At 40.4% G+C, this 144179-nt stretch overlaps 5 protein-coding genes and 2 pseudogenes across 8 annotated transcripts in view; 3 read left to right on the top strand and 4 right to left on the bottom strand.

Moving 5' to 3' along the window:
• Ftcdnl1 (formiminotransferase cyclodeaminase N-terminal like) overlaps positions 1–2267 on the bottom strand; it is a 4857-nt gene extending 2590 nt beyond the window's left edge. The window contains exon 1 of one of the 2 annotated variants that reach the window (XM_045146799.1): positions 2150–2261. In XM_045146799.1, coding sequence (XP_045002734.1) covers positions 2150–2261 — 112 coding nt within the window. Of the gene's footprint in view, positions 1–2127 lie in introns of both variants that reach the window. The other variant, XR_006636743.1, reaches the window with a different exon arrangement.
• Positions 2268–59799: 57532 nt separating this feature from the next.
• LOC101593767 lies at positions 59800–64006 on the bottom strand (annotated as a pseudogene).
• Positions 64007–72014: 8008 nt separating this feature from the next.
• On the top strand, positions 72015–77537 carry C4H2orf69 (chromosome 4 C2orf69 homolog). The gene is made up of 2 exons (XM_004653596.2): positions 72015–72344; positions 76439–77537. The coding sequence occupies exons 1-2, from the start codon at positions 72015–72017 to the stop codon at positions 77234–77236; spliced, it is 1128 nt and encodes a 375-aa protein (XP_004653653.2). The 3' UTR covers positions 77237–77537.
• A 4926-nt stretch (positions 77538–82463) lies between these two features.
• On the top strand, positions 82464–83742 carry LOC101593475 (annotated as a pseudogene).
• A 1998-nt stretch (positions 83743–85740) lies between these two features.
• Positions 85741–105251, bottom strand: Tyw5 (tRNA-yW synthesizing protein 5). Of its 2 annotated transcripts, none has more exons than XM_004653595.2 (8): positions 104779–105251; positions 100241–100395; positions 95435–95504; positions 92555–92599; positions 91789–91926; positions 89481–89568; positions 89019–89135; positions 85741–86315 (listed from the first exon to the last, which is right to left on the bottom strand). In XM_004653595.2, exons 1-8 carry the CDS (start codon positions 104854–104856, stop codon positions 86059–86061), a joined length of 948 nt encoding a protein of 315 aa, XP_004653652.1. In that variant the 5' UTR covers positions 104857–105251; the 3' UTR covers positions 85741–86058. The 2 variants fall into 2 exon arrangements, with proteins under 2 accessions (XP_004653652.1, XP_045002596.1); XM_045146661.1 differs by lacking the exon at positions 104779–105251 and adding an exon at positions 104555–104770.
• Positions 105033–116295, top strand: Maip1 (matrix AAA peptidase interacting protein 1). 2 transcript variants are annotated; one of them, XR_006636732.1, is made up of 5 exons: positions 105033–105629; positions 111347–111418; positions 111955–112081; positions 113570–113671; positions 116041–116295. XR_006636732.1 is itself a non-coding variant. In XM_004653594.2 (5 exons), exons 1-5 carry the CDS (start codon positions 105189–105191, stop codon positions 116117–116119), a joined length of 867 nt encoding a protein of 288 aa, XP_004653651.1. In that variant the 5' UTR covers positions 105043–105188; the 3' UTR covers positions 116120–116295. The 2 variants fall into 2 exon arrangements, 1 of the variants encoding a protein (XP_004653651.1); XM_004653594.2 differs by having other exon boundaries at positions 105043–105629; positions 113524–113671.
• Positions 116296–129653: 13358 nt separating this feature from the next.
• On the bottom strand, positions 129654–130402 carry LOC101597273 (ran-specific GTPase-activating protein-like). The gene has a single exon (XM_045147921.1). It carries the CDS (start codon positions 130373–130375, stop codon positions 129773–129775), a length of 603 nt encoding a protein of 200 aa, XP_045003856.1. The 5' UTR covers positions 130376–130402; the 3' UTR covers positions 129654–129772.
• Positions 130403–144179: the final 13777 nt, after the last annotated feature.

Genomic DNA, 144179 nt, shown 5'->3' with positions numbered 1-144179 from the left:
AGCATGGTCCAGCCTCCTTAAAAGTCCCCCTGAAGCCTACAAAAGCAAATTCAAAGTGAAGGACAAAAGTTTTCAGGCGGTAATTAAAAACCTTTAGCTATGCTATTATACATCACCCCTCTCTCCCCTGGCAGCTTAACAGCTAATCTTTTCAGAGCAAAAGCAAAAGTAGTTTCACCCAGTTCTACAGAATTCAGAGGAGCCCTACACTATTAATGTGAGAAGATAAACATGTCATTGATTCACAGTCAAATGAGCATCTATAGACATCTATAGAGTCCTACCCTCATATAGGTCTGAAATTTATGACTCAGTTCTTATAATGAAGACCCATTAGGCCATTCACATGTGCTCACTCTGCTTAATTAGAAAAAAATGAGGTTTATGTAGTTTTATTCCACCCACTCAAACATAAACGCCTTTAAAGTATTTATAAAACAGGTTCACTTTGTTAACTATTGCTACCTTCCCTGCATCTTTAAAATTATAAAAGATGAAACACGAATAAGAGCATGTGACCTCCTATTTTATCTAGTTCCTCAATGTATTCTAGCTCTTGAAAGAAAAAAGATATGATCTATCTTTTTATCCTAAATCTTCTTCTGTAAAGCTTTTATTCTCAGTTTCTTATGATTCAATAGAACCAAATACTGAAAGATTGAAACACTCTCCTGCAATTTCTTAAGCGTGCATATAGAAAAAAAAAAAATGAGTGCTGGCAGGAGGAGCTGTCAGTATGCATCTCAGCAGAAGTAAATTGTTTGGTATTTGTAATGGAGTATAATAGCTATAATTCCATTTGAGCAGCTGCCACTAATAAGCTGATAAAAACTGTGAGTTGAGACCCAGGAGTCCATCAGTGTGTGTCTTCTACAAATGTCTCTGCTCATTCATTCAATCACAGACACAGGTAACCCAATCCCATTAGATGTTCTGTTTCTGACAATGAAGAGCCCAAGCTGGGTCTTCCTACAAAGAGTGTTCAAAAGAATAAGCTGCAGACTGACTCCAAAAGGGTGTTTTTAAATCAGTAATTATCAGGAATTTTCATAGACATTTCCAGCTCCTCAAAGGTGCAAGACAGTAACTTAAATATGCTTTTAGTTAGAAATGGATTGTGGGTAAACACTTATTTTGCATGAAAAGCACATCAAAAAATGACAACCAGAAACTAAAATATACTATTGTTTCACATGTTTTAGGGCTATAACCCTAATGCTCACCTATTGGCAAAAATTAATGACTTAATAACAAAACATTTGTATTTAAATGATTATCAGTTTGTAATTACCCTATGTTTTATGTGTATGTTTGATCATAAACATGAATACTATTTGAATCAGGGTCATTAGATGAAGATTTTGTAAAGGGTAAGAAAAGCATAGTAACATCTCTCATTAATGTAGTCTAAGAAAAGAAGTAGGCCGGAGTTCCAGTCTTCTTCAGTGACTTGCTGGGTGATCTCATGCACATTACTTAATATAATTGCTTCACAGTCTTTACACAGAGAAAATGTAATAGCACTAATATAGTCATGATAGCATAGGCTTGACTGGCAAGAGTGCTTTGAAAAATGATTGGTATTTGGCAAGTTAATTTTTCATTTAACTTGCTGAATAAAAAGCATAATGTACTATTATACTTATTCTATTAATGATCAGATAATAGCCCATGAGGGAAACAGTAAACTTTTATGTAATTGCATCATTCTTAGGAGCCTGTCAACACCCTAAACAATCTACAACTTAGAGACTCCTATAAATATGAAGAGCCTCTGGGCTAAGTCTACCCAAGACATTAGAAAGGCCCTTGCATGGCTCAGAGGTTAAAGATGCTTGCCTGCAAAGCCTGATGGCCTGGGTTCAATTCCCCAGTACCCACATAAAGCCAGATGCACAAAGTGGTACATGCATCTGGAGTTTGTTTGCAGTGGCAAGAGACCCTGGCACGACCATTCTCACTCTCTCTCGCTCTCCATGCAAGTAATAAATGAATTTTAAGAAAAGGCTGTGTGCACATCTCAGTCTGCTGCACAGGAAGCTAAGGAAACCTAGGAAGAACATGCTCTATAGATTCAGAGTGCTAAGTACAAAATTCACTGTATTATCAAAACACCGCAATACTCACTTCAATTTTCGGTTGTTCCTACCATTTCTCCAAACTGCTGCTCTTGCTATGCTCTCAACAATGTACTTCCTTCTGGCTTCTGAAATGTTTAGTAAGCAGGCAGCCAAAGGGAGTCCCAGTCTGGAGGAGGACATGATTTGTTCTAGAATAAATGATTCCTTATTGCAGTCTTTATAGTTCATTGGTATTTTCATGTTCATTAACCATAAACATCATTTTTTGGAAATCAGGCATTAACAATGTAAGTACTTCACTATTTCATTCCTACAGACATCTAGAAAAAAACCTCGGATTGATTCAAACACAGTACCATGTAGACATGGTCATGTGAACACAGTAACAACATTGGGAAACGCCTGGCAAATTTTCAGCCTGGACAGTCATGTAAGGGAAACCTCATTAAACTAGCGATTCCACTTTGAGCATGGCTTTCCTTAGCTTATCCTTGTTTTCCAGGCCTGCATTACTTAAGGCATGATTTTTTTCTTTTTTTACTATACTAGATGCCCTGAGGAAATGCATTAAAGGGCAATGAAGAAGACTATTTATTATATTAATTTTTAAAATAAAAATGACATATATAGATACTGGATATTACACAGAGGTGACAAGAACATGACTAAATTCCTCCTTGTACTCTGTGCTACCGAGTTTCTAATGTTTTCAAGTTTTTCCTGAGACCCTGCCTTGAACTGAAAGACATAGTCTCCCACATGTTATTTAATAATGTCCAAAATGCAACGGATTCTTTTGTCCACAATGGATTAATGCCACATTATAGAGGTTGCACTGATTCTTTTTAGAACTCAACAGTGGCAGCTCATCTTCCCATACCTCAGATGATTTTATAATCTAAAGGAATTAAAATATCTCAATATAAAGAAAATAATTCAAGGAGAGATGGCTTAGCGGTTAAGGCACTTGTCTGCAAAGCCAAAGGACCCACGTTCAATTCCCCAGGACCCACAGAAGCCACAGGCACAAGGGGGGCACAGTTGTGCGGAGTTCATTTGCAGTGGCTGGAGGCCCTGGCATGTCCATTCTCTCTCTCTCCTTTCTGTCTCTCTCTCTCTCTACCTGCCTATTTCTCTCTCTTTCAAATACATAAAAATAATTTTTTTAAAAATTTAACAAAGAAAACAATTCAAGATCTGGCCATCATAACGTAGGCCTCCTTTAAGTATGGTAACTAACAAGGAGTACGGCCCACATGAATCCGTTCTACAAATATCAGGTGAGCTCCTTGTGTATCCAGAAATGGTCTCCATGCAGGAAAACACTATGTTGAACCAGCTCAACTCTGAAACAAACTTTCAACTTAAGTATTTATGCTAAAAGGGGTTCCGTGCTAAAGGTGCTCTCCTGGAGCAAAACTGCTAGCTTCTGTTCACTGGGGTCATTTGTTGAATGATTATCTTAAGCTATAGTTAGTGCAGGGCTCTGCTGCTAATTCCGTTTTGCAGGCAGATTTTCCTGTTGCAGCCATCGTCTCATCAATGAAGATTCATAAAAATATGATTAGGTATTCCTAGTCATTAATAGTAGTGTAATAAAGCAGCTTAGACCTCTCTCTTCCAGTAAACAAAAATTTCGCTTTACACAAGGGGGTGTGGGCGACTTCTGGTTTTCATTTGTTTTCAGTGTGTTTATGTAGCTTAATTGTCTCATCAGGCACTTTCCCAACATAATTATGCTTTTTAACAAATGGTGTTTATGGCAACCCCTAACAGTGCAAAAGAAAGGATTAGTTTCATCCTCTCATTCCACATTTTGATTCCCCGTGGACAGCTAAATCACACAAAGATGGTGTCAGGAAAAAAAAAAAAAAAATCTACCTTCACAGCAAAAGCTGACGTGAGCCCCAGTACCAGGGCGGCACTGCGCTCTCAAAAGCGGACCTGAAGCCCGCTCTCGGCCCGGCTCGGGCTCGGGCTCGGGGCAGGGGCATCCCCGTCGGCCCGCGGCTTCGGCGCCCTCCGGGTGACTTCCGGGGACGGGCCCAGACCCCGCCGGCCGAGGAACCACGAGCACGTGAGGCGGCCTCCCCGGCCCCGCCCGTCACGTGCGTGGGCCGCGCCCGCGCGCCGAGGCGCCTCGCTGGCCGCCGGGGTCTCTCTCCCGCGCGGAGCCTCGCGCCGGTCCTCGGGGCCCGCCGGTCCCGCACCAGCAGGGGGCTCTGCCGGCCCCGGGAGGCGCCCGCGCACGCCGCCGTCAGCGACGCACGCCTGGCGGGAGGCGCCGCGCGAGCGTGCCCAGAGCGGACGGCCGTGCGGGGCGGGCGACGGGAGCCCAGAGGGTCCCAGCGGCGCCAGCTCGCCCCCCGCGTTCGCCTCTCCTCCTTCCTTCCCCACTCCCCGTAGGCCAGTCAGCCTTGAAACACAACTCTCCTAAAAAATGAAATAAAATCAGGACTTGTTTTTGGTTGTTGTTGGCTTTTTTTTTTTTTTTTTTTTTTTTTTTTTTAGTGTAGCAAGGATTAAATGTCACTATTTTTTCTAATCTAATTTCGCTCCTGAAGTGAAATAACCACTAAATAACTACTTTGATGAAATAAATTAATTCTTAAATCTATTTTTTTTTATTTTCTAATTATACTTTTTAAACACAGTTAAGAGGAAATTAACATTTATGTGGACATTTGGTTTCTAGCCTAATGTGGCATAAAAATAAGTAACATAATGAGTGTTAAAAAAATCAGGTTCATGATGCTTCTCACATCATCATCATTGTACTTAGATGTCACAACAGTATTATGTGCGATTATGTCAGATCCAGCCTTCTCCATCTCGGAGTGTTGGCAGGTAGGAGGGTTGTTGGCAAGAAGAGGGGTGTTAACCTCAGGATCCTGGACCCATTCCAAGGCTGGTAATTACATTCTGCCAGCCAAAATTCATCCCATAATTTTAATTGGATAAATCCTTCCTGGCCTAAGCTACTGCTATGCCTGTCAAACTGTTGCCACATTTCACCCCAGAGGTGTCTGTGTTTTAGTCGCAAGAAGCAGTCCCTTTGAGGTTGGTTTATCAGTTTAAATCCCCAGAGCTGTAAGGAAGTTATGCAATGAAATATGTGCTTAGGTATTTAATACTGAGTAGGCATAGAAATGCATGAATAGACATACTCATGTTAATGCCTAATCAATACTCACATAAAGTCAGCATTCACCAGTTAATTTTGATTGCCTTTCATCCACACTTTCATCTGTTCTCTAGAGAGCTTTTATTGTCTATAACTTTAGTTTCTATTTTCCAACAAGTCTTTCAAGGACCAACAGTTTCTTCCATGGTAGGACAAAGAACAGAAGCTCCCTTTAAACAATCCTATAATAAAAATCCTAAGATGGGGAATGGAGACTGCATTAACTTACCCAGGAACTTCTCATCTACCTCAATAAAGGTGTCACAAAGACACCTAAGGTCTTTGTAACTCTGGCTATAGCAGTTGCCCAGAGAAAAGCTGGTCCTTTCTGTGAGGATTTCCCTTGCAGGGAGGGATACTGGGGAACTAAGCAGAATCACATGCTGGAAGCAGCTCTTCTCCACCTCACAAACACAAATGGAGAGAAGCAGGGCCCAGTGTTCTTGGAGTTGTGTCGACTCTGCCTGAGCACCTTAAATGTGCTTTTGGAAAGACATGCAGACAGGACATCCCGTGAGAAGGCTAGCAGTACAACTGAAAGTGTTCTCGTGGAGAGTAGAAATGTACCATTGGTATCAGTTTGGCTTTATCACAGGTAACTGCCAATTTCCTTATGTACAAGAGCTTTGTATCACCTATATAATGTGCTCACACCAAGTCCTTTATTCACTTCAGCATTCTTTGGAGGGATATTTCCTATGTTCTGAGTTAATACACGGTTATGACTCCTTGTCAGAATTGCTAAACCCACCTTCTGGGCATTGGTGCTTTTGCTTATGACTCCTGTCCAGAAACAAATCAGTACTGGAATCAAGGGCACTTGAAGCTTCCAAGTTCCAAGTTCCATCACTAACTACTACTCTTTCTCCCAATGGTTTCCTGTTAGACAAGAGAACATTCTACCCCGGCTTCCTCACTTACAAGTGGGGGAGCCAAGGTCCTTCAGGAGCCTTTCCTGGTCTGTATGAGCTGAAAAGGATATGAGGGAGAAATTGCTCTAGTAGCTCCGCAGAGCCAGGGAGCTAGTTGATCAGGGCCAGTACTAGGGTAAAGTGAGGGAGCATTCACTTGGCACTGTGCTCAAAATTCAAGTGGGCACTAAAACACCTAGCCTGGTCGTGAACTCAAGACCTCCCTATCTCAACCCCCAGCCCAAGCACTGGGATCACAAGGTCTATACCATGATAACTGCTTTGTGAAAAATATTTGTGTGTGCAATGTGGAGGAGGGGGAAGGGTGCAGGTGTGTGTGGAGGCCAGCCAACTTTGTCATTTCCTAGGAATGCCACCTACCTTTCTGGGACATGGTCTCTTATTGGCTTGGAACTTGACCAATAGGCTAGACTGGTTGGCCATCGAGCCCCAGGGGCCCATCTGTCTCTGTCTCCTCAGCACTGTCATTATAATTACTCAACCATGACCAGCTTTTTTTTTTTTTAAGTGGGTTATGGGGATTGATTGACTCAGGTCCTCATGATTGCAAAACAAGCATTTTACCCATTGAGCTATCTCCTCAGCTCCAGGAAACATTTGAGAAGAAAATTCCTAGTACTCACGGTAGAAGGGATTGTTGAAGTCACCTGCAATTTCTTTCCTGGGTGTCTCACTTTGAAGGAGATGGAAGGAGAGCTTCTGATGTACTAAGCGGTGAGGCGGTACTGTTGGGGTGTCCTTGCAGTTAACACTTAACTCCTACTTCTGCTTCACCAAGTCCCTTCCCTGGGCTCTAAGGTAACTTTTAAATCCAAGGATCATTTCAACTACCTTTTTAAGGCTTGAAACCCTTTTCATGACCTCAGCATCTTTACCTTTAAAGATTAACCTCATATTTTGAAGTGATTTCAAAACGTAAGTATTGTGGGAAATTTACATTTCTTTGTAACTTATTGGAAAGGTTTTAATAATTGATATGGGTGAAAATGGATATTTAAATCTAAAAATTCCATGAGAGATTTTTATTAATACTCAAGGACATGCTGTACAGAAATGAGAAGGATAAAGATCTGGCGGAAAAAGGAAGAAGGATTCAGAAAGATGCAATAAAATAGAGTGGACAATTCCAGTTTGGACCTCAAGCAGGATGAGAGTGGTGTAGTTACTGTATCATTAACTAGTGGGAAGACAGTGATACTGCCCTGCCCTTCCCAGGGTCTTGGTCACTTTTATCGTTGGTATTTTCACCCATCTATTTTGGGCAAAAGGATGGCAGTGTTCCTTGTGGGAGATTTTTGGGGTTTCTGTATTTTATTTAGATATGAGACCCATTTCTGTTTTTTGTGCCCAATCCATTTTTATCTTAATCTCATGTTATACCATTTGATCTGTAATCACAGATTCTAAATAAGTACAGAACTGTTCACAGTAGTGATTTCAGTCATTCAAAATTTTAAGTCATTTAAATTATGAATACAAAAATATGATAATACATTGTAATCCAAAAATAAAATAAAGCAAATATTCATGATTGCTACTCATTCAAAACTAAAATCTTAATGATTATTTGTTGATGTAAGTCATTTATTTATTAATGGAATTAGTTATCAATGGGTTCTCCAACAAAACTCTTGAAGTAGTTACTCAAATTATACAACATACGTTAAATCAGTCTAAGTAGATTGTCTGAAACATTGATAAAAGTGCAAGAAATAGAGAAGATTGAGAAAAAATAATTTAAAAATTTAACCTATGGACAATTACAGTTAGTTATTGATATAGTAAAAAATCAATTGAAAGAATATGTGTAGTCCACAGAATAATTTGATCTTCTCACGGATACTCAGACTGAAGAAAAACACCAAATATGTAAATAAAGATATCTGATATTTGTATTATAGTGAAAGTAAGCATGTATAACAATATACTTTGCATATAATAAAAATATATTCTTGCCAGATGTGGTGATGTACCCTTGTAATACCAGCACTTAGAGGCAAAACAGGAGGGCTGCCACAAGTTGAAGACCAGTCTGATCTAAACAATGAGTTTCAGGCCAGCAGGGGGAAATAGTAACACACTGATTCAACAAAAAACTTATTGTAGACACAATTTTTAGTAATAGTTGCAATATAAATCTAATACACAGTGTTTAGCTAATAGAATGGCTTTATAATTACAAAACAAGGCTTTAAAATTAAAGAAACATCTAGCATAGAACTCGTAAGCATTTTGTGAGGCCAGGCCTAAAGAAGGAAGCAATTGCCATGTCTCATATTACTTTTCTATTTCAAATTTTAAATGCTGCTGGAGAGAATGAAGTCCAGAGCCCAGAATATCCCTGTTCTATTTTTTATAAAAGATTTTCTCTGTTTCCCAACTCTCTTTGTTCTAATTTCATGTCTTAATAGAACATACTCACCAAACATACCTTTGACTGTTAAATGTCTCTTAGCTTTGCATTTTCCACAAAATTTCATTCTGTCACTTTATTCTCCCCCTTACCCCACTCCTACCATAAGCAACCCCAACTTTTGAAGTCTTCCTGAATTCTAGTCTCTTTCCCATGATTCCACATAAAATTTCATTGTTCCCAGAATGCCTTACACTTCAGAACATAGCACTGATCCCATCATATTCTTATTACATCATTCAATAAACAATTTATCTCTCTCTCTCTAATCTTTAGGTAATCTTTTTATCTTTAGAGTCACAGTGGACACTTTGGCAAAATTTGTTGAAGGAACAAATAAACTATTGGTCTAATGGACAGATAACTACATGTATAAATGAAAGAATGTATGGATGATTTAATAAATGAGTCAAGAAGACAGTAAACAAAGAAATCAAGTTTCTTCACCTTATCACTGTGAATATTCTAGGTGAAATAAGTCCTTCCATGGGGGCTGTCCTGTACAGAATGTTTTATGGTGTCTTCACCTTACAATTGTGAATACTCTAGGTGAGAGAAGTCCTGTAGGGGCTGTTTTGTACACTGTAGGATGTTTTGCAGTGTCTCTTTTCTCTATCCACTAAATGCAGAAGAGTGGCAATTCCCTCACCTATCTGCTCAATTGTGACAATTCAAAATCTTTCCAGGAATTACTAAATATCCCCAGAGGTAAAATTCTCCTTGGCCGAGAACCCCTGAAATCGATGGAAGGGGGAATGGATACAGAAATTCAAGAAGACAGTGTGACATCAAAAGAGAAATATAATGTATAATAAAATATTTTAAAGCATCAGGAGTAAAATATGCTTTCCTTATAAAAACTTACCTGTTTCACCATTATCTTTTTAAAATACTATTTATCTGTAAGCAATGCTATTAAACTATACTTGACACTGCTGAAAAAATATGTTCCTAGCATTAAAAAAATTTTTTTTTTCTAAATGCCACTTCATAGCACCATCTTGTGGAACTTAGAAGAATTTGTTGATTTCAGTTTAAAATATCTGATTATTCCTCCGGAAAAGAAGTAAAAGATAATAAAGAAGTTATATTTTGTAAAATAAATTCTGATTCTTGAAATGCTCTTAAGTATGATAAGGGACACAGTAAAATTTAACCTCAGTTTTAGTATTGAGCCAAGATTTAGTGTTTGGCTTTACTACAGCTTCTCTTTTTGGCCTATGAAAAGTTAAATAATCACAACCCTTTGTCACTATCATGCACTTTGTAAATTACCACTGTGTGCAATGAGCAAAGCAAGGGCATTCCCCCAGGAAGGTCATCTACATGAATATTGAATATTCAATATTGAAGGTTAAATTACTTGAATATTGAAGGTCAAACTATTTGAATACTCCTTTTGAATACTCAGATATAGCTGAGAATTAAAACTGTCTTGTGCTGGAAATATTAGAAGAACAAAGTGTTGCAAAAATAGGGTAGAATATAAAAGCTCATAATGTTAACAGAAAATTCAAAAATCTTTCAACTGTTAAATTCAGAAGTAAGTGTATTGAAAGACAAGAATATGTTGTCCTGTTACCTAATGTTAAACTTTGTTTACTAATAATTTATTATAGAAGCATGATTGCCATTATAGTGCACATTTCTTATTTACCAGAAGTTCCTTCAACAATGATTCCTAGCATCTGCCTCTGAAAACTACTTAGCCATTTGGCATTTGGACCAAGGCTGACTTTGCTATGTCCTCTATTCTAAATCTAGAAGGAGAGTCAATGACAAGGAAATTATGTCAAAACAATGGAAATACCTTCTTTTTGAAATATGAATTGTTCCTTTGTGCCTGGAAAGAAAATATTCATCATAAAATGCCAGAAACATCAGATGCTAAGGACAGTATGGGAAGCCTATATGGGATTTCTGATAAGGAAAAAGCATCCCGGCCAACAGATGTAAATGAAGTCCAATTTCATAGGCAAAATGTTTAATTGACTAAAATTCTAATTTGCTTTTTCACGCTGATACACAATCCCCTTGTCTTCTCTATTCAATAAACTTAACAAAGCCAAGCACAAAGATATGCAAAGATTAGTTTCATGAGCATCTCCTTTGTTTATGTTTTCAAACAAAATACTAAGAACTGCTGACAGGGTCCAGCCTGAGAGAGCTGGGTGTCTAAATTTCATTCTTCTCTAAGATAAGATGCCATAACTTCAGGAATTGGAGAGAATGTAAGGGTGTTAAAAAAGAGAACTTTTTCTTCAGAAATTTTCACATAACTGTCTGGCCTCACAGTTTCCTATGTTATGTTTTATGATAGATTTGTCTGCCTTTGTGGTTAAAAACAGCTCTAGGAAGATAGATCAAGTCAACAAGATCTAACTACTTTAGCAACAGCTGTGAAACTGAGCTCCATTAACCTCATTGCTTCTCTGAAAGACAATCACAGCTATGAATAATATGGTTTTTGGCTCTGAGTAACGTAGAACTGTCCCTGATTGGTCAAATGCTGTATAGTGAAAAGAACTTCATCCAGAGATCAAGAAGTCATATTGTTATTCTAGCCCTTACCAAGTATATAACATGGGACACATGGTTCTACCCTTGATACCTTAGTTTCTTATTTATAGATTAAGAAAGCTGGTCTAGGTGTTCTTAATAGTCATTCCAGTTAAATAGATTAAGATTCTGTGAATTCTCCTCTAGGCAGGAGCACAGCTTAACTTCATATTCTCATTTCATTACAGGCATAAGGATGATTTGAGTAGTGTTGCTGGAAGCAGTTAGTTGAGAAAGCTAATAAGGCCCTCTCCAACTTCCCTTCCTAGTGATCAAAGATAAGAGTACTATGTAAAAAGGTTTTCCTAATACTTTTCCTAATACCATTTGTTTTCACCATACTACATCAGAAGGATTTTATCTGACTTGACAATATTTTCTTCAAAGTTTAGAGAATATCTTCTACTTCTGTTGTTCCAAAATCAAGGTTTTCATTATCTAAACTTTTCATAATGTACAGACTTGTAATTATTCAAACTCAAACAAGTTCTTCCTGAAGAGGGTCTGTAGAACATTCTCCCCTTTCAATACTACAAAATTTAAATAATACTAGGTCTTCCTACATGATCGATTGTCTTGTTGAGCATGCACAATGACTATTAGCATTTTAATGATTCTGGAGACCATCTTTACCTTTTTATATATATATAGTTTTGGTCTTGGTTTCATTAGAAAGTTTCTCTTTGACAGGATTTATTTATTCTTTATTTGCTATTATCTTAGGAAATAGCATTTGCTTTAAGCCTATGTTTCAGCCTATCCTGACATACTGAAACAGAAGACAACCTTGAAAAGATTTGATGTGTCTTTGGGTATCTTTTCAAGTACTTTATTGTATTTAAGTATGCAATAATGCAATAAGAATACCTGATCTTCCTTTTTAATATTAGGATGGCCAATAAAAAACCTCAGTTCAATAATTATGTGCCTGCTATTTTTATTACTTGCAGTAATTATTTCAGACTCAGATTTTTTTCATACTCAGATATGCTTAATTCAAAGGTAAACTGAAAAACATTCTGAGACTAAATTAATAGGTTCTTTTGGCCTACCTTAGTTAAACATTGTTGTGCAGTGAAAGTGATGTTCAGTTACCAGTAAAATAAAAAATGGATCATGAGAATTAAAATATATAAAAGTTATCAATTTAGAAGTAATAAAATCAGTGTAAAAATTAGAACCTGCCACAACAGGAGTAAGATACCATTACCACATACTGCTAACCTCATAAGTAACCCTAACCTTCCACCTAATGAAATATGATACAAACTTTGTAAAACTGGAATTCCATGTATCCTAAGTTGGACATCAGCCAGTAATTGTGGCAAAAGTAAAGAATAAGTTAATATGTAAGTTAGGTGTGGTTTTAAATTTAACCAGTGAGTATTGTACAATGGAAAATGCTTAGGGTGACCAATATAATTTATTAGAATAAACATGAAATTATTCTTACCAATTTTTATAAGAATAACCAAAATATCTTTGCTAACTGGGTTTTATAACTTTGCTACATCTTTATTAACTATAATATAAAGGCATATATTTTAGCAGTTTGTCATTAACTCATGAAAACTTTGTATTGTATTAATTTTTTATCATGTTATCTTAAATTTACACACATTCAAATTATTTTTCTTACAAAGTAATCTGATTTAAATTAATTTAAATTTTGAGAAATTCTTTTTAAAAGTAAAAACTTGGCTTACTCTGTGTAAAATATTGAAAAAAATATTAATTCCTTTTAAAATTATCTAGCAACTCTGTCCTCCCTTTCAATTCAACCTACTTTCTTTTGAAGACTTTTTTTTTTTTTTTTTTTTTTTTTTGCCAATGTTTCTGCAAACTATTTTTGCTTGAAAATTTTAGGGTGGAATAGTTGTTTTAGATGAAGAAAACTGCATTTGCAATTATAGCTTATAAAGTAAAGAAAACCATGAATTCACTTTGGCATCAATCTGACACAAGGTCAAAATTAGATTTCCTTTTCCTATAACATTTGAATTAAAAACCCCTCTTTCTGTACATAGGTGGATTTCGGGTCAGTGGCGTCAGTTGAAACTACAAAATACTCTGAATGAACTGCAGGGTTCAAGTATAATTTTAGGTGAATAGCTCACTTAATTTTGACATTATTTGTTAGAATACAACATTTTTGGCCTTAATACTAATGAAATTTTATATCTTAATTCATTAAAATACTTTTAAAATAGATCAGCACTATTAAAGGTGGAAATCATTTATTTTCACATCAAGCTGAGGTATAGTAATGATGGTAATAATTTCAAAAACTAAGGTACTGGGGTCTGTGATGCAACAGAAGTCATTGGGTATGATGAAATGAAAAATATATCTGTATGCTGGGCGTGGTGGCACGCACCTTTAATTCCAGCACACAGAAGGCAGAGGTAGGAGGAGTGACATGAGCTCTAGGCCACCCTAAGACTACCTAGTGAATTGCAGGTCAACTTGGAGCTACAGTGAAATCGTACCTTGAAAAAAAGGGGCAACTTTATGAATATATAAGACTTTGTTCGTAAAGTTGCGTTTTTATTAACAACAAAAAGTAGTATTCATGGAAAACATTCACAAATCAATATAGAGGTTGCCTGTGAATGAGGAGGCATGAGGATTGGGCTAGAAAACCCGTTCCTACTTGAATGCATCTCTCCAGTTATTATGTTGCCTCAAGATCAACTGAGAATTCAAAATCATTTCAAATTAATTGCTAATTTATGTTAGAATAATATGTGTGATATCACAAATCACAGAGCTGAAGAAAACCTGAAGAATGGAGATTGCTCACTGGCTAGTGGTGCTTACTTGCAAAGAGTCTCCAGGCCCAGGTTCAATTCTCCAGTACCCATGTAAAACCCAGATTCACAAAGTGGAGCAAGTGTCTGGAGTAAGGTTGCAGAGCCATGAGGCCTGGTATATCCCTTATCTCTCTCTCTCTCTCTCTTAAATATTTTTTTAAAAGAAAACTTTAAAAATCCCTGTGAAGAGGCAAAGAAAGAGTTGTAAACCCTAGCAATGAATTAGACTTCAAGAGAAATAGAAAACCCTGAGTTGTTCAGCCAGAATCTAAGATTAACTTACTTGGCAAATAAATCTGACTCATAATCAAGCAATGAGAATCCTATAAAAACATTATAAACCAGTAACTCCACTACCTAAGGAGAAGGCCCTCAAACCTTCTCAGCAGCAGCAGGAGGGTTACTGGGATATACACTTCTGTTAGCTGGTCACTTTACCTGCTTCTTTCCTTGGTTTCTTCAGCCCTTGTCCAACTGAATAAAAAAATGTGCTGAGGACCACTAAGTCCTTGCATAAAGCCTTATCTTTTTTTCCCAAAATCATTTAAAAAAAATCCAATATCAGAGATGTTGTGCTAAATTACATCAATTTTGTTGCAGAGTTAAAAGTAATGTTTTGTCATATAGAAAAAATATGTACCTATTACAATTACCTCTCTAAGAAACCAATCTTTAATTTAAAAACTGATGTTTAGAGCTATAAAAAGATAATCATTGTTTTTTGCAACATTGAGTGGTAATTCCAATTCCTTTGAAAGCCATCTGTAGCACTTTGAATTTTTGATGCTTCAAAATTAACTTTTTTTCTTGACACTTGATAGAAATAAACTAAATATTTAAGCCATACAGTATATACTTGTAATGAGAAAAATGTCAAAAAATAAAAGTTTTTTTGTAAAGCATGAAAGGTTTTTTGTACTTTAAATTAAACTCTTTTAGCTATACATTTTTATTTTCCTGATCAAAAAAATTAAATTATAATGTACCATGACATATTTTCTGTCATTGCTTCATTGGCAATTGAGAATATAAATGGTTTCTAATTTTAAAGATTCAAAAGCTAGATGAATTATATTTTAAAATTCCCATTAATTTATTTTCAAATGAGGAAAACCCACAACTCTAAGGAACTGATTATTATGGGGAAAAGGCCTTGATTTGTAATTGTACCCAAATATGAAAGCCTACATTTTGTAAGCATAAAGATTACATTCTCTTCAAAAGACTTGCAAATTCTCATAGGCACATAACTTAAGAGAATGAGAAGAGTATAATTTGAAAAATTACAGATTTCATTGTTTTTTGATGTGTGAAACCTATAAACAAATATCAGGAGATTGTATTGCAAAACTGAAAATCCTTGTTTAGTTTTGTAAGGGACAGTGCCCTATGTGGCTTACAACCCTGACTTAAAAGAAAAATGCAGAGTAATGCAAAAGACACTCTAATCACTGCATCTAATTACAAAGAAGAGCTCAGTAAAAGCTGTAAGCATCCTTGGGCAGGCGTGTGGTCTAGTGGTCAGAGCGTGGGATTTCCAGTCAGTAGTCTGCATTTCTATTTTAAACATCACTTTTAAATTCCTTCATGACTTTAAGCCTGACATTAACTTGATTTTTAAATAAGCATCTGAGATCTGTTCTTGATAATTACAAAGAGTTTTGAATTCTTCTCATATAGGTCTAATACTGTAAGATTTAAGAGAGAGACAGGTGATATTTTCCTGAGGATTAAAAAAAAACTTACTTGACAAAAGAATTTCAGAGCAATGCATATTTGCTGGTGTTTTTGTTGTTGTTTTATTTTTACTTATTTTTTTATAACTTGCCAGTAGCGAGTAGCATCACTATATTAATGTGATATTTCAAAGTCAGGTCAGAACATTATTTAACAGTCAGCTTACTGATACAGAGACGAATTTCCTTAACTTTCCTCTAAATTGTTCCTTTGCTTTTGAGGAAATGGCGGTCCTTAGTGGAGCCAACTCTGCTCTTTTTAAACTAATTCTCATTGTCACTCTAAGGAACTTGTACTCCATTACTATATGCCTGCTTTGTGTTTTGTTGATGTGTAGTGTTTTTTAAGTGTTCCTCCAAGTGTAATAAGTACAGACAAATTACCATGTAAGTTTTCTTTAAACTACTGCAAGATTTCTAGGGATGAATGTAGGTGAGTGATTCAAATTCTAACATACGTATATAAATTAATTACCACAGTAATTTTCACTGGGAATAATTAACATTTGAATTAGAAGAATGTGACCTGATTTAGTTTCTCTCTACCTTTCTCTCCCTTTCCATTTTTCATTCTTCCTTTATCTCTTCTCATTTCTTCTTTTTCCCTTTATTTCTATTCTTCCTTTTTCCCTCCCCCCTTCATTTCTTCCCATTTACTTGCAGGAACTCCATGGATTTTTTGTAGTGTGATAACATTTGTTTCCTTTCCCGTCCTCTGTAAGCTGGATATGCTGTCTTGTTGGGAGAAGCCACCCAGCCTAACTTGCTACAGCCCAGAGCATGTGCATTAGAGGCAGAGAGCAAAGCCAGGAACAGGCTGGAAAGACCCTCAGTACCTGTTCTGTTGCACTTTGCAGGAAAAGGGATCTTTAAAGACAGCAGTTGTCCAGGTAACACTCCACAATGGACACAAGAGACATTCTCAGGTAAAGCAATGCAGCTTAGGGACAGACCTTGGCTAGGTCTTCCTCCCTCGGTAGAATGCTTGACTAACTGGACTTGAAATACTAGCAAATGGTCTCAGTCTTGGGTAAGAAGTGACTGAGTTGAAGAGGCAAAGCTGTCAGGGTCACTTTGGTCTTCTGCCTCCACAGGAGGAAAATTAGAGAGCGCTTTCACTAAATGTGTCCTCTGGGAAAGATGGTAAGCTGGAGTCTTTGTGTGGTTTCCAGTAGCTCTATTAACTTTAGAGAATGCCTCTGGATTCCCTCATGAGTTTGTGTTGAGAGACAGGAAATCCAAATTACTAAATTCTAAAAAGTAAAGATATTTTTATTTTCCTTAAAAACTTGAACATTTGGGCAAATGTAAGTAGTATTTATTCTAAATACAGAGATATAATCTATATTTAGTGAATTGAAGTTCACTTCTTAATTTCCTGCTGGGGCCTGATCATTCAAAATGAATGACAAGAAAGAAGAATTCCTTAAAACTTGTTGTTCCTATAGTTATAAAGCTACATTTTCGCATTTGGTTATGTTCCTCTTACTTCCCTGCCCCCTAAAATTCGATGGAAATAGATTCAAAACAATAGCAAGAGGCCCTGGCATGCACATACTTATCCAATCTCTATTTTTTAATTAATTAATTGTTATTACTATTATTATTAATTGTTTTGGAGAGGGGGTTCAAAGTAGGGTCTTGCTCTAGCCCAGGGTGGCCTGAAATTTACTATGTAGTCTCATCCCTCAAACTCCTACCTCTGCCTTCCAGTGCTGGGATTAAAGGCTAGCACACCTGGTGTTTTTTGTTGTTGTTGTTGTTGTTGTTTTTGTGATAGGGTCTTACTCTAGCTCAGGCTAACCTGAAACACACTCTGTAGTTGCAGGACGGCCTCAAACTCACAGCAATCCTTGTACCTCAGCTTCCTGCATCATGGGATTGAAGGCATGTGCCACCACACCTTGGTGATACACAACTAAAAAACAAATTACAGGGTTTAATTAGGATAAGAACAACTTATTTTGTCTTATAAAGGCCAGAGTGCACTAGCCAGTCAGACATAGTGGCACGTGCCAGCAATCCCAGTAGAGGCAGGAGCATGGCAAGCATGGACTAAATTGTCAGACCCTGTCTAAAACAAGGCAAATCCAGAAAGTAGTTCCTGGGCAGAAAAGACAATGGCATTCATAGTTAGGCTCTTATCATCAGTATTCAATTTCCAACCCATGATTTTAAGTGGTTGCTCTAGATTACATTTCCTACCACAAAAAAGATAATTTTCAGGTAAAAAAATAAAATTGTAACTCATAGTAATTTAAAAGTGAGGCTGGGCATGGTGGCACACACCTTTAATCCCAGCACTCGGGAAGCAGTGGTAGGAGGATCACCATGAGTTCGAGGCCACCCTGAAACTACATAGTGAATTCTAGGTTAGCCTGGGCCAGAGTGAGACCCTACTTCAAAAAACAAAATAAGGGCTGGAGACATGGCTTAGTGGTTAAGGCATTTGTCTTCAAAGCCAAAGAACCCAGGTTCAATTCCTCAGGACTCACCTAAGCCAGATGCACAAGGTGGTACATGTGTCTGGAGTTGCTTTGCAGTGGCTAGGGGCCCTGGCATGTCTATTCTCTGTCTTTCTTCTATCTCTTTCTCTCTCTGCTTGCAAATACATAAATTAAATTAAATAAATTTTAAACAACAACAAAAATGAAGCCAGGCATGGTAGCACATGCCTTTAATCCCAGCACTCAGGAGGCAGAGGTAGGAGGCCACCCTGAGACTACATAGTTAATACCAGGTCAGCCTGGACCAGAGTGAGACCCTACCTCGAAAAACCAAAAGAAAAAAAAAAAAAAAAAAAACTTTAAAACCTTAATTTTCTGATCATGCCCAGAAGCATTTCCTCCCCCCAAAAATAACTGACTGCTGCTTCCACAATGCATAAACCACAACCCCATGGGGAATACCTGCAACCCACTGAGGAGCATCCACAACAGAATGGGGGCAGAGTGAGAGAAACGAGGGTACCAACACATGATGTACCCAAACAAAATAGGTTGTTAACTGATTAACATAAAAAGATAGAGAAAAGTGGTAAGATTAATTACAAAGCAGACAAGATTGTTTTTAAGCAACGTGTGTGTGTGTGCGTGTGTGTGTGTGTGTATTTAGCCACTTTGTGATCTGGCTTTATGTGGGTACTGGGGAATTGAACCCAGGTCCTTAGGCTTTTCAGACAAGTGCTTTCACTGCTAAGCTATCTCTCCAGCCCAAGATTGTTTTGATTGAAGAAAAAAAGTAAATTAAATTAATGCAAGACAAGGTGCAATTTACATAACTACAAGTTAGTTACCAACAATTAAAAGAGTTTTAAAATAGCTCAAAAACAATGAACAGAGCCAGAATCTAATAACTTAGAAGGATGTGCATAGTTTTCCGCTGAAACACATTTTCTCAACTATTTCCCTCTTTGATGAAAAATAATCTTAATATTATCCTTGATCATAATAGAAGAACAGCCTTCTTATATTCAGCATGATTATGCCAATGCAATAAGATCATTGATTTTCCATATGGGATGTGTGTATGTGTACATATGTATGAGATATAATGTATACATACATACATACATACATACATACATATGTATATACAGCATGATTATTTATGTAAGTGCAACAAAATCACTGATTTTCTATATGGGTCTTCATATGTATGTGTGTGTGTGTGTGTGTGTGTGTGTGTGTGTGTTGTGTGTATACATACATATCTGTTATATTTTCTCAATAGGGTTTTGTAAATGCTGGTATCATAAAATCAGCTTTAGTTTCAAGAAAGTATCTGGTCACATATGATTAAATCAGCATCATTCTCATCATCCTAGAAATGCTTTGGTTACATAACTATTGCTTCCAACCATTCTTTGTTTTAACAAAAAAGAAAATCAGTCATATTGAGTCTTTTATGAAATGAGAAACACCTATTTAACTAAACTAACCTAGCTGAGAGACTTGTTCAAGGAGATATCTAAGCAGAGTTCTTTTCTACTTGCTTGTCTTCTTTTCCATCTTATGTTTCTCTCATCCTTTGGAAATGGCTTAACCTATAACCTTTAACCCAAACCTCTCTTCATAGCTACCAGTTCAGCTTCTAATATGTGAACTTCTGGGCTTGAAAGATGGCTCAGCAATTAGAGGCACTTACTTGCAAAGTGAAGGTCCACGTTCAATTCCCCAGGACTCACATGGAGCTATATGCACAAAGTAGCACATGTATCTGGAGTTCCTTTGCAGTAGCAGGAGCCACTCGTGTGCTCATACGCACTCACTCTCTCTGCCTCTTTCTGTCTCAAATAACAAAAAATAAATAAATAAAGTCTTTTGTGAACTTCTTAAAGCTTCCAATAGGAAAATCATGGGGCTTGGGTGCTTACTCCAAAGTAAGCTACTCTGGTAGAATGATTACTTTGAGCTGAAGGCAACTGAGGAAAAGCAGATACAAGATGAGCTCTGTCTTTTTGTCTACCTAGAGCAAAACTGAAGCTTGCTTTGTGAAGGTGTCTTCCACAGGATATCAGGTCTTTCAGAAGGAGGAACAGGAGCAATATAGCTTTTACATAGCTAGTCAGCCACGGACAGAGCCAAGAAGATGCCACCTTGCTGGCCCTGGCAGGACTAGAACCCACATGTGACCCAGGCTTATTGGACCTCTTTTTTGATATCCTCGTATATTATTTATATACGTTTGGTATACTCACAATATACTGTGCCTCAGAATTATTCTTGGAAATAATTTAAAAGATACTCAATTCAAATAACCAAAAGATGCTCAATTCAAAGTAAAGGAACCAAGTTAAAAATTTAAGATTAATTGATATTATGTCTGATAAGTCTATACAACTACTGCAAAGCACACCAGTACCAGGTTTCCATTAGGTAGAAATATGTCACAGACTTAAGGGCACTGACCAACCTCAAGAAACTTTTTATGAAGTGATTTTTGAAATACCTGTATTGTTTTATCCTTACAAATTTCACCTGGGGAAAACTAAACAATTCTTCTGTTTTGACAATCGCACACACAAAGTGCATTGATAGACACATGTCAAATAAAACCAGTTATTTCTAGATCTTCTCTTTGCAAAGTGAAAGAACAAACAGGTAGTTTTTTGTTTTTTTCCCCACAAACCTTCTGGAAAATTTCAAAGTTTCAGGTGCAAAAGAAACTATCTGAAGGGTTTTATTTCCAATAAATTTACATTTTGGGTTCAATTTTGGAAATGTAAAACTTAAAAAATTGTCAGAAGATTTTACCAGTTTAAACAGAAATCACATCATCAGTGCTTAAGAAATAATACTTGACTACTCATTTTAAAGTGACAGTAAAACATTTAACACAGTAACACAAACTTTTGCCCAGGTGAGAAATTTCTATTTAATTCAGAACTAATGAATATAAATTAGTTTGAAAAGATCCAAGGAGACCAAAAGTCTTAATCCTTTAAGTAGAAACTAGATTTTTTTTTTTCTCCTTGACCATTATAAGGAGAAAGTAGAATTTTTCTGAAACCATGACTCCTAGAGTCTCATTTTCATATGCTAATTATTATTTTGACCAAGTGTGGTAGTTTGATGCAGGTGTCCCCCATAAACTTAAGTGTTCTGAATGCTAGGTTCCCAGCTGATGGAGATTTGAGAATTAATGCCTCCTGGAGGCAGTGTATTGTTAGGGGCAGACTTATAGGTGTTATAGCCAGTTTCCTCATGCCAGTGTTTGGCACAGCCTCCTGTTCCTGTTGTCCACCTTATGTGGGCCAGGGGGTAATGTCCACCCTCTGCTCATGCCATCATATTTCCCTACCATCATGGAGCTTCCCCTCAAGCCTGTAAAGCAAAATAAACTTTTTCCCACAAGCTGTTCTTAGTTGGGTGATTCACAGAGAATGAAGGGGAGGTAGACAACTCTGAATGCTACATACCAGCAACCTGACAATCTGAACAAAATTTTGAACTGTCGTGCTTCATAAAACATTCTTGTTTTCTTTTCTTCCTTTTTTCTTTCTTTACTTCTCTCTCTCTCCCACTTTTGTTGTTGTTTTTGGTGATATGGTCTTATATATCCTAGGCTGGCTTCAAGTTCCCTATGTAGCCAAGGATGATTATAAACAAGTCTTGATCCTCCTGCCTTTACCTCTCAAGTGCTTGGATTACAGGCTATATACCATCATGCCTGCCTACAACATTTCAAGACAGCAAAAACGAACACATTAACAAATCTCAAGATAGTGAGTGACTCTATAGAAATTATGAAGATAGGCAGCACAATCTTAAAAGTCTACTTAGTAATCAAATCATTTTAGTATTCAATTTCATTTGGATCTAGGTATCCAAAGAATAGCCATTTAATATAATTTAATTTTAGTCCAGGTTTTAACTACAAGTTGATATAGTGGAAAAAATACACACACACACACACACACACACGTGTGTGTGTGTGTGTGTGTGTGTGTGTGTGTGTTTGTGTGTATAAATAACCTGGGCATTGTGGTGTGTGCCTATAATTCCATACTTGTAACCCTTTATGTGGGAGTATAATGTTTTTTAGCTTGGAGGCATAGGCAAGAGGAACACTGAAAATTTGAAGCCAACCTGATCTAGAATGTGCATTCCAGACCACACAGAGCTAAGTAATCTCTGTCTCAAAAAACAAACCAAACCAAAACAAAACAAAAAACCCACCAAGCAGGGCTGGAGAAATGGCTTAGCAGTTAAGCACTTGCCTGTGAAGCCTAGGGACCATGGATTGAGATTTGATTCCTCAGACTCACATAAGCCAGAAATACAAGGTAGCACATGCATCTGGAGTTCATTTGCAGTGGCTAAAGGTCTTGGCATGCCCATTCTCTCTTTCTCTTTCTCTTTCTCTCTCTGTCTGTCACTCTCAAATAAATAAGAATAAACAAAAAAATTTTAAAAAACACCAAGCAAACAAAAATATCAAAATTACTACTAAAAAATTTTTGGACAGAATAATGAATAGAAATGGTTAAATCTACATATGTATAACTTTAAACATGAATAATGTTAGCTTGTTTTATCAATAATATACTACAAATATAGAGAGAACATATATAAGTAGAATGCTTGTATTATACCTAATAGTTAGATTTTATTAAACCAAAAATATTAAGTTAGTCTTGCTTAGCAAGGGTTTATCAAAGTTTTGCAAACTTTATTTCTTAAAACATTTATCCTATAAAATGATTTTTAAATCCAGAATATTGAAATATTAGAAGTTTTATTTTATTTTCTGGGATTATAGGAATGTTCACTCTATATAAAAACTTATCAAGAGCTAGGGCGATAGCTAAAGAGGGGAGCTAGATAAAGTGTTAGTGTCACAACAATGAGGACCTGAGTTTGAGCCTGATTACCCACGTAAAATGCACAGTGTGGTAGTGCACACACCCACAATCCCAGCACCAGGGAGGTGGGCACAAAAGTTTCCTTGGGACTCACTGGCCAGCAAGTCTAGTCTAACAGGTGAGCTCTAGGCCAATGAGAAACCCTGTCTCAATTGAAGTAGATGGTATTTCTGAAGAAGACATTCAGGTTGCTCTCTGACCTTCATACTCACTAATGTGCACATGCATCTACATATACATCTGCACCCAAAACTTACTGAGAGGGCAATCAGAATAAAGCTTCTTACAAAGACATAATTTATTTGGTGAATGTAATTTAGAGCTAAAAAATGACACTGTCACATAAAGAGAGCTGGAGATAGACATAAATACAGCTTACAGCATGAATTTTAAAACGTTAGTTAAGGTAGGTATAATAGAATTAAAACACATGAGTCTCTTTGATGGTATATTCTCTTCTCCATAAGCACAACTTATCAATTTGAGTTTACAAAACACTAGTAGAAAACAACCCCAATGTTTTGTCATCTCTTACCCCACAGAGACATTTACAGAGATCACCATATCTGACTATAAAAACCAGACTCCCAGTGGCCACAAACCAATCAAAAACAAAGTCGACCTAGAAAAAAATTCAAATGACAAAATAGTCAACAGTATTCTCTTGCCAGTTAGGATTTACCCCTGTGTGGTGGTTTGATTCAGATGTCCACCATAAACTTAGGTGTTCTGAATGCTAGATTCCCAGCTGATAGAGGTTTGGGAATTGACACCTCTAGGAGACAGTGTATTGTTGGGGGCTGGCTTATGGGTGTTATAGCCAGTGTCCCCAGGCTAGTGTTTGTCACACTCTTCTGTTGTTATTGTCCACCTGATGTTGGCCAAGGGGTGAGAACCACTCTCTGCTTATGCCATTGTTTTCCCCTGCCATTGCGAAGCTTCCTCACAAGCCTATAAGCCAAAATAAACCTCTTTTTCCCACAAGTTGCTCCTGGTTGGGTGATTTCTACCAGCAATGTGAACCTGACTGCAACACCCTGAAAGCCAGGAAAAGATGTGCCTGGACTTTAACCTTGTATGAGTTTACTTCTTTGGCAATTATTCTTATTTGGCTTTACTAGGTGAAACCATCAGGTATTACAAAATAACTTCTAAAACTGTAACAAAAAGAACATTCTCATCAAAAGATGAAAATTATTACTATCATGCAGAAATAAACAAGTTTCCATAGTATAGTAGTTATCACATTCACCTCACACTATTATGCAGAAATAAAAATTAACACATATGAAATACAGTCATATGAGGTAACAGGTAGATGTTAATATTTTTTCAAAGAAAAGTTCAACAACACAAATTTATTAGGAGCAAGGGAGGTGGATAAAAATGCATGGGTTCTTGTGGGGGTTGTCAGTAGGGAAAAAAGTAAACTAAATCACGATTAGAAAAAAAAATTTGCCATAAAATCAGCCATCAACTTGCAAAAGGTACAAATTATCTCAAAGTTAATAAACAGGCTAGAATCTGCTAACAACCCTAAAGGGTATTCTAGAGACAATTGTACTTTTCTACTGACAGCTTTTTCTTTAATACTCATATTTTTATTGATATAAACATTTGTCAACATGTACCAAAATATCTACATGAAACTTTTCCCTGTTAAAGCATATTTTGAAATTATCAATAATTTACTACTTGCCTTCAAATGTTTTGAATTTTATTAGAATTTTATTAGAATTTTATTAGAATTTTATAGAAGATACTACATAAAAGTGTTTCAATCATGAAAAGCTTAAATATGAAGTTATTATTTTTATTGCATTTTACTATAATAGTCCCCCTTCATTCTCCACTTGGACAACTTAAGCAAACCAAAAAACATAAGCCAGAGTTGCAAGAAGAATGGAGAATCTAAGTGCTGTACACAATGATCAATATACATATCAAGCCAGGCATGGTGGTGCATGCTTTAATCCCAGCACGCGGGAGGTAGAGGTAGGAGGATCCCCGTGAGTCCAAGGCCACCCTGAGACTCCATAGTGAATTCCAGGTCAGCCTGAGCTAGAGTGAGACCCTACCTCGAAAAACCAAAAAAAAAATCAAGTTTGATGAGATCAACTTTTAGAATATATTCTAATATAACAACAGGATTTAGTCAATAAGTTTTACATAGTATATTCCAAGTACAAAATATTTGGTAAACTTTACAACCAAACTGTAAGACAAGCAGATGTGCTTGTCAAGCCAGGGAGAGTTAAAAGGGAAAATGCCAAAAAAGTCACAAAGAGAATATGAGTTCACAGAAGAGGAAAACTGGATGTTAAATGCAGGAAGAGGAAGGTAAACGGGGGTCTGGAATTTGTAGCTTGCCTAATCTCTTAAAATCAAAAAAAAAAAAAAAAAGGGGGGGGGAAGGAAGGGAAAATCCTGCTGAAGGACAAGAACTAAGAATTTCTGAATGGAGGAGCACAGAACCCAGAACCTGAAGGACAATTTGTAGCTGAAGGCAGCAAATACCCACACAAGGATTCTGTTAAATTTGATTGCACAGGCACTAGCGATGATTTAAGGTTTAAGGTTTTTTCTTTGACTCAGATACTAGGCTGAAAGACTGACTTTTAGGAACGGTCCAATTTCAAACTTTACACAAGTGTTTATGAAGTAAGAAAATCTTCTGGCCATTAATGCTATTGAGATAGAATCTGAAGTTTTAAAGTAAACTTATATAACTGACTAGAAATTATACAAGTGGTAAATATACTGGAAAAACTGAATATGGAAAGAGAAGTTACAATGGCTAATAAAACACCAATAACAGACCACCTTGAACTACCATGTGTGCTTGTCCTTGGCCTGAGATCTGATGTGGAGCAGCTAGAGATTAGCCTTGGGCGGGACCCTCTTCTTCTCTACTGCAGGAGTCAAACTTCTCCTCAGGACTACAGAAGGAAGTGTTTTTTAGAGTCCCAGACAGAAGGCTTTAACAACAATCTCATATTTCCACTATATTCCACTAGTCAAATAAGTCATTAAGTGCAGTTTAGACTCCAGGATTGAGTAATCAGAATCCATCTCTCAATGAGAGAACTTCAAATAATTTGTAGCCAACTTTTATCTGCCACTCCCCGAGGGGTTCTGCTTGCTATGCCATCTGAAACTATGCTCATGCTGACTTTCTTTCACTTAGTCTCCCAGAAAATCATATGTAGGAAACATCTTTCAAATTTCATTATTTTCCACTCTTACTAACTGATTATCTGATTCAAAAAACTAGGATTCTATATTTTCCATCAGGTTGAAACTAATTACCTAACAAGTTGAGTTAGTTATATACTCCACCAGTAATATAATTCTAGACAAACTGGCTTGCCACAGTTTTTAAATTTTCTTTTTTATGTTGCTCTCCAGTCACAAGTTCCTAAATGTAATATTAATTATATCATTTATTGAGAAGCTCTGGGGTTTCCAGCTCCCCAAATGTCAGCACTAAGGATGTGGTATGACATCAGAGGACATGCAGGAGATTAGAGGCAGAAGGTCTGTTAACAAGCAAAGGATTTTTATTATCCTGGGCAGACAGCAGAGTTACTTGTCAAGAGTTGGGCAAAGGGTATTTCAGCAGTAAGCTGTATGAGTCAGAAATTGGAATCTGGGCATCTGCAGGGAGGCACACAGTACTTGGTACTCTTGTACAACTCTACGAGGAAAAGGTTAGCAAGTCTCAATCACAAATGAGAATAACCTATCCTCAGAATGGGATTTAAATTGACTCTTCTAAACAAAAAACAACAAAAATGTGTTTTCCCATAGGCCAGAGCTTGTGGTCAGAGATCCCCACTGGTCTTATCTGTAGCCTTAATAATATTTGAGAAAGTTCTTGCTATCATATCCTTTAGTGAAAATTCTCCCACCCCATTTTCCATCCCAAGTGCTTATTACAAACCTACCATTCTTCAAGCGCCACTCTCATATTCTTAGTTGTTGGCCCTGTCCTGCACCCAAAAAAAAAAAAAAAAAAAAAAGCCCTTAATTTCCTGTCTACTTGGCTACCAAATTTACCTGTGAACATATACAAGCTTGCCTAGTTACTCAATACCTTCTCTTTCTAGTTCTAAGTGGATAGATAGAATTCAAGCTGAACTCTACAAGCAACTGAGCTAAGAATAATTGGAAAAGGACAATTTAATTTAAATAGAAAAGTTAGTACCCTGTTATCTCTTCAATAAAATGAATCTTTTGCCTTTTAAGAAAAGTCAGGGAAGACTAGAGCAATGCAAATTAGTACTTGAAAAAAAACCAAGGGTTAGCCAAAGAAAGACCAGAAGAAAGAGTGAACTGGACAAAGAAAGGCAAAGTTCCAAAAGTTGTAAATGTTGGTGTGCACTAAGAAATCAAAGAGCAGTCTGGTTAAAATGCCTTGAGCCAAAGGAAATGAGAAAAGGTTATGTTGAAATATAGACCTGCCTATAGGTTACATAAGGGAAAACAAAGACAATCATTTTTTGTTCGACTAATTGGGAGGCAGAGGCAGGAAGATCAGAAGTTCAAGGTCAGCCTTGGATGCCTAATAAGTTCGAGACAAGCTCTGTCTCAAAATTAACCACAAAAAACCCAACCAAACAAGCAAAGACATATTGTCTGCAGAATGTCTACATGGGTATGTCAGATAAAATAAAGTTAAATTTTACATTAGAGAGACGATTCAAAGTCAACAATAAATTTTTTCTTATATAATTCTACCTAAATAGAGTATATAAAGTTCTCAGCTTGAGATATAAACATGAGAATCATTACTCTATAAATAGTTATTAAGGCACTATAATAAACAAGATTACTTTGGAAAAATTGTATAAGGAGTGAGCCTAGAAGTGATTTTTTTTTTTCTTTTTTGGTTTTTTGAGGCAGGGTCTCGCTGTGGCTCAGGCTGACCTGGAATTCACTATGTAGTCTCAGGCTGGCCTCAAACTCTCAGAAATCCTCCTACTTCTGCCTCCCATGTGCTGGGATTAAAGGTGTGCACCACCATGCCCAGCTGTGAATCATAATTAACATCAATATTTGAGATAAGATAGAGGGAAGTACACCAGCAAAACAGCTAGTCAGGTAGTTGAGAAGCCAAGAGAGCATAGTGTCATGGCAGATAGCTTGGGAGAGTTTATAAAGAGAATGAGACCTGGGTTGTAGCCTTACAATAGACCTCTTGCTCAGCATTTGTAAGGCTCTGGATTCAATCCTGGGCCTCCCACCCCTCAAAAGAAAAACAAAATACAAAGGATAGTGTTTTACCTATTTCCCAAGGCACCCTCAAGCTGAAGACAAAGAAGTATCTGTTGAATCAAGCAACACGGGCATCACTGTGACTCTGACAAGATCACAGTGCCCCGGCAATAATGTGTATAAGAATTACTGGGCTGTGTCAAAGAGTCAGTGTGAAATAAAGTTAACCTTTTAGAAGTTTTACTCTGAAGAGGTTCAGAGAAATGATGGTAGCTAGATGGTAATAATGTCAGGGATGAGAGAGAATAGTAATATAAGGCAGTAAAGGGTAACTGCAAAGACAACATCCTTAAGGAAAGTAAAGATGGATGGGCTGCAAAACACAAGTAATGGGAGTAAGATTATCTCCTCTACTGCTAAGAGAAAGAATTTTTTAAAAGTCATAAATAAGTAGAAATTGGTGGTAGGAAGATCATGTCATATCTGTCTGAAGAATTTTATTTTCTCAAATGAAATAGGAGATATTGCCATCATTTGAGAATGAAGGTAAAAACTACCTTTACTTGTAGTTTAAAATAATATTAAAGAAAATGCTGTTTCTAAGTACTGCTGACTGTCTCAGCTGAGGTTTATAATTATGAATTAATATGAAATTTTCCCCCATACATATGTACCTAAGAAGCAGTAATTCTGTGCAATCATTTCAGTTGTGGTACTGTTTTATCAAATGGCATTAAACCAAAATGTTCAGCAATGAAGAAAAGGCTGTCAATCCCAGAAAGATTTCAGTCAATGTAGAAATTTAAAAAACTGATTGAGGCAGACAGGGAAATTTGCTAATCCCAGAGTGAGAAATCCCAGGGGACACTGTGGAAATGACTCTGAAAAGATTTAGAAGTCAGGAAAGACTAAGCAGGAAACATTATCTTGTACCCTACACACAAGTCACACAGTAATGTAATGAATTTTAGGTGCAGTTCACATAGAACACACAGCACTCCCTCAACTTCCTTACTATGACTTTGCCAGAGATAGTCGTGACTGAAGCAACATGAGGCTAGGCATTTGGGAAAGCTTGTTCCAAGTAGAGTTGAACAGAAGTAAAAAGTCCAAGACACAATATTTCTTACAGTCTCTTAAAGTAGGGTGGAGCTGTTGGTTTGTAAACAGGGTAGCTTTGGGCAAGCATTCACATTGGCTTTTTCAGGAGGTACTAAATCCTGAGGTCTTGGGCTCAGCAGTAGAGAGCACTTGCCTGGCATACTCAAGGCCCTGGGTTAGATCTCCAACACTGTAAAATAAACAAAATAAATAAAAAGGTAAATAAACTTTGAGGTTTTAAATTTTGAAATATTTCTGTAGTTCATCTTTTTATCCCTCTCCCCACTAGTACTACTTTAGTTCAGGCCCATTCTCTTTTCTCCAGGAGTGTGCAGAAACCAGTGTCATTATTAGCTGTGCTCTCATCCAATAGTCAGGAGGTTTTCCCACCATGTCAGTGCACATGGTATTTTCTATCCAAGTCACGCTTTTCCTACTCCCACCTCCACATGCCTTTGTACTTCTTCCCTTAGGCTATGTTGTCTTTTCTCTCCTTGTTTACCCAAGGACACCACCCTCATTCATTTCCAGACCCATTTTGACGATAATTTTTAGATGGTTTTCCTAATAACCTCGACCAATTTGTCCTCACACATTCCTACCTGTGCAACTTTGTACATTTGTCTCTGGGACAATGCCATGAAGTCTTTGGGCCAAGAGTGATTTCTTTCTCTCTTAATTTTTGTTTATTAGAGAGAAAGAAAGTAAGCATGGGCACACCAGGGCCTCCTGCCACTGCAATCAACTCCAGATGCATGTGCCACTTTGTGCATCTGGCTTTACATGCAAACGAGGGAATTAAGCCCAGGCTGTCAGGCTTTCAAGCAAGTACCTTTAAGCACTAAGCCATCTCTATGGCCCGAGAGTAATTTCTTAAACATGTGTCTATTTATGTTATTTTGTACTTAGCGTTTGTTGAATAAATGATGGAATCTATCAAATGATATCCATCTATTCATTTTCACCAAAAAAGTACCCCTCACTTTTCCTCTTTTCTTACTAAAATCAAAGGTCCTCTAATTTCCAGTCTTATTTAATCACAAAGCCTTTACTCCCATGTCTTTTACTTCCTTATTTATCTCCTCACCCTCTCCTTTCAAACTATTTTCCCCTCTATTGTTAAGTGAATTCAGGACTTATTTATTGTTCCACAACATCACCACTTTGACAAAGCAGTTCTCTGTAGAGTCCTCCCTAGTGCTAGATCATGTCCGCAGTGTGAGTTGCAACACATCTCTATTCTACTCCAGCATGTGACAGCCATACTGCACACGCATACATGCACAAACCCAAGCCAAATGCAAACCCTTACATGAAAAAGAAGATATTTTCTAATGTGCTATAATTTTGCAACATCATTATACAAATGTCAACCCAAAGGATAGGGTTCTTAAATTCATAATGACAGACTCTTACAAACATGACAAAGAGTAAATGGACCCTTATTTTGGAAAAACTGCATTGCCATTTTTTACTTAGTTTCTACGGTTCACAGAAACTACTCAGTAAGCCAGTTTTAAAATCACTTGATGTAAGAGTTAGGAGTTATTAGAGATAGTTTAAAGCTTTCCTTTATGGTATAATATATTCTTCAATAAAGATGGACTGTATTGAGAAAATAGGCATAATGGTGCCCACCTTTAAGGTAGGAGGATCACTGTGAGTTCAAGGACAGCCTAGGGTTACAGGGTGAGTTGCATGTCAGCCTAGGTTAGAGTGAGACACTACTGAGAAAAAAAGAAGAGAGTGGAGAGATGGCTCAGCAGCTAAAGGCACTTGTTGCAAAGGCTGATGGCCCAGGTTCACGTCCCCAGGACTCACATGAAGCCAGACACGCAAACTGGCACATGCATCTGGAGTTCAGTTGTAGCAGCGGGTGGTCCCGGTGCGCCCATACTCACTATTTCTCTCTCGCTCTCTCAGATAAAGAAAATACTTTTAAAAAATGGACTCTGTTAAAATATATAATTGTTCAAAACCAAACCCATTTTATATTGCATTATTAAAGGATAATTGTAAAATAAATTGATTGTACAGTGAAAAAATGGGCAGACACTGGGTTACAATTATGATACAAGACACTCAGTTTTCTCATCTGCAAAATGGAGTAATTAACTGCTCATTGTGCAGCATAGATGAGTACTTGCAAAATTCTAATAGTGAATTTTCTTATGGTCCCTTTGGGTAGGATGTTATTCAAGTCTCTCTTTTCAACCTGAGTCTTGAAGTAGATATAATGCCACAGCTGTTTCTTCAGCTAGTCTGTTTTCTGGAAAAGAGCACCTGCTTAGAATGTACCTAAGGAGTTCTTTCTTTGTTTTGGGATAATTAAAGTACTGTGATGCTGATAGCCAGCATCTGGGTTCACTTTAAAGCCTTCACTGTGTTTTTCTGGCTCTAAGGGGACTCATGAAGTAGAATGCAATAGATGGAAATGTGCTTCATTTGGTAGCAGCAATTTTATTCTTGCTTTGTTATTTCCCCACTGCAGTGAGGAAGAGCTGCCACTTTGTTGCTTGTGCTAAGAGATTAGGGAGCTGAGCTGAGCTCCAGAAATTTAATATGAATTTAATGCCTGATTTATTTTGACTCTGGCTTTGACTGAATTAATAAACTCGCTTGAGACTTCTGTGTGAAACCAATATCCAGGGATTACAACATTAAAAAAAAAAAAAAAAAGCTGGCTTCATGCAGTTCATGAAAGTCTAAGATCCCTAACTGTTCCTATAACAAAACTTTGCATAATTATCCTAATATTACATATATTTTCCTTAAACACCACAATCCTCAGTATCCATTCAACAATATTTCACTAAACTTTCCCAGGGTTTGCTTTCTAGCATGATTATTCTGACTAAGCAGAAGTTTATCTTAAAAGAAAGTGGGAAAACTCACAGAAACACTGAAAAGCTAAAGAAATAGGCATGGAACTAGGCTTCTATGAAACAATGTTTAAAACTACCCACTAAGAGGCTGTGGAGGTGGTTTGGGGTTAAATGTGATTGCGGAAGGGGCTCTGGCTTAGCCATTAAGGCACTTGCTTAGGAAGCCTTGACAAAGCTGTTCTCTGTAGAGTCCTCCCTAGTGCTAGATCATGTCCGCAGTGTGAGTTGCAATAGCATCTCTATTCTACTCCAGCATGTGATGGCCATACTGCACATGCATACATGCACAAACCCATTGATCCTCCAGATTCCACCTACAGCAAGAGGCAATGCCATGCATTCCCACAGAGGGGGTGCATGTGTCTAGAGTTTGTTCACAGTGGCTGGAAGGCCCTGGCGCACTCATTCTCATTCTCATTCTCTCTCTCTCTCTCTCTCTCTCTCTCTCTCTCTCTCTCTCTCTCTCTCTCTCAAAAAAAAAGTGGTTACCTAAAGAAGTTGGATCCCCAACATGAAGCCAAATGGAAGCATCACATGCATCTGTAATCCCCTAGGTCAGCTAGTCTGGCTCCAAAGTGGCAACAACAAGAAAGACCCTGTCTTAAACAAGGTGGAAGGTGAGAATCAGCACTCCAAGATTGTCCTCCGAGCCAGGCGTGGTGGCGCTTGCCTTTAATCCCAGCACTGCACCCTGAGACTATATAGTGAATTCCAGATCAGCCTGAGCTAGAGTGAGACCTACCTCAAAAAACCAAAAAAAAAAAAAAAAAAAAAAAGTTGTCCTCCAACCTCCACAGACATGCTATGGAACCCTTCTTTTCTACCCTTTCTTTTCTGCTAATTTCTAAATCAATGTCTTCTGCAGATGTGCCAAATGTGAAGCCTAGGTCAGAGGTGTGTACCTTTGAAAGTCTGAGCACATTTTCAGAGCTTACTTTGGGGAAGCAACACTTACTGTGTAAGATGGAGCATTTCTTAAATAAAGAAAATGTATTTTTTTTTTAGATGTTAGGCTTTCCGGGCATGGCGGCGCACGCCTTTAATCCCAGCACTCGGGAGGCAGAGGTAGGAGGATCACTGAGTTCGAGGCCACCCTGAGAATGTAGAGTGAATTCTAGGTTAGCCTGAGCTAGAGTAAGACCCTACCCTGAAAAAAAAAAAAAATGTTAGGCTTTCTAGAATATCTGAAAATGCCTACAACAGAATAGAATTGCTTCTTTGGGGTAAGTACTAGTACTTTAAATTACATTTTTGATCCTCACAAAAAAATAGTCCAATTGCTTTAGTGATGGAAAAACTGAGGTGCAGAAAAGTTGTTACTAAACCAAGATCATTTTGTTGATAAAACAGTGAACATAACTTCACGCTCAGGTCTTTTTGTTGTTTGTTTGTTTGTTTCCTGTTATATTCTTGTTTGTTTCATGGGAAACTGTAATTCCTATGGAAGCAGTGGAACACCAAATAGTAGTCTGAAAAGCAGCATTATTATCATGAAACATTAATTCTAAATAATGCTAACAATAAGATATTCTTCTTCCTCAAGTGAGCTGTTCCCCACGCCTTGGAACACCAGTGCATGAAGTTTGTGGGAGGCTGAGCGTGGCAGTGCATGCCTTTATTCCCAGCACTTGAGGAATGCTGTGAGTTCAAGGCCAGCCTGGAACTACAGAATGAGTTCCAGGTCAGCATGGGCTAGAGTGAGAACCTACTTCGAGAAAAACAAACAAAGAAGTTTGTGGGAAAACCTGCATAATAAGAGGAAAACAATAATGGGATCACAGTAGAAGAAAGACTAGTTGGAACAAGAAGGGATTCAGTGAAAGGGGTTTTGGGAAGGTAGAAAGGGAAGGTTCTGGGAGAGGATAATGATCATGTTTATGTTGATGGAACCTGCCAATATAAAAGTTCTAAAAGGGCTTGAGAGATGGCTCAGTAGTTAAGACACTTGCTTGCAAAGCCTAAAGACCTGGATTCAATTCCTTAGTACCTATGTAAAGCCAGATGCAGAAGGTGGTGCTTGTGTTGAGTTTGTTTGCTGTGGCTAGAGGCCCTGGCAAACCCACTTTTTTCTCTCTATCTGCCTCTTTTCTTCTGTCTCTCATAAATATAGAGATAGAAAACATTTCTTTTTTAAGTTCTAAAAGAAGTTTGTGGGCTGGGGATGTAGCTGAGCAGTAGTTTGCCTGGCATGCCAAAGGCCTTGTGTTTCCCAATACCACCGAAAATAAACCAACAGTCATTTAAACCTTGTAATTGATAGGTCATAAACAGTCTCCTAGGAAAGAAATCATTCAAAATGTGTACCTACATGTCTAATTTCTAACATTGTTTTCACAGAAAAAAGAATCCTAAGTTCCATTTGGTTGCCTGTCTCTCCCAATGTTAATTGTGAGCAAGGTTTCTTTTATGTTCTGGTAGCATCAGAATATCTGATATGCTCCTTGGAAAATGACTAGTAAAAGCACTATTGGAAAGATGTTTGTTAGGAGGAGGAGGATGTAGTTTATACAGTGAAATAGGATATAGTACCTCTTTAAATTGGAATAAGAAGGTAATAGTTTAGGAGAATCACAGAGTGGAAAGAATTTGAAATCTTGAAGAATTACTTTTTACTATCACCATTTTATACACTGAATTCATTCATAAATTAGGTATTGAAAAACAGGAAACTGTTAGGACACTGGTGTTGAGTTTTGTTTTTTGAGCCAGGATCTTGCTGTATTTGCAAGGCAGGCCCGTAACTCACTATGTACTCCAGACTGGCCTAAAGTTCATAATCATCCTGCCTCCCTTGCCTAAGTGCTAAGGTTACAGGCATCTAGCATCATCATCAGTAGGATATTTAGTGAATTAGAAAAGTATAGAAATATAGAAATGTAGCCTTCAGAATTTACTACATTTCCCCAGAGTAGGTAAAGAACATTTATATCATTTTTATTATTTTTTCACAAGTGTAAATTTATTTGGCAGCATATACACACAAAGAAGGCAGAAATGTTTGGGTGGTTTATTATAGTGCTCCCCAATGGCAGCCTACTGTTTAATAAAACAATGAGAAGGAAAAACCTTTTCTGTAAGGTTTTTCAGAGGAACCCAACTAATCGGATGTGCGTGTGACAAAGGCATGAAGGAAGAGAGGGCAGAAGAAAGAGAATAAGAAATTGACTCACAAACTTAATGGAAACCAAGAAGTCTTGAGATCTGTAGATGCAAATCTGTGGGACACAGGTGAGCCAATGGTGTCATCAGTTCTTCTCTGAGTCTGGAAGCCTGAGAGTCAAGATGGTTAGTGGTGTAAGTTCCAGTGCAACTCCAAATCTAAAGGCAAGAGACCAATGTACCAGGTCAAAGACAGGGAGCCTTTTCATTCTAGTTTGCAATTCAAAAGATAGGAGGACCCTGGAACTTTCTTGTAACAACCCCCACAGGGTACTTCTACCCAAGCACTTAAAATATATATATATATGTATGTATATGTATATGTATATATATATGTGTGTGTGTATATATATATATGTATATATATATGTGTGTGTGTGTGTATGTATGTGTATATGTGTGTATATATATATATAAATTTCCATATTAGAGACATTGATTCTTGGATGATTCCAGAATGGTTAGCATAAACCCAGCATTATTTAACATAGTCCACCTTGTTGGGTGGTAGCAATTTTGGAGTTCAGCATAGGTATCCCAATCTCCTTCAAACAATGTGTACAAGTCAAATGTTATATCAGGGAACCAAGTTCCAATAGGGGTTGAGTGGGATGTGGAATTAACAATCATCCCTGTATCCATGTTAGTAACCATCCATAGGAAGTTATATGACTCATGAGAGGTAGGTCCAGTGAGGGACAAACCCACAGCAGAGATCAAGATCAGGATTTGTAAAGCCTTAGCTTTAGTGAGTCCAGTGGGTGGGGCTGAATCTTCTATCCTTCTGGAGTCAAGTCATCAGGAGGCCTCTCCTGTCAGTGTTGCAACTGTTCAGTCGTCTCCCATCCCACAGGTTTGACATGGGAGTGATGTATCCAGGTTCTAACTCCGTCAAATTTCACGGCTGTGGGCGTGGTCAAGATTACAATGTGAGGGCCTTTCCAGCATGGCTGGAGAGTCTTGTGATTGTGTCTCTTAATCCAGACTTCATCGTCTGGTTCAAAGAAGTGGGGGTTATGAGGGGGAGCTGACTCATAGATTTGGAATATACCCAGCCAAATCTGGTTTTGGACCTTATGGAGAGCTTGTAGGGATTCCAGAAACTTCTGATGGTCAAATTCTCCAAGGATCTCATGTTGAAGGTTAGTCAGAAGGGGAGGGGGCCTCCCATATAGTATCTCAAAGGGAGTTAGGTCTAGGGTATAGGGGGCGTTTCTACCCTTATGCAGGGCATAAGGAAGTAGGGCTACCCAGTCACTGCCACTTTCTAGAGTTAATTTAGTTAAGGTCTCCATTAAGGTCCCATTCATTCTCTCTACGTGGCCTGAACTCTGGGGATGGTAGGCACAATGAAGTTTCCAATCTGTCCCCATAATCTTAACAAGTGACTGTGTTACCTGAGATGTGAAGGCAGATCTGTTATCAGATCACAACAATGAAGGCAGTCCAAACCTGGGGATAGTTTCTTCTAGCAGCTTCTTAGCCACTATGGTGGCGGTCTCTTTCTTGGTGGGGAATGCCTCCACCCATCCTGAAAAGGTGTCTACAAGAACTAAAAGGTACTTGTATCCATATAAACCCCGTTTGACTTTGGTGTAACCTATTTCCCAGTTTGTGTCTGGTCTCTGTCCGCGTAGCTGGTTTCCCGGGGGTCTTTTGTCCTACTGACAAGGGATTTATGGCCTTACAGGTAGTGCAGTGGGAAATGATTCACTAAGGGCCCTAGGTGAAAAATTTTGTAGTTAGCATTTCTCAGTAGCTCCTTAAGTTTTCTAAGACCTAGATGGGTATTGTGATGAATCTGATGAATGAGCTGTTTAGCAAATTCTGAAGGGAGAATTATTCAGCCCTCAGCTGTATGGAGCAATCCTTTTCTTTTGAAAGAGTCCTGGGTATTGGGTTAGATCCTCCTTATCTTTTGAGCTGTTATGGGTAGTCAGAAGGAGCCCTGGTGGAACCACAGCCACCAAGGCCATGGCTGTGGAGTTTAGTGCAGCTTCTTTTGCAGCCTTATCGGCCAGTCTGTTTTCTTTTGCTCTTTTATCTTTCCCTTTTTTGATGGCCTGGGCAATGGATGATGGCTATCTTGAGGGGCAGCCATATCACCTCTAATTGGGGTAGGATCTCATCTTTATTTCTGATGGCTCTTCCTTCTGCTATGAGCAGCCCCCTTTCCATATAGATGAGCCCATGGCCGTTAGCCATGGCAAAGGTGTTATCGGCTATCCATGAAGATGTTTGCAATTTCACCCTCGCCATTTGAAGGGCCTGAATCAAGGCAATTATTTCTGCCCTCTGGGTCGAAGTCGCAGGTAGTAGGGCAAAGGCCCATACTATGGAGTCAAGAGTTACTACCACACAACCCGCATACCTGACTCCATCTTGCATGTAACTGCTCCCATCTGTGAAGTAGTCCACCTCTGCATTCAGCCAGGGGATGTCTGTCAGATCCGGCCTCACGTTTTGGACTTGGTTCAACACTATTGAACAGTCTTGTGTAATATCCTGGTCTGGGTCCAGCAGTAAATTGGCTGGATTGACAGCTGACATAGATGGTATCAGATGCAGGGTGTGTTCAGAAGCAGAGACTGGAAATGCAACAGTCAGTTATTAGAGATCCATTGATCTGGAGGATTCTTGAGAATCCCTTCGATGGCATATGGGGTAATTATGATCAATTCCTATCCCATAGTAATCTTATCTGCATATTTAATCAGCAATGCGGTGGCTGCAACAATGAGCAGACAGGCTGGTCATCGTTGTGCTACTGGGTCCAGCTTTCTGGACAGATAGGCCACTGGTCTTTTGTAAGGGCCTAGAGCTTGAGTCAGCACCTCATTAGCTATGCCTTTGTTTTCATCCACATACAGGTGGAAAGTCTTATAGATATCTGGTAGAAGCAGTGCTGGAGCCTTAAGGAGTGCCTCCTTGAGCTGGTGAAAGGCTCTTTCCATCTCTGGGGTCCAGTCCAAGGCATTCCCTTTCCCCCATGTGGCCTCATAGAAAGGCTTAGCAATTTCCATGAATCCTGGCACCCACACCCAAAGTCTACAGAATCCCATTGAGACCAAGAACTCACAAACTTGTCATCAAGTTTTGGAGCAGAGATACTGAGGAGCGTCTCTTTCTGGGCCTGAGACAGCAGGCATTGTTCTCCCTGCTTGAGTATGTATCCTAGGTATGGTACATCCCTTTTGCAGAGCTGTGCCTTTTTCACAGACACTGAATATCGCATCCAGTCCAATTCTCTGAGCAAGGCACCAGTCGCCTAACAACAGGTTTCTTCATCTGGGGCAGCTATAAGTTCATCAACATACTATAGGAGGGTTATTTGGGGTGTGTGCCTGCCGGTACCTACCCAAGTCTTCATGGAGTGCCTTGTCAAAGATGGTGGGCAAGTTCTTAAACCCTTGTGGTAGCCTAGTCCAGGTCAGCTGTCTGTTGAAACCACACTCCAGGTCGCTCCATTCAAGAGCAAACAAGTGTTGGCTAGCTGGAGCTAGTGACAGACTGGAGAATGCGTCTTTAAGATTCAACACTGTATAGACATCCCACTCAGGTGGCAAGCTGCTCAGCAGGGTGCATGGATTGGGCACTGTGGGGTGAATGTCTTCTATTCTTTTAGTAATTTTCCCTTAAGTCCTGAACATGTCGGTAGTTGTTGGAGAGGGGTTTTCTTACCAGCAGAAGGGGGGTGGGTGTTCCAGTCAGACTGGCAAGGAACTAATATTCCTTATTACAAGAGTTGGTTTATGTGAGGTGTTATTCCCACTTTAGCTTCTCGAGACATGGAGTATTGGCGGACTTGGGCCAGACTAGCATCTGCTTTTAGTTGTACCAAAATTGGGACCCAACGTTTAGATAGCCCCATCTAATTTCATTCTGCTCATAGTCCTGGAATTTCCTTCCATAATTTTTCCAAGTATGGTTCCTTGTTGGCAGTCAGTGGTGGGGGGAGGGCAATGAGCTTGTATTCTTCCTCTAGAGACACAGACAGAATGTGTATGGGGCCATTTTCATTAAAGACCTGTACTCCCTCAGGGCTAAAATGGACTTGTGCCCCCATCTTGGTCAGGAGGTCTCAGCCCAGGAGCAGGTATGGGCACCCAGGGATGACCATAAATGAATGGGCTACCCATCCCATTCCCAAGTCCACTTTTCTTCAGGTAGTCCATGGATATGGGTTAGTTCCAGTGGCCCCCTGGGCCCATGTTTTCTTGCTAGGCCAGGGCCCCATAGGTTGTTTTAGGATGGAGTGTTGCGACCCTCTGTCAACTAGGAATTCTGTCAGTTTCCCTCTACCGTTAGGGTTGCTCAGGGCTGATGGAGGGGATGTAAGCCCTGACGCCCTCAGTCACTCAGTTCTTCTATCTCCAAAATTTTTGGTCCTATCTCCCTCTGCTGTTTGGGGCAGTCATTCTTCCAGTGTCCTATAAATTTGCAGTAAGCCCTCTGGTCTTTTTGGAGATGGGGTCGTCCCTTTTTTTAGGGTTTTTTTTTTCTTTCCCCCTTTAATAGGCTATATCTCTTAGTTCTTGGGAATCCGATCTTTACCTGTAGCCACAGTAGTAGTCTGGTGAGTCCTTTGGTTTGTCTATCTTCTGGAGGCTCCCTGTTGTTGTAGACCTTTTCTGCTATGGCTACAAACTCTACCATTTGCTTACCCATGAATCCATCCATTCACTGGAGCTTTCTGCAGATGACTGGCGCTGCCTGGTTGACAAAAGCTATGTTTGCAGTGGACTGATTTTCCTTTGCTTCAGGGTCAAGGAGTGTGTAAGTCCAGTAGTTTTCCAACAGTCACTCTAGGAAGGCCCCTGGGCATTCCTCTTAACTTTGTATGACCTGGCCCACTTTAGACAAATTTGTAGGCCTTCTGGCAGCCTCCCAGAGACCACCCATTAGAATCTGGTGGTAGACCTTCAGCCTCTCCTTACCTGAAGGGTTGTTAGGGTCCTAGTTCGGGCAAATCAAGGGAAAAGCCACATAAATGTCAGCCTGGACCACTGTGGGCTGGCCATTTGGTCCTGGAACAGATTTTCGGGCTGCAACTAGAACCCATTCTCATTCCTCAGTTGTGAAGAGCACCTGAACAACCTGTTGGCAATCATCCCACATGGGTTGGTGGGTAATCACGATAGAGTCTAATAGGTCTACCAGGACAGAGGGTTTCTCTGAGAACTTGGGATTTTGCATTTTCCAGCTATGTAGGTCGCTAGTGGCAAAAAGGATGTGGGCCATATACTGTCGGCTCTCCTGATCAGGGAAGCAGGTTGCTCATAAAGGCAGCACAGTCATGGTGGACTCTGCCTATCTTGCAGTCCAGGCCCGTGTATGGGGAGGATTATCATATTCCTTCTGTCCTCCCCTGGGCCCAGATTGGCAGTGACCACTTGCAGTATGGATTCTGTTGCAGGGGTAGGTATGTAGGGGGCTGGGTAGAGGTCCTCCTCGGGAATGGAGGGGGGTAGGACTGCTGACTTGCAGTCCTTTGGCAGCCCCGACTCCTTAACTGACAGGATCATTGGAGTCAGTAGCAAAATGGGTCTCAGCCAAGGGAGGTGGGCTCTCCACCAGATATTGTCAAATAGTGCTGCTGAGGATTCCCATACACAATAACTTTAACTTGGTAAATGGTAGGAAGATGGAAGTTGCCTCCCTCTGGTCATCACACATTGAAAGTTGGCCATTCATTGCTGCAAACAATGGTTAGTTTTCCCAACCATACTGTTAAACCCAGATTGTCCACCAGGCATCAGAAATCCTTGAAGTGTGACTGGACTAGGTCCAGTGAGGTGGAACTGTCCCACTGTGTCTCACAAGAAAGTAGAAAAGGGCAGACAAGACACAAACACACAGACATAGAAACAAACCTCCCAGGGAGTGAAAAAGAAACCAAAAAGATGCTGACAGTGGCCTATCCTGTAAACAGGCTCTGCCAGACAAGCACTACCCATCAAAACCAGAGTCAGACTGAACCTCCCCAGCTCCAACAGATAGGGGTCCGGAGTGTCCTTGGAACCCCGTGGCCCGGAAGTAATAATTGGTACATCCCCTGACCTTCATGGGCCTCCAGGTTGTGTCCATACACCAGATCAACTAGAAAAACAAGGAACAGGGCAGAACAAAGACACATAGTACAGAAGGGCACCGTGTAAGTTTCCAAAAATTGCTGAAGAAAGGCCATAGATTCACATAGTATGTAAAAGCAAAGAGCATTTATTCTGCAGAATCAGCCAGCATGTGGGGGTCAACTATTCATACAAAATGGTGACCCCAAGAGGAGCACGCAGGCTCCTTTTAAGCACGACTAGGAGAATTCCAGGCAGGTTAGGTAATCTTTTTAAATGACTGGCTAGGCAAGCAGCAGTTACAGTTGTACATCTCTGATTGGTTGGGGCAGAAGGTATGAAAGGGACATGTCTGGGCAGGTTTGGGCATGTCTCCAGAAACTAACTCAGCCCCTGGGTGGCTATCTTCTCCATACATATGTTAGGGTCACTGTTTATTAACAGCCCGGCCTTTCCCAGAAGTCTTGCCTGCCTCTCAGGGAAAATGAAACTTAGACCTAGTTAGGGTGTCAGTTTGGTCTCTTCAGCCCCAACTTACCGATTGGCAGAGAACCAATGGCTCCCCTAGAAATGCTCAACTATTGAGTCTGGGGCATTTCCAGTGATTCCGGGATGATCCCCCAAATGTAAGGGTCCAATAATCAATGAAGAAAGACCCCAGACTCAAATAGTATGTAAAAGCAAAGAGCGTTTGTTCAGCAGAATCAGCAGCATGTGGGGGTCAACCATTCATACAAAATGGCGACCTTGAGAGGAGCATGCAGGCCCCTTTTAAGCACAGCTCGGGGAATTTTAGGAAGGTTAGGTCATCTTCTAATGCGATTGGCTAAGCAAGCAACAATTACATTTGTACACCTTTGACTGGCTATGGCCCAGATTTTACCATCACTGGAACCTGTTTAGACATATTTTAGAGACTGCAGGAACTGACTCAGCCATGGAGTCTGCTATATTGGGCCAGTCTTTTTTTTTGGGGGGGGGGTCATAATCCAGAGGTATTTCAGGAATTGACTCAGGCACCTGGACAGCTATCTTCCTCCGCCACATGAGGGTTGCTGTTAACAGCCTGTTATTCCCTCTTCTCATTATATCAGAGCCCACTCCTAATATAAAACTAGGTAAAAGGGCATGAGATAGCCCTCAAGGATGGGAAATGAGTAATGAAGTGAACCACTTATTTGGTTTCTGTAAATAGCCTGCACTATAAGCCTTACACTATAAGCCTTAATAGCCCACACTGTTAGCCTTAGTAGCTCGCACCATAAGCTGTAGCAGCCTGCCTCAGACCACCAAGGTCATAGGAGGCTGATACCATACTCTGCTACCCCCACCTAAGGAATTACACAAGTGCTGACCTCCAAGGTCATAGGAGACTGGAACCACACTCTGCTACTCCCACCCAAGGACCTGCGCAAATGCTGACCACCAAGGTCATAAACTAATTGGCTTAGAAACTATGGGGTGGCACCAACTGACTGACTAACACCCTGCGGGGCTCCTAATATTAGAAAATGATTGGTCTAAAGCACAGGCTTTGTTAGAAACCCTATAAAAACTGTCCTGTTCCTGCATTGTTTTTTTCCCAAAAGTCTTGCCTGCCTCTCCAGGAAACTTAAAACTTAGGCCTAGCTGTAAACTGAAGCAAATTTGATCCTCTCAGTATATGCCAAAGAGGGTATAGCTGGGTGTTGCACAGCAGATTTCTCTGAATTAAAGACAGAAAGGAGAATCTAAGGATTCAGGAAGTCATATCTGGGAGACCTGAATCTTAAAGATAACACAACCACCCCCTAAGGTTATGTTAGCTATAAACTGAAACAACCCTGGGGCAGGGAGCTTGGGGGGAAGAGAGGGGAGGCAAGAATGGAAGCTGCAGAGACTCAGAAGTCAACAAGCCTGAGAAAGGGTTGTAAGACCCCACCCTAAGGCTAAAAGGAAACAATGGCTGAGGAAAGAGAGATTCTCTGACAGAGCTGCATGTAAGTGGTGCCATGGGAGAATTTCCCATTGAGCATGCTAAAGACACTTTGGAATGGAGCTACCTGTGAGCGGTGCAGTGTGCTCCACACATTCAGCTTCTGTGAGTCATCACCTGTGCTGAGGTGGGCTTCCTGTGAGTCGAAGCAGCTATGGGGATGTCATCATTCAGGATGGAATGAAACTTCGTGGGGTGTGGCTGCATTTGAGTCAAGCATTGCTCCTGTAAGCAACCCCTCAACCTGCTCTGTAAGTAACTCCCAAAAACTCATTGGTTCACCAAACTGGTTTTGGTGTAATTGTCCTTTGGAATGTCATTTGTGTCCCATCTGGGGGAAAAAAAAACATGTATCCATCACCACAAGGAAAAAGTTTCCTGAAATACTAGGTCATATAGTAGATCTATTTTTAGCTTTGTATTCTCTGAGGCAGGGTCTCACACTAGCCCAGGCTAACCTGGAACTCACTCTGTAGCTCCAGGCTGGCCTCAACTTCATGGTGATCCCCTACATCCTGAATGTTGGGATTAAAGCTGTGCATCTCCATGTCTGGATATTTTTAGCTTTTTGAGAATTAACCACATGGATTTCCATAGTGGCTACATTAGTTTACATTAACACCAACAGCGAATAAGAGTTCGTCTTTCCCTACACCCTTGCAAGCATTTGTTATTTGATTTTTAAATATATTTTATTTAATTACTTATTTGAAAGACAGAGAGAGAATAGGCATGCCAGGACCTCCAGCCACTGAAAATGAACTCCAAAAGCAAGTTTCCCCTTGACCATCTGGCTTACGTGGGTCCTGGGGAATTGAACCTGGGTCATTTGACTTTGCAGGCAAACGCCTTAACCATTAAAACATCTCTCCAGCCCTCATTTGATTTTTTTTTTTTTTAATTTTGAGGTAGGGTCTCACTCTAGGACAGGCTGACCTGGAATTCACTCTGTGGTCTCAGGGTGGCCTTGAACTCATGGCAACCCACCTACCTCTGCCTCCCAAGTGCTCAGATTAAAGGTGTGTGCCACCACACCTGGCTTCATTAGATTTTTTGATGATAGCCATTCTTGATAGAGTGATAAAAAATCTCAAAGTAGTTTGAACTTTCATTTTACTGGTGGCTTAAAATGTTGAACATTTAAAAATATTTATTGCCCATATGTATGTTTTACATGTGTTTAGGCAGAAGTATCATGTGAAGGTGGATAGTGTTGTACCCAAAACCCATAGATTACTACTAGAAAAATTTTAGTACCAGGGTAGGACACCTTCCAGCAAATTGTTGGTCAGGGAGGCCCCCAAATAGCACCAGTACAGGCTATTATTGGCAAGGCTCTTGGTTACCTATCAGATCTAGACAAGTAAGACCCTACTGCTGAAGACTCCACATGCTTGGGATGTAGGTCACTGAGAACTCAAGTTCGAACTAAGATGGAAGCCTTCTCCCTTTTGACTAGCTGTCAGAAAGCTGAAAAGAGCTCTCCATGCAGCCTGTTGATGGAAAAGTCATCCACAATGTTAACCAGCAGTGGACCCTGCAAGCTTTATGGCTTCCAGCCAGGCCAAATGTACCCACTGGCACAATGGTGGCAAGTCTGTTTTAGGGGAAATCAACTGCTCTCAGATTGGAAGGAATACCTGCCTGGTGCTGAAAACCTAATCAGAAGCTTATGGAGGTCATAAGCCTTAGGGGAAAACTATGACTGTTCTCTAGTTAAATGAATTTATTAGGCCCACCAAACTGCCCTCTAATACTTATTTTTATATTCATGTATTAATGCTTTTTTCACTGTTGGTTAGAGAACCTTCACTTTCCTTATGGAAGTGACCACTTACTGGGTTGACTCAAAATGTAACAAAGTGCTAAGGAAGGAAGTGGAGTGTTCAGCACTACGACAAACATCCCTATCACATGTTCCAAGGTTTAGGGACTATTGAGAAAGACATGGCTAAAAGAATATAAGAGCCAAAGGAAGGGGAGGAGTGCTTACAATACTATGTTCCTAAATACAAAGTGGTGTAAAATTCATGTCTTCACAATGGCTGATCCTAGTTACATAGACCTGCATAGTAGGAGAGGAAAAACTGATATCAAAATAGAAGAGAGTGCTGGAGAGACACAGCTACTGTGAATGAGCTCCAGGTGCCCCCTTATGGGCTTGTACAAAACTGCATGTTGCTTCAGTTGTGTCTGGCTACATGGGATCTGGAGGATTCGAACAGGAGTCCTTAGGTTTTGCAGGCAAGCACCCTAACTTTTAGGGTCTAGGGGACTATAAGTTCTATATGCTTCTAAAATCCTTTCCAGAAAAGCCCATGGAGATTCTTCTCTGCCCTGAATTACTTGACCAACTTTGGATAAGTTTGTGGGCCTTCTAGCAGTGGCCCAGAGACCACCCATTAGAATCTGGTGATAGACCTTCAGTCGCTCCCTACCTTCAGGGACACTGGGGTTCCATTCTCTGAGGTCCAGTGAGGAGGTAGGGAAGGAGTTCGCTATTAGGTGTTAGTCCTCCATGGGGTGACCGTCAAAACCAGGAATTAGTTACTAGCATTCTCTTCTCTTTCTTTCCTCTGTAGTAAAAATAATCTGGAGGAGTTGTTGACAGTCCTCCCAAGTGGGTTGTGGGAAAAAAGGACAGTGTCTAAGAGATCTATTAGGGCTTGAGGTTTCTCAGTGAAAGGATTTTGAAGTTTCCAGTTATAGAGGACACTGGTGGAGAAAGGAGTATAGACAAGAAATTGGTGTCCCTCATCATCAGGAGGTCCTAAGGCTCTGAGAAGGAATGCAGTAGGAGCTTGGGGTCTGGGTTTGCCAGACCATGTATGGAGGGGGCTGGGGGCTGAGTCTTAAAGGTTAGAGGATTGGAGGAGAGTAGAGGTTGAGGAGAAATAGTGAGAGGGGGAGAGGAGGGCTGGCTCAGAGAGGAGGACTGAGGGCTATTGGATGAAGTAGGGTTCTAGAGGGGTGGGAAGATGTCATCCTTGGGTGGGGGATAGAAGGGGTAAGGACCTTAGGGGCTTCTGGCATTAAAATAGTGGACTTGTTGGCAGGGAGAACCAAGGGTCTCAACTAGGTCGGGGGGTCATAAAGTAAATATTGCCAGGCCATGATATAGGGGACCTGATCAGGGTGTCCAGGGTGCTTAAAGATGACAGCCTGAATTTTGAGAACTAGATATAGATCAAGGGTATCTTCTCTGGCCAGCCAGCCAGCCAGGAAGGAAGGACATTCGAGGGAACAAAGGGTACAGAGTTTGCCTGGTTTGACTCCTGGAAATCTTTGAAATGAGAAAGAATTAGTTGAAGGGAGGGGGTTTAAGTTTAGATATCATGGATCCCATTTCGTATATAAAGAACAAAGTTAGGCCAGGCGTGGTGGCGCACGCCTTTAATCCCAGCACTTGGGAGGCAGAGGTAGGAGGATTGCCATGAGTTCAAGGCCACCCTGAGTTGACAGAGTTAATTCCAGGTCAGCCTGGACCAGAGTGAGACCCTACCTCGAAAAACCAAAAAAAAAAAAAAAAAAAAAAAAGAACAAAGTTACACACAAGACAACGGCAAAACTCACAGCAACAAAACGAAACCAATGAGACGTTAAAACAGACCACACAACAGGTAAGTTGCTGCACAGAACCTGAAAATTTCCAAAGGGCTGTAGTTGTACTGCTCAATGGCCAGAGTCCCCAATATATAATAAACAGCCCAATAGCCAGAGGAGGGGTCAGAGCGTTCCCCTATCCCCCTATGGCTCTGACATCAATAGCACATCTGCCTGTCATCCTGTGAGCCCCAGTTTTTCTAGAAACCAGAACCAGATATCAGAGAAAAATCAGAAAAACTTACTGTTGTGACCACCAGTGTTCTCCAGAACCTCTTGAATCCCGGACGAGCCCCCAAATATTGGGTCTGAGAACTGCATGGTAAAGGGCACAAAAAGACAAGACAAATGTACAGAGCAAAATTATTTTATTGATAGGTGCCTCAGGAGAATAAGTTGATAGACCAGGGAAGCAGCCAGGCTGGGGAGCTAGGACTGAGACCCTGAGGGGCTAGGGAACAGGAATTAGAAGAGGAAAACCTATAAAAACTACAAGGTACAGATAAACAGAACTTCTCATGGAATTTTACAAGTTCTAATGACTTTCAGTTCCCGCCAAGGCAGAAGCTGACTTTAGGGTTTACAAACACAGATGGTTAGGTCAGATGATTACATGAGGAAACTGTAAACATTTTTTTTTTTAAAATTTTACTTATTTGAGAGCAACAGACACAGAGAGAAAGACAGAGAGAGGGAGAGAGAGAGAATGGGCGCGCCAGGGCTTCCAGCCTCTGCAAACAAACTCCAGATGCGTGAGTCCCCTTGTGCATCTGGCTAACGTGGGACCTGGGGAACCGAGCCTCGAACCGGGGTCCTTAGGCTTCACAGGCAAGCACTTAACCGCTAAGCCATCTCTCCAGCCCTGTAAACATTTTTATAAGCAACCACACAGCAAGAACATTCTCGCCAATGCATTTCCCACCTTAGAATTTGGCACCAGAAGGGCCTGTGCCAAGTTCTATAAGATAGAGTCATTGTTCTTTCTTTTTTAAGTTTTTTATTCAATTTTTATTTATTCATTTGAGAGAGACAAAGAAAGAGAGAGAGAATGGGCGTGCCAGGGCCTCCAGCCACTGCAAACAAACTCTAGACGCGTGCACTCCCTTGTGCATCTGGCAAACATGGGTCCTGCGAAATTGAGCTTCTAACCATGGTCCTTAGACTTCACAGGCAAGCACTTAACTGATAAGCCATCTCTCCAGCCAAAGGCGGAGTCATTTTTCTATAGTTTCTCTGGTCCTTTCACTATTTGTGGTTCATTCAGCCACTGAATTTGTAGTTTTTTCACTAAATTCTAGAAGTTGTCAGCCATGACTTCTTCCTGTACTTTTTCAGCTGTGCGTTTTTCTCTCTTTCCAAAATAAAGATGCAGATGGTGAATATTAGATCATTTGTTATAAACTCTCAAGTCCTTAAGATTCTGGTATTAAAGTTATTTTCGTTGTTTTTCTATTGTCCAGATTGGTCTAGTCTATTTTTTAAGCTGCAGCAAATATTTCTTAATCCTTCCAGTTTGCTTTTGAGCTTGTCCACTGTACAGTTTTAGTATTTAGATTATTTACATGTCTATTTCCTGGTTGAGTCTATGTTCAATCTTCGTTTCTATTGTGTTTATAATGGTTTAACAAATAGTTTGTATCACTGATGCTTTTAAATTCTTGTCAGATTACTTAAACACCTACTATCTCGTATTCTCAGTTTGAGATTTACCTAGCTTTTAGTATCAGTAGTTTTCAAATAAAATCTGGAGTCCTTCATAGCATAGGAAAATCTAGGCCTTCAAAATGTTGGTTTTTAGTTTGCTTTCTGTCATTCCAACAGAGAGGGTTTTCTACCTTTCTATTGACAGATGGTGGTAGAAGATTAGGTTCTTCATTTGGACTTTGTTGACGCTGCACAGGAGGGAATGCTGCTTGGTGTTGGATAGAGTCTCTAATGACACGGTGGGATAGGTAGTTTATTACTGCTGGTGGATGGTAAAAATCTTGATTCTCCAGTGGGCTTGAGTATACTATAGGAGTGGCTTCTCATTTAATATCCACTCACTAGTATGGGGGATGGAGACTTGTTACTGGCTATGGCCATGAGGAATATATCATTAGTTTCATGATAGTGGAAGTTATGTTCCTCTCTCAGCATTTGCTGGTGTGGTGGACCAAAGCTGGAATAGAGTAGCTATTTGAAGTTTTGTCTTATTAATGTTCTCTATTTACTAGTTCATTGTCTATATAGAGTTTTTCTTTAGACTTTGCTAGTCTGTGACTATTGATATATTTGAGTTGCTAGCTTCTACTCCATCTGTAATATAGGAGCAAAAAACAAGGGCAGAGCTGGGCATGGTGGCGCACCCCTTTAATCCCAGCACTTGGGAGGCAGAGGTAGCAGGATCACCATGAGTTCAAGGCCACCCTGAGAGTCCATAGTGAATTCCAGGTCAGCCTGGACTAGAGTGAGACCCTACCTCATGTGGTGGGGGGAGGGAGGGAACAAACCCAAGATATCCATTACTATGATGTGCCCTAAGTACTGATGTCTGTAACCTAGTCTGCTTTCTTTCCATGTTGTAAAGGCTTCTTGATATTTGTTTCACAAATAAAACCAGGGTTGTTAGTTTTGCTTTACAGGAAGAATAAGGAAACACCCATTCACTCTATTTCCCCAACATTATTTAAGAAACTAGATATAACACTGAGGAGTTCTACTTAAAGATACTGATGTGTTAGCTAAGACTCAGTTGTGTATAAGAAAGAGGAGCTAAAGTAAAAGTCACCAGTTTTCAAGCAGAATTTAGAGGGAATAACTTGTCTTAGAACTTAATGAGACCTATTTGTTCAGACTTTTCTTTGTAACTTTATCTTTAGAGCCAAGGACATTCTTTTGTGTTCATGGAGGAAGGGAACCTGTCACATACAGTCAGAAAGTTCTAGGTTTTATGGTCTGCTCTAAGGGAAACAATAGGGAAACAAAAGTGAGGCTGATTTTATCAAATCCTAAGGTGCCATATTTTTTAGGGGGAGGGTAGGTACCCTAAGCCTTATTGTATGGCTGTGAATAACTATTGTAGCTATAAAAATGGCGACAATTCTTTGTGTCTATTTATGTCCTTTGTAATGTGACTTTGTAATTTCTTCCATTAAAGGATTTATTTCCTTGTCCCTTGAGTCCAGGCAAACTTTCTCACTCTGGCTAACAGAATGTGGCAGAAGTAATAATGCTGAAGTTCCAAGTGCAGCCCTTCCTTTTGCTCACTCTCTTAGGTACTGTCACTATGATACCAATCTCCTGAATGATGATACAACACCTAGTAAACTCTGTTGCCTTAGGCAATAATCAGTCTACAGATTGTCCCAAGTGAACTCAGCACAGGTGAGCAAGCCCCAAAGTGTTCTTCCCTGGGAGCACAGACAAGAACCCAGATGAGCAGACATCGGCTCAGTCCAACAGAACTACCCAGCTGACCAGAACTCATGGGCATGATAATATACTTTTGTTTTAAGCCACTGAATGTTAAGTTGGATTGTTACACATCATTTTTATGATAGCAAATACATTATTGCCGAGTGTGTTAGTACACATCTTTAATCCCAGCACTTGGGAGGTAGAGGTAGGAGGATCACTGATTTTGAGGCTACCCTGAGACTACAAAGTGAATTCCAGGAAAGCCTGAGCTAGAGATCCTACCTTGAAAATCTAAATGGAAAAAGAAAGAAAACAGGTAGTTATGGAGTGTTATAATACTTGTAACTGTCTTCTTTTGACTCCATATGGGCCTCTAAAATTTCTTCTCTATATGGAGAAGTAGTGTTCTTTCTAAAATATAGATCTGACAGTTTCCCTAAATGAAATCAGGTGCCCATGCCCAATTCTTTCATGAAATGGGTTATGTTTAGTCTCATATAATAATCTAGCCTTGGGCTGGAGAGATGATTCAGCAGTTAAGATGCATGCCTACAAAGCCTAATGATCCAGGTTTGTTTCCCCAGTAAGAACATAAAGCCAGGGGCAAAGTGGCATATGTATCTGGAATTCATTTACAGCAGCTAGAGTCCCTGGCTCACCCATTCTCCTTCATTCTTTCTCTCCTTGCAAATAAATAATCTAACCTTAGCCAAACCTACTTCATTTCTTTTTTTTTTTATTCATCTTGTGTTTAAGTTCAAAGATCTCTAATTCTATTGTTTTTTTTTTTTTTTTTTTTTTTTTTTTTTTTTTTTTTGGTGAAGTAGGGTTTCACTCTAGTCCAGGCTGACCTGGAATTCACTATGTAGATTCAGGGTGACCTCAAACTCATGGCAATCCTCCTACCTCTGCCTCCCAAGTACTGTGATTAAAGGCATGCACACCATGCTTGGCTCTAATTTCTAATGGATCTAGAATGGAACATAAGTGTGATTGTTTTAAAATATGTCAAAGAGGGCTGGAGAGATAGCTTAGTGGTTAAGGCGCTTGCCTACAAAGCCAAAGGACCTCGGTTCAATTCCCAAGAATCCACCTAAGCCAGATGCACAAGGTGGCCCATACATCTGGTATTCTTTGCAGTGGCTGGAAGCCCTGGCACACTCATCCTCTTCACCTCTTTCCCTCTCTCAAATAAATAAAAATAAAAATAAAATAAATAAATTAAAAAAATACGTCTGTGAGCTGGAGATGGCTCAGCAATTAAAGGCACTTGCTTGGAAAATACATCTATGGCTGATGGTGAGGAGGAATTTGCATTGATGTGAAGACTGCGGCGAGGCCACAGGAATGGAGTGTTTCTACAGCATATGTTTTTGTCCATCCGGGTATGTGATGAAGACATCAACTAGGCTTTGCAGCACTGGAAGCTCCTATGACTACTCCCCATATCACCCTTATGCCCTCTCTGTTCTGGACACTCTCCTGGTTCCATCCATGCATGCTCAGCTCCCTGGGCCATGGTATTCTCCACAATGAAGTTACCTTTCCTTTCTGTCCCTTCCCTACTCCTCAGTAAGGAGAGACAAAGAGATCATACTCTGTACAGAGGAGCTGAAAGGAGGCCTGGCTATGACTCTGAGCCCTCATAATAGATAACTGTCCCGTCCCATGGGACCTAGTTATTCATGGGGGCAAGGAGGACCCTAACCTGAAATAAGATGGGCGAGAGAGAGAAAGAGACTCAAGCAAATGTACACTTGTCAAGAGTCCCATTTTATTGAGCCGGAGCAGCCTTTTAAAGGGTTAGGGTTAGGGTTTTGGGTGAGGGAGGGGCTGGAGGAGGCAGGTGGTGAAAAGTTACAGAATCTTCTTGACCTTTGGCCTAGGACAGTTTGCGGTTATTCCGAGAAGTCACGGTACATTTCTCACGTCTCTGCAGTTTCCAGGCAGGATGTTAATCAGTTAGGTGTGGCGGGGTGGGGGGATGAGGAGAGGTCAGAAGTTGCTCAGGGCTTGTCTCTAACATTTCCCCCTCTTCTGTATAGAAGGACTAGGATAGGAAGGTTACCGTGACCCCCTGATGATGTCCCAAAGAAGGGCTTGTTTTGGTGGCTGATTATTTTTGTTTAAGAGTAAAAATGGATCCAGAGGAGTAACCTGACAGCAACCTGACATCAGAGAGGCGAGCATTCCCCAGAGTAGGTTGAGCGCTGTTACTCATAGGTCATTGATTTCGATAGTCATTTGGATTGACCTTAGAACAAGGGGCACAAACGGGATCTGAGCCTGTTAGAAGGGCAGTGCTGGACCCTTACCCGTCATTGGATCGGCCTCCTCTCAGCGAGGTCGTCCTGTCTTAGGCGGGTCGAGACTTAGCCACCTGTTCCGTTGCTGACTTACCAGACCATTCACTTTGTGGAAATGTAACGCATTTTGCTCTCAACAAGACCGTCAAAGCCCCATAAGGATCCTGGAGGAAATATGTTTGGTAGCCAAATAATATATGAGGGGTCGCGGAGACCTGAGTTATTCTTCAGAGGGGCGGGGCCAAAATTTCCACCCCAGGGTGGATTTTTGTAGGGAGGTACAGTCTAAGGGTCAAGATGGGAGTTTGTCTTGTTCTTTTGGCGGGTCAGCGGCAGATGTTTCTTCTGTGGCAAGTCGGTGGTAGTGGACTTCCACTGGCTTGATTGCAGATTCTACCTGACTCTTAACAAAATTTGTTAACCGTTTAAAGGCCCAGGGGCCAAAAGAGAGAAGTAAAAGGATACCTACAAAAGGTCCTAGCAGACTGGGAAGCAGAGTGGTTAGCCATGGAGATGTGGAAAACCAATTTTTATACCAAGATTCTTGTTGTTCCTGAGCCCTTTTTCTATCTTCTAGATTCCTTTTAACTTTGTCAAGGCTATTTTGTACTAGCCCAGTCTTATCTGAGTAGAAACAGCATTCTTCCTTGAGGGCTACACAGAGTCCCCCTTCTTTAAGGAAGACTAAATCTAATCCTCTCCGATTTTGAAGAACTACCTCAGAAAGGGAAGATAATGAATCTTTAAGATCTTGTATTCCCTCATGTATGAGGCTGAGATCTCTATCCACTAAGGCACTGAGATGTGAAAAATGTTGTTGGGAGGTAACCATTGAGGCAATACATGTCCCGGCTCCTGTAGCACTAAGCCCCAGGAGTACAGAGTAATGGTGGTCAGGGGTTCTCTTTTCTGCCTAACAGCCATACCTCTGTCTAATGTAGTTAGAAAACTCTCTGGATCATGGACAAAGAACCGTGGTAGCACAGTGACTACAACACAATCCTTGTTATTAACAAAGTCCTCATTGGTTATAAAAGGAGTTAGACCGAAGAGCAGGCAAAGTAGGTGTTATTGGTAGCCTTAGTATAAGTGGATGTTCAATTGATAACAATAGTCTGATTACAGACCAATATGAGTGAATGGGGGGGGCAACATTTTAGGGCCAACAAGACAGAGTCCAATACCTGAAATGGAACTAAGAGTAAGGCCTCCATCTGGGGCAGCATGCCAAGGCAGGCCATCTGTGTCATTAGTAAATATAGGGGTCATAAGCATCGCAACACCCTCATAAAAGGGAGGGGTAGGAGAGAAGCAGATCCAGCATTCTTGATAATTGGGATTGCTAGTATTATGAATAGCTTACAGAGTCGTCTCACATCCTGGGGGGAATGGTTGGGCGTTGCCCGAGGATGTTTCCACTTTCGTTTGACAGAAATGTAGTCCCAGGAGGAAGAAGGCTTCCAATAGGTGTCCCCAGAGGTCTCACAGCCCCAGGAGGCACAAAAATAGTCATTAGCCCACCCGCACTTATAATTGAGGGATTTATCCCGGTGGGCTCCCGGGCAGACATAAATACCCTCCAGGCCGTGAAGAAGACTTTTTTCGACATCATTTCTACAGCCAGGGAAACTGGGATTGCGTGCAGGAAGTTCAGGTGCTAGACCCTTGGGCTGAGGCCAGAATACCTCCGCTAGACCCCAATCAGGGTGTGCTCCAAGGGCAAGGGCGCAGAGATCTACTTCTAAATCAGGCCATTGGGGCTGAGACCTGACCGAAGAACTAGAGTTAACAATGTCTCCGGCCTGATTCTCAATGATCCAAGTGTAGTTATAAATTTGATAAGGGGAGGGGGCACTTACCACCAGTCGGGCTACAAGTAGAAATGAGAGAATGGCAAGGCCGAGCATCTTTCTGTAATTAAGTACAATTAAAATCTTTCTCAGGGGAGAATTAATCAATTTTATTAGCCTCTCTGGGAGCCATCTAGCATTTGTTCTTTAGAATCATATATGCAAGCATGTCCTTTCCCCCAGATTAACACAGGATCTGGGCCGGACCACTTATAAGTTAATGGATCCTTCCATAATGCTTGAGCATAATTATTTGATGTAGAAGGGTGCCAAAATCTATCAGCCGCGGATTTAGCATCCTTATCAAGGGTCAGGAAATTTAAAACAAACAAAGCATGGTTTAATAATGTTTTGAGATTTGTTGCCTGGGGGTATAATATTCTCCCTGAGTGTTGGAGCTTGGAAAGCATATTTTTAAGGGTTTGATGTGCTCTTTCTACTCTACCTTGTCCCTGTGGATTATAGGGAATACCAGTAAGATATTTTATTTTATTTTTTATTTTTATTTTTATTTTTTTTATTTTTTTAAAATTTTTATTTATTTATTTGAGAGCGACAGACACAGAGAGAAAGACAGATAGAGGGAGAGAGAGAATGGGCGCGCCAGGGCTTACAGCCTCTGCAAACGAACTCCAGACGCATGCGCCCCCTTGTGCATCTAGCTAACGTGGGACCTGGGGAACCAAGCCTCGAACCGGGGTCCTTAGGCTTCACAGGCAAGCGCTTAACCGCTAAGCCATCTCTCCAGCCCAAGATATTTTATTTTTAATTGAGCACAGAATTGTTTAAAGCTAGTGCTGGTATACCCAGGGCCATTTTCTGTTTTGATGACTTTTGGCAATGGCATAAAGGCAGAGCAGGCAAATATATGATTAATAACATTTTTAATAGCTTCTCCCATCTGAAGGGAAGCACAAATAAACCCACTAAAGGTATCTATAGACACATGAATATATTTTAATTTGCCAAAAGGCGAATAATGGGTAACATCCATTTGCCATAATTCCCCTGGTGTAAGACCACGAGGATTAACTCCCAAGTGTGGCACAGGCAAAAATGTTATACAGCCCTGGCACTGGCGGACTATCTGTCGGGCCTGTTCTCGGGTGATAGAGAACATCTGTCGGAGAGTTTGGGCATTAAGATGGTGTAACCAATGTGTCTCTTGTGCCTGAGATATGGGGTCAGGTGGGGCGACCATTCCAGTTAGGACGACAGAACTATTTTGAGTTGCCTGATCCACAAGGTTATTTCCTTTACTTAAGGGTCCAAGAAGACCAGAATGTGCTCGAATATGTCCTACAAAGAAGGAGTGAGTTCTGGCCAGGATTAGTTGTTGAAGTTTAGCAAAAAGAGGGGAAACATTGGTAGAGAGACGGATGTAAGGGACCGTCTCAAGCAAAGGGACTGAGCTGGCTACATAGGCGCTGTCAGTATAAAGGTTAAATGGGTGATTTGAGAAAGTCTCAAAACCTGTAAAACAGCAACCAATTCCACAAGCTGTGCCGAAGAAAGTTCAGTTTGGACTTTGGAGATTTTTCCATTGATGTTAAAGGCTGCAATTCCAGATGAAGAACCATCAGTAGAAACTAACATGGCTCCAGGAATGGGAGAGCTTTTAGTCTGTTTTGGGAAAACAATGGACTGTCTATAAAGGAATTGAATTAGACTGTCTGAAGGATAATGATTATCTATTTTGCCTTGGAAGGAAATACAATCAACAGCCCATTCATCAGAGGACTGTACTAGCCATTGAACCTGGGAGGCACTATAAGGCACACTAATGGTGTCTGGGTCTTTTCCAAAAAGTTTAAGGGAACTTTCTCTCCCAAGTTTTTTTTTTTTTTTTTTTTTTTTTTTTGGTTTTTTGAGGTAGGGTCTCACTCTAGCCCAGGCTGACCTGGAATTCACTATGGAGTCTCAGGGTGGCCTCAAACTCATAGCAATCCTCCTACCTCTGCCTCCCGAGTGCTGGGATTAAAGGCGTGCGCCACCACGCCCAGCTCTCCCAAGTTTTAAAACCTGGGCAACTAGGGAGGGGTAGGTGGGCAGAATTTTGGGGGGGGGTAGCAGGTAAATGGATCCAATATAAAGGCTTAGTCTGCCATAAAAGACCGGTGGGTGTAAAGGTTGTAGGGAGAATAAGTAACCATAACGGGGAGGTGGGAGAGAAGTATCCAATCTTTTGTGCCTGAATGGCCTTTTCAACAATTTGTAAGGAATTTTTAGCCTCTGTAGTAAGCTCTCGAGCCAAGGAAGGGTCAGAATCCCCTCGCAAAATATCAAACAAGGATTTAAGTTCTCTAGTAGTTAATTTTAAATAGGGTCATAACCAACTAATGTCCCCCAAGAGCTGTTGGAAATCGTTAAGTGTTTTTAAAGAATCTTTTCTTAACTGGATTTTTTGAGATAGGATTTTATTAGAGTGTAATTCAAATCCAAGGAAAAGGTGGGGAGGATGGATTTGAACCTTCTCTGGGGCTATTTGTAGTCCCAATTTTTGGAGTATAAGGATTAATTCTTGTCCCACCTCATATAATTTTGTTGTCTCTGGTCCTGCTAATAAAATATCATCCATATAATGAATGATATATAAATTAGGATATTTAAGCCGAAAGGGATCTATTGTCTGGGCGACAAATTTTTGACAGAGGGTAGGGCTATTGGCCATCCCTTGTGGCAAAACTTTCCATTGGAAGCAGGGCGATGGACCGATACAATTAACAATAGGGAGGCTGAAGGCAAAACGTTTGCAATCCTCTGGGTGGAGGGGAATGCAAAAGAAGCAATCTTTAAGGTCAACGACTAATTAAGCGTAACCCTGCGGGATGGCTAATGGTGACGGGAGACCAGGCTGAAGGGCCCCCAACGGATCCATGGTCTTGTTAATTTTTCTTAGATCTTGGAGTAATCTCCATTTCCCCCCTTTTTTTTTGTATAACAAAGATGGGTGTATTCCAGGGGGAGGTGGAGGGTTCAATATGACCAGCCACTAATTGTTCCTGCACCAACTGTATGGCTGCTGTTAACTTATGTTGAGGAAGGGGCCATTGATCTACCCAGACAGGGGAGTCATTTTTCCAGGTTATTTTATCTGCCTGGTGTGCAGGAGGAGCAATGGCCCTTAGGAAAAATGTGAGTCATAGCCAAGACCTGTCCGTGTTGTTTTTGGAGTAACCGAGACAGGGTTTGGTATTCCTCGGTTGTTTTTTCCAAGGCCTCTGCCTGGGATAAAATCCTGGTTAAGCATTTGTTGAGTAACTCCCTCAGAAGGGCTGAACATGAGGACTCCCATCTGGGATAAGATGTCTCTTCCCCAAAGGTTGACCGGAAGGCCAGGGACTATAAATGGCCGAACGTTTCCAGTGTTTCCTTCAGGGTCCTCCCAAGTCAGGAGTTGGGAGCTCTGAAGGGTGTTAGTAGATTGGCCAATACCTTGAAGATGAGTCAATGAGGGCTGGAGGGCCCAGGAAGGAGGCCAAACATTTTGTGAAATTATGGTGGAATCCGCCCGAGTCTAAGATGCCCTCAAAAACTTTACCATTGATTTTAAGTTTTAGGCTAGGACGTTCTTGGGTCATTTTTTGAATCCAATAAATGTCTGAAGACCCAGGCCTGGAGGCTCCTCTATGGGGACCTATCGAAGGAGCCGTTGAATCCAAGGGCAGGGGGAGGGCCTGTGCTAAACGTTGTCCTTGTATAATAGGAAGAGGCCCTAGTGTACTGGTGGCGAAAATTTTTATTTCTACTGTATAGTCATTATCAACTATTGATGGATAAACGGTGATGCCCTTTAAAGTACTAGATGCCCTTCCCAGAATTAGATAATAGGTTTGTGGCAGGGGTGGGCCAAAAACTCCTGTAGGAATTATTTGGACTCCCTCTTCAGGTTTTAATATTGAGTCGGTGGAGGCACACAGGTCCACCCCTGCACTTCCGGGAGTAGCCCTGTGGAGGCAGGCAGTTGATTGGGGGTCTGGCTGTTGTCTGGCTGGCTGTTCCCCGAGGCCGGCAGGAAGGCTATCGGTTGAGGGGCCTGGGGCTGGCCCCTCATTCCGTTTCCCGGTAGGGGAGGGAGAGGATTGCCAGAGATGTCTGTTTTAGACCAGCAAGTATTAGCCCAATGTTTACCACGATGGCAGTGAGGGCAGACTGTGGTAGGTGGGGGGCGAGGCCCTCCAAGTTGACCAGGAAGCTGTGGCTGACCAATGGACTGTCCCACAGTTCCTTGGGGGCATTGCCATGCAAAATGGTCTGTTTGTCCGCATTTGAAGCAAGTATGTTTAGAACCGTTGGGTTGAACAACCGCTCCAATGGCCAGATTGATTGCCTGAGAAATCTTATGGGTAAATAGATCTACGTATTGGCATATGCGGATCATGTCATGAAGATCCTTGTCTCTATATTTGCCGCGTAGGGCGGCTCTGCAGGCCGAATTGGCATTTTCATAAGCAAGTTGTTTAAGAAGTTTATTTTCATTTTGACCAGGTCCCAGAGACCTTTCGGCAGCCTCTAAGAGGCAACTGACAAAGTCACTATATTCTTCATGATTGCCCTGGATGATTTTTGTCAAGGGCGAGAGAACAGATCCCTTAGAGGGAATTGCACGCCAAGCTGCCATAGCGGCTTTACCAGTTTGTGCCAACAGGCCTAGAGGAAAGTTTTGTTCTCGTTGGTCAGAGGAATATTTCCCTTGACCTGTAAGTTTCTCAGGTGTCCAGCCAGCAGAGGGAGCTCTAGGTCTTTTAGCGTTATTGTTAGCCAGAGTCCTACAGCGTTCAACCCAATCAGCCTGCCATAAAAGGAATTGTCCTCTAGTTAAGACCGACTGTACAACGGTGAGCCACTCATTAGGAGTCAGATAACCTCCCCCCCCCCAAGGCTTTCCAATAAGGAAAGGGTAAAAGGGGCATTAGGTCCATAGTCCTTGACTGCTGAGTTAAGTTTTTCTAGGTTTTTAAAGTGGAGTCGGCGATAAACAGTCTCCTCATCTTCACTATCTTGGCCTGTGGTGGGCATATTGTGGCATGGTATTCTCTGACTTTCTTCCTCCTCATTTTCATTTTCACTTTGAAAATCATCCTCATCAGAGGAAGGCAAGGGAACAGAGACTGCGGGGAGATGGCGTGAAGAGGATGGGGCATCGCGATTAGGGGCAGAGGAGGAAGGCCCGAGGGGGTCGGACCCATATCTCCGATCGGGAGCGTGTGTAGTTTGTGAGCGGGTAACGGGAAAACCAAACAAGGAGAAGACGAGGGACGATGGGGCTGGGGTTGGGGTAAGGGAGGGGGGTGTCCGGCGGAACAGCGAGCAGAGAGACGAGAAAGTTGTTTTCGAAGTTGGAGAATTTCAGTGAGATCTTGAACTTGAGGAGAGGCGAAGCTTGGTCTCAGAAAGGGAATTAGGTGGAACAATCAGAAAAGAGGGCAGAGTCAAAAGAGGAGCAGAGGGGAGAGTTTGGGGGGAAAGAGTTGGGGCAGCAGGGGCGAGGGATGGCCAATCAGGATTGTGATAACGGGCAGCCTCATCTTCTAAGGTGGTTGCATCACCAGGATCGAGAGGGTCATCTAGAGGGGAGGAAGAGGATGAGGGACAAGCAGGAGGAGGCTGAGGTTTAGTGGTAGGTTGCTTCTTTAGAACAGGATTGATTAGGTGAGGCGATTGGTTATGGGGGCGGGGGGTTTAGAAATGTCAATTGGGGGTAGTGGAGGGTAAAGTTGGGGAAGATTCGAAGGGTCAGAAGTATGAGAGTCAGAAACATCAACGAGAGAAAAGGAGTCTGAAGCTCGAGAGGGGGGACGCAAAGGGCAGCGGGAGCCAGGCTGTGAAGACGAGAGACAATGTTCGGCCACAGAGAGAAGGTGGCGTTTACCAGAGTCATTATTCGCTTCCTCGTCAATGTCTTGAATTAAGCCCCAGAAAGAGAAAATAGTTGGGGATAGTGCATCATTGCCTTCCTCAGTGAGTTTCTCATTTAATTCTCTACCTACTCTTTGCCACTTTTTGGGATGAATATTAGGTCCATCAATCACAAACCATGGACGTGTCTTATCAACAAAAATAAAAAACTGCATAAGATCCTTTTTCTTTACCCGTATTCCTCGGTCTCTGAGAGAGGCTTTTAAATCCTTTATGAAAGAAGCCTCTTTAGACAATGAATGGCCCATCTCGATGGGAAGGAATGAAAAAGGAAAACTTACTAGGTCTTGCTGTCTTCTTGGGCAGAGAAGTGGTGACCATTCAAGAACACTCCGGAGATCGTGTGCTGGGGGGTCTCCATCTGGCAGGGGTCCGTGCCTTGAGCCCCACGTTGGGCGCCACGTGTCCCGTCCTGCGGTACCTAGTTATTCATGGGGGCAAGGAGGACCCTAACCTGAAATAAGATGGGCGAGAGAGAGAAAGAGACTCAAGCAAATGTACACTTGTCAAGAGTCCCATTTTATTGAGCCAGAGCGGCCTTTTAAAGGGTTACAGTTAGGGTTAGGGTTTTGGGTGAGGGAGGGGCTGGAGGAGGCAGGTGGTGGAAAGTTACAGAATCTTCTTGGCCTTTGGCCTAGGACAGTTTGCGGTTATTCCGAGAAGTCACAGTACAGTTCTCACATCTCTGCAGTTGCCAGGCAGGATGTTAATCAGTTAGGTGTGGCAGGGTGGGGGGATGGAATCAGTTAGGTGTGGCGGGGTGGGGGGATGAGGAGAGGTCAGAGGTTGCTCAGGGTTTGTCTCTAACAGATAATCTGCACCAGGATTGTTGGGATATCAAAAACTTGCACATATTGTCTGAGTATCACTGACACTCAAAGGCATGCAGAGCCTGGTGGAGTTCACTTGGTATATTGGAGGTAGTAATAGTGGGTCAGAGCTGCTGTCGTACTTTCCCTGCCCTTAGTACCTATTATCTTTGAGTCCTGTGTTTTACCAGCACAAGCCATCTTTGCCCATTTAAATGACTGAGCTCTTACCAAACTCCAAACAAGCAAGTTGGCTGCAGCCTCTGCCACTCTTATACCCTCTGGGAGCCTGGCATAGGGTTAGTGGGTAGCCAACTGGCATTTGAGCTTTTTTTGTCTTCAATCTCTTCACCAATGAAGCTGTCGCTATACAACTTGGCCAGCATTTTATTCCTTGAGACAGTCATCACATGTTGCTATATAATCTCTCCTGTACTAACAATTTGTCCACTACAAAGATTTTCTAATTGTCAACTGGCTGATCAAGGCTCCTAAGAAGTGTCTCCCCTCAAAGATTTTGCACTCAAAAGGGTTCCCCGAAGCCCTAGTTGACCTTTTACCTGATGCTTGCATGTTCTAGGTTACCTACTAGATAGTCAAGAATCATGGAAGACAGTTCCTTAGCTTCCTTGGGTCAGGTTTCCAGTACCATTTCTGTGAACTGGTATTTGATTTTTAATGGCATAGGGCATTTTTTGTATTAGTGACTCCAAAACTTGGAAGGAATTTACAAAAGTTAGCATGTTTTACTTTATTTCATCAACTTCCTAACTGGGTTCATAGCCTTACTGAGTAAAATGCATTAAATTATTTCTGACTAGGCACAAAGAACTGCATTTCTCTGGACTTCTGAATTTATGTTCATCTTCCTCTGGCCACTAAACATCCTGGCCAGCTCTTTTAGAATTGGACAGCATGGTGGCCCTTTGGAGCCTCAGGAATGGCCAGTAATCTTGGTTTAGCAGATACTGGTTTGGCTGTGGGTCTTTGAAGAAATGGTCATTAATTACTGATTGCATTTGGCACACACTGTGTGATACTTGAAGAGATAAAGATTTACCAATCCTTAATTGAAATCTTTTTATCACTTTTTTTTCCCTCTTCACCTTTTCTCCTCCCTTCTACTTTCTCCTTTGCATTTTGATGATTCTAGTGGGCACACCTGTCACTAAGACAAATGTCTCCTCTGACTATAACCTCTTAAAAGTTGTGCACAGCTGGGCGTGGTGGCACACGCCTTTAATCCCAGCACTTGGGAGGCAGAGGTAGGAGGATTGCCATGAGTTCAAGGCCACCCTGAGATGACAGAGTTAATTCCAGGTCAGCCTGGACCAGAGTGAGACCCTACCTCGAAAAACCAAAAAAAAAAAAAAAAAAAAAGTGCACAACGACACTTTTTATTAGATACAATGTATATTAAAATATGTCTATGATGGCACACACCTTTAATCCCAGCACTCGGGAGGCAGAGGTAGGAGGATTGCCTTGAGGTCGAGGCCACCCTGACACTCCATAGTGAATTCCAGGTCAGCCTGGGCGGCTAGAGTGAGACCTTACCTCGAAAAACCAAAAAAAAAAAAAAAAAAATGTCTACGAGAGTTTTGATAGTCTTCTAAATTCACTCTTCTCCTTAATTTAGTGGATTTAATGAAAGATGCAAGAGTAAAGGGATCATTGTGGCAGAAGGGGTTGGGGTACACCAAGGTACCAGAAAGCCAAGGTGGCTATGGTATGTGTAATGAATCTGATTCCCTGGCAGGAAGCTTTGGAAGGCCACTGCATGAAACTGGAAAAGTGAAGCTCAAGCTGCAATGGAGACATCAGGATGTTGGAAATGCCCAGACCATGGAATGCTGAGGCATGGAATGGACCTGGACTGAGAGAGAGAGCTCCCATGTGCTGGAGGGATGGGGCTACATAGCACTTGGGAATAGAAATAATCTCATCACAAGCCACAGATGCTGAACCTGGAGCTCTAGGATTGAATGTATGTCCTGTTTGTTCTCAATCTTGCTTTCGTGCAGTCTTTTCTAAGTATGGCAGCATTCCTCTCTTTTGGAATGGAAGTGTCTACTCTATATTATTGAACACTGGGAGTATGTACCTTGTGTTTTGAATTTATCAGGCTTTTATAATTAAAAGATTGCCGTAGTCAGATGTGGTGGCACATACCTTTAATCCCAGCACTGGGGAGGCAGGGGTAGCGCCCCCCAACAGCCTTTCTCTTCTCCTCTGCTCTTCTGCTGAAAATTCTGGCCTTCAGATGACAAGTTGCTTAGGAAACTTTCCTTTCCTCAGAACTTTGAAGCAGCTTAATCGATTACACAACGATGGAGGCAACCCAGGTTTTGTTTTTGGCAGCATGTAACCATGTCTATTCACTGACCAATGTCCACAATGTGTCAAGGTTGACAGCTAGACAGAAGCTCTGGCTCCTATTTAAGTGGTAATGCCTCACATTAACTTTCCCAACATACACTGGATGGTGTGTCAAAGTTGATCCTATGATGATGCCTGCCAACAGTATGACCTGGCCCTCCTGGATGCTTCTGGTACTTGCCAATGCAGCTATGGCCCATGGGACACATGGCCTCGAAGCTTCCAGGTCTTCCTCAGTCTGGATGGCATGGCAGCAGCCCGAAGGAAAGAGTCTTTTGAATGTCTTTGAGGCAGGGTTTCAGTCTAGCCCTGGAACTCACTCTGTAGTCCCAGGCTAGCCTCTAATTCATACTGATCCTCCTATTTCTGCCTCCTGATTTAATGCACTATCACGGCTGCCTATCCTATTACTTGAAAGTGAAAGTGTTTGAACACCTGATCCCAGCTGGTAGTGCTTTTTTAATATGGAAACTTTAGGAGATGGAGCCTTTCTGCAGGAAGTGAGTAACTGGAGTATGAGCCTTAGTTTTAAAGCCTGGCCCCACTTCCTATGCTTTTTGTTTTTCTCAAAGTTGGGTCTCACTTCAGCCCAAGCTGACCTGAGAACTCACTCACTCTGTAGTCTCAGGCTGGTCCTGACTCACAGCAATCCCCCTATTTCTGCCTCTCAAATGCTGGGATTAATCTCTTGATCATTAAGCATGATATTGGTTGTACATTTCCATAATTCCCTTCATTAGGATGAGGAAGTTTCCTTCTATACCCAGTTTATTGACGGTGTTTTTGTTTTTTAATTGTTGTTGTTTGTTTGGTTCGTTCTTTGGAGGGAGGGCCTCACTATAACCCTGACTAACCTAGAACTCACTCTGTAGTCCAGGCTGGCGTTGAGCTTAAGTCTATCCTCTTACTTCAGCCTCCTGAGTGCTGAGTGCTGGTACTAAAAGCATAAACTACCAGCTCAGTTTTTTTTGTTTGTTTTTTTTTAATCCATGAAAGGATTCTAGGTTTTTTGTTTGTCTGTTTTTTGGTTCAAAGCTTTTCCATGCCAACCAAGAGGAATAGGTATGTCATTTGTAGCATACTTTATCATGAATACAACTCTTTCTGTATATTGCTGGATTTGGCCTGCTAGTATGTTGTTAAAGTTTAAGTTTTTAATTAATTCTATTTTCTCTACACTTTTTAAAAAAATTTTATTTATTTATTTATTTTGAGAGCGACAGACACAGAGAGAAAGACAGATAGAGGGAAAGAGAATGGGCGCGCCAGGGCTTCCAGACTCTGCAAACGAACTCCAGACACGTGCACCCCCTTGTGCATCTGGCTAACGTGGGACCTGGGGAACAGAGCCTCGAACCGGGGTCCTTAGGCTTCACAGGCAAGCGCTTAACCGCTAAGCCACCTCTCCAGCCCTATTTTCTCTACACTTTAACAGTGAGTAAAGTATAATATATGCAAGTACTGTTGGCTAATCATTATATTGGAAGATTCACTTAATGCTAAAGACAGTTTATAAGGTCTTGTATTGATTTATACTTTACTGAAATGTGCTCAGATCATATGCTACAGAAACAGTACAATGGGTGTAATTTAACTAGTGAAACTATCTAAAATCATCTTTTAAATCCCCAAATAATTATATTATTTAGTTTTGTCAGGCATGCTGGGGGCAAAATTATATGCTAGAGTTGCATACCTCATTTGGAGTCCATTCTTCTCAAGGCCCAGTTTGAGCTTGTTAACCCCTACTACCCTGTAAAAACAAGGAAAATTTTAAACTAAAAATAATTGAAAATAATTAGAATATCTCATAGACTCCCTCAAAGAACATCAACTAGGGCTGGAGAGATGGCTTAGTGGTTAAGCACTTGCCTGTTGTGGGGTTCCCCAGAGGGGTCCCTGCTCAGGGCTGTCTACGCGACCCCAAGAACACTCACGCAGGACGCTCTCAATGCAAACCACACAAGGTTTATTGAATCCGATGCATCGGGGCTCAACACAGATTCCTCTCGCAGGAGGGGTGAAGAGCCCCTACCAACGGGTTTGGTCAGCTTATATAGGCTAAAACCACAGGTATGCAGAGTCATAGGGGCTTTCTAGGCGTGGGTCCCTCTGATTGGGTGGGGCCCACGGGGTGGGCTCCTGTCTGGGGGCTTCAGATATGTGTTGACCGTTGATTGGTTGTGTCCAGGTGGGGAGTTATCTTAATGAGGAACTAGGAGTTGTTTGTTCAGCTCGAGTCCCGGGAATTTAGGCATTGTGTAAGGCGTACAAAAGGTCAGGTTCCTCGTGGTGTGCTTTTTACAAAATGGAGGCAGTTGCAAAATGGCGGTTCTGTGATTCAGTGCAGCAGCAAGCAAGCCATATTACAGAAGCTTAAAAAGGCAGGTTAGCAAAGCAAATAGAAAACAGGGCAGCAGAAATAGGGCAACTTTTATCCTTTCACTGTGAAACCTAAGGACCCCAGTTCGAGGCTCAGTTCCCCAGGACCCACGTTAGCCAGATGCACAAGGGGGTGCACGCGTCTGGAGTTCATTTGCAGTGGCTGGAAGCCCTGGCGTGCCCGTTCTCAATCTCTCTCTCTCAGTCTCTTTCTCTCTCTCTCTGTCACTCTTAAATAAATAAATAAATAATGAACAAAAAAATTAAAAAAAAAAAGAACATCAACTGGAATTCAATTCAAACTCCAAGGTAAAACCTAAAATATACCCCCTTTTTATCTCTTAGAGGAAGAAGCATTTAAGAACTTGCTTTTCCTCCTGTGATAGTTAAGGTGTTGTCAACTTGATCTGTTTAGTAATCCACAGGCTGCTTCTAGGAAGGATCAACTAACGGAGGAGGTCTTTCTCCCAGGGTGAGCCCTTCCCCCAGAGTGGGCGGTCCCGCTCAGAGAGGGACTTGATATAAGGAAGCTCTGGGTAGAAGAGTTCCCTTTTTTCCTTCCTTCCTTCCTTCCTTCCACTTGACTGCTGGAGCTGCTCCCTACCTTCTAGCGTGGATTGAAGACCAGTGCGGACTAAAGACCAACATCAACTGAAGACCCACGTGGATCGAAACCCAGCGGCTCCTCAGGAAGCCTCCAGGCTTTCCGGCTCCTCAGGAGGCCTCCAGGTTTTCCGGCACCATCTGCAGTGCCGGTCGGGACTGCTGAGGCATCTGGCCACGTGGACTGAGCAGCTACCAGGTTCGGTGATTCTCAGGCCTGCAACTGCTATTGGACTACTGTAAGCTAATCCAATAAATTCCCTTTATAAAATAATTCATTCTAGTAATTCTGTTCCTCTAGAGAACCCTGACTAATACACCTCCCCTGGTCCATCCTTGATTTCTTGTGTCCACTTATTTTACCTTTGTTGTGGAACTCTGTCCTTTGGTCATGACATGCCCTTTGCCCTCTTCAATCGTCAACAGCTGTGATAACCTAAAAACACCTACAAAAGATTGGGCCCATTAACCTCCCAGGACAGACAGAAGAAGGGCTCATAAGACCCCTCCTCTCCCTAAGAATCTATAGACAGTACTTACTAGGGGAGAGGGGCTCATGAGAGAACACCTCTCCCCACAATTTATAGTCAACTAATTATTGCTAGGGGAAAGGGCTCACAAAACCCTGTACCTCCCCAAGGACATAAAGGCAGTTAACAGTTATTTGAGGAAGAGATGTTTTCTTCAGCAGGGTAGGCACCAATAAGTTGCCTGTGCTCCTCTAAGTAATCATAATTAAACTCTTGGATCACCAAGGCACTCTTGCACAGAATCCTTTTTTTCTGTGTGTGCTGAGGTCAGTTTACATTCATTCATGTCTCCCCAGTGGAACAAAATATTCATGTAACAACCTTTTATTAAAAAAAACTTTATTTATTTATATGAGAGAGAGAGAAAGAGGCGGAAAGAGGGAGAGGGACAGAAGGGGTGCACCAGGCCTCCTGCCACTGCAAATAAACCCCAGACACGTGTGCCCCCTTGTGCATCGGGCTTAAGTGGGTCCTGGGGGATCAAACTGAGGTCCTTTGGGTTTGCTGGCAAACTGCTAAGCCATCTCTCCAGCCCTCATGTAACAACTATTAAGAAGTGAAGTTGCTTATTTGGAGCCCAGAGGCCAAATTTGGCCTGTGCATACATTTAATTTGATATGATGTTTTATAAATAAGTTTAATATCAACACTTATGTGTTGTCAATTGATATATAAACATCCATATGTCTAGTTTCTATGGAAAAATTTGAAGGACTGGAAAACTCGTCCTCAATTTATAAGGTTAGCGGTGAACAGTGACTACTCCAACATACCCATTTAGTTTTCCAGTCTACCATTTCCTAATGTATTACATATGCCAGTTTTTTTAAGCTATTTAAAACATAGGCCTGGCCTCTGTAGGTATTGCAATTTATATGCATTTCCTGTTCTTTCCAAATGTAAATTAGCCTTTCTCAAATTCCTTCTAAAATTTGCAACTTTGTTTTATTCTACTGATCAACAACAAAAGTTTTGAGCCCAGATGGAAACTTTTGAGAACTTGAAACAGGAATTTTAGGGTTCCTTGCCAATATACCAACACACCTATAAATTTAGGGCACCCCAGATTCTTGTCATATGAATTTAAAGATTAAAATCCACAGATCAGAGGGTATGGTTTAGAGAGACTTTGATTAAATAAGGGAAAGAGGAAAAAGTACAGAGATCTCCTGCCATGTGGAGGGCAGGACAGGAGAGGGGGTAGAGAGGGATCGGTGGAGACTTTTAACAGAACATGGAGGTTCAGAAGTGATTCAAGGCAGCTAAGAGAACCCTTGCCCCTGTAAGTGTCTATTTATAACCTGACTGTAGTAGGCTTCACCTTCAGGCTCAGGTGGGTCAGAGTGAGAGTTGATTGGTCTGGGCTAGGGACTGGCTCACAAAGAGAACATCCATGACCTAACCAATTACAATGTCAGGATCAGTTTTAAATTCTAGAAAAGGGGACCTTCCTCCCAAGGAGGGGCTCAGGTTGTTCTGGGAAAGAAATAAGGAGATTCTTAACTGGCAAAGTAAAGACTGCAAGTATAGGCCCAAAGACATTCTTGCATTTTACTTTCAGGGGCCCCGTCACCCTAACTGCCTCAGAATGACAAGAAGCTGAACATGAGCTGTAACCTTTTGGATACAACAAACCATAAGATGCCCACTGAATATCTTTATTAGTTAGAAAAGAGCATAATTCCAACAACTAGTTGTGGTAACACAAGCACATAAGACCTCTTGTTGAATGGAAAATCCAGCTCTGAGTGAAAATAAAAGAGAGAAAGCAGTAGTTCATTTGTGCCCATACTGATTATAAACAACATTAGTCTCATGGAAAAAGACAAAGAGGAGATACAGAAAACAGTACAGAAATATGAAAGGACCAATGAGAAGCATTTGCAAAGTCAGTGGCATCCTATGCAAACAACATACATTCCTCAAATGATAAAGTGAAAGAAAACTGTTACGAAAAAGTTTGTGTAAATCCTTGACTGTGAGGGGAAAAAAATTCTGATGACATTAGTTTGTTCCTTTACTCAGCCCTTTAAATCTTTATCTGTATTTCTCAACAACCTCAATTATCTTAGAGATGCAAAGACAACTTTGTAATAATATTCAATATTTGCTACATTTTGTTCTAGGTACATGCACTTCTTGTTTCCTTCAACACACACACACACACAAATACCCTAAAAGTACAAGACCACAAAATGCAAAAGCTGTATTAGCTTTGAGTTTAAGGTACAGTTTAACAATTCTCTGTCAAATGAAAGTAAGATGTATGAAATTTTCAAAGCAAAAGTGAAAGTTGGTTGCCTTAATGTGATTATGTGCTCATTATTGGACAAGTAGCCTCTATTTGCTTTTAATCAGTATTTTTAGAAAGTAAAGCTACTTTGTAATAATAATTGAATAATTTTTTATTTATGTCAAGTGGAATCCAATAATTTAGCTGAGAGTAGATTGGCAACCTTATAAACCACAAAGAAAACAAAAAAGCAATTACATTTTATTATTTGCCAATTTGTTTCTCCTATAAGCTGTTAATATTTGTATATGCAGAACAAACAGTATATACACTTAAATATACACATATTGACTCAAGACAGTTATGTATATGATGGTTAGATTCTTAGCCTATAGTAAATCATCACTATATATTTATTTTTTTGTAATTTTTACTCATACTTCTTCCCCAAAAGGTTCTTAAAGCACTTAAAATGGCTTCAACCCATCACTGGCATTAACATATACTTCACCACATTGTATTTCTACACATCTAGGGATTATTGGACTCCCAATTTTTCTATACAACTTAAATTGGTTTTGAACACTCTAAAAGTAGCAAGCCCTATTGGCTGCAAACACTACCCACAGCAAACATGTTAACAATGCTTTGCGCCCAATTTTCCTGTCTTAAGCCATGTGCCTTGCCCTCCCCATGACTTCACAACTAATCACAAATTCCTCACTGTATCCCAGGCTGACCCAGAACTCACTCTGTAGTCCCAAGCTAGTCTTGAACTCCTGGTGAACTACTTCTGCTTCACCATACCCAGCTTAAGTTCCTTGTTTTTAGTATCATTTATTTATTTATCTATTTATTTGAGAGAGATAGAGAAAGAGCCAGAGAGAGAGAATGGGCAGGATAGGGCCTCTAGCTGCTGCAAATGAATGACAGACACATGTGCCACCTTGTGCATCTGTGTTATGTGGGTCCTGGAGAATCAAACCTGACTCCTCACCCAGATAGAATGAATTCTAGATAGAGTGGATCACTGAAGCAAAAGGGGAAAAAAACAGTGTTCCAAGAAAGGAGTTTCAAGTCCCATAGAGAAAACACACACTAAAGTTTGGATAGGACTATTTCTCAAAGGAAAGGGATAATTAACGGTCTTTGTAGTGGGTATACATCATATCCCTAAATGTTGCCAGGAAGCACCCCTCCTCTTTAACATTGTTTAAAGTGTATTTTGGAGCTGGAGAGATGGCTACATTTTGGTGCTTGCCTGCAAAGCCTAATGACTGAGATTTGATTCCCTAGTTCCCATGTAAAGCCAGATACACAAAGTGGTAAATGCGTTTGCAGTGGCTGGAAGTCCTGGTGAGCCTCTCTCTGTGTCTCCTTGGAAATAAAAATAAGAAGGTGTAATTCATAACCAGATTAAAAGTTAAAGGGAAGCTAGGCATGGTGGTGAACACTTAATCCCAGCACCTAGGAGACATGAGGAAGGAGGATCACTGTGAGTTCGAGGTCACCCTCAGACTACATAGTGAATTCAAGGTCAGCCTAGACTACAGTGAGACCCTACCTCAAAAACCCCAAGAATAAATAAATAAAGGTTTAAGGATTATCATAGAAAACAAAGTATAAGGTGGGCAGTGGCCCAGACCCAGGAATGAAAGAGGTGTGGTAAGGATGTAAAGTATTATCTTGGGCTGGGGAGATGGCTTAGTGGTTAAGGCACTTGCCTGAGAAGCCAAAGGATCCAGGTTCGATTCTCTAAGCCCCAAGTAGGCCAGATGCACAAAGTGGCGCATACAATTGTAGTTCACTTGCAATGGCTACAGGCCCTGGCTGGCACACGCGCGCGCTCGCTCTCTGATCAAAAAATAAATATTTAAGAAATGTTTAAAAAAAAAGGTATTATCCATGGAGGCCTTATGGCTTTATTTTCAGCGGTGCTGCAAGTTTGAAGTGTTCATTTTTCCTTAATCGTTACAATTTCCCCCATCTTTTAACCGGTCTCGCTCAAGGGTACGAGATTCCTTCATCCAGGGCATGGAGGAGAGTTTCTGCAGACTTTCATACAGGACAGAATTACTTTGACTAATCTAAACTACTTAAACCTCACCTGAAAAATGAAGCTACCGACTGTTAACGATTCCAGACGACTGGGCAGCGACCTTTGGGTGGGTCAACAGCTGCGCATGCGCCACAACCTCCTCCCGCTCTCCACGGTTCCTTTCCTCCTCAGCTTTTTCCCAGACTTCCGTTCGAACTTCCCGGGCGCGGCGGCGTCCACCAATCACACACGTCCTTTCCTCGGCCCCGCCCCTCCGCCGCCGGAGCGCCAGGCGTGCACACCCCTCCCCTGCCGACGCACGCTACGCGCGCGCGCGAACGTGGACCCCTGACGCCATCGTCACCGCGTGCTTCCCCCCCCCGCCCCCCCGCCCGCTCCCCGCGCGCTGGCCACTCCCGCGGGCCGTTGGGCGGCCGGCCCTATTCCCTCCCGGAGTACGCCCCGAGCCCCATGTGGGGGTTCAGGCGCCTGTGGTTCCCGCCGCCGCCGCCGCCGCCGCTGCTCGGACTCGGGGCCGCCAGCTCGTCCAGCCTGCCGGCCAGAACCATGAGCCAGGATGGCCGCGGCGGGCCGCCAGGCGCCCCCTCGGCGGAAGGACGCCGCCCGCGTTGCCTGCACTTGTCCGCGGTGCCGGGGGCCGACCCGCAGCGCTGCAACGAGTTGCTCCTGCTGGCGGCGGCGGCGGGGGAGGGAGCGGAGCAGCGGGGCCTCCCGCAGGAGCCGGCCACCGAGGAGCCGCCGCCCCAGCATCACGTCCTCTATTTCCCCGGGGATGTGCAGGTAACCCGGCGCCGGCCTGAGCACCTGTCTCCTCCGGGCGAGCCCCTGGCCTCCCCTGAGCCACACCCACACGCTCCCCCTCCGGGGTGGCGCTTCTGTGACTCCACGAAATTCCTTCTCCATTGAACCCCAGGGGGACTGTGTCCTTGGAGGACTGCGATCCCGCAAGTGCCCAGGAGTCCATCCAGTCGTGTGAATTTGAGACTTACGGGGAATAAAGACATAATGCATGTTCTTCTCTTAACTTGCTTCCTCAGAGCACCCGGATAGTGAGGTGGGAGGGGTTGTACAGAAAATGCTGACAGTATCAGCAAACAACAAAAAAATCCATTACAAAGGCATGATATTTTCAGTAATCCTAACAAAAAGTGAAAAAGAGACACTAATTGCAAAGAATACCAACGTTTGATGCTCACTTAAATTCTTTCTGAACTTTTTTGTTTTGTATTTTATGATTGTAATTAGTTTTATAGCTGCAGGCAAATACCCATTATCCTGAAAGCTGAATTTAATCTGTGTTCTAATACCTTAGCCATGTGGCAATATCTACATTAATTAAAGTTAAAAACCAGAGTTCTCTATCTCACTAAGTTGCATCACAAGTGTTCAGTACAGGTGGCTTACATGCACAGCAGTACATAGTAATTTCATAGAACATTCCTGTCATCATTGAAAGTTCAGTTAGCCAGCACTAGTGTAGACAGGTAATGTTACAATATAGAAAGATGTGTGTGTGTTTACATATGTCCTCTCTCCCTCCTTCCTTTTTGATTGATTGTTTTCTGAGGTAAGGTTTCACTCCAGCCCAGGCTGACCTGGAATTCACTATGTTGTCTCAGGGTGGCCTTGAACTCTTAGTGAACTCACTACCTCTGCCTCCTGAGTGCTGGGATCAAAGGTTTGCACCACCCGTGCCCAGCTTTTCTTTCTTCCTTTCCTTTCCTTCCTTCTCTCATTCCTTCCTTCCCTTTTTTTCTTTGCTGAGAGAGAGAGAGGAAGAACGAACCAGGGACTCTAGCCACTGCTATTGAACTCTAGATACATGCACCACTTTTTGCATCTGGCTTTATGTGGGTACTGGGGAATCAAATCTGGGTGACTAGGAGTTGCAGGCCAGCACCTTGCTGCTGAGCCATCTCTCTAGCCCTCGATGTGTTTCTTAAACCATGGAACTATTTATTGTTTTTCAGATGTATGCTTTGTTTCCATTACCAAATAATCCTAAAGATAAGTATTTTCTTTTGCTCAAACTCATCCGCTTGTATAGGTGACTGGTAGTAAAAATTGAAGGAAAAGGAAAACTGCCATTTAGGTTTAAGAGGAAAGAATTTACTCAGTTGATGTCTTTGTACTTTGTACTCAGATTGGGAAAACAGCATGTGGCATTTCTGACACTTCCCAGCTACTGCATTACATGCCTTTAAACAGCAATGATGCTAACTGAATACCACCAACTGTGTAAAAGTGTGCCAACCAGATGAGGTCTGAAATGTACATACAGAGTGTTGCCTTCTCTGATTTCATCATCATCTGTTGATGGAAATTAGCTTTTTGGGCAGTCATACAGTGGTAATTTGGGCAAAGGATGAGCAATATAAAAATACTAGGTCTTATGGAAAAATAATAGAAGAAAAAGGCATGAAAAGGCTTTAAGGCCGGACATGGTGGCACATACCTTTAATCCCAGCACTCAGGAGGCAGAGGTAGGAGGATCGTCATGAGTTCGAGGCCACCCTGAGACTATATAGTGAATTCCAGGTCAGCCTGGGCTAGAGTGAGACCATACCTCAAAAAGCAATCCATCCATCCAAAAAGGAAGGGGGTGGGTAAGAGAGAGAACCCAGTAAGTTCCAGTAACTTCTTATTCTTGGAGTATAAAATAATTCAAGTACCCTGGTTCTCCATTCTTGGGTTTTTCTTCTGTCTTCACTCTTACACCTGTCATCTTAAATCCTGACAAGTCTTGACATTTGTATATTTAGCCTGGACATATGCTTGATTTTCATTTAGACTTACCAATTGCACACAATTAGGTACAGGTTTTTTTGTGGCTATCTCAAAATAAAAAAATCTATGTACTCCTGTATAGTCTTTCTCTAATCAGTGGAGGAAACATTACCCTTTTAGTTGCTTATTAGAGATCTTGTAGTCATCCTTTAGATTGGTTTCATATCTCATGTCTAATCCATCAACAAATTCAGTGACTGTCCTCTCAGTGTATCGAAAATGATCAGAATAGTGTTTAAAAATGAGTTTTTATGCCATACTTCTCAAAACTCTCCAAATGGCTTCCACATTCAAGAGTCATAGCAAGGGTATTCTCTACAGCCTGGAAAGCTTTTCTTCACTGTCTTTTGCCCCCCACCCCCATTTTCTCACTGACTGTGCATTTTACTTTTTACTCTCCTTTAGCCTCATTGGCCTTCTTGTTCACACATGATAGGCATACCTCACCTTAAAAGTTGTAAGTATACTACAGTAGAACAGTATTCCTTGAGTTAGTTGTGTATTTATTACCTTACCTCTTTTAAGTCTTTTTGAGCTCCTCTTGAAGCCTTTAAAAAAATTTTTTTTTGTTTATTTATTTGAGAGCAAGAGCAAGAGAGAGAGAGAGGCAGGCAGAGAGCAAGAGAGAGAATGGGCGCGCCAGGGCTTTCATCCACTGCAAATGAACTCCAGATGTGTGCGCCCCATTGTGCATCTGGCTAACGTGGGTCTTGGGGAATCGAGCCTTGAACTGAGGTTTTTAGGCTTCACAGGCAAGCACTTAACCACTAACCCATCTCTCCAGCCCTCTTGAAGCCTTTTATGACCATCCCATTTAATAATCATACACAGTCTCCATATTAACTTTTCATTTTTATTTCATGTTATTTTTTTTTTAAGTTCATTTGGCTTACTACTAAAATGTAAGCTTATGTCTATTCACTTAAAATTTGTGCTTAGTGACTGGCATGTTCTGGTTGCTCAGCAGATCACCTTGCAGAAACAAATACATATAGGTTACTCCGAAAAATGCAAGAAATACTTGATATGTGTTGACTATCATAAAATTTTTAGGCTGAGACTTAATCTCTATCTTTGCATGTAATTTTTCTGACCTTAATGTTTATCCATATGAAAATTTCCTCATCAGATACAGCTCAGCTTTTATGCGATAATCCAATTATAAAACTTAGATTTGTTTCATATGGATTAAACATTCCTTTTTCCTTTTGTTTTTGATTTGAATAATAAGTGTTGCACAGAATAAGACCAAACAACTTTGTAAGATATCATTAGAAAAAAGCTTTGCCTCATATTGATACAGATTTGTTATTTGTTAATGGAACTGGTTAGTGATATGACTTTTAATTTTTATTTATTTATTTTTGAGGTAGGGTCTCGTTCTAGCCAGGCTGACCTGGAATTCTCTATGTAGTCTCACTTTGGCCTTGAACTCATAACAGTCCTGTTACCTCTGCCTCCCAATACTAGGATTAAAGGCATGCAACACCATGCCTGTCCCATATGATTTAAAAATACTCCTTATTACCATTACCATCTTCAGGTTTCCTTTGTAGTAAGTTTTCAGTGTATGTTCTATACTTGTGCTTTTTTAAAACATGTATTTTTGACTGAGTACAAAACTAATAAAAACATATTAAATCTATTAAAAATGTATTTTCATTTGCTAGCAGAGAGGGAGAAAGAGGCAATGGGTGTTCCAAGGCCACTTGCCACTGCAAACAAACCCCAGATGCATGCACCACTGATCCATCTCCCCAGCCTTAAAAGAGAACTAGTTTAAGCTTCTGTCTTGATTAAAAAGTTGGCATAGTGAACCCCACTTATATTTTCAGTTGATGAATTAAGAAACTTCATTATCTGTATAGTAAATATTTAAAATAACTTTTAAAACCTAAAATTTAAATTTCTTTCTAAGTTATCTCATTTTAAAAAAGTTTACTAATCCATGTTACTGACCTGTTTAATGGATTTGAGGCTTAACATGAAGTGCTTTGTTCAAAATCTTTTAATCAGAAAGAAATGATAAAAATATGAAGTTATTGTGCCATGTACTTGATGCTTATTTCATCCTTCTCACCTTTCAGAATTACCATGAAGTTATGACTCGTCATCCTGAGAATTATCAGTGGGAAAACTGGAGTCTAGAAAACACTGCCACAATTTTAGCCCATCGGTTTCCCAACAGTTATATTTGGGTAATAAAGTGTTCCCGAATGCATTTGCACAAGTTCAGCTGCTATGACAATTTTGTGAAAAGCAACATGTTTGGTGCCCCAGAACACACCCCTGACTTTGGAGCCTTTAAGCACCTGTATCTGTTACTAGTTAATGCTTTTAACTTAAGTCAGAATGGTTTGCTGTTGAAGAACAGGAATGTTTGGAATAAGAATTCTGAAGCATCTAACTGTATGTCTACTTCTACTAGTAATGGTTCCCAGGGAGAAAAAGAGAGGACCTGTGAAAAGTTTTCTCCACCATCACTAAATGGTGCATCATTTACATTGATTGGATTCAGTAAAGGTTGTGTTGTTTTGAATCAGTTGCTGTTTGAATTGAAAGAAGCCAAGAAAGACAAGAACATAGACACTTTCATCAAAAGCATAAGAACAATGTATTGGCTGGATGGCGGTCATTCTGGAGGAAGTAATACTTGGGTTACATATCCAGAAGTCCTAAAAGAATTTGCACAAACAGGTATTACTGTTCATACTCATGTAACACCTTATCAAGTACATGATCCAATGAGATCCTGGATTGGAAAGGAGCACAAAAAATTTGTTCAGATACTTGAAGATTTTGGTGTGCAGGTGACTAGCCAAATTCATTTTGCAAATGAAACTCCGTCCATAGAGAATCACTTCAGGGTTCATGAAGTATTTTGAAACTACAAGAATATTAATGGACTTGTTTAGTGGAAAAGCATAAGCACTTTGTTGTAAGTTCTCACAATGAGATATAAGATATAATTCATTAGATTCATTGAGTTTGGGAGCAGGGAGGAGCACACATTCCTAAAATATGAGTGTAATGTGCAGTAGGATTCCTTGCATGTGAATGTTTTAAATTGTAGAGTGGATTAAAACTGATTGGAAATCTAAGAATAATTTATGTAATTATATGAGGAGATGTGGGACCCTTAAAAATTAAAAAAAAACAAAACAAAACAGTAGAGTCCTTTTAAAAGGCAACAAAATTTTTGTTGGAAGTAGCTAATTTTTTGTGCTGTCTTAATTTTGGTGATGTAACAGTAGTTGGCTATTTGGGCACTCAGAATTTAATTAGCAACATTTCATTTCTTTCTTCAACATAATGCAGGTGCTCTGATTTCTGTCATTTTTGAAGTAATTGTGTCCTGCCTCTTATGTTTCTTATGTTTTGCAAACTCATGGATTCATTCTTATGTACCATCAAGTGTTTTTTTTTTCCTCAAGTTAAAATATGTGTATTTTCTGAATGTCTAAAACCATGCAATAATGTCAAGTTGGTTTTTAAAAACATACTATAAGCACTGTGACTTAATTTTTAACTGACAGTTTTTAGTTGTAATTGCTCAACTGAAAAGGAGACAAATTTCACAAATTATTTCTTCAGAAAATTTTGTCTGCCTAAAGAAAATATCTTGCAAAAATGCAAAATTACATGCAATAAGAAAGGTTGCAATGGAAAGTTTGAAGACACAAATAATTAAAATTTTGGCCCAGAAACTGATTTAGTTTAACACTGATATATAATTTGGATGCTTTATCTTGCCCATTTTTCTTGGCTAGATAGATGTAGTGAATTTCAACCAACATTGGAACAAAGCTGTGTGAATTATGAAAAGTGATGACTTTTTATTAATAATTAGCTTTTCAGATCATGAAATAACTAAGCAAGAAAGTAACATACTGCTTTAGGACTGAAAAAAGCAGGTACTGGATAGATATTAATCTTGATGGCCCAGAAAACCTACATTTATTAATACTGTAGAAAGTGTTAATTTTTTGGTTTCTTCCTAAACTGTATATGTATGTATGTGTGTGCGCGTGTATATATATAGTGTGAAAAAAAAATATATATATATACACACACACATACATACATACAAACATATATATATATTATGAGAATGGATTCCTTCAGGCCAAGTTCTTAAAACATAATCTACATTTCTCTAAGGCAAATTTTGTATTACTCCACTTTCCTTGAGTATCTGCATATCACCTTACTTTCAACACTGTTTGGATAGCTACTTTATGTTTTCTTAATAATCCTTGAATAAATTCACATGTTTCTAATGTAAAATAGGTGAATTACTGGTCAAAGGAAAAATACAAGGTATCTACACAGGATTAACTGAAGATAGAAATTGTAATAAGAATTCATTTTAAAAGTCTGAGTTCATCACCAATCATAGATGCTTAACTTTGTTATGTATTAAATGAATATTATAGACTTACTCAGCACCTACCTAAAACTGCTATCACCTCAAAGTGAGATGGTGTTGAAAACAAAAATATTTCTGGAATGAAAATATAGTCAACTTATCTCATATACAGGTGTTTCTGTTTAATATTTCAGATTGCTCCTTTCTCTGCACTTGTGTAAAATTGTTAATGTAAATGTATGTCCTGTTAATGTAAATGTGTGTCCTCTTGGATTGTGCCTTTGTAATGAGTCAAATGAGAAAAGTAGTCCTACAAATGTAAGTTACTGCCGCCACAGCATGAATGTATAATTGTATTAAAAAATTAATAACCCAAGGAAATGTTTGGATGTGTTTTATCTCATTAGCACTGTTCATTGAGCTCAGTATTTGAAAAGAAACTTTCCACCTTGCCAGTTTAAGTTTCTCTTTATTAACTGCCATATCTTTTTCAAATGATGAACATTGGAAGCCTTTCTTATAAACTACCTTTTAAAGAATACTCCATAAAACCTTCCATTATATAGCCATTTCTTCTGTTGAGTTTCCTGGAGAGATCTATCCCTAAGCAAGTTCTTTTCTTTGCTAATCACCTTAGATCTTTGGTATTTCATCAGTTCTTTAAGAGCTTTGTTGAAATATGGCGTGACCTATTTTTCATCTCCTTCCATGTCTGAGCACTCACCAAGCACAAGGAGGATCTATGCAATGAGAACATATTACACTCTAGCATGTTAACATGAAAATGTGTAATAACTTAGAGCTCAGAAAGGAAAATCTGAAATATTCATAAAAGACATTCTGTTTTACATCATTTAAGGGCTTACTAGAGAAACCTTAAGTGATGAGACATAAAGAGACCTATGGTGTTTTACAAATCTAGAGGACATGCATTTCTCATCAGTCACTGAAGATGGTGACTATAGCATCTCCTGGGTGTATTGAAAACACACACACATGGCTTGTGTGCTTAAAACTAAGAACTACAGTTCTATAACTGCCATTCTTAGTTCCTCTTGACCACATCTATTTTCCAGCCTGAAGAAAGCAGTCATGATGACACAGATACAATTCTATCCAGACTTTCTGTATCATCTATCCCCAAAACTCCTTATCTTCCACTTCTAAAACTTTTTATGGGTGAGAGCCTCACTACTGGATTTTCTACATATGTTCACATAGCTGTGTTTGTAGCAGTTATCTTCTCATTACTAGGACAAAACACCCAACCAGAAATATATGAGAGAGACAGACAGTAAGTATGCATGCTTTAGGACCTTTTGGCACTACAAATGAATTCCAGACATGTACCACTTTGTGTATCTGGCTTTATGTGAGTGCTGGGAAACTGAACCTGGACCACCAGGCTTTGCAAGCAAACACTTAACCACTGGGCAATCTCTCCAGCTCCTAAAGATGTATTTTGAAAGGATAATATGAACAAAAACATAATACAAAGGTGCACAGTCCTCCCACCTGTTAACCTCTTCTCAGGGCAACCACTCACTGATTGTGTATCCTTGCAGAGCTAATTCTATTCCTGTGTAAATAAGTACTTACATATAGCATACCTTATTTTCTACAGATGGCAGTATAATGTCAAAGGATTTTATGTAATTACATTGAACAAACCGCATGGCAGTGCATATTCGTATCTCATTCCTTGGTTGCCTAATAATTCCCTTTGTGTTACATTTTGCTGTCTACCCATTCATTAATTTTATTTGAAGGCAAGCACCTTTAACCACTGACCAATCTCTCCAGCCCTCATTAGTTTTATTTGGAATCCTTGTTTATGTAAGTAAGCATTGTAGTAAGAAGCTGTGTCTAATGGGGAAAAAAAGAATTCCTTTGTGAATTAGGCCAAGCTCCCTAACAGTGCCCCCCCCCACCAAAAAAAGTCAGAAATATTTGATATGCTACATATGGAAGAAAGAATGGGAGATAATTAATAATATGGTCCCCTGGGCTGGAGAGATGGCTTAGTGGTTAAGTGCTTGCCTGTGAAGCCTAAGGATCCCGGTTCAAGGCTCGGTTCCCCAGGTCCCACGTTAGCCAGATGCACAAGGGGGCGCACGGAGTTCGTTTGCAGAGGCTGGAAGCCCTGGCGCGCCCATTCTCTCTCCCTCTATCTGTCTTTCTCTCTGTGTCTGTCGCTCTCGCTCTCAAATTAAAAATAATAATAATAATAATAATAATAATAATAATAATAATAATAATAATAATATGGTCCCCTACAACAAATCCAAGTTTTCATAGCAGCTTTTAGCCCGGACAGTCATTTATGCTATCTGCATTGCTTAGGTAATTTCTAAGATTCAACAATAGAGCAATGGAAGATTTAGAATCTGAGTAGTATTTTATTCATTTGGCCTTAACCTAGAAGACAAAGAGAATTGAATTATTTAAGTTTAAAATAACTTGAAAAATTAAGACGAGAAATCATTTTTAAAACTTCCCAAAAGGTTCACTGTAGCTTTCTAAATATAATTTGATATTGCAGGCAAAGCTGGTTCAGGTTCAGCAAAGGAATATTACTAGCACCAGCCATTATCTATGGGCTTATCATTAGTTCTTTGTATTCTTGTAGTTATCAGTTGTATTGTAAGGATGAGGAAAAATAATCTCATAGTTAATTTGCCTAAAATCTCCAGTTTCTTTCCCCAATGCAAAACAAATATGTATTGAACGGATCATGACGTTTTTGGAGCTGAGACTGAACCTAGTTGCTCATACTTAGGTAAATGTGTTAAAAGCTAACTATAAATACTATGTAAACTAAGAAAGGTTTTGTCTTTTTCTTTTCTGATGCAAAAGAAATTAGTTTTTGCTTTGATCAAAAAAACAACTTGAAATCTACAAAAAAAAAAAAAAGAACTCAGAAAAACCTGATCAACTTGGCTAATATATTAAAATTTTCTAGCTTTTCAAGTTGTATTTTTTTTCCGCTAGTTAAGGTCTTGCTGTAGCCCAGGCTGACCTGAAATTCACTCTGTAGTCTCAGGGTAGCCTCAAACTCACTGCAATCCTCTTACCTCTGCCTTCTGGGATTAAAGGCATGCACCACCACACCTGGCTGAGATTTTGTTCTTTAAAGAAGTATTTCTTGGCAGTGCTTAGTAGGCTTAAACCTTCAGCTGCCAACACAAACTGTTGGTTGGGGCACCATGTCTCAGGTTACATAGGTCCCTTTCCCTCTCACTGGTGGGCCAGAAGCCTTGAGAACCCTTTGCTTTGCTTAGCTGGTTGAAACCAAGGGGCCACCTGGCTGAGCCCCCACAGGACTGAGGCGGTATCCTCTGAGACCCAACAGGGGTAAAGGACCAAATCAAAGCTGTACTTTTAATCTTTTTAATTTCTTTGAGAGAGGCAGAGAAAGAGAATGGGCATGCCAGGGCCTCAAGCCAATGAAATTTGAGACACATGTTGCACCTTGTGCATGTGGCTTACGTGGATCCTGGGCAATTGAACAGAGGTCCTTTGGCTTTGCAAGCATCTTGCTTAACCACTAAGCAATCTCTCCAGCCTACTTACTCCATAGGCACTGAAGAGAATATGTTCCTGGGACATATTCTGTTGTCATAAATTCCATTACCAGTTAGAAATAACTGATTTTATTTTGAAGGAGCTTCATTCTCAGGATTTACTTCTCAAGGTCAAAAGTTGATTATTTCAGGAGTTGAAGCTAATTCTAATGTTAGATAATGGCAACAAGTGACTTCAAAAGAAGCTTATGGAAACTACAGCAAGCACTTCCCTTACTGAATTACCCTACAAGGTGAATTCTGTGTGTGTGGTTGGGTGGGTGGGAGGCAGGGTCTCCTGCTGCTACAAACACCAGACACCTATACCTGACATAAGTGCTCAGAAATTAAACCCAGGCCATCATGCTACACAAGCAAGTGCCTTTAACCACTAGCTAACTTCCACTGCCCAGTTTGATAAAGTGAGTCACAGCAGCATCTTTGCCAATCAGCAGCTATTCTTACCTTACACTTTCCTTATGTAACAGAACTTCTGATGAAATCCAAGAGAAAGCTCATAGGAAAGAATGACTTGCACTTTACAGACGCTATCTTATCAGCTTCTTCATGATCAATTTGACTATAAACCAATTTTGTTGAAAAAGCAATTTATACGTGGATTTGCTGAATGGAAAATCCAAATTATTTGTAATGTTTTGAACTGTGTGATGAAAAAACCCAAAGAATTGAATGGTCCTGATAAGATTCTGTCTTACCAAAGAAAGAAAATCATTTGGGTTAAGTTAGATCCTTGTTGGATTAGTAAAACAGCACCTGTAGGAGCTATTGGAATTGACATGAGTGGCAGAGTTATGACTTCAGGAAAAGAAGAAAGCTGTAGGGGTCCACCACCTGTGTAATGCAGACCATGTTGACATTCCTGAGGACTGTCCCTTCAGAAGCAGATACTGTCAGTGAAGATTTTGATGAGTCAGATAAAAAGATGAATGAAACAATGGTTTCAAAAGTGAAGGTTTCTGAAATCAAGGCTGAGCAACAGGATACAAATTATAATCCCGAGATTACTGCATTTCTGACCATGTTTTCTGAATGCCAAGAGAAGCTTAAGATGCTGGCTTTCCTAGAGAAAAGCCTGGAAGAGGCCAGGAAAGGGAAAGTGATGGTCTATGAGAAGACATGGAACGATCTTGTAAGTCATGTCACTCTTCTTGAAACAAATGCTGTTGTCTAAGAAGAATGAAGATGAAGAGCTTAATCTTCCAGATGATGATTGTGCTTCCGTTAGTGACATGGATCTTATACACTTTGAGAGAAAAAGCAATGTGGAGGGGCAGTGAGTGGCCATCGGTCATCTGGTCATAGAACAGTATCAGCTCAATCAACCTCCAGAGGCTCAACTTTTAATTACTGTGGTTTGAAAGATCTTTCAGAGGAAACCACAATCCAGAAAAATGGAAAGGATGAAAGAAATGTAAGAAGGGTTGGAGAGATGGCTTAGTGGTAAAAATGCTGGCCTGCAAAGCCTAAGGACCCAGGTTTGATTCCCCAGAACCCACATAAGCCAGATGAACGTGGTGGGGCATGCATCTGCAGTTCATTTGCACTGACACATCCATTCTCTCTCTTTCATAAATTATTTTTTAAAAAATGCTTGAAATATGTAAGTCACTAAATGCAGAATTTCTACATGAAGTTCTCTAGGACTTTGGCTACTTATATATGTATATTTTAAGAATTCTCAGTGATAGAGAGATGGCTTTGCAGTTAAGGTGCTTGCCTGCAAAGTCTAAGGACCCAGGTTCAATTCCTCAGGACCCACGTAAGCTACATGCACAAGGTGGCACATTCATCCGGAGTTTGTTTGCAGTAGCTAGAGGCCCTGGCACATCTATTCCATCTGCCTCTCAAATAAATGAAATAAAGAATTCTCTTTTTATAATTTTAATATACTGTAATATTTTTAAAAGAATTCAGATTCTACTGAGTATGTGAGGTTTTCATTCGTTTTTGACTACAAACTTTTAAATATTTAAAAAAATTTTTTTTTACATTCTTTTTGAGGCAAACCCAACATACTGGCCATTTGTTAATGCAAGTAAGAGACTTGGCATGCCAGGGCCTCCAGCCACAGTAATCGAATTCCAGATGCATATGCCACCCTGTGCACATGTCACTTTGTGCATCTAGCTTCCATGAGATCTGGGGAGTTGAACATGAGTCCTTAGTCCTTGCTTCTCAGGCAAGCACCTTAACCACTAAAGACATCTCTCCAGTCCTAAAATAATTTATTTTTTATTAAAAAAGCAATTATTGGACTTAGCCCAGCAGTTAAAGGTCCTTGCTTACAAAGTGTAATGGACTGGGTTCAGATCTCCAGTACCTACATAAAGCCAGATGCGCAAAGTAGCACAAGTGTTTGGAGTTAATTAATCAGTGGCAGTATGCTCTGGCATGCCCTCTCCTTCCCATTCTCTTCCTCTCTCTGCTTGCAAATAAATAAAAATATTTTTAAAGTATTTTTTTAAAAAGGGATATTAGATAAGTTTTTAATGTTTACTAGGGAAAGCATTAAGTTAAGGTTTAAACATAGGTATAAAGTAAAAAAAAGCAGATTTGATTCTGAGTAGTAAAAGAAGCCAGAGTCAAATGACACATCTGAACAAATCAGAATAATCTAATCATATTAACTAGTATTTCCAGTCCTTATTATAAATCAAACACCCTGTAAAATTTACTAAATATCTACACCATATCTCAAACACTCTAAATCAAAGCCTTCAAAGTTGGTGCCTATGCTCTTGTTTAATAAAATGCCTCCAAGATTCTGATTATGGCAAATATAGAAGAAAACTACCCATTTCTTGTCCTTGCCCTAAAAAAGTGACTTATAAAATAAACCAACTGTTTTATACCCATATATACTTTATGTGCCTCAAAGGAAGAGGTTGCTCCTTCAGCTTGTTATCTCATTCTATTTGCAGTGACTAGCTCAGGAAAGACAAGAACAAAACACGTTGCAGCAGGGTTTTAGTAGGCAATTTAGAGAAAGCTTCCTCATTCTAAGAGAGAGCCTATGGAGTCCAGCCAGATTCTTGCACTGCATATCAATGAAGATGCACAAGGCCCCAGCTGCTACTGGCAGTTATCCCATGACCACGAGGACAGCCAGCCTGAGGGTGATGCCAGTGCTGTGGTTGAACAGAAATACAGAAGGGGGGGAAAAGAAAACCAGCTTTTAGTGATATGACTGAATCACTGGAATGCAAAGACCAACACCAATCCATAGATTTTATGTAGTATGAAGCAACAGATTTCCTGATTAAGTTGGCATTTTAGTTATTTGCATAATAAGACTAGAAAGTTGTCCCACTACAGCAATCTTTTTTAAAAAATACATTTTATTTATTTATTTATTTATTTATTTATGAGAAAGAGGCAGGGAGAGAGAGAAAGAATGGGCTCTCCAGAGCCTCCCACCACTGCAAACGAACTCCAGATGCATGCGCCCCCTTGTGCATCTGGCTTATGTGGGTCCTGGGGAGTCGAACCAGGATCCTTTGACTTTGCAGGCAAATGCCATAACCACCAAGCCACCTCTCCAGCCCTCAGCACAGTAATCTTTGAATAATATATGCCAAGTAGCAACATATACAAAATTGATATGGCAGTACCTCTCTATACTATAAATGTGAGACTGATTGACCTTTTTATTAATATAAAACACATCATCCTACATTTTAATTGATATCTTGCTATGCTTTTCTAGCACTTGAGCTGAATTATTAAACTTTTTATTTCATTTAATTCATTTTTTTTACTCAAAGTTCTTGCTGTACGCTTTGTCTTGAATGTGTAAGACCATTTGCCGTGCATAGAAGTCCCTGTATTCCTCTGGTAATTCACCCAGTGTTTTTAAGGCTCTGTCCAAGATTTGTACAGCTCTCGATGCTGCTAAAGGGTCTTTGTTGCCGTAGGTATCTGTTTTATCGTAGCATTCAGATGGAAGGTGCTTCCAAAAGATATTCACTCCCACTCCAAACTCTTCAGAAATTACATTATGGAACCATAAAGCTGGAAAAAGCATTTAAAAAACAAGTTAAAAATAAAACCTACAGTTGAAAAAAAAAACACACCAAAATGTCAGTGAAATATCACGAATTGCATACAGCCAATGTAAGAAATAATTCTTGTAACCAGCTCGCTTCGTAAGCACACTCTCAGCTTTTAACAGAATCATGTTAACTTTTATGAATTGCCAACAGTTTAAAGTGTCAGTAGCATAACCTAACTTTAAAAACCTTGAAGAATAGTAGTTTTCCCTTTTCACTTGACAGACAGAATGCACCTGTACTTGTTTTGTATTTCTCTAGTTTGCTTGCTGTGATGTTTTATGTTGTTTACATTTCCTGAATCATAAAACCACATTAAAATGTTTTATTTATTTATTTGCTTTCTTTTGGTACACAGAAATAATTTCCATTATTTAGGAGTATATGACCTTTTCTGATTTGCTATATCACTACTGTCAAAAACTTCCTGTTCCAACTGCAATTTAGTTTTCTAACTTGCTTAAGTAAACATTCATTATAGCTGCTTTAATTTTTATGTTACTAAAACAATTTATATTTCTTTCAGACCTATTACATTAAGTATATAAAATTACAGCAAGTATTATGTTGGTGGAGATGATGAAGAAAGTTTATCTCATTATGTACCTAACTAACTTTTCAAAAATTTCACTAGAAAATTTACTATTTTCAAAACCTAGGTGCTAAGGGAATATGAAAAGGCCACTATATATAAGATAGATGCTAATCATGGCAAACAATGTTTACTCTTACAAAAAGATTAAATTTTAGAAACACATTCTAGGAATGCTAGAGGAGCAAAAAGACATGAAAATATTTGAATTTACAAAAGTGATCTTCAGAAACAGTTTCAATCTTAAACACATGTTCTTTCAAAATCTGATCTCTCTTACTCAATAGAATACAATAAGTGGGGATTGGGTTTTTGCTTCAAAATATATGCAAGTATTTAGTTTTTTTTAAAATATTATATACAATGAAAGAAAACTATAAAGTCCTTTACCATATTCTAAAGAAAGAAAAATCGGGCTGGAGAGATGGCTTAGCAGTTAAGCGCTTGCCTGTGAAGCCTAAGGACCCCGGTTCGAGGCTCGGTTCCCCAGGTCCCACGTTAGCCAGATGCACAAGGGGTGCACGTGTCTGGAGTTCATTTGCAGTGGCTGGAAGCCCTGGCGTGCCCATTCTCTCTCCCTCTATCTGTCTTTCTCTCTGTGTCTGTCACTGTCAAATAAATAAGTAAAAAATGGATAAAAATTTTTTTTAAAAAGAAAAATCAAAAGTTTAATTTACAAAATGGTAATATATTTAAAAGTACTAGATGTTTGCAAAGTATACTAAGTCAACACATCAAGTTTTTATAGATAATTATGAAGGGCACTGTATTAAGCCCCCCTTGGGAGATTCCTTATAGTTCGCAATCTAGTTCTAAATCAGATCATATTTTTTATTTTTATTTATTTACTTGAGAGCATCAGACAGAGAGAGAAAGAGGCAGAGAGAGAGAGAGAGAGAGAGAGAAAGAATGGGTGTGCCAGGACCTCCAGCCACTGCAAATGAACTCCAGATGCATGTACCCCTTGTGCATCTGGCTTATGTGGGTACTGGGGTATTGAGCCTCGAACCAGGGTCCTTAGGCTTAACAGGCAAGCACTTAACGGCTAAGCCATCTCTCCAGCCCATATTTTTTATTCTTTATAGATAGTTAAGAGTTAATTCTATCACTGAAAAAAGAGTTATTAATGATTATGATTAATGTAGATACAGAAAATACAATTTATAAGAATTTGTTAAGAAATCCCTTTACTCTTAATTGTGACTTTTATAATCTTCAGGGATTCACTTTTAAGTATTAAATTCAGATGTTACTAACAACATGTAAATTTTATGGAAAAACAACTATTTACTGAACAAAGACACTCTGTTTAGAAAATAAGATACAGCCAGGCATGGTGGCGCATGCCTTTAATCCCAGCACTCGGGAGGCAGAGGTAGGAGGATCACCATGAGTTCAAGGCCACCCTGAGACTCCATAGTAAATTCCAGGTCAGCATGGGTTAGAGTGACACCCTACCTTGAAAAATAAAAAAAAAGAAAATAAAAAGAAAGAAAATAAGATACAAAAGTTTTTATAGATGTTGAGATTATATTTTGTTTGTTTGTTTGTTCTTTTGAGGTAGGGTCTTACTTTAGCCCAGACTGACCTAGAACTCATTCTGTAGTCCCAGACTGGCCTGAAACTCACAGCTATGCCCCCACTTCAGCCTCTAGAATGCTGGAATTAAAGGCATGTGCCACCATGCCCAGCTAGATTAGAATGTCTTTGAATAATATTTGCCATTTGTAAAATACCTCCACATTTTAAAAATAAAATGATTTTCAAAAGGTATAATTTTTATCTGATAAAAAGTAAATTATTTGATATTATTTAGTAAAATAACAAAGTACAGTATTAAATAGTAGCACATCACTCTATATTCTGAGAAATATATCAGGCAATTTCCTAACTGCAAATAACATAGATGGCATGGCTTACTATATGCCTAGGTTACATAGGAGGGCCTACTGCTATGAGGGTATAAACTTGTACCAGGTTAATGTACGGAACACTGTGACACAGGGGTAACTATCTGTATATCTAAACATAACTAAATACAGAAGATACATCACTGTAGTCTAGAAATCTTACCAGGAATGAATAGTGTATCACCAGCTTCAAGGGAACATTCATACCTTCTTGCCTTGGAAAAGAGTGGGTATTTAACCAAGTCTGGGCTGTCTATATTCAATACTTCAGATTTAGAACCTGAAACAGATCGAACCATGTTGGCATTTTTAAAAAACTAACCACAAATGTAAATGTGAAAATTAACTTTTTTCTGTTCATTTACTAAATACACAGTGAAAACTAACTATTCTCCTGAAATCTAAGATAGTTTTCAATGATCTCTTTATATAAGGTCACTGAACATAATATAATCAATAAAGACTGAAATGCTTATTCTTCATATAGTCTATCCTATGTGTTACACATATGCAATAGAGAATACAACCCATATAATTAGAAAGATATGTCCTAAAATATTTTCCCCCTCATGTTTTTCAAATGGAGTAACTAAAAAGATTTTAGAAATATAAACTTAAGTCATACCTGATAAATATAAATACTGGGCATCTCGAGGACTGAACAATGTAACACGCTTTTTTCCTGTTACTTGTATTAAGAAGTTATCCATTACCTGAAGACCAATAACAACTTGTGGGTAAACAGTATTTAAACTTCAAATAAATGGAACCATTGAATTCCACACAGTTTATTTTAAACTGTATTCTTTTATAGTTTGGACACAGGGTCTTACTATGTTGCTTAAACTGGCCTTAACCTCACTACTTCCTTTGCCTCCTCAGTAGCCAGGACTACAAGTATATGCTATTTAACTTATCTTTTGTAAGACTTGACTTACATTATATAAAACCCAGTCATATTCCCATCAAACAATAAAAATTTTTACAAATATAACTATGCATTTACTTTAGACATTCTGTAAGTGCTGCCTTAAAATGGGAATGATGACAAACCAAGACAGGTAGAATTGGAAACTATTTTCCTTGCCCCACCATTAACTGACATGACAGTTAAGTGTATTTTAGGCTCCCCTTAACTAATACTTATTTTACTTAGTTGTCAAGTAAAGTTCTAAGCCCAACATTAGAGAACCAACAGAAAGCATTATTAAACTCTTAATATAGGCCCAACCACAATCTCATATGAATCATGATTATGAAATTATCTGTATAGGAATTTAACCTGGAAAATTTCCTTTGTATGCTTTTCAATGGCTCCATCCTGATTACACAAGGGCACCTTCATTTGGTACAGATTGGGGAAGATGTTATAAGGCAGAGCCACATGATTTATAGCTACAGCATTAAGATATACACTGAGCAAGATGAAACAATTATTTACTTCTGAAACAATTCTGTTTTTAATACTAACCCTTCATTATGTAAACTTTAATAATAGTGTCTTCTGATTCTTTTTATTTTATCTTTTAGGTTTTCTCACTCTAGTCTAGGCTGACCTGGAATTCCCTATGTAAGCTCAAGGTGGTCTTGAACTCAGTGATCCCCCTACCTCTGCCTGCAGAGTGGTGGGATTAAAGGCATGTGCCACCACACCTTCCTCCCTCTGATTTATTTATTTATTTTTATTTTTATTATTTATTTGATTTTGTTTTGTTTTGTTTTCCAAGGTAGGGTCTTGCTCTAACTCAGGCCGACCTGGAATTCACTATGTCGTCTCAGGGTGGCCTTGAATTCACAGCGAACCTCCCACCTCTGTCTCCCATGCGCCACCACACCCAGCTCTGATTTATTTTTAAGAAGAGCTTTATATATTCTAAGTCAAGGTAAAAGGGAAACTACTTAAACTTAACACATAGTCATAGGATATGGCTAAAAATGTATGAATCATCGTATCATATTCTCATCATGTCATTCATATAAAACTTTTAAAAAATATGCTAAGATTTCATGTCTGTCTCATTTAATTATAGATTTACTGACAATTTTTAAATCTATAACTTTTAAAATGAATTATAAAAATAAATGTATAAGACATAAGAATTTGACTTAAAGCTTTTCAAAAAATTCTTAGAAGAATATGGTGGCACATGCCTATAATCCCATCAGTTGGGAGGCTGAAGAAGTTTAAGGCCAGCCTGGACTTCATAGCAAGATTGTCTTAAACACCAAAACAAAACACAAACAAAAAGTCTTTGGAAACTTATTAGACATCATGTTAGCTCCCTTTCACTCCCCTGCCAATACTAAGCTATATAGAACATACTATTTTTAATATGCTTACTTATGTATATCAGCAAATTAAGTTAGTAATAATCGCATAAATAACCAAAATTAATATCCTACATATTGCTCATCTACGAAGGCAGCAGATATTTGATGTCCCCAAGGAATTTAAATCCTAAAATCTTCACACACCCTCAAATATTATTCTTAGAAAAAACTCCCCATAAGATTTTGTCTTTTGCCGAAATTAACCTACACCCACTGGCAACTCACCTGTATCATTATACATTTCCCTACCAAAGGCACACCACTTTTCACCTTAATCTTTCACCCACCTATCTGATAGCGATTTTTTACAAGCCAAAAACATAAAAATTTTAAAAATCCTCCCCATATAAAATAACTATACATTTATGATGCTGGATAGAGAGCAAGACCACAGAGAAATACATGTGTGAAACATGAGGCTTTGCTATTAGTTTTCTCCCCTATCATTGCCTTACAAAGTACCTACTTTCAAAATTCAGTATTTCAGCAAATTATACTGCACACATCTTTGTACAACTATGAAGTTCAAACCATGAATATTATTAAAGCTATAGATGCTAGAAACCTCTGAAGCTTTTAGAGTCCTCATTTACATAACATACATCATAGTGAGTCCAAAGTTGTAATCCTGGTGAACTAATTCGAAAAACACTGGAGAAGAATTGTTCTTCTTTGAAGAAATTTGGAAACTTAATATCCCCTTCCAATAATGGAAACTGCTTTCTGATATCTGCAACATCCTGCATTGATAGATACACAAGGGAAAAAAAAGATGAAATCTATCTGAACAGCATTTTAATAACATAATAACGGCATAATGGTTACTTTATGGATGTTGATCTATATATCATTAATGAAGAAAGGGGTAAACTTTGGTCACTGCTTTGAAACTCAGTGTTGCCCATCAACCATACTTGATCTTTCTAATGAAGGAATAATAAAGTGTCACCACTGTCAAGCTCAGTATGCTTCACTCATAGAAAGGTTCTTCCTACTTTAAGCAAGATTTATACATTATCTACTGTAGTCATGTTTATTTGGTTCTAAATACATGCAAAAGTTCACTGAGGATAAAGCACTCTGAATTTTAATAAGTAGATTAGTATTTTATTTGCTAAAATGGGTATCTATAAAACACATAGCAGAAAGGATTCTTTACTAAGTAGAGATTAGGTAACTTTAAACACTAAGATTCTATACTTCTGAATAAGTAATCAACTTTTTAATAATCTCTGATTTAAGGGCACAAAGATTTGTGAAAAAATAGAACAAGGTGACATAGGTTAATGTCAATCAATAATATAAAACCCAGAATGCCAATTAACACAAATAGGCTTTATGAAATTGTTTTAAATCCACACTGCTTACCTTTCTAGGGTCTTCTCCAAGCGATCGTAAGTAGTATTTCTCATCCTTAAATAGCCCAAAGAAAAATAACATCAGTATTTATTTAAAATATCAGGGAACACAAAAGGCATGAAATGTCTTCAAATCTGGCCCATTTAAGGCACCTTCTCAAAAGATCAATTATTGTACCCTTTCTACTAATGCTCCCTGGTGGCCATATGAAGAAATGTGTTTCTCTGTTGCTCATAACGGCTGGATCTACAAAGCACTAAATAATACAAATCCCAAAAGTAGCATGTACAGAACTATACTTAAGACTTAAACCCTTATACTCCAAAGACTTTAACCATATCATAATATTTAATAAAAAGATCCCCTTATATATAGGTGACATGATCTGAAAATTTACTAATAGCCAACAACAAACTTAATGTACTACAAATCTTAGAAATAAATAAGAATACCTCATACTTGTAGTATGTTTTAGAAAATTGGTACACTGCATTTCATCTGACTAAGCCTATCCCTGACAATATACATTCTAACACAAAATTGTTTTTCAGCTCCTGTATCAACTAAAAATATGTTTATGACAATAAAACTACATGAATAGTTTTAAAAGCTATCATTTATCCCTCTCTGAGTGGCTACAGAACCGAGTTATAAAGCATTTCTGTAAGGCTTAGGGTGTAACTCAGTAGTAGAGCACTTGCCAAGCATTTGTGAGGCCCTAGTTCTGATTCAGCACCACAAATAATAGCATTCACTGTTGCCTAAACTTCCTAGGAGGCTTAGAAAACTAAGATAGACCATGTCAGTACAGTGACAATCCAACTCAGGAATTCTGTACTTCTGAATCAATACAGACTATAACATCACATACTTGAAAATATATCTGTTACTATAAAAGACTCATTAGAGCTTGAGGTGTTAGCTCATTGATAGAGTACTGGACTAGCATGCAGGAAAACTTGAGAGCAATCCCCAGTAGTACAATAATAACCAAATAAACTAATAATAAATACATAAAAAGCAAACAAAAAGGTAATTTTGGGAAGATGGCTCATCTATAGCAGGCACTTGCTTGCAGAGCCTGCAGGCTGGGTTTGATTTCCAATTACCTGCTATTCATCTGCAGCAGCAACAAGCCCTGGTTTGTCCATAAACATATGCACACACACCTACACACATATGTACATAAGTAAATAAAAATTTCCAAAAAAGGGGGGGCTCACTGATTAATTGCAAAAAATATGGTTAATTTGGGGCTGTCCACGGTCAACTTCTTCAGGTTCACCTCAGCATTTGAACCAATGTTACATTCTTCCTAAGATAGGCCCAACCAACCAAGAGGTCTGTTTAGATGCTGTCACTCTACAGGATTCTTGATAGGCAGTCTGCTCCGGGCTGCAGAGCAGCTAGCAGAGACTGTTCAGTGTGTATAATTAGTCTGATGGCTTCCCCCGACCTAGTCCTGCTTCCTACCACTTCTTTACTGATGCATTCCTCCTGATTTCATCAGTCTAAAAGGCTATCATGATTACTGAAATTTTATTATTTTATAGAGTTTCTATTCTCAGTAATAATTAATGGGGATTGGTTTTAAATGACTTCCTAGTCATAATACAGAAACTAAAGATTCCCTAGAGTATGTAAGGACATAAAGAAATTATCAGCTGATGAAAGAACTGCAAAAAATATAAACCTTTTAAAACTAACTGCCTAGTCCTGCTGGCTCAAACAAAATTGCTTTATTCAAAGCTTTAAAAATATTGTTTTTTATTTTTATGCGCTTTTACTATAACACAGTAAATTTTAAAATGTGTTTACTGATTAGCATTATTTCAGTGTTTACACTGAATTATTCAAAGTTAGACTATACTATAAGAATTCTGCTGTAATTTTGAACAAATGTTATACTATGTGCTGACAAAAGAAATCACATTAAAGTTTATTTTATTTAGTTTGTTTGTTTTTCAAGGTAGGGTCTCATTCTAGCCCAGGCTGACCTGGAACTCAGGGTGATTCTCCTACCACTGTCTCCCAAGTGCTGGAATTAAGGGTGTGCACTACCATGCCCAGCTATTTTATTTTTATTAATTTATTTGAGAGACAGAGAAGGAGAGAGAAAGAGACATAGAATGGCACATCAGGGCCTCCAGCCACTGTAAATGAGCTCCAGACACATGTACCCACTTGTGCATCTGGCTTATGGGGGTCCTGGGGACTTGAAACTGGATCCTTTGGCTTTGTAGGCAAGTGCCTTAACCACTAAACCATCTCTCCAGCCCAGAAATCACATTAATAACTAGCAATACAATGTGGAAACAGCTTAATAGTGGATATAAAAATAAAGTTTTCCATTAGTATTTGAAGTTGGTATATCAACATTATTTTCAAAGAAAGTAGGATTCATGACTAACAATTACTAGTTCCTGGCTCGGGTATACTGCTAAGTACTTTATAGATTTTACTTAGGCAATCTTCACAAAATCCTTGTAAAGTAAGTAGGTACAGACATCATTTATAGATGACTATACTTAAGTAAAGAAAAATAACCTGGCCAAGCTTAGACAGCAAAGCAACAGCAGAGCTAGAGTCTGTGGAATATTTAAGAATGACTATCTTAGCCGGGCGTGGTGGCACACCCCTTTAATCTCTGCACTCAGGAGGCAGAGGTAGGAGGATTGCCATGAGTTCGAGGCCACCCTGAGACTACATAGTGAATTCTAGGTCAGCCTGAGCTGGCGTGAAACCCACCCCCCAAAAATGACTATTTATGAATGTGTTTGTATATATAAAATAACTTATAAGGTCTTTTATAAAAATGACCTAATGTTTTCTAACAAAATTAATTTTGCATACAGATATTGACACTATAAATAATGTTAAAACAATTACCTCTGAAATAAAGAATTCTTTATGCTTTTCTTCAGCTGCCCTCTGGACCAACTTGTCAAAAGGTAAAGTTCTGAAATAAACATAAAAAACCCTTAGACACAAAAACCGACCAATTAGTAACAACACAATTACTATACATAAAGGCTTAGTACAAATGGGTATCATCTGCTTTGGATAACCATATAGGCTTTTTGTTTGTTTGTTTGTTTTGGTTGTTTGAGGTAGGGTCTCACGTTAGCCCAGGCTGACCTGTTATTCACTATGTAGTCTCTGGGTGGCATTGAACTCATGGTGATCTGCCTACCTCTGCCTCCCGAGTGCTAGGATTAAAGGCGTGCACCGCCACACCGGGCTCCCATTATTTTTTTTTCAATTTTTGTTTATTTTTATTTATTTGAGAGCGACAGAGAAATAGAGAGAGAAAGAGAGAGAGAGAGAAAACAGGCACACCAGGGCCTCCAGCCACTGCAAACAAACTCCAGACGTGTGTGTCCCCTTGTGCATCTGGCTAACATGGGTCCTGGGGAATCAAGTCTCGAACCGGGATCCTTAGGCTTCACAGGCGAGAGCTTAACCACTAAGCCATCTCTCCTGCACAACTGCTATTATTTTTATGATGATCCCTTATGTGGATGAAATTCTGAATATACAAAATTCATATAGCAGTATGTTTATTTGACTAAGCTATCTGAAATTTTGTACTTAGTGATTTAAAACTGATGTTACAGATGGCTCTTATGGGTCAATAGCCTACTATTCCAAGTTACTGAGAGAGAAATGTTTCCATGGTATCTGATTACCTTTGACGATGTCTCAAATTTTCAGGCTCTGATGGTCACTTGAAAAAATTGCCACAAAATCCAATCTTGGGATGAATGGGCCCAACTACTAGTGCTATACTGGAAGAGAGCTGGCATGTGGTCCAGTGAAGACTTAAGATCCCCACACTCCAGCCTTTGGACACTACTGCAGAACCCTGCAACACTGCTCTCACCCTCCAGTTCCACCCTTTCATTTCATAGCTTCTGAATGAATAAATCAAGAATTCCAATGAAGTCATCCAGTTTTATTCTTCAATGTTTCTGTTCCAAAGTCTGTTTCCTTCAAACCTAAAGAAACTATTTCTTCTTTCGATCTATAAAAATCATGAGCCAGCTAGACACCTTTAATCCCAGCACTCAGGAGGCAGAGGCAGAAGGATCACTGTGAATTCAAGGGAACCCTGAGACTACAGAGTAAATTCCAGGTTGGCCTGGGCTACTGTGAAGCCTTACCTCAAACCCCTGCCCCTGCCAAAAAGAAAAAAAAAAAACATGAGCTGGGGAGGTAGCTCAGTGGTTCAAGGTGCTGGCTTGCAAAGCTTCCCAGCCTGGGACCAATTCCCCAGAACACATTTAAAGCCAAATGCACAAAGTAGTACATGTATTTGGAGTTTGTCTGAAGCACTAAGACGCCCAGGCATGTCTGTACTAACACTCTCACAAATATATAAAACATTTTTTTAAAAAAAATTATATCCTTGGGATAGCTTATTTTCTCCTAGGTAAAGTTAAATGCTTAATGTCAGCTATGATACAAGGCAACAGTACTAAAAGTTATCCTTGGGTTGTAGAGATGGCTTAGCAATTAAGGCACTTGCCTGCAAAGCCAAAGGACTCAGGTTCAATTCCTCAGGACCCATGTAAGCGAGATGCACAAGGTGGCACATGCATCTGGAATTCATTCACAGTGGCTGGAGGCCCTGGTACATACTCTCTCTCAAATAAATAAATTTAATTTAAAAAATTATCCATGCTAAAATATGTCTACACTAGAAGGCCTAAGAGAATAAAAGTACTAAAATAGCAGTATTTTAGGGACCAAAATAGAAGACAAAGAATGTGGCCTCCCTGTGTGCAATGTAACTCTCAAGTGAGTAAACCCCTGAGAGAAACCTACAAATTAAGTTTCTGGGCTGTTTCAAGCTACCAGGTTTTGATAACCATTCCACTTACCTAGACTTATAGTACATATCTATACCACTTCTGTAGTCTTGTTTTCTTACAACTAAGTTGTTACTTGATGAGCCATTTCTCTTGGATTCATATAATTCAAAGGCAAAAGCTAAGTGCGCCTCATACCAGATCATGGACTGACAGATCCTGTAACGTGAATGTCAATCTGAATGGGAAACTACTGCTGGGAATTGTGAACAGTGAGCACTGCAGACACAAAAACGGAGGATACTACCTACTCAGACCAATGCAAGACACAGCTGTCTTCTACACATAGCTCCTGATCAACTTCATCAACAATTTACTTCTCTTCTTGAATGCTTTCCATCTCAGGCTTGCCATATTTATACCATTCACCCTACTCAAAGCATCTCTGAAGAGTCTGAACCAGCTGGGAAGCTGATGTGTCCCACAGCAACCTGTGTGATTGTTACAGTTGCCCAGGCTAGGTTTGTTACTAGGGTTAATTTTCCAAAAATAGGGCAGAACAGTGATCCTGCAGGAGCAGATAAAGTAGCTCAATCCTTAGAGGCAGAACCAGGGTCCTATTGGCAAACGTGCTCCCTTGGGCAGTAGTTAACAAGTTCCTCAGTATAGATGTCTCATCTGCCCCAATCATGTTACAAACAGAAGATCATCTATTAGTGTCACCTGCTAGAACATTAAGGGAGGCAGTATCAGAGAAAAGTTATCATAATCTCTGTGAAGTTTTAACAGTTGAAACTACATGATCTTGGAAAAGTTACTTAACATTTGTAAACAGTCATTTTCTATCTGTAAAATCACCACAAATAGTATCTCTGTCACAGTATCTTATAGTTTACATGAGAAACAATCTAGAAGGCTTGACCCAGTAGCTGACATACAGTAATATGTTTAGGAAAAGACAGACACTGGGGTTGCAACAGTGATGACTTATCCACAAGTAAGTAGTCAATAACATGTAAAATGCATACGTGAGAAGGGGCATCCTCTCAGTGTCCCATTCCCTAGTTATAGAAAGGCTGCTTTACAAACTCAAGAAGGATTGAGGAAAGTATAATACACAGTAAGAGGAAATGTTGACAGAATTACATAACACAACAGGCGGAAGCAGCAAAGCAAACCTCATTATGTGACTTTGCCTGTCTTTCTTTGACAGTAAATCTCTGACTAAAAACTACCAACATCCTTCCACCACCCAAGGTTCTCTTGTTGACAGTATCCTGATTCTGGAATGAACAACAGAAGCTAACCAGAAAAAAAAAAAAAAAAAAAAAAAAGTTAAGTTTCTTCCATTTCCTTGACTTAATAAAAAGTACAAAGTTCTTACACTTGACAATTAAATTCAGCTAATGGCTTCTTTAAAAATAAAACTATAGGGCTAGTGAGATGGCTTAACAGTTAAGGCACTTGCCTGCAAAGCCAAGGAACCCAGGTTCCATTCCCCAGGAACCATGTAAGCCAGATGCACAAGGGAGCACATGCGTCTGGAGTTTATTTGCAGCAGCCAAAGTACCTGGCAGGCCCATTTTGCTTTCTCTCTCTCAAATAAGTAAATAAAAATACAAACAATAAAACTGTAATGGTGAATACTTAAAGAATCAAAATTGAAAAATGCTTTGACAACAGCTATATGAGCTTAGAAAATGCTGACATGAAAGGAATGCCCCTGGACATTAGAAACTCTGTTTAATCATCTTGACATTGAAATCTTTTGTGGGCAACATGGTTTTTCAATATATTCAGTTTGCTAGGAACTGCACATGTTCAGAATGTGAAAGTTGTTTTTCGTTTTCTTAACATTTTTAATGAATCTCACAAGAATAAATAGCATATGAAGTCTGCAAGATGACATTTAAAGCTTTCAAGTTCAGACATTCAGCAGCTCATTTACTTTTAAGAGACTCTGCAGAAAACAGCAACCATGACAATAGCTGGAGGCATTCAACTTTATTTCATCAAAAGAGGAAATTAAGATGATTTTTAAAAAATGTCATCCAAACTGAGCATGGTGGCACACGCCTTTAATCCCAGCACTTGGGAGGCAGAGGCAGGAGGATCGCTGTGAGTTTGAGGCCACTTTGAGACTACAGAGTGAATTCCAGGGTCAGCCTGGGCTAGACTGAGACCCTACCTCGAAAAACAAACAAACAAAAAAAAAGTCAACCAAGCAAATAAACAATTATTCCAAACACAGATTGCCCTTTATTTCTCTACAGGGCAGAAAAAGAAACATGAGCCCTTCAAGAAATGTCCTCCACTGGTAAATTACTAATTTATAATACAAACAGATTAATCAAGACTAGATGAAGGGATGGAGAGATGGCTTAGTGGTTAAGGTGCCTGCCTGCAAAGCCAAAGAACCAAAGTTCAATTTCTCAGAATCCACATAAGCCAGATGCACAAGGGGGCACATGTATCTACAGTTTGTTTGCAGCAGCTGGAGGCCCCAGTGCTCCCATTCTCTCCACCCTTCTCCCAAATAAAAAATAAAATAAAATATTTTTTTTTTTAAAAAAAGACTAGAGCATAGCAGACCCAACTTTAGAAGTATTTTAACTCTAGTTATAGAAATTTACTCTTCTATGACTCCACAAGGTCTGGGGCCACCAACCATTTTTTAAAAAATAGGGAAATTGTCTCCATACAATTACATAAACTCAAATTCTTGTCTTTTAAGCCACTCATTAAAAAGCAGTAAGCTATTCTATGATTACATAAACCAGACTAAAGATGAAATGCCATATGGTCTTTGCATAATATAAAGACATTTTTAAAGTTCTTTAAAAAAAGTTGTTTTTATCCCCAGAGTAACCTCAAAAGAAAATACCTATATACAAAGTTCTTACTAATGAAGTCCATCTGTGCAACTGAAGCCACATGGATCTTTACTTCCTTAGTCCCTCCGACTTGGCATAAGTAATCCACTGTCCATTTGCTTGTGCATGGCCCCAAGTCTATTCCTTCCAACACAAGAGGTTTTCTCTGTAAGAGAGGTAAAAATACAACAATAGCAAACTGTGAAAACTAGCAATATATCAGGCACTGTATTTAATAACAGAAGGACAGACAAAACTGATTCATAAATCCAAGATACTCAATCATAAAGTTTTTAACAGGTTCTGCTATCACTAAAACATGTAAAAGGCCCTTGTAATACACCTCAAACAAAAATTAAGATTGACAAGATAGTATGGTTATCCACAGGTAAGAGAAATTAAAATATTAAAATATTTTCATCTTATTTGGGAAAAATAAAATTTGTACTTTATAGTAAAAAAAATTTTTTCTTAATCTACTTGCAGGCAGAGATAGAGAATGGGTATGCCAGGGCCTCCACCCACTGCAAACAGACTGTAAATGCATGTACCACTTTGTGCATTTGGCTTTATGTGGGTACTAGGGAATTGAACCTAGGTCCTTAGGCTTTGCAGGTAGATGCCTTAACTGCTGAGCCATCTCTCCAGCCCTGAAATATTTTTGAATCTTATTTGGATACCATTTTAAACTTTTTAAAAATTTTATTATTTTGGGAAGGATTTTTCAGGGAGGGTCTCACTCTAACCTAGGCTGTCCTGAAACTCAGTAACTTGGGTTGGCCTTGAACTCATAGCAATCCTGCATCAACTTCCTGAGTGCTAGGATTAAAGGTGTCAGCCATCACACCCAGCTTCCTATCTTACCCCTTGTAAAACTGTTACAAGAACATTTTAAAGAATTTCCATATACCCTCCAGCCTGATTCACCATTTATCATTTGCTCTTAATCTCAGTGTTTAGAGATAAACATATTAGAAGTGATTTAACTGTTCTGAACCACTTCAAGGTTAAATAGCTGACATCATGTCCTTTTATCTTTAAAAGCCTGAGAATATTCTCAAAACAAAGACAGTCTTACATAGCTAGAGTAATTATCAAAATTCTGCTGCATACTGACACATTATTATTATGTAACACACTGACTGCATTCAGATTTCACTAATTGTCCCAATAATTTCCTTTATTTTCCTGGCCTAGAATTTAGTCTGAGATGCCATATTGCATCCAGTTGCCATGTCTCATTTACTCTGGAACAGTTAGTTCATCAGCCTTTGTTTGCCTATGACCTTGATATTTTTAAGTATACAGGCCAGCTATTTTGTTGAATGCCCTGGGATCTGATTTTCTTCATGAACAGTTTTTATGCATTTTGAGGAAGGAATGTTACTGAGGAAGAAATGTTACACAAAAAGTATGCTATAGTGTGGCACCTGATATTCTGTCCTAGTATTTCTGTGATCCTCTCGCCTCTAACTCCTGAGGGCTGGGCATAATAGGCATGCACCACCAGGTCTAACTTTACTGATGCAAGTCTGATGTGCAAATTATGCCAGATTTGGCCTGTAGGATTCTTTAGGCTGCTTCTTGCGACATTTTAACCTAAACATTCCCTTACTTTATGGCAAAATAAGGCAATCCAGTATCTTTTCCTTTCTCTGCCCAGCCATTTCTTTAGGAAACTCTGGTTCTTTTAAGCGGGAATCTTTCTTATTGCTGGCATTGTTTTATACAATATATAATGTATTTTGATCATATCCACCCCACCTCAACAAGAAAGTTTTAATCGTGTCATTATTTCTGTCTTCTCAGTGGTCCAAACTGAGAATATGGAAGGGTGTGTCTATACCCCCAAACACACACACACCCTTATATGCATATATGTACTTATTTCATACTTAATGCATGTATGGATGACTCATGCTATGTCAAGGTTAACTCAAGCCTTTATTTATTATTTATATGACTTCATTTTCTGTGTATGTATAGTCTGCATGGCGTGTGTGTATGCATGTGGTGGTGTGTAAAATGTGCCCATAAGCTCAAGTGTTTGAACACTTCAGCCCCAACTGGTAGCCCTGTTCTGAAAGGTTGGATTCCCTTAAAAGGTAGAACCTTGCTGAAGGAAGTTGGTCACTGGGGCAGGTCTTGAGACTACAACTGACCTCACTTCATACTTGTTCTGTTTCTGAGTCTGACTAAAATGTGGCAAGCCAGTCCATCATACCTTCCCTGAAATGAAATTTCTCAACACTTTAAGCAAAAATAAACCTTTTCCTTCGCTAAGTTTCTTCTGGCTAGGTATTTGTTCAAAGCAGTAAGAAAGTAACTAATATATACATATATACTTAGATTTTAGAAGAATTTACTTATGTTTGCTTCTAGTATTTATGTAATTTCTTTTTTAAAATCTATTTATTTTCTAGGAGAAGCAGAGAGAGAGAATGGGCATACCAGGGTCTTTTGTCACTGCACACAAGCTCCAGATGTAGACACCACCTTTACACGGGCACTGGGGCTGTCCGGCTTCTCAAGCAAGCACCTTTAACAGCTAAGCTCCATGCCCTGTAATTTCCTTATATTTTTCTAATCCACATATTTCTGCATGTAATGAAACACGTAAACTTCATTTTACTGATTTCTAGATGACTCCTCGGTTATCGGAGCACCACTAGAGCAGTGACACGACTGAGCAATGGTAAACTCATGTCACAAACTTTTCTAAGCCCAAAGAAACATGGCACTAGGAGTGAATCCTAAACGATGAATTTTGGATGAAGAGGATGTGTTAATCCAGGTTCATTAATTCTAATAAATAGATGAACTGCTTTAGTGAGAACTGTTGATAATGGAGGAGATTGAGGAAGTATAAAAAAATTCTGTACTTCCAAGCCAGTTTTCCTATGAAGCTAAAATTTCTCTAAAATATAAAGTCAAAAAGGCAATTGTTGACCCAGTGATTTTTGAAATGCCATGTTGATTATACACTAAATTTTTATATGAATAGGAACTTATTACTGAAAAAAAATATATACATATGTACATATGGGGAGATATTGCTTTATTTTATATTCTATTCTGTTCTGTCTATTCATGCAAATGTACCACATGCAGTTTATTATATAAGGTTTTTTTAGAAGATTTTTTTAAAAAATCATATTTCCCTTTCTATTCCTCCCAGGTAAAACATTCTCTTTTTCCCTAATTTTGTTATTAATTTCTAGTTTTACTACACTACAATAATGCCTCCTTTGTGACATATTACGACTGGTTCGGATAATATGTTATAAAAATAAAACCTTTTGCTATTCATCTTACAATCTTCATAACCAGATGGAGTAGTGTGGGCATCATATACCTAACACATGCTGAGGTAGGGGACTGACAGACAGCTAGTACTAGTCCCATTATAAAGATGGGGGAAGGAACCCTTATCTACAGATTAGCTACCAAGATGAAACAAATCCCTGACTTGTAATCCTCAACCCTGTATCTTTACCACCACATGTTCCCTTTTTCTTTTTAATTCAAGATCTCATGCTGTTTTGCCCAACCTGCCTCAGCCTCCTCAGCCTGGGATTTACAGGAGTGAGTCTCTATGCCTGGTTTGTGAACACCCTTACAGACATAAATACCAAAAAAGAAAGCGGTTAGGTGTCTTTCTGTTTAGGGTAACTGAGGCAGGGTAGAAGGACCTGGGAAGGGAAAGGAACTTGGTTGAAGCTTCACTAGCTGAAAGTCAACAATTGCAGCACAACGACCACACCTTGGCTGTGACTGCCACCTATATAGAGACGATACTATTTTAATAAAGAGATATTTCAGAGCTGGAGGGATGGCTTAGGAGTTAAGGCGCTTGCCTGCAAAGCCAAAGGACCCAGGTTCGATTCCCCAGAACCCACGTAAGGCAAATGCACAAAGTGGTGATGCATGCATCTGGAGTTTGTTTGCAGTGGCTGAAGGCCCGGGTGCACCCATTCTCTCTTATCTCTGTCTGAAATAAATAAATAAATAAATAAATAAATATATATATATATATATATATATATTTTAAAAGATATTTCAAATACGAAAGTTAAAAATAAAAAACAACCACGGAGGGCTGGACATATAGCTTAGCACTTAGGGCATTTGCCTGCAAAGCCAAAAGGACCCAGATTCGATTTCCCAGTATCGACATAAAGATGCACAACGTAGCGCATGCATGTGGAGCCCCATTTTTTCTCCCTCTCTCAAATTAATATTTAAAAAAATAGCCACGAAGCATGCCTAGAGCCTACGCATATATGACCAATATGCGCCTTTCTTTTCGGCAAAATGCTTCTCACCGATGTGGGGCCGTTTCCTCCAGTGCTTTTACTTCCCGAGCCGGTCGGCAAGGCCCTGGTGCCCTCTCCCTCGAAGCAGTTAAGCCAACCATTCATCTGCTGCAGCCTGAAAGCCTCCTCCGCACAGCCTGGGTCGCAAGAGACCAGTTGGGAGGCTCCGGCATGTTCCGGGCGAAATCTCCCCGGGCATCCCGCGATTGGGTCGGCGGCGACGGCCTCCTCACCTGTGGGTAGAGGTGCTCCAGAAAGTGCTCCCGTGAAACGCCCTGGAGTCGGGGTACCGCAAGGCGCTGGCCGTCCATGGTAGCTCAGCTTCGCTTTCAAAGCGCCTGCTAACTTTGCCTGCGCCGGGTTCGTCCGTGCGCGATCCGCCTGGAAACACCACCCGGAGAGAAAAAGGTCCGCGGGGTGGGGGGCGGGTTGCTGAAGGTCAGAGAGTAAGCTGATTTTTAACTGCTGGTGCCGGTAACCCAGGTCCTGTCTCTCTGCGGAGCATGGGATAGGACTCCACAGAGGTGCCAGCGACAGGCCAGCTTGGCTCTCGAGTCCGCTTCTCTAATCCCCGCCGAGGTGGTTTCCCTCCGGGTTCCTTTCGCTGAGGCACAGGCGAACCGAGGGGTGAAAGGTCACCAACATGGCGCTGTCCGCCCGCCTGCTGCCCCGTCCTCTGCTCTCTCGGTCGCTGCCGTGCAGGACCACCCGACTCGGGACTGTCGGGGCGGCCGAGGTGAGGCTGTCGTTGGCCGGATGTTGCTGCCTGTGTCGCCGTCGCCTGGGCTCGGGAGCGGCCCCGTTTCCTCGCGGCGCCTGGGTCCCGGCGCTGTGTGCCCGCGGCCCCTGGCGGCCCCGGCGCGGCGGGGCAGCGCTCCCCGCAGCCCTCGCTTGCTCCCCTGCGGGCCCCCGGCGCAGCTACGGCACCGAGGAGCCGCCCCAGCCGCGCCAGAAAACCAAGATGATCATCCTGGGATTCTCCAACCCCATCAACTGGGTCCGGACTCGGATTTACGCCTTCCTCATTTGGGCCTATTTCGACAAAGAGTTTAGCATCGCAGAATTCTCCGAGGGGGCGAAGCAGGTTTGTGTGCTTCCCTACATAACCAGTCCGTGTGTCTGTCTGTCTGCCTGTCTTTCTCTCGTGCCTGCCACACGCATAGGTGTTTAGCCTTGAAGTGTCTTCCCTGCGACCTAAGGTGTCAATTGTTCCTAGTGACCCAGACACCGAATCTCGTAGCCATACTCGAAGTAAGTTTCTTAGTGTGTTCTCGTGGTCATCAGTCAAGGAGGAGCGATTCCGTTAAGGGATTAAGGTGAAGTCCCTCCAGCTGTCTTTTTCAAACTTAGATATCAAGCTCATTTGTGACTCTTTAAACATACTCGTGATTTTCCAAGTTCAGAAAATGGAGAAAACAGTGCTTGGCACATAGTAGGCACTCAGTAAACATTTGATAAACAAATTGAGTGGGTAAAATAGTGAGGAACGAGATAACATTCCCAAAGTACTGAAGTATAGTTTCTGGTAGAAATGCAGAACTCTCAGCCAGCTACTTGGCACAGCGACAGTGCTACCCTCGCCTCCCATATTACTTAAAGGACAATGGGTTGGAGGTGGAGGTGAGCGGTGTTTCCCTCCCAGAGAGTCTGATGAGGCTACTTGTTGTGCTCACTGATAAGTGCACAGCACTCCTTGGCTGGGCATACTTAGCCTTTAGTGATTCATAGCCCTAATTTCTCCATCATGAACTCGTTTCTGAGCAGATAATAACGTCCTGAGATTATTTGCAGAGTGTGTGTGTGTGTGTGTGTGTGTGTGTGTGTGTACATGTATTTTTTGAGGTTGAAAGGTTACCTGAACCTTTGGATTTTCTTAGTCACTCACGAACACTGCAGAACTGTTAATAAACAATAGAAGTTACAGTTTATTCCCCAATTCGTATTTCCACAGACATTCTTCGTCAGCATAATCTTTAATATTGGCTATACTGGTATGCTAACTAACTCCTAACTTCAAATTATTCATATCATCACAGCCGTTTACTTATTCATGTGACCTATAAGTTAAACGTTATCAACTTAATCCTGCTTCCTTTTTCTGAGTCAACTTTTATCAAATGAATTTGTTTACATAAAAATAAAAGGGGCTGGCATGGTGGCGCACACCTTTAATCCCAGCAGAGGTAGGAGGATTGCCCTGAGTTCGAGGCCACCCTGAGACTCCATAGTAAATTCCAGGTCAGCCTGAACTACAGTGAAACACTACCACAAAAAAAAACAATAAATAAATAAATAAATAAATAAATAATGATAATAAATTAGTTAAAATAAATAAAAGGGATGGCCTGGAGAGATGGCTTAGCAGTTAAGGTACTTGACCGTGAAGCAAAGACCCAGGTTCGAGTCCCCAGTACCCACATAAGCCAGATGAACAAGGTGGTGCATGCATCGGGAGTTCCTTTGCAGTGACTAGAGGCCCTGATGCACCCATTCTTTCTCCCCCACCTGCTCTCCAATAAATAAATAAAACATTTAAAATAGAATAGGAAGGAGAAAGTTTGATTTAGATGCCTAACTCAGCATCATACTGAAGGGACAAATAAATGTCTACTTGTGTTTATTTTTAATGTCCAAGTGGTGCATGTAGAGGTAAATAGAATGATCCTACTATTCTTCACTATGTCCATTGATATATGGGAGTGTATCTAACCCATAACATATAGGACTCAGTTATGTACCAGTTCATTTACGAGTCAGTAAGGACCTGAAATCATCTCCCTATCAACATTTAGTACATCCTTGTCTCTTTTTCTTCTGAACATACAAAAGTTTGGAGGACCTTTTAGTTCACTCTCTGATCCTAGTTGTTAGCTATTTTAATCTCCTTCCTCACAGTCAAACTGTTTCCAGTTTGAATGAACTATTGCCTTATCTAAGTTATTATTTTTTCTTTTTTAATATATTTTATTTATTTATGAGAGGGAGACAGAGAAAGAGGAAGAAGCACATAGAGAGAATCGGCATGGCAGGAACCCTAGTCACTGTTGAGGAACTCCAGATGCATGCACCACCTTGTGCATCAGGCTAATGTGGGTCCTGGGGAATCAAACGTGGGTCCTTTGGCTTTGCCAGCAAGCACCTTAATGGCTAAGCCATCTCTCTAGCCCTCTAAGTTTTGTTTTGTTTCGTTTCTATTCAGTTAACCATGTTGACGTCCAAAAAGAATATTTGGGATCAGCTATAACAAATACTCAAATCACTGTTCCCTTAAACCTGTGGTTACAGAGCATACCATTCAGATCAGTTCTTCAACACTTAAGGTAACATACATGTTTTTATACAAGGAAATGGCTAAAACTACTTTTCCTAACTCACTTCCATGATTTGAGTATAATTCTAGAACTTGAGAATAATAACCTGGTGCAAAGTCAGCTAGGTAATCTGTTGAACATTGTGTTCTCTTTTGTCATAGACTAATCCCCAGTACCCACATAAGCCAGATATGTGTGTGTGGGGGGGGTTGTATGTATATATATATATATATATGTATAGTATGTATATATGTATGTATACATATATACATACACATCCACCCACCCACCCCAGACAGGGTCTTTTTCCCAAGTGGTGTGGTTACATATAATTTTGGCAGACATTTATCACTTAAGGAAATAGGTGGTCCAGTGTTCCATAGACCCTGCTTGCCATTTACAATTTCATGTGATCTGTTACTTCACTGTTATTGTGAACCATAGTTTGTTTCTTACATCTTTCTAAAAAATTTCAGTCATTGATACAGAAAGAAGGCTATTCCTATAAGCTTGAGAGGGGCATTCCTATGTCATTGGGATCTTATCATGTAGCTGTATCATGATGCATTTTTGCCTTTTAGGATAATTAGGCCAGGTGTGATCTTGGCCACACAAACTAGAGGCTAATGGTTTGGTTTCAGCGTGCTAGCTATGATAGTTGTTTCTTTTTTCAAAATGATCACCATTTTCCACAGGAAAGCTTTCCAAAGCACATAAAATCTCCAAACACTGAACACCTCTAAAGGGTTCAGAGTTGTTGAATACATGTGGATGTGTACATTTTCTCAAAACCCCAGTTTTAAAAAATTTATTTATTTTATTTTTTGAGGTAGGGTCTCGCTGTAGCCCAGGCTGATCTGGAATTCACTATGTAGTCTCAGGGTGGCCTCGAACTCATAGTGATCCTCTCACCTCTGCCTCCCAAGTGCTGGGATTAAAGGCATGTGCCAACATGCCCATCTTCAGAAGTTCCTGTTATGTCCGTTTGCTAGGGCTGTTATGTCAGAGTACCACAGACTGGGTTGCTTAAACAGCAGTATCTCAGTATGAAATATCAGAAGCATGGGGCTGGAGAAATGGTTCAGCAATTAAGGCACTTACCTGCAAAGCCCAATGACCCAGGGTTCAATTCCCCAGTACCCACAAAGATGCACAAAGTGACACATTCATCTGGAGCTCCTTTGCAGCAGCTGGAGGCCCTGACATGCCCATTCTCTTTCTCACTGTCTCTCTCCTCTCTCTCTCTCTCTCTCTCTCTCTCTCTCTCTCTCTCTCTCTGCGTGCAAATAACTAAACTTTAAAAAATATCAGAAGCATTAGTTTCTCCTGAGGTGTCTCCCTGTCTGATTGTGCCTTTGCATGGACTTTCCTTTGCATTAGTTTGTGTCCCTGACATCCATGTATCCACATTTCCTCCTGTCATAAGGACACCAATGAGATTGGATTAGGGCTTATCCTAACAGCCTTATTTTAACTTAATCACTGCTTTAAAGGCCCCTCTCCAAATGTAGTCACATTCCAAGGTGCTAGAGGTTGGGGCTTCAGCATATGAGTGGAAGGAAGTACAATGCAGCCTAAAATAATTTGCAGTGTTCTCTGTCTTATGTGCCTCTCTCTAGCCAGTTCTTCAGATTTCATCTTAGACATTAATTACTTCCTTCAGAAAGCTCTCTTGTGGTCCTGTCAGATTAAATGACATGGCTTTTTATTTTTTTAAGAGAGAGAATTGGTGCACCAGAGTCTCTAGCCACTGCATTCAAACTCCAGACATGTGTGCCACCTTGTACACATGAATCACCTTGTATGTATGTGGTGCCTTGTGCATCTGGCTTATGTGGGTTCTGGGGAGTCAAACCTGAGTCCTTAGGCTTTGCAAACAAGTGTCTTAATCTCTAAGCCATCTCTCCAGCCAACGTGGCTTTTCAAAAAATGTTTTTATTTATTTATTTGTAAGCAGAAAGAAAGACAAAGAAAGAGACAGACATAGAATGGGTATGCCAGGGTCCCCAGCCACTGCAACAAATTCCAGACACATGTGCCACCTTGTGCATCTGGCTTTACATGGGTACTGAGGAATTGAACCCAGGTGGTTAGGTGTTGCAGGCAAGTGCCTTAACTGCTGAGCCATGTCTCCAGCCCAGAGATGGCTTTTCTTTATGCTCTCTATCATCCAGTTCTTAACCCTGGCATAATTGTCAATTAATGTGTCTCCCTTCCCAAGTAGACTGAAAGCTCCTGGAAGACAGATAGGATCTTTTTTCTTAATTTATTTATTTATTTATTTATTTGAGACCAACAGACAGACAGACAGAGAAAGAGGCAGAGAGAGAGAGAGAGAGAGAGAGAGAGAGAGAGAGAGAGAGAAAGAGAAAATGGGCACACCAGGGCCTCCAGTCACAGAAAGTGAACTCCAGACTCCAGATGCATGTGCCACTTTGTGTATCTGGCTTACACGGGTACTGGGGTATCAAGCCTTGAACCAGGGTCCTTGGGCTTCACAAGCAAGTGCTTAACCACTAAGCCATCTCTCCAGCCCGGACAGATAGGATCTTAATGCATGGTTTCATTTCTCATTGCTAGGAATTTAGAGAATTGTAGTTCCTCCCCCATCCTTAAAAGGAGACCTCGTACTTCAACTTGTGACCCACTGTTTTAGATTGTAAGCTTCTTCTCTGTTCTCTCACTTTCCTAAACGTCCTTTAGTGAGGTGCAGGGCACAGTCCAGATCTCTAGACTCCTGGTACAGTCTTAATTGTCCCACTTTCCAACTGCCATCTGCATGAGTGAGAGGTGATCCACATAGTCAAATGGTTGTTTACCTCATCATTATTTTGTTATATCTATATGCATGTATAGAGATATAATTACTTTTTTATTTTTAATTATTTTTAATTTTTTTGGTTTTCTGAGGTAAGGTCTCACTCTAGCTCAGACTGACCTGGAATTCACTATGGAGTCTCAGGGTGGCCTCGAACTCACGGCAATCCTCCTACCTCTGCCTCCTGAGTGCTGGGATGAAAGGCCTGCGCCACCATGCCCAGCTTATAATTACTTTTAATCAAGTGTCTAGTATATATACCACACACTATAATATCCCAGGTCCTAAGAATAGACACATAATTGGCATTCAGGTCACTTGCTACTATATATGTAGACATGCCATTGAAGAAAAGCCAACCAACTTCAATGTAGTCACACATAACATTGTTATATTAAGTATTTACATTATTCATTATATTTACCATAAATTAAGACTTTGAAGTATGAACATTGTAGCCAGGTATGGTGGCACCTTTATTCCCAGCACTCGGGAGGCAGAGGTAGGAGAATTGCTATGAGTTCAAGGCCAGTCTGTAACTATAGAGTGAATTCTAGGTCAGTCTGGGCTAGTGAGATCCTACTTTGAAAAAAGAAGTGTGAACATTGTGTTGCATTTTACATGGTATTTTGAAGTAATAATTGTTATCTTTCCACTACTATTTTTCTCAAGGCTTTTGCTCGTGTATCCAAGTTGCTGTCACAATGTAAATTTGACCTATTGGAAGAACTTGTGGCCAAAGAGGTAAAGTGTGGTTTTAATTTTTCTTTAAAAAGTTAATGTCTGGCTGGGTGTGGTGGCACATGCCTTTAATCCCAGCACTCAGGAGGCTAAAGTAGAACACCACTGTGAGTTCAAGGCCAGCCTGAGACTGCATAGTGAATTCCAGGTCAGCCTGGGCTAGAGGCGAGACCCTACCTCAAAAAACGAAAATAATTAAAAATAAAAATACTTTAAAAAAAGCATGACCCATTTGCACTAGAATGACATACAATCTAATTTATTCTTATAAATAGTATATGTGCCGATAGACTTTTTGTCCTTATGAGTTTATGAGTATTTGGGGTTGTATGAAAGTTGGAATAGCTGGCGTGGTGGCACATACCTTTAATCCAAGCACTAGGGAGGCTGAACAGGTAGGAGGATTACTGTGAGTTTGAGACCAGCCTGGGACCACAGAGTGAGTTCCATGTCAGCCTAGTCTAGAATGAGACCCCACCTCAAAAAAAAAGAAAAAACCTACTTGTCACTAATAGTTTTTTTCCCCCCCCCAAATTTAGGTGCTACAGGTACTAAAAGAAAAGGTTGCCTCACTGTCTGATAACCACAAAAATGCCCTTGCTGCTGACATAGATGAAATTGTCTATACATCAACAGGAGACATCTCCATTTATTATGATGAGAAAGGTAATGCTGGGGCATAGGCAACTTTAAATAGCTTACAATTATCCAGATAAGCTAAGCTGTAAGTAACTACAAAATAGAGTTGGTCTGTAAAGCAAACATTTGTAGCACTTTAAGGAAAATGATATATTCATTGTTTAAAGACCTAGCTCTGAAAGAGTTGATGTAAGTAATAGTTTTGAATACCTTGCTATGTAGATCTTTTCTTGTCCCCACTATCACTTAATACCCAGTACAGAAAATCATAACTAATGCTGATAAAAAATGGTTTAGGATAAGTTGCTCCCCTGTCTTAAAAATATTTATGTTTCAGATTTCTTGACCTGTAAGAAACCATTAAGCATTTTATGAGACTGACGTGCTGCGTACTGTGCTAACGAGGCACCTCCATTAAGCATTTTAAATTTCTATTGCATGTTATATGTAGAAAGTATATAGTATAAAAGAAAATGAAAAGTAGATATTATCAGCTAAAGACTGATATGAAAAAAGGGTTGACTACAGAACTCCCATATTGAATTAGGGAGTAATGGGAAAAGATGGAAGGAACTTTAGTGTTTATCTGGTTCATTTCCTTTTACATTGCATTATATTCCAGTAGCATGCCTGAACAGTCATTGATCAGTAAATTCCTTTTACACATATTTGTATGTGTTTTGCAGCATGCACACAGAAAGTGTAACCTTGCTGGGCATGGTGGTGCATGCCTTTAATCCCAGCACTCGGGAGGCAGAGGTAGGAAGATCACCATGAAGTAGAGGCCACCCTGAGACTACATAGTGAATTCCAGGTTAGCCTGAGCTAGAGTGAAACCCTACCTCGAAAAACCAAAAAAAAAATTAAAAAGTGTAACCTATGCTCACCTATTTCCCAAGGCAGTGATAGGAGACTCTTGATGATTAGATTCAAGCTAATTTGAAATATCTTTAAGGTATGTAAGGTATTTATGATGATGAATACTTTTTTCTAACATTTCATTCCTTTTTAGCATTGTGATTACTGTCTGATTTCCCAGGTATATTGTGTGGCTTTCTAGGCACAGAAGAGTAAATTAGCATAGAAGAGTCCTTTCTTCTTTTGGCCAGTTGGGGTATCAAAAAAATATATAGGTTTCCCCTTAATTTCCTTGATAACAGACATTTGTTATGAGCATTTCAGAAAGTGGTATAAATTAAGAATAATCCATGTAGTACATTTAGTAAAGAGCTTACTTGATAAATAGTGCCTGTATTACTGAGTTGCAGAGAGGAGGATGTCAGATATAGGAGTAATGATACTAAAGGGTAACTAATGAGTAATGCTAAGGTAGTATTATTAACAGGCATCTTATGTGTGATCTTCAGTAAGTATATAACTACTGTCAGCTTATCTGATTTCAGTTGGATATATGGATGATAGGTTATAATGATTTATGTGTATATGTATGTGTGTGTTTTCTCTCTAAGGAAGGAAGTTTGTTAATATCCTGATGTGCTTTTGGTATCTAACCAGTGCCAACATCCCCAGTGAAACTTTAAGTGGAGCCAGTGTCTTCCAAGTGAAGTTGGGGGATCAGAATGTGGAAACTAAACAACTTCTTAGTGCAAGTTATGAGTAAGTAAATGATCAGCACATTATCATTTCCTTTCCAGAAAATGAAAGACGGTGTGAAGGAGTAAAAACTAGAGGGAGCTGCAGGAAGAAAGGATCGAAATTTGACCATTAATTTATGAAGAGAACAGGTCATAAAGACACACTGAATAAACTGGAGTGTTAAAAATTAGAAAGAGGTAATACTGCTAAGCTGAATCCAGTACCTTAGGCTGGAATTCAGATCCACCCCCAGTAACCACTTAGGGGTGGAACCCAGCATCCACCCATATGACACCTCCTCTAGCCACAGGGCTAGAAATCCAAGTTACAGACTTTAGTAAACTCCTGAGTCTATTGGGACACATAAATTTAAACGGATACTAAGAGGTACAAATTGGAAAGTGCTAGACCAGCAAAGAAAGTCTGGTCAAAGTAGTCATAGGACCTACACAATTTAAAGGTGTCAAGAGACCCAACACTTTGGGGAACAATAAATAGCAAGGTCTTGTAGCAGAAAAGTTTGTCAGATGGGACATACAGTGCCTCTGTCTTTACAAAATAAAGTTTGGCCGGGCATGGTGGCACATGCCTCTAATCCCAGCACTTGGGAGGCAAAGGTAGGAGGATCATCATGAGTTTGAGGCCACTCTGAGACTACATAGTGAATTCCAGGTCAGCCTGGGCTAGAGCGAGACCCTACCTCGAAAAACCAAACAACATAAATAAGAAAGAAAAGTTTGACATGCTTCACACGAGGATTGCCTGTTTACTAGGAACTTATCTGTCAGGAACCCAGGTTTCAGATGCAAAATTGAAAGCATATTGTTTGTCCTTAATGTGATCCTTCTGCTTTTAAGTTAGCAAATATTTTAAAAGACACTATATTGTACTTTGTACTAATAATTTTGGAACCATGAACAACTTAGAACAAGTCAGTGAAGATGCAGTATTTATTTAAAAGAGTATTGGGGCTAGAGAGATAACTTAGTAGTTAAAGGCACTTGCTTGTAAAGCTGATGGCCTGGGTTCAATTCCCCAGTACCCACTTAAAGCTAGACACATAAAGTGGTGCATGTGTCTAGAATTGGTTTGCGGCAGCTGGCCCTGATGTGCCCATGCTTGCACGTGCTTGCTCTCTCCCTCATTTTCATATATATGCAATATTTCTCTGTCTCTCTCAAATAGAGATGAGAATGTTACTATTAATTCAATAAAATTACAATACTTAAAAATAACAAACAATGGGCTGGAGAGATGGCTTAGCGGTTAAGCACTTGCCTGTGAAGCCTAAGGACCCCGGTTCAAGGTTCAATTCCCCAGGACCCATGTTAGCCAGATGCACAAGGGGACACACGCGTCTGGAGTTCGTTTGTAGTGGCGGGAGGCCCTGGTGTGCCCATTCTCTCTCTCTATCTGCCTCTTTCTTTGTTTGTAACTTTCAAATAAATAAACAAAAAATATTTTTAAAAAATAACAAACAAACCCCAAATATGTCCTCAGAAAGAAAATACATCATATCACAGATTTATAAGTTTATATCTTCATTACTTTTCTTAAAGAAATTTTTTATGTTTTGGTTATAATTGCCAAAAATATTACACACACACACACACACACACACACACACACACACACTCTTATTTAATTTAAATCCACTGAATTGTGTCTTTTTAAAGGTACCTTTATAATTAATTATTAGTATCATTACTTAACTTAAGAATTTTATTAACTTTGCCTCTTTTGGTATTCCTTATTAAGACCTTGGACAGCACAGAAACACTAATATTTTAAAGATTGATTTAAGCCAGGCATCGTGGTGCACACCATTAATCCCAGCACTACGGAGGCAGAGGTAGGAGGATCACCGTGAGCTCGAGGCCATCCTGAGACTACATAGTGAGTTCCAGGTCAGGGCCTGGGCTAGTGTGAAACCCCAACTTGAAAAACAAAAACAAACAAACAAAAGATAGATTTAGTACCTATAAGCCAAACTGAATTCCCCTATTTATTACTTAGTTGGCAACAGTGTGACTTGAAAAACAGCTTTCCCTGTATGTAGGATTACATATATAAAGTTTGGTGTGCGTTAACAGAATTTGATTTATTCCTGCTTTTATTAGGCATGTTTTAACTAGTATTTTGTAAAAGAACAATATCCAAGTATCTTTCAAGAGCAAGCAGATGTTGAATGTAAGAACAGTCTATTAAAAAAATAGTATAGAGTTCAGAATGCATTTTTCCTAGGGTACATCTTTGATGATTGAATTAGGAGGTTTTGATTTACCATTAACTTAGCTTATTGTTAAATTCTGTTTCTTAAAGGTCACATAGTTTTGTAGAAAGTGTTTGGGCTGATGGAAGAGTCATATTATTTGTAATGTTTTTCCTAGATTTCAGAGGGAGTTTACACAAGGAGTAAAGCCTGACTGGACTATTGCACGGATTGAGCACTCGAAGTTATTAGAATAATCTTTCATGGAAAAATCAGCTATGGACCTTTAGTAATTGCTTGTGAAAAACTAAGGAAGAAAAATTCTGGGACATTTTATCTTTACTCAATCAAGTCTGAGGATTACTTTTGTATTATTTGGAAATACTCATTGCTGTATATTAAAATGATACAATAAAGCATTTTCCAAAGATTACTAGTGTCCTTTAAAAGAGATCAAAGTAAAAAAAGAAAACAAAAAACTAGACCACCATACTGGTGTCCTATTTAGTATTATTTTCAATGTTTTATATATATTTATATGCAAACTAATTTTATAAACATAATAAAGCTCTAAAACAACTTATGTATCTCTAAATTAAGTTATTGAATATATTTTATCATGGCTGGCACATTTATACCCTTTATTCAAGAATGTGTAAGATTTATTTTAATATTGGTCCTATTAATATTCCATCATGGATGGTGGCGAGGACATGCCCCCACCCCTCCCTGAGAAGTTAATGGCTGATTGCTGGAGGAGTGGGAGACATTTTCTGCATAGAGGAAAACCACTGGTAAATTTAATGTGCTTTGGTGAGTGATTCCACACCCATGCTTATACAGACACCGAGATTAAGTTCAGTGGGTAATACACACATACAAGAAGAAGTAAGAAAAATACATTGTGTGTGTATGTAAATTATCAAAACTAAAAGATTGGTTATTAAAAGTCAATGTTGCTTGACATATATTAGTCACTACCTAGGATTGTAGCAGCTGACCTCTGCAGAAAATCCATGTTTATTCACTAGTCACAGTAGCTTAGAAATAGAGCAACTTAAAATGTCTATCCTCAGATGAGTGGATAAAGAAAATAGTACATATATGCAAAAGAATTTTATTCACCTTTACAGAATAGAAAATTCTAACATTTACAGGAAAATGGCATTGGAGGTTATATCAAATGAAAAAAAGAGAAATACTGTCTGTTTTCTTGTATGTGGAATCTAGATTTAAATGTGGGCATGTTTATAAGACCCAAATGTAGAAAGGATTCTAAGGGGAGGAAAGGATCATGGGGAACAGAAGGTAATGGGATACATGTGATGTGAAAGCAGAAGTGGGTGCTTTTGGGGAGAGGAGGAAGACCAGCAAGAGAATTAAGGACTAATGAGCAGACAGGAGTTCAGAAATTGACCCATGCATACAGGGACAAAGCTGTCTTCTTAACAAATAGGATGTATGTTCATACAGGAAATGAACTAAACACTTGCTTTATACCATGCATAATTTTAGTGCAAACTTTAGATTGTAACAAAGTTAAAAGTAGAAATTCTAGATAGAAACAGGAAAAGGCATTTGCTGTCTTGGGATAGGAGGAATTATTTTAGGATATATAAAGAATGACCATGAAAAAAAATTGTGTGTCTTTGTCTTTGTAGCGTGGTGTGGTGTGTTTGTTGTGTGCATGTGGATGTGCTAATGTATCCCAGACATATGCCTGTAAGGGCCAGAGGAGAACATCAGGTCCCTCCCTCCCCAATCACTCACCTGCCTATTTTCCTTGAGACAAAGTCTCTTTCTTATTCAGCAATTCTTTGGTCTCTGCTGCTTACAGGACTGGTGTTACAGTTATGCATGTGTCCCCAGGTATTTCCATGGGTGCTAGGGACTGGAACTTGAGAAGTCTCAAGCCCCTCAGAGCTTCATGCTTACAAAGGTAGGGCACTTAATATATGTGGTGGTTTGAATAGATGGCCCCCAATATATTCAGTTCTTTATTGTTTGTAGTTTGCATCTGCTGGCTACCTGGCTGGAGGCAATGTCACTCACTGGGTGATCTTAAAGTGTGGTGGTGGGTTTCAGATTTCAATCTAAAGATATGCAAAGTGTGCCTAGCTGGAGTTCCTGAAGTGTGCTGTGGCTTTTGACCTTTAGGCTGTGCTTCTCTCTCTGTGTTTGGGCCTGTGAAGGCAGGCCAGCTTCTTCCCGCCATTATGGAACTTCCCTGGATCTGTAAGCTTCAACAAATCCCTTCCTCCATAACTGTGCCTGGTCTGGAAGTGTATCTCAGTGAACCTAAATCTGTCTGCTACAATATACATAGTTTGAAATAATCTGCTACCCTTTCATAACCCCCTTCTATCCTCCTTGTAGTGAACTCCAACTAGCCCCTCTGCTACTTTGGTTTCTATGTTGTCACCTTGAGAGGACTAACAATCACCTGTGAAGCATCTAGATTAGGCTAGTCTCTGGGCATGTCTGTGATTAGGTTAATGGCGGTGGGAAGACCCACCTTAACTGGGCAGGATCCTGAGTTGCATTAAAAAGGAGAAGGCTGGCTGAGTACCTGCATTCATCACTCTGCTTCCTCACTGTGGACTGAATGTGACCAGATGCCTGAAGTTACCCCATGCCTTCCCCACCATGATGAACTGGAAGCTGAAATAAACCTCTCTTTTCTCAAACTAATTTTGTCAGGCATTTTATTACAGCAACAGAAAGCTAACTGATTCAATAACTTTTTTTCTTTTTTTGCCCTCATCGACCATCCATAACAGAATTGTTGATGGACTCAATAGTATGCAGATCATGACAGTCACTGTGAGGTCATGAATGCAATGTCTGCTTCATGTCTGGAAGTCATCATAACAAAGCACTCCTTCCCATTCTCTAGTGCTTACATTATTTCCACAATTGTTTCCGTTGTTCTGCAATGCTCTCTGAGCCTCATGGGGTGTGAAAGAGATTTCTTAGTGCTGAGGACTTAACATTCACTTATTCTCAGCACTTTGACAAGTTTTTAGTCCCCCCAGTAATAGCTGCCAAAAGAAGCTTCTCTGACTAAAGGTGAAATCAGCACTAATTTATGGGTATAAACAATATTTAGAGGTCAATTTGACAAGCACAACATAGTCATTTGGCCAAACAGCAGTAGTAGTAGTATGTTTTCAGTACCAGGCATAAATTCACTTTTGTGGAGTAAGCCTCAAATCCAATCAGAAAATAGTTGGTTGCTCCCATAACAATGAGAGTAATTTTTTTTAAAATTTTTATTTATTTATTTGAGAGAGACAGACACAGAGAGAAAGACAGATAGAGGGAGAGAGAGAGAATGGGCGCGCCAGGGCTTCCAGCCTCTGCAAACGAACTCTAGACGCATGCACCCCCTTGTGCATCTGGCTAACGTGGGTTCTGGGGAACCGAACTTCGAACCGGGGTCCTTAGGCTTCACAGGCAAGCGCTTAACCGCTAAGCCATCTCTCCAGCCCGAGAGTAATTTTTAAATGTTAACTAAATAAATTTGAAATTTCTTTTTGAAAGATGCCAGTAAGAGTCAAAAAGCAGTTCATAGATTGTGAGAAAAAATATATATCTGGCAATGGACATTAGTTTGTTTCCTGCTGCTTATAACACAAAACCAGATTTTGTGAGTTGTCAAGAGCAAGTTTATTTTGGATCATTTCTGGATGTCTGGTGATGGACTTGGAGGACATGTCATGCTGAGACATGGGTCACCCACATGTATGTGTGTATCATCTCTTCCTATGAAGCTACATGGTTCAGTCATGGGGTCTCCACTCTTATGACCTTATCCAAGGCCCTGCAGTCAAGCACCATAGATTAAGCCCTTCCCCCCCCCATAAGTCACAATGGGGACTCAATTTCCATAGATGAAGATTTACAGAATGTTCAGACCATATGCCACCCATTACAATTGCTGATAGCAAGTGTTGGTGGAGACAGAGCAGCTAGTGTTTTTGTACACTGCTGGGAGGAATGTAAAATATTGCAGCACTTTGGAAGACAGGTAGGCAGTTTCTTCTGAGGTTAAATATAGGTTTACCATAGGATCCAGCCATTCTATTCTCAGACATTAACCCAAGAGAAGTGGAAACAACATCTACATTTATACCTGGACACTTTCATCAGTGATGACAGGATATTCAAGGGAATGAAGTAAACTAAAAAAAAAGACTGTTTCACTAGCTGTATCAGCATATTTCTGTAAGATTTTAGAAAAGGTAAACTGGTTTATTATGGCAACTCAGTAGGTGCCTGGAACTATGGAGGCTCAGGGGTGGGTAGAACATGAAGTAGGAAGGTCTGACAGCTAAGGTGCACAAAGTAATGATAAAAATTGTCTTAACTAGTGGTGATTACATGGTTTCACATAGTTGTGACTCATCAAACTGGGCTTAAATGGGAGAATTTTGCTATGTTTGTGGTTTATGCAAATCATACCTAAATAAAGTATATATCAAGAAAATGATTTGCAAGAAAAGTTGCATAAAAAATTTGAAGTGATTTATTTCTGTAAAATATAAAAAAGCATTTTGCATTCCATTTAATCGGAGATGAAATACATCCTAATTACATCTTCATGTAATCCATCTAATCCACCTAGATGAAATGGTATATGAAATGGATAATAGATAAGACAATTGATAAAGATGAAGCCAATTAAGTTATCACTTGTTATCAATTTTAAGATGCATCTTCAAAGATTTTTCAATGGATGAGGAATGTGGTTTACAATCATTATGGATTTCTATTGTAATTGCACTTTGGTAAAGCCAGGGGGTGTCTAATGCCTAGATATGGTCTTTGCATAGGACTTCTCCATAAAAAGAGCCATTCCTTGTCATTCATTCCAGGTCTGTGCAGACAAGAAACAAGTTTAACCTGAGAAATATTTTGGAGTAGAAAGCAAAGACAAAGAATAATGGATACAAAGGTCAACTTGAAAGATGTTCTAGGGAAAAATGGGCCAGTGAGTATCAAAAAAATAAAACAAAAATAAAAAGCAACAGCTCCCCATGTACTGAAATGTACAATGTACTTTTTTTTTTTTTTTATATGAGAGAGTGAAAGAGGCAGAGTGAGAGAGAGAGAATGGGCAAGCCAGGGCTTCCAGCCACTGCAAACGAATTCCAGATACATGTGCCACCTTGTACATCTGGCTTATGAGGGTATTGGGGAATCAAACCTAGGTCCTTTGGCTTTGAAGGCAAGCACCTTAACCACTAAGCAATCTCTCCAGCCCTGAAATGTATAATATTCTTAAACGCCATTAGTTCCTAGTAAAAATTCCAAACAAAAAAAAATATTTTTGGTACCTTGGGAAGCCATTAGGTCACCAACTGATTTCATTGCTATAAAATTTTATCAGAATTAAGAATTCAACATTTATCATGTTGCATTGTTGCACAAAAAAATCAAAAAACTTAGTAGCTTAAAACCACAAATTTTACTGTGAATCTGTTGTGAACTTGGGCAGATTTGATTTAAGGCATTTGTTAAGTTTTGCTAGGGTCTATCTAGAGTAGGTTTTACTCTATGGAGTTTGATCACATTATTAATAATAGCATTTATGGGATCTCTATTGGATGTACTGAATGATCAAACAGGGCAAGACTATGAGAGCTGGAAGAAATTCACCCGAGTTCCCAGAACTCTAGGATTTCTGAAAAATGTTTTGTCCACCAGTCTTATCACTATGACTTTATAGAATTTCATTACAAACTTGAACCCTGAGTATTTCAACCTGTATTTCCATTTCCAAAAAAAAAAAAACAAAAACAGGGATGTTATCCTATATAACAAAATTAATGGTGATCCCACAATGTCTAAGGCTTAAGCTGTATTTAAAGTTCCACCTATCATTAAAATGACTTAAGATCCAGTTGAGGTTTACATATCACAATTTTTTATGTCTCTAGTCCTTTTTAAAATTTTAGAATATCCCTGATCTTTTTCATATGACTTTGCAATTTTGGGGAGTCTTGGGTAGTGGGTGTACAGCATGTCCTGAATGCTCTTAATTATGCTTTCATTGAATCATTTCTGTTAGCTGGAAGTAGAGCTAATGCCTTAATTAGATTCTGCTTAAACAATTTTGAGGAAGAATAACATGAGCTTTTGTATACCTCATACTGTACAAAATTAAGTATTACATAATTTCTCATTGTCCCACTGTTTAAGAAGGCAATAATGAGAATCCTTAGTTATGAAAGTCATTTTCCCCTTTACAAATTAACAAGCAGCCTGTGAGCTAATATTTCATGTCTTTTAAGTACTCTGCATGCAAGCAGCCTGTCCTAAACTGTGGTAGGTGGACCAGCGCTCGCATCCCACCTCGACATATGCACAGCCTTACCCCTGGAGTCAGTGAGCATGTCTCACATAGCAAGACAGAGCTCTGGAGGGATGATGAAGTCTTCTGTGAGGTAGCTTATCCAGATTCTGCAGGTGGGCTCAGTGTTCTCAAGGGTGGCTTTATAATAGGAAGCAGGCAGGCCAGCATAAGATACATTACTCATTAATTCTATATTCGGTCATTATTGTATAAGACAGGACCCTGGCCCTTTATTTTTCTTTTCTCCCCCCCCCCCCCGCTGCCCCCCTGAGGTCTCACTCTATTCCAGGCTGACTCACTCTGTAATCCCAGGCTAGCCTCACAAGGTTCCTCCTTCCTCAGCCACCCAAGTGCGGGGATTAAAGGTGTGCACTATGCTTAGTTCCTTTATTTTTTCTGAATGATCGCTACAAACTCATTGAGTTTTGAATCTGATACAGTATCAATTATAGTTATTTTTCTTGTTGATGCTTAGTTTGCCAACAGAAGCCCATGTGACTTGTCTGCTTGCTGGATTAAAAACTGGTGTGGCCTGATACTAGTCTGAGTGCTCGTGTATTTTCTGGCATAAAAATACCTACCAGGGGCCAGGTATGGTGGTGCACACCTTTAATCCCAGCATTTGGGAGGCAGAGGTAGGAATATCACAGTGCGTTCAAGGCCACGCTGAGACTACAGAGTGAATTCCAGGTCACCCTGAGCTAGACTGAGACCCTACCTCAAAATACATGCCCTTTCCCCCCCCAAAAAAAACCAGATGTTCTTGCCCATTTTCTGTCACAGTGTGGAAATCAGCGATTTTTCCAGTGAGTCCTGGTTCCTCATCAGTGTGATAAATTTCACAACTAAGATTTACACATCTTGATGACTTGTCATCTGTTAAATATATAAAGAATGTTCTTATTGGCAAGTAAAATGTGGACTATTTGTCTATACTTTGTCAACTTTATTTAAATTAATCACTTCCCATCCCTATACCTTAAAACTGATTTTTGCTTATTTGTTCATAGCAGCTCTCACTGTCTGACCTTGTAGTATATGTTACTTTTATTTATTCCATTGATTTTGAACTAAGACATGGAATTGTTCACTGCTGTATTCCCAGGGCCTGAAATAGTATTGGGTATATGAATTGGGTATAGAATTCAGTAGATATTATCTGAATAACTAGTTCAGTGATAGGAATATTTCCCCTATGCTTTTAATCTGATACCATAGCAAGCTGCAAGTAAATTTTTGTACATGTGGGATATGCATACATGCATATCTTTATGTCTGTGTGCACATGAGTATGGAGGCAAAGGTTCACATCAGGTGTCTTCCTCAATTGCTGTCCACATTTTTTTTTAAGACAGTCTCTCACTGAACCTGGAGCACATAGGTTCTGCTAGACTAGCTAGCCAGCAAGCAAGCTCCAATGATCCTTCTGTCTGTACCTCCTGAGTTCTGGGATTAAAGATACACTGACATGCCTGGCTTTTAAGTGGGTGTTGGGAATCCAGCCTCTCTCTCTCTATGTATGTATATATATATATATTCCTTCTCTCAAAGACTATATGGTCTCATTGAATATGTGACCATGCTTATGATTTTATAATAAATGTCATTTAGCCCAAATACCACTTGGTGGAGCTAGTTGTTTATAGAATCTAAATGTCAGTATTTGCAGTAAGTTTGAAAGAGTCCTAAGCCACAGAGGAATAGAAGTGCTTTGCTTATGGACATAATTTTTTAGTTAAAATCTGTAATAGCATTCTTTGGGGCCTGGAGAGATGACTCAGTGGATAAACCACTTGGCATGCAGATGTTGAGACCGAGTTCAGGTCCTGCAGAGTGAGCATGGCGGCACACCTGTAATGCCAGGGCTCCGGAGGTGGGGAGATGGGATCACCAGGGCCACAGGGCCACCTAGACTAGTTGAATGGGTGAGCTTTGGGTGCCAATGAGAGGCCCTGCCTCAGGAAGTAAAGTGGTTGATGAAGACAGTGTTGACCTCTGGCCTCCACATGCATATACATGTGTATGCACACTCCCCACACACATGTGTACCCTCACACATACACACACACACACACACATACACACAGAAATTGTTTCACAAGAGTGTTTTACAAATGTTAACTTGTTGATGTTACAAGGTCAACATGCATGAGGCAAAGCAGAGGAGCTTTCCCCTTCTTTCTTTAATTGCTGGAACCATGGATTCTATCAACCATTGCAGTACAGGAAGTCCAATTCTGCTAAGTTCCTTGGAGACTTCTCCATTACATCAGAGGAATCAGAAGGCTTAGGAAAAAGAAGAGCCCTCGGGCTGGAGAGATGGCTTAGCAGTTAAGCGCTTGCCTGTGAAGCCTAAGGACCCCGGTTCGAGGCTCGGTTCCCCAGGTCCCACGTTAGCCAGATGCACAAGGGGGCGCACGCGTCTGGAGTTCGTTTGCAGAGGCTGGAAGCCCTGGCGCGCCCATTCTCTCTCTCTCCCCCTATCTGTCTTTCTCTCTGTGTCTGTCGCTCTCAAATAAATAAATAAATTTAAAAAAAAAAAAAAAAGAAGAGCCCTCTAGTCCTTCCGCTTTGGTATTGCTTGTTGAGAATTAGTGAATACTCTGGTACAGACCCTTAAGGTTTACATCAAAGGCCTCAGAGAGCTTGAATTCCATTCACTTCACTAGAGACCTATTTAGGAATGGTGAAATAGACCTTAGATTAATGCAGCACCATGTGATGCCAAAATTGTTCATGTGACACCTTCTTTAATGCAAATCTGCTTATAAATTGTTTGTTGTTTCAAAGTAATGATTTTAAGAAGCTTAGATCTTTAAAAAAAGAACTTATATGACTGTTTGATCTTTGTTACCTAATCTCGCAACATGGGCAGACATGGTGACTGGATGAAACTGAGACTTAAAAATGGTGACATGAGCTGGAAATGGTGGTTCATGCCTAGCATTCTAGCACTTGGGAGACTGAGGCAGGAGCATTGCCATGACTTTGACATCAGCCTTGACTGTATAGTGAACTCAAGTGCAGCCAGGGTACATAGCAAGACCATGTCTTAAAACAACATTACACACACACACACACACACACAAAAAAAAAAAAAAAAAACTGGTGACCTAAATAACATAGAAATGGTTCATTTCTCTTCACTAATGGAATCCAGAGACATGATGCTGTGGGCTGGTATGCTAACTTCACACAAAGTTAAAGTCCTCAGGGATCCAGGCTCCTTGTTGTGACCACTGTCTTTCTTGGGGTATGACTGGTAGAGCACCATATTCCAGGCACAGACAGAGGAGAAGAAAGAATGCATAAAGGGTATTTGCATCAGCTATCTGTAAAGTGCTGTCCAGACATCACACACACACAAAAAAAAACCAATTAATTTCATTGACCAAGAATTAGTCATATGATTCATATGATTCGCCTACTTTTGGCAGGGCTTAGAAATGCAGTCTTTTTTAGCTGAGTCTGTCATGTTTCTTCAAATAAACTAAAGAGGAGAGAAAGATTTGCTATTGGATTTAGGCAACTCACATTTCCCCCTAATTGGTGTGTTTGAGTTATGAGCCAGTGCAGACCCTGGCATGTGGCTGGCAGGCCTACTTTTCCTGGCTTCGCTGAGAGCAGCTTTTAGAGATCCCATGGTGGTTTCTAGCTAGTGTGGAAATAGTACTGAACATTGCCGAGCTAATTTTAAAGACTTCAACGCAATAGAATACCCAAAGAAAAATGTCTCAATTCCGGAGCTCTTTAAGGACTGCTCCAAATATCATTTCCAGATCTCTGATGATTCACATTCTGGAATTCCCACCATGCACACCTTCCTGCTGGAGAAGCCTAGATGCAGTTCATGCCATCTTCAGAAACCTCATCCTTTCCTCCCATTTTATAAACCAACCAGTCTGCTAGCATTCTATAAGGTTTGTATAATTATTTGTGTAAGGTACAACTCTTATGTAATTGCTATCCTAGTACTTTACCATTCTATCTTATGCAAGAAATAGACAAAGTATCCGATGGAATGTTTTGCTTTCATGTCTAATTATTTTTTATTTATTTAGTTATTTTATTCACTTGAGAGAAAGAGAGAAAGATGTAGATAGAAAGAAAATGGGTACCCCAGGGCCTTCAACCACTGTAAATGAACTCCAGGTGCATGTGCCACCTTGTGCATCTGGCTTATCTGGGTCCTGAGGAATCAAACCTGGGTCTTCTGGCTTCACAGGCAAATGCCTTAAACACTAAGCCGTCTCTCCAGCCCTGCATTCATTAGAAACCTACCAGAAATAGTGTGGTGTTGGAGGATCAGTTCCTTCCATTCCTCCCTCCTTAGTGCTGTAGTCTACATAGTATGGATCTGACTTGCTTTCCCCTTTAAGGCTTAGGCATTAAAGGTTGGCCACAGTATTATTGGAAGGTAGGGAAAACTAAGAAATGGGGCTAAGTGTATACTTGTAGTTCAATAGGGTGTAATCTTGAGGAGAACTATGGGACGTCAATCTCTTCCTCTGTTATTTTAATTTTTAAAAACATGTTACTTATTTATTTATTTGCAAGGAAAGAGAGGGAGAGCATATAACAGTGCCAGGGCCTCTAGCCACTGCAAACAAACTCCAGATGCATGTGCCACTTTGTACATCTGGCTTTCCATGTGTACTAGAGAATTAAACTCTGGTCATCAGGCTCTGCAGGCAAGCGCCTTAATTGCTGAGCCATCTTTCTAGCCCATATTTTTTTGTAATTTTTTTTTTTGTGTGTGTGTGAGAGAAAGTGAGACAGAGAGAGAATTGGCATGTCAGGGCCTCTAGCCACAGCAACTGAACTCCAGACGTATGCACCACCTTCTGCATGTGTGCGACCTTGTGCTTGCCTCACTTTTGTGCATCTGGCTCATGTGGGATCTGGAGAGTAGAACATGGGTTCTTAGGCTTCATGGACAAGCGCCTTAACCGCTAAGCCATCTCTCCAGCCCTTAATGTTTTAAAATCGTGTGTGTGTTCATGTTTGAGTGCACGTGGGAGTGCAGGCCCATGCATGCTGGAGTGTGTGTGTGGATGTCAGAGGGGAGGTCCTTGCCTTTCCACCGCACTGGAGGCAGGACTTCAGTCTCTCCATCTTGCTCTGTTGTGCAGATTTGGCTTTGCTATCATTGTTCTTTGCTGTGACTGCTACTTGCTTCTGGGAAATCTGGCCTCCAGATTTTTACATGAGGTCTGGAAGAGGATGGAACCTGGCTTCTCAGGCTGAAATGACTAGCCCTTTCTCCACTGAGCCATCTCTCCAGCCCACTCAGTTTCTCCCTTCCTTCCTTCCTTCCTTCCTTCCTTCCTTCCTTCCTTCCTTCCTTCCTTCCTTCCTTCCTCCCCTCCTTCCTTCTTTCTTTTTTTTTCACATCCTCACCATCAGTTGAGCAGTACTGCTGTTTGCACTCTCTCCACTGTGATGTGCTGTCTCACCACAGAGCCCAAAGCAACAGGACCATCTGACAATGGACGAATCCTCCAAGACTATGAGACAAAATTAAGCTTTGCTCTACGTCAGCCGACTGTCTCAGATACTTGTGACAGAGGGAAGGCTGACTAACACACTTAAACTCTGACTGTGGCACAGAGAGCCACGTACAGAGTTGTGTGGGTTTCAGAGAACACCCGGCCGGCCGGCCTACTACTCCCCATCCTGGCTTTATTGACTCTCCTAAGTGCTCTGCAATGTTACACCTGCCTCAGGAAGCTGGGAAGCTTCTACAAGGAAAAGTGGGATTGTGTTCTGGAATCCCTTCTTTTCAACCTCCTGCTTCTCATACTGATTCCCAATAACCCTGTGTTCCAGGGAACAAGAAGACCTAAAGTGGTTTTGTCTCAAATCCTAAGTATCCAAGTCCAATAATTAACCTTGTCAACCAATTCACTGGCTAGGAAAGAGACTTTCTGTTACTGTCCCATTGAGTAAAGCAACAAACATTAAAAAAGAAAAAGAAAAAAAAAACACCAAAAGAATTTTAGAAAGCAATGTAAAATTATACCATGTAAATCACATATTTTAGTCAGCATCAGGTGGCTTTGAGGTGATTTTTGTTTTTGGCAAGCACACCACAAAGTGGCATTGCCCAAAGGCAGCCATCCTGCGAGGATGTTGTTGGAATTTTCTTTGGCTCCTTGTTTTTTGTTTTTTTTTTTTCTTCCTTGCTATCTCCAGCTGCCCCCATCCTTGTTCTTTTTTTTTTTTTTTTCCCAAAAAACATGTTATTTATTTGACAGAGAAAGAGGGAAAGAGAAACAGAGAGAAAGAGAGAGAGAGAGAATGAGTGTGCCAAAGCCTCTAGCCACTGCAAATGAATTTCAGATGCATGTGCCCCCTTGTGCAGCTGGCTAAGGTAGGTCCTGGGGAATCGCCTCTGGGTCCTTTGGCTTTGCAGGATCCCTCCAGCCCTATCCTGGCTCTTTTTAAGGAACTATCTCCCTTGATAGCTGTTCCCTTTGCTGAGATCTTCAAGGGCTGGTCACTTCCTGTCATTCAATGCCCATTTAAATTCCACCTCCTCTTCGAAGCCTTTCCCAACCACCCAACTGACAGCAACCCCAGCCCATCACTCCTGACTCTTAACAAACTGTTTTATTTTACCATAGTAGTTATCACCTAATAGTTATTTATTTGTTTACTGTCTTCCCTCCACCCATTAGAATTCCACCTCAGCATGTCAGTAATGATCTTCTCAACCCTAGAACTGTTCCATTCAGGGTGGGGTTTCTCGGTTTCAGACTGCTGACATTTGGAGCCATCCATGTAAGCCTTCATGGGGTGAGGGTTGGCCTGTACACTGTAGAATATTTAACGATATCTCTGACCTCTATCTGTTAGATGCCTTTCTCGCTCACCAAAGTGTCTCCAGACAGTGACAAATGTGTCCTTGCATGTGATTAAGAAGTACTTGTTTGAGCTGTTAGCTGCTGTGTTGCTGTGGTGGTTCCCAGGAGTCAAAACTGCCTCAGAGGCCAGGTGTGGTGGAGCAAGTCCACATGAGTTTAAGGCCACTGAGACTACATAGTAAATTCCAGATCAGCCTGGGCTAGAGCGAGAACCTACCTCGAAAAGAGAAAGGAAGGAAGGAAAGAAGGAAGGAAGGAAGGAAGGAAGGAAGGAAGGAAGGAAGGAAGGAAGGAAGGAAAAAGAAAAAATCTGTCTTGGAGCAGTAATAGTTAGTACCTGCAGTACTGTTCTAGGCGTTTACCCTTAGCCTTTATTTATTTATTTTTTTTTTCAGTTTTCAAAGGTGTTTTTTATTCACTATTTTTGATGACTATAAATAAGTGTTTCCACTATGGAAAAGAAAGTTAGCACAGTACATTTTCATGACTGGGGAATGAATTTTTTGAAGTCACCTTCAATAGGGTAAAAGGAAAAAGAAAAAACAAAAACAAAAAACAACCTGAAGGTTGGAATTCAGTTCTTTATATAAAGTCCCTTGTAAAAACAAAACAGAATAGAAACAAAATAAAAAAGGAAAGACAGGGCAAAATTAAAAAAGAAAAAGAAAGTAATAGGAGACTATCACTCATTGTTTCTCCTCAGATTTCTCTTCAGCCTTGCCCCCAGCCTCCTCCACAGAAAGAGCTTCCAGCTTTTCAGCGACATTTTCAGCACTGTCATTTTTGCCAGGTCCTTTTTTTTCTCTTTCTTCTATTTCTTTCCTGCATTCTTCAAACTTTGTTTTGAACTTCTGTGCATTCTCGGCATTTAGGAAGCGGATGGCGAGCAGCTCAGGCTCATCAGCGAAGTCAGCACGGGTGTTCCAGACCCAGGCGCGGTCACTGCCAGCATTCGGTTTCAGGTCCATCACTGGTGTGATATAGTGGTTGGCGCATATCTTCAAGGTCTTGTCCCTCCTCATGAGAAGGCGGATGGTCCCTTTCTCCTTATGCTTCAGAAGCTTGACGTCACCAGTGCCTCGCTCCTTCCATTCTGGGAGGTCATTCTCTGAAGCAAATCGGAATAGTTTTGCCCGCATTTTAAAAAGTTCCTCTTCGTCTTCCTCCAACGTTTTAATTTCTTGCTCAGGAAGAGAAACTATTGGCTCAAACTGGGGGTCATGGTTGGATTCATCTGCATTCTCCGTGGAAGTATCATGGTCCTCGTGACTGTCCTCGGCGGCCGCCATGGGGGCGCGGCGGCGGCGGCTCGGCTGATCGCGGAGTCGCTGGTTCCGCGGCCTCTTAGCGACTCATCGCAGCCCTTTCCCTCCGCGTCTGGCGCCAGTACCTCCAGGCCCTACCCTCAGCCTTTATAACAACCCTTAGGAGAAGTGTCATTATTATCCCCTTTGCACGGATAGGGAAACTGGGGCATGAATGATTAGGAAGCTGATGTAGGCTCATGCCACCAGCAAGTGGTGAAGCCTGAGATGCGAATCAGACAGAAGGATCCGGGACTCTGCTAACCGGAGTAAGCGCTACTGTGGGAGTCTTTGCCTCACCTCTGGTGAAGAAACTGGGCTGCCCACACACCCCAACCCACGCAGCCATGCATTTAGAGTGACCGTGGGGCAGTGACCACTTCCCTCCCTAAGCCTTAGTTGCCTCTCTCTATTATCGCCACACACACACACACACACACACACACACACACACACACACACAAAATAATAACAACAACAGCAAATCCACGCAGTGCTGTGTTAGAAATTAAAGGCAACAGCGCATGTGGAAACACTTAGCTGGCTTCTGGCCCACAGCAGGTCTGCGTGCGTTTCCCCTAGCCTGGCTCCAAGCTGCAAGCACCGAGAGAGGTCCTCAAGACCTCGGTCAGACGAGCCCCCTGGGAAATCTCTCTAAGCAACGGAGAGTTTCTCTTTCTGCTCCTGACCAGAAGTGGGGAGAGCAGCCTCCAAAACAAGCCTGCCACGCTGACATCATGTGCTGCTCCGCTAATGACCAACAGCACCAGCCATCATCACTTTCCCGTCGAGCCAAGGGCGCTCTTAAATCGGCACTGATTTGTTGTCCTGGGGCCTGGTTGACAAGTAGCCTCCTGCTCTATCTCTTGATGCGAGTCAGTGAATTAATTGCCAAACTGTCTTATTGTTTTCTCACATAGCCAATTAAAGTGAGTTTTGGGGTGTCGAGCCTGCGCCTTTTGACCAGCAGGGGGCGACCTTTGCAAACAACGGCGTTGCTGCTCAGCCTGCAGGCAGAGCGCCGCCAAAAGCTGGAGTTTGCAGGGAGCAGCTTCCACACCTGGGGACTACAAAACCTCCGCGGAGAAAATTCCGAGAACTTGGATGGGGTGGAGGGGGAGGGGGATACCGAGTCTATTTTCATTCATTTCCTATTGAAATTTAGTATTTTATTTAATTACGAATACAGGCAACGAATCATAGATATTTGCAGATCCCATTACTGTTGAAGCGGATAGCTTGAAATACTGCGTACATCCCTCATTGCTGTAAAATTACAGTAGCTATAGAGCCTGCTGTTGGCTCCTGTTATTTAATGCATTAATAAAGAAGTGCGTGAAGAACCAAGTCACAAATCTGGTTTTGTTTTGACATTTTAATAACTGTCTTGATATCATGGGTTTGCTTCATATTGTTGGGTATTATTTTATTTAGTTGAAAACATATTTACTTAAAACATTATCATAAGGCAAAGTCTGTCAAAGAGTTCATACATAACACAGACGCACGCACGCACACACACACACACACACACACACACACACAATGTTAGGAACCCCAGCTACTAGACTACTGGGGTGACCTCTGGAGAAAAGAAGTCCCAAAGGAATATTTGTACTCAGAAATTTTTATTAATGATTCAACTCTTGTCCTTCCATGTTTTCTGGTGACATAAACACATTCCTCATTTACATCAAAATGATTGGCCCCGCCTCTTAGCAGACACGGCATAGCTTACCTCAGGATGAAATTTCGGTGGACTGCTTGTTACTCACTAACCTTTACAGCTTCTAGGATGCCTGCCATCTTGGCTTTACAAAGGAAGAGGCCTAGCTTTTTCCCAGCTGCTTTCACATTTTTGTTATGCTTCACTTATTTCCAGGACTCAGGAATCTTCTGAAGTCACTGAGCATTACTTACTTTTAAGTGAGAAGCCCTCGGCATTTTGGCTGTGCTGCTTCTGGATTCTCTCTCCTCTCACTCTCATAAGAAAAGTTCTGAAATACCTTTAACAGAAGGAGAGGAAGACGTGGGGACTTAACGCGGTTTCTTCTCCTGTGCTCTTCTTTCAGGAAAGACCACAATGGGGGGGCAGAGACAGCCTGGTCCAGCTTTCCTAGGTTTTGTGTATCAGTTACTTGCTGTGAACAAATGCCCAAACAGCAGCAGTTTGTGGAAGGGAAAGTGTGTCATGTGACTTACAGTTTTGACAGGAAGTCTCATCATGGCAGGAAAGGCATGACAAGCAGAGCGGGAAGCTGGTATCACATCGGCAGTCAAGAAGCAGAGGGTGGACAGTGGAAGTGAATCCAGGCCACACAGTCTCCACCAGAGTGGCCTACTTCCTCCAGAAACACTCCACATCCTAAAGATTCCACATATTCCCAAACAGAACCACCAGCTCGGGGTTCAAACATAGGCGCCTCTGGAGGACATTTTGCATTCCAACCACAACACTTAACATCTGAGAGCCCGGAAACCAAACGAGGCCACTGGAAAGGATTGCCATCTCGGCACTGCCCCCCCTTTCTGAAGCCCTCCTTTATCTCAGCTGGGTTTGTATGTTGCCTTCTCCCCTCATTCCCAGACCTTGACCTCCCAGCCCCAAATCAGACCCTCTTCTCCCATCTTCTAAATGAACAATAATTTCTGCATTGGCAAAGTAACAAAGGCAATAAGACTCTACTTATTAAAGATCTTTAACATGCAGGTCCTGCATTTTTCTTCATGTAACATCCAAATCAGCTTTTATGTCTTTATAGTGTGCTCCAAAATCCATGATCTTTTTTTTTTTTTTTTTGAGGTAGGGTCTCACTCTAACCAAGGCTGACCTGGAATTAACTCTGTAGTCTCAAGATGGCTTCAGACTCATGGCAATCCTCTTACCTCTGCCTCCCAAGGACTGAGAATAAAGGCATGTGCCACATGATCATATGGAAACTCAGAACCTACCTTATTTGGGTCTTGGCAGATATATTACACATAAGGTAGGAAAAGACTATTCCAGATTTAAGGTGGGCCCTGAGTCCAGTGACTGATGTCCTTTTAAGATAGGAGAAGACACAGAGAGAAGGCTGCAGTGTGACAATGGAGGTAAAGATTAAAGTGGACAACCTAAGACAATAAGGCTTGGGGTAGCCATAAGCTAGAAAAGGGAATATGGGCCAGCTAGTATATTGGTTGTGTGTGTGTGTGCGCGCATGTGATTATGCTGTAGGGTACATTCATCCATGGAATGGAATATCAGGTGTCCCACTCCATCCCTCATTCTTATTTAATCCAGATTCTCTTACTGATCCCAGGACTGCTTGGATGTCTGTTCCCCTGCAGGACTGTGGTTGCAATTGTGCATGGCCACGCCCAGCTGTTTATGTGGGAACCAAACTCTAGCAGGGCTTCCTCAGGTCCTATGCTTGCACAGAAAGTGCTCTTAACAGCTAAGCTGTCTTTCCAGCACTTGATTTTGGATTTACAGCCTCCAGAACAATGCAAGAAAAAGTTCCTGCTGTTTTAAACCACTAGTATCTTCTCACATCTGCAGGAAACAAACACACCAGCCAATAAAATGGCTTATTACCCTCATCTGTTGACTGAAGAAACACAAGGAGTACTTGAAAAGAATAGTCAGTGGAGAGCTGGGATTGGAACTCAGATCTAAGTAGGCCCAATGCATTCCACCCTCCCTTAGTGTTGGATCTAATTAAGTGCTGAGTGTGACGGCTGGTTAAAGTGATTCACATATCAGTGTGAGGAGTGCCCCTGGACACAACCTGTGGTAGCTATGTTGGGAAGAGCATCAGAGATGGAAAGCACTGCTAGCTTACCTGGGGAAGGGAAGGGCTGAGAAAGGAGCAGCTCCCCACTGTTTTTTGCTTAACTCCCCTTGGCATAGCCGCAGGCATCTGCACTCCAGGACTGCCCTCGGATTGTTTGCTCATATCCCTTTGCCACCATTCCTAGTGAGTCTTTTGTAAAGGGCTCCAAAGGTGTTCATTCTTTGTTTTGTTTTTCGAGGTAGGGTTTCACCCTAGCACAAGCTGTCCTTTAATTCACCATGTAGTCTCAGGGTGGTCTTGAACTCACAGCAATCCTGCTACCTCTGCCCCCCCCCCCCCGAATGTTGGGATTTAAGGTGTGCGCCACCACGCCCGGCTTCCAGCGATGTTCTCATGAAGGCGAAGAGCCTTCTGTAAGGCAAGCTTCTGGTCATCACAGCAAGCCTCCTATTTCCCCAGAAGATTATGTAGATAGATAGATAGATAGATAGATGGATGGATGGATGGATGGATGGATGGATGGACGGACGGACGGACAGACAGATAGATGTGTTAGGGACATTTTAATAAGCCAGAATGGCTCTATAAAAGTGTTGACCACAGTCATTTGTTGATGGAGAGCAAAGAGGACTGCTTCCATCCTGGGGCATAATTTTTTGTTTTCACACATACCCTTCTTTGTTTTCCTCCCGTCTACTCTCCTCCCCTCCCTTCTTCTCCCCTCCATCCTCCTCTCCTCTCTTCTCCTAGCCTCTCCTCTTCTATGATGGTTTGAATTAGGTGTCCCACACAAACTCATGTGTTTTAAATGCTAGATCCCTAGATGGTGATAATTGGGAGTTGGAGCCTTGTTGGAGAAGGTGTGTTATTGGGGCAGAGTTTACAGGTATTATAGCCAGCTTCCCCTTGCTCACCTTCCTGTGTGTGGCTCACCCTCCTGCTGCTGTTGTCCACCAGCTGTGGCAGAGGTGATGTCCAGCCTCTGCTCAGGCCATATTTTCCCTTGCTATCATGGAGCTTCCCCTTGAGACTGTAAGCCAAAATCAACAACCCTCCCCCATCAGCTGCTTTTGGTTGGGTGCTTTGTCCCAGCAACAAGAAGGCAGCTACAGCATCTTCTCTATCTTCTCTATTCTCTTATCGCTTTCTTGCTTTTTTTTTTTTTTTTTTTTTTTTTTTAGACAGAGTCTTAGGTAGCCAAGGCTGGCCTTGAATTTCCGATCCTCCTGTTTCCACCTCCCAAGTGCTGGGATTATACGTGTGTACCACCACCCACTGCTTCAAGGTCATATATAATAAAATGTAGCTCTTTTCTTATCAAAGTCAGTCGTGTAGGTTCTGACCCCTCAGGACTGCATGTGGGGTCTAGGGTGCTCTCAAAAGTAAACCTCGGATGGTGTCCATGTGCTGTGTGGCTGGCCTGTGACATCGTGTGATGATGTTGTCAGGGGTTCGATGCTGTCATGTCACTTGTCTGGGGGGCTAGCACTTTGTTACTGTCTCTATTCCCAGCTTGCCAAGAGTTACCAGGTTCATACTGACTGGAAGTTTTCATTTAAAAAATAAAGTTTCTGAGACAAGAGCAGTTTTAGCCTTGGCAGTCCTGAACCTGTCACTTTAGGTAAAACTCATCACCAGTTCAAATCCCAGCTCATGCCTTATCAGGTTGGTATCCTCAGACAAATGCTGTGACAACATTAGCCCATCTCAAATGTGCCTGCTAGACTGAACACTTAAGTCAAGCAGGAAATAAAATAAAAATGAGAGAAAGCAGAGCAATAAAAAAATGTGTCATCCCCATGTCCCCCTCAGTTTAATAGGAAGGGCTATAATCAGATGTGGATATGACTGCAGAGCTCCGTGTCAGAAATGAGCAGCAGCAGATTTTCCTTAATGAGTTTTTTTTAAGCTGTCAATTCCTGTTCCCCGCCCAACCTAATTCTTTCTTTTTTCCCCCCAACCTAATTCTTATCATGAGAATAAGTGGTGGGAATAAAAACCTATGTTGAATTGGCATTTTTTTTTTTTTTTTTTACTATGAACAAGACTGTTTCATGTCAATCTTGTGAGGTCAGGGACTTAGGAATACATGAGAAGAGTCTTTATTTCTAGTCATGTTTGAGCCAGGATACTTGTACTTCTTAGGGTTAAAGTCAAAGCGTCTTGAAGAATAGACCACATACTAGCTGGTCTCACCTCCTGTCTTGACAGGGAGTGAACGGAGAGCTCAGAGTGTCAGTCTCTTTAGAGCTCCTTCTCTTCGTCTGTAACACTGGCATGATAGTGCTTACCTTGTTCTGGATTTTCGGGAGGTAGATTGGTGCCTGGCACTTAAGCCCCCTGCTGGTGTTTGAGAGACAGCAAAGCATGGTAATGAAGAGACTTTCAGACTGTTGGGTTCATTTCCTGCCCTGTCCTTACTATTTTATGGCCTTGGGTGAATTTCTTACTGATTTTGTTCTTCACAGGGTGGTTGGAAGGGTTCCATTACTCAATGTGCATAAAACATTCATACCTGCCATGTGTACGTGCTATATAGAACTTAATCCTCATATATAATTACTTAAAAAGAAATGATACGGCTTTTATGAGAGTTCCCAGTTAGTATCAGAAAAGTAAGCAAAATAATAAACATTTTTGACTGTTAACCATGTATGAGTTCTACCACACTAATGTACCTACTTACACACAAGCAGCAAGTCTGTTTCTAACTTTTTTGAGGCTATTTCTGACTTTTGTGACTATGATACAGATGAATTGTAAATTTATTTATTTATTTACCTACTTATGCAGTACTTGGGATTGAATCTGGGGCCTCACCTCTGCCAGACAGACAATTAGTCTACCACTGAACTATATATATCCAGCTCTTTTTTTCAAATTTATGAAAACTAACACAATTTAAAATAAATTTACCACATATTACCCATTAGCCTTCCATTTATTTATTTATTTTTGGTTGAGGTAGGGTCTCACTCTAGCTTAAGCTGACCTGAAACTCACTCTGTAGTCCCAGGCTGGCCTCGAACTCATAATGATCCTTTTACCTCTGCCTCTTGAGTGCTGGGATTAAAGACATGTACCATCACACCCAGCATTTTAGTCTTTTTAAAAAACATTCTTCCATCTTTACTGAAGCATGAATAACACAACTGCGTATATTTAAGAGATGCAATGTGATGCTCTGGAAATAATCACCACAATCAAATGAATCCATTCCCAGAAAGAAGATTTAGAAATCTTCTCACCCACCCCATGGGTTATTTTTATTCTCTTTGCTGGTTCCTTCCCTGTGTCTTTTGGTCTAAGGTAGTCCTACACACTTGATTCTGCTTTCATTGTCTGTGTTGTGGTGTCAAATCCCAAAGTCATTTCCTAGGCCACTCTCAAGGAGATTATAGTGGTTTGATTCAGGTGTCCCCATAAACTTATGTGTTCTGAATGCTAGATCCCCAGGTGGTGGCAATTTGGGAACTGGAGCCTCCTGCACATGATATTTTGTTGGGGGTGAGTTTATGGGTGTTATAGCCAGCTTTCCCTTACCAGCCTTTGGCACATTCTCCTGCTGCTATTGTCCATCTGATGTTGGTCAGGAAGTGATGTCCACCCTCTGCTCATGCCATCATTTTCCCCAGCTGTCATTTTCCCCAGCCATCATCGAACTTATCGTTGAGTCTGTAAGCCCAAATAAACCCTTTCTTCCCACAAGCTGCTGTTGGTTGAGTGTTTTCTGCCAGTAACAAGAAGTTGACTACAACAGAGATTTTCTCCCATGTTCTCTTCTAGAAGCTTTATCATTTCGTGTCTTATGTTTTTTTTTTAAATTTTTATTTATTTATTTATTTGAGAGCAACAGACACAGAGAGAAAGACAGATAGAGAGAGAGAGAGAGAATGGGCGCGCCAGGGCTTCCAGCCTCTGCAAACGAACTCCAGACATGTGCGCCCCCTTGTGCATCTGGCTAACGTGGGACCTGGGGAACCGAGCCTCGAACCGGGGTCCTTAGGCTTCACAGGCAAGTGCTTAACTGCTAAGCCATCTCTCCAGCCCTTGTGTCTTATGTTTAAGTAATAGAATTTGAGTTGATTTTTATATGTGAGATAGCTAAGGATCTCATCTTGGTTTTTTGCATTTCTAGCATCATGTGCTGAAGAGACTATATTTTCCTTATTATGTATTCTTGGCATTTCATTAAAAGATTAGTTGACTGTATATGCATAGGTTTATTTCTGAGCTGTTCCATTGTGTGTAGGATGGTGTCATACTATTTAGATTACTATAACTATGTAATAAAATTGAAATCAGGATAAGTGATATCTCCAGCTTTGTTCCATATATATATATATATAAAATAATGGCAGGGACTTGAATCAGAAAACAGAAGGTAGAAAGAACATTAAGTATCCTGGTCTAGCCGGGCGTGGTGGCACACGCCTTTAATCCCAGCACTTGGGAGGCAGAGATAGGAGGATCGCTGTGAGTTCGAGGCCACCCTGAGACTCCATAGTGAATTCCAGGTCAGCCTGGGCTAGAGTGAGACCCTACCTCGAAAAACCAAAAAACCAAAAAAAAAAAAAAAAAAAGAATCCTGGTCTAAAAAAATAAAAGAATCCTGCTCTAGGGTCTGGGAAGACAGCTCAGCAGTTAAAATAGCTTCTTGATAGCTTACTGACCTGTGCAGTCTTCCTAAGCGCCCACAGAAAGCCAGACACAAAGTGGCACATATGTCTGAAATCCCAAGGTGCCTATAGCAATGAGAGGTGGAGCCAGGAGAATCTGGCATCTCTCAAGCAGAGACCTTGCCTCAAAGGAAGGTAGAAGGAGAGGCGAAACACCCGAAGGTTGTCCTCTGACCTTCACATACATTCATATACACACACACACACACACACACACATACCATTCAACATACATAGATATACAAATACATCATAAAAATAGAAAAAAATAAAAAGAATCTTGACCTATATGATCCAGATACCCAAGAAGGAAGTGATATACATAAAGCCAGCGGCAGGTCCAAGACCGAGAGTGGCTTTCTGCGTTCTGAGTGGGCGGCTTCTCTGATGCAGACCAAATGCGGAGACATGTGTTTTTTCCTTGGGAATCCCTCTCCCCAGCGCTGGCAGATCCTTGCTGTCCCTCTTCCCATTCAGCACTGCTCCAGGCCCCTTTTCCTACAAACCCTCTCTCAACCAACAAACAAACCATTTTTAATTTATTTTTTGGTTCACTTGAGAGTTGGGGCCCTGGTCTTACAGCCAAAGCCAAGCAGCCTCGTTCCATTATCATTTGTAATCCCTTTTTATTTTCCTTAACATCTCAATGAAATTCTCTCATAAACCCCCTTCCTTGCTGACCGAGTGCAGTGCAGTTGCTGATTTTGCAGGATCCGTGCTAATGTAAAGAATGTCTCCTTTGAGTCTCTTTGTCACTCGGCTGCTCTCTGCTCCACCTTCTCCATATTTATGTCCTTATCAGAGCCGCACACCGTATTTCAAATGAGCCTCAGTGTTCTTCCTGCCTTGCCAGGGTACTGACTGTAATATGATAGCCGATCTCAAAATTGGTTTGTGGGATTCTTTTTTTCATTGTAGTTAAAATAGCTTGCCTTGTAAATGCCAAAATATATTTTTGCAGATTAGGGGTTTTGTGAAGAATGGTGTCAAATGCTTTCCAGAAAGGTGTTTAAATTATTTGGCTCAGCTGCTTCATCCATTAGCAATTTCCTTTGCAGTTTAACCTCTCACGGATTTGCAGGACAGTTTCCCCACTGCAAAACTGTGCTGATTTCTTTGTAATTAAACCCTAACTTTTTAGAGATGCTGACGTTCAAGCTGTGGTCTAGAGCTTCAAAACACTTTTCTCCTGCTGTTGAAATCATGAAGTCCATGGTCTCCCAGCTCTTTTCTCAAAGCCTCTCTTAACAGAAGAGAAGGCTTCACAGCTTTGGTCCTATTCAGCTGTCGCCGCTGATAATTTCAAAGACATATTCACAGAGGCTGCTCTGCACCAGGCAGCTGTTAGGTGGTTACTGAGTGTTTGCGGCTCTGTATCTCCTTTCAAGTTTCCACTTGCATGTGGGATTGTCTGAGAAAAGCTCTGTGCTTTCCCCCAGTGCCGCATGTTTCCTGTTTTCCTTGGGATGACTCGGTACTGTAATCATTTTTCCATTCCAAGTTCTCTGGGCTGATTTGCTTAACTGTTTTAACACCTTCCTGGTGTCTACATTTGCATTTCTGCAATACAGTTTTGGAGATGGTTTCACATGAGAAAGACATGCTTTTGCTTCTGTCCCTTCCTTATCAGTTTTTTGTACTCAATTGATCTTAGCACTTGTCACATCCTTCCAGACCTCAGATCTGAAGCCTCAGTTTTGGTTTTCTATTGCTTGGATGGACGTCAAGATGATTTATAAAGCACTCACGTCCCAGTGCCACAGGCCAATGATACCATCAGTTGAACAGCTTCTCAACTGCCTCCCTAGCCTTGCCTATGGATTAGGGCCACTGTGAGATGTGGCTCTTTCCACACAAGGCAGTCGTTTATGGTGAGCATGATTTCAGTCATCACCACGCGACGTGCCTTTGGCACTTTTTTGATTCACATTCATAGTCTGCAGTCACCCGTAATTAAATCCTGTCAGTGTTGCATGAATTATTTTATCTAGTCATATTTAATTTACCTCCTTCTTCTTTTAGAAATCTCCAGTGAGCTCCAGGCTTCATCTTGTAGATCTTTTGTCTATTTCTGAAGCTTAAGCTAGATTGATTACACATTTGGACCTTTGAATACTTTGTGCTGATTCTCCTACCAAGAATCAAATGCCACCTATTGACAATCTAACTTTCTTTTTTCTTTCTTTTGTAATGCCCAAGAACTGTTTAATCACTGAAACCTATGCTAAGTGTTCTTTTAGACCAGTGGTTCTCAAGCAGGGCTACTTTACCTACCAGGACACATTTGGCAATTTCTAGAAACATTTTTAATTGTTTCTAAATGGGAGTTGGGTGTAACTGTCTTCTGCTGGGTAGAAGCTAGAATTGCTACTAAACATTTCACAATGTGCAGGGCGGCTCCCATAAGGGAGCACGTTATTCATTCTCAACTCTGTCAGGGCTGAACTTGAGAAACCTCTGCACTAGATGAAAGGATGCTAGATGTCCTTGAATATGGCAACAAGGTATCTATGCATGTGCCTTCCCAGATCCCTGATACCTGTTCTCTGGATCCAGGTCATAGTCAGAAACAAACCTTTGATAACACACCTATGTTCTTTTTTGAAAAAAAAAATTATTTACTTACTTGCAAGCATAGAGAGGGATGGAGAAAGAGTGAGACAAGGAATGGGTGCACCAGGGCATCTTGCCACTGAAAATGAACTTCAGGCACATGTACCGCTTTGTGTATTTGTCTTTTTGTGGGCACTGGAGAATCAGATCTTGGCCATCAGATATTGTAAACAAATGTCTCTAACCACTTAACATCTCTCCAGCCCAATACACCTATAGTCTTAACTCCACTTTTATGAGTATGCATCTGAATGGTTGAGATTGCATGTACAGAGTCAAACTTTGCATCAGTCTAGAAAGCCCTTATATCTTCATTTCTATGTCTCCCAAACAAGTCATACCTAATGGAAGAGAAGAGGCGTAAGATCATTCATCTAGCCATGACCTTTCACAAAGGGAGCTCCACTGACCTCAACCAGGGCGGTAATACCGAGACAAGATGCAAAGAGGGGCGGGTAGGGAAAGGGAATTATTCAGAGCTAGTGTGCAGCTCTCCTCAGCAAAGCAGCTGGGACAGCTCAAATGGATGGGTGCAGCTTCTTGTCCAGACAAACAATTCACCCATTTCCCATAGTTCTCAGACCTGGCTTCCAGAGAAGACTTCTCCACAAAGCCAGTGACTTAGGGTGCATCCACTGTGAGCACAGCTGTGGAGAGGAAGAGAACGCAGTCTCTTAGATCTCCATCCTACCCCAGATGGTTGGATAGTGGCCTTAGCTCTGGCCCTTCTAGAATTCTTGGCATGTATCTCACTCAGTAATCCATAGAAAAATAGATGCAGATCTTTCTAATTACAGCTCCACTTCTAATAATGTAAGCAAGTTAACAATGGGTCAGAGCAGCCTTTCTAAAGAATAAATTCTGTATTCAGAAACCAAGGACATTTTTTTTTTCTGACCTGAATGGCCTCTAGAATACATCAGCTTAGAGTAAAGAGAACCTTGAAGTCTGAGAGTATACTTTTCTCTGAGCTCTGGGGCGTCAGCTAAAATGTTCCTCAGGTAATCTAAGCATGACCTTTCCCAATGTTTTCATCTAGAGAAAATGGTTTCAATCTCTTTCACCAGAGGAGTAGAGCCCTTTTATTATTTCCTTCATTGTGTCTAAGATGTGTGAAGTTTTCTGTGTGCTCAAACCCATTCTTTGGAAATCAAATCAGGCCATTCCCATTGGTGTGAAGTACTTTATATTCAATAAATGAAAATGTCCTTATTCTTCTTTAGTTCTGCTCTTAACTGGAACCTGTATAATAGTCCTTATTCTTTCCCTAGTATACTCTACCAGCTTTCTTGTTAGTCAACCTGAATCAAGCTCTAATGTGTATTAGGATTAAGGAGGTGAGGAAGGAGACCTGCCCAATCCAAAAAAATTTCATCTGATGGAGTAGGGTCCACCAGAGTCTGGCTTAACCATAGAGTTCTTTGGATTGGACCATTTTGTTTTGTTTTCCAGGCCAACCTTGAACCCACAGTGACCCTCCTACTTCAGGTGTGGTTAAATGCATGAGCCACTCTTCTGGAAGAATTCTTTGAAAAACAACCAAAATCATTAATACAACAGCAATAAATGAAAAATACCTTAATTGGTTCACAGAATGTGTAGGTAAAGTGGAGCTAAAGGATATGTCCTTTGAAACCTAAAGCCACTCTGTTCCTAAGGCCCTGACCTATTACTTCAGGAATAGATTGCTTTTTGTTTCTCTGAAAGGTGAGTGTTTCCTTTCTCCTCCCATCACCTCGTTGGTCTGAATGAATAGACAGCATGAAGCTGCTTTCTAAAAGAAGTGAGAGGAAGAGCTTAGTGGAAAGGAGAGGGGCTGGGAAATGTCACCAGTGAAAAATCATTAATAGCAGTGTGGTAGTGGTGAAGACTGAAGGACTTTTAAGGACAGGAATACTTAATACTGAGAAAAGTTGTTGATTTCCTAGTAGTGTGAACACTCTGTCCCCTGGCTGCCTCTTCTTCATCCTTGCCAGTGCTCCAGCACTTCAAGAAAGTCCAGTCTTATCCTCAAATGCCTGGTCAGTGGTATCTGATGCCAATACGAAAGGGAAAGAGTCATCTCTGTATGTTGGAGCAAAGGCTGAGAACAGCTACATGAGACAAGATGTGAATGAGACCGAGAATTTATAGAACCAGCAAATTAAAACCAGAAGCACTTTGACAATGTAAGATTCCAAGAATCCACAAATGTCCCGAGGAGGGCATTGTACTTCTGCTGGAAAGAGAGTTTATTTTTTTCTACTATATGAAAATCTTGAGTGGAAACCTCTGCTAATGCCTGAGTTATTAACATCCAAATAACTGTAAATCTAGGATCAGATGTCTCAAGAATCCACATGTCACTTGCCACGTGAAGCACATTCCAATCATTCATTCGTTGTTGATAAATACAGAGCAAGTGCTTTGTGCCTGAACCAGTGGGATAGAATGAGTGGCAGAGATGCACTCAGACTTTATAGCATTGGTATCAGTGTGGAGGAGTAGGAGAAGGTGGTAAGAAATTATAAACAAACACACAAATGGAAAATAATGACAGGTTCTATTAATAATAGAATGATCTAATAGAAAATACCAAGATAAGCTGTATGATATGGTAGTCAATGAAAGTCAGATGTGCATTGCAATCTAAAGGCTAAGAAAGAGCTCCACACAGTGAGCAAAGGGAAGAACACTTGGTACAAAGAGAAGACATAGCAGGTACAAAAACCCTCGGGTGGA

This window comes from Jaculus jaculus, chromosome 4, assembly GCF_020740685.1.
Source record: "Jaculus jaculus isolate mJacJac1 chromosome 4, mJacJac1.mat.Y.cur, whole genome shotgun sequence".
Classification (NCBI taxonomy): domain Eukaryota; kingdom Metazoa; phylum Chordata; class Mammalia; order Rodentia; family Dipodidae; genus Jaculus; species Jaculus jaculus.
This window is presented reverse-complemented; position numbering and strand designations above follow the sequence as displayed.

Excerpts from the sequence above, each read along its gene's own strand:
- C4H2orf69 (XM_004653596.2), top strand. The coding sequence starts at position 72,015 with ATGTGGGGGTTCAGGCGCCTGTGGTTCCCGCCGCCGCCGCCGCCGCCG. Across the intron at positions 72,345-76,438 it reads ATTTCCCCGGGGATGTGCAG|AATTACCATGAAGTTATGAC; the intron begins GTAACCCGGCGC and ends CTCACCTTTCAG.
- Tyw5 (XM_045146661.1), bottom strand. The coding sequence starts at position 104,650 with ATGAATGGTTGGCTTAACTGCTTCGAGGGAGAGGGCACCAGGGCCTTG. Across the intron at positions 92,600-95,434 it reads AAGAATTCTTTATTTCAGAG|GATGAGAAATACTACTTACG; the intron begins GTAATTGTTTTA and ends GGGCTATTTAAG. Across the intron at positions 89,569-91,788 it reads AACTTTGGACTCACTATGAT|GTAATGGATAACTTCTTAAT; the intron begins GTATGTTATGTA and ends ATTGGTCTTCAG.
- Maip1 (XM_004653594.2), top strand. The coding sequence starts at position 105,189 with ATGGCGCTGTCCGCCCGCCTGCTGCCCCGTCCTCTGCTCTCTCGGTCG. Across the intron at positions 111,419-111,954 it reads AAGAACTTGTGGCCAAAGAG|GTGCTACAGGTACTAAAAGA; the intron begins GTAAAGTGTGGT and ends CCCCAAATTTAG. Across the intron at positions 112,082-113,523 it reads CATTTATTATGATGAGAAAG|GAAGGAAGTTTGTTAATATC; the intron begins GTAATGCTGGGG and ends TTTCTCTCTAAG.
- LOC101597273 (XM_045147921.1), bottom strand. The coding sequence starts at position 130,375 with ATGGCGGCCGCCGAGGACAGTCACGAGGACCATGATACTTCCACGGAG.